The following is a 133512-nucleotide window of genomic DNA, read 5'->3' on the forward strand; positions in this document are numbered from 1 at the left end:
AAGGAGGCATCAGTGGTATCTTCATTAACCGTGTGAATCAATCGATGTTGTTACAAATGAATAATTATGGTGAAAAAAACTGTAACGGACTATTTCTGTGTACGATGAGATCTCCATTGCTTGCCTCATCCTTTGATTCACTAAGAAACCCCAAACAATGGGGCTTGACGTCAAGACTTTCCACACGCTCATAATGTTATCAAGGTGGAATGATCATCCCCACGACACTACCACACACGCACACACCTCAGCCTATGGAAGGTCTACAGTGTTTACACCAGAGATGAACACGACCGAGGTGATGTTGCTGCTGGCGTGTTGAGAGAACTATTGTTGATGTCCAACTGACAAGCAGCCAGTGATGGATGGTGTGTCGGTGTGGGAGTGTGGGCTGCCCTACACCCACACATTTCAGTACTAATCCCACAGGTATGGGCCGTCACCGATTAGGATCATGGGCCTTCACCTCTCCATCAATCATTCCTCTCAGATCCTCGACGCCGGCCCGAACCACGCTGTAGACGGGCACCAGGACAGGACCACACCACAGCTAGACAGAAAGAAGGGAAAAAATATACAGGAAGGAGGACAGAGAAGCTTGACAGACAGGACAAGGGATAAGAGGCACCTTAACAGAGGATGACAGGATAGAGCCACACCTCACACAGTTCAACACAACAAAGAAAGGGATAGACTGGGACTGAGGAGACACGGGACGAGGCGGCAGGAGTCACATTTTGGGTCAACAATTATCCTCTGAGTCATTACTTAGCCTATGGGTCAACAGGTTTTGCATGTAGTCTTGTGTCGTCAGCAGCTCACCTGGATCATCATACCTAGTAAGAAGTTAACATGATAGAAGTCGCCGCTAATTCGTGGGTTAGCAGTCAGCCTCGCGGTATATGAGAGTACACAAAACCCAAAGCTGACCTGCTACTGTACTCCACACCAAGGCCGAGTTTTTGTTCAGCTCCTCCAAACGCTAAAATAGTGTGTTTTAAACCACAATATTCTACTCTACGAGATAAAGATTTATATTCAGTAATGAAAGGTAATTACCGATATTGAGGTTCCTTGATAGAAATTTAGGAAGTATTATTGAAAAATGTAACTTGTGTAGCCTTTAATTTGAAACGTTGGCAGTATAGTGTATTATGCAGTTACAGCCAGACGAGATGTTTACTTTGGCGTCAATGCAGAGGATAAGATTTTACACTCCATTGTGGTTAGTTAATTGATGCTAAAATGGCAGTGTGGTGTGAAGTGTGAACAGTGATAGTGGGAAGATGATAGCACAAGGTTCCCGTTCACTGGCGTGGCTGGTGAGACCTCGCTTGTTGATGTGGTGGTGTTGGGTGAATATCAATAGTCGAAGTGCAGCTGCTTGTTGGTTGAAGTACGGGTGGTGAGTCACTGTGTTAATTAGAATTTGTTTGTGAAAAAAAAATAAAGTGTGTTAGCTAATGTTGGTCATTAATTCATAGCGCTTAAATAATCTATAGTTGAAGGCGATGTGTACTCTGCGATACTTCCTATTACCAGAGTACTTTACGAGACGATCACTGTGACTTATGACCAGTAAACGAAGTCTTGTCTTACCAGGAGACATAAAAAAGCCGGGAAAAAGGAGCAGGTATGAGCAGACAAGCTAGCAATCAGCCCGGCCGATAGAACAATATAGACTGCGTTAAACTCGTGGTGAAATGGACCCTTCTGTACTCCACCTTATCTCCCGCTCGTGTTGTGTATGTTAAGTGCAAGTAGGTCCCTCGAGATTAAACTTAACCTTGGGGAGCTTCATTATCATTGTTGTAAAGTATCTGCGTCACTTTTGTAGTGTGAATGAATATTTATACAATAATGAAGTAACAATGAGCACTTAAGACTAGAGCTGTGTCGGTAAAGAATGTTGGGACATCACAAATCCTTCAGTGGAGCACCTCTTAGGGAGGGACGGTGATGGGGGGCCATTGAGGAGGACCCCAGGTGCTCCTTCAGATCGTGTGCGGCTCCTTCTTGGGCCACAAAGACGCTGGGTGACGCCTCTAGTACCAGGAGAGAGAAGGGCTGCCCGCTGATGTCACCCTCAATGGCACGCAGAGGTGTTCCCCCGTCGAGACATTGCCCCGTGAGTCTTGGCTTCTCTATGGCTTTGTCCTTCACGTATAACAAGACTCGTGTTTTATGTCCTGACACCCGTGTTATCTAGTGTATGGAAGTTGAAATTAATGGGACAAAAGTAGTTGTTTGATGGTATCTATGTCACACTTCCAGTTTTGGCCAGGTCGGTCTAGGCTTCACACGCCCCGGCTCCTTCACTCCCATACCCCAAGATCACACGTAAACATCAACCAGTCTTGCTCCGGATTAACAGTTATACTGCATGCAGAAGTTATTGGTTCAACTGTGCAGCATGTTTCAGACCCTAAGTGCCGGGGCCAGAACTGTGCCTTTACAGTTATAAATGCTGCAGGTCGCCTTGTGGTGCCTAATATAGAGGGTTTTGACTACACATAATGTCGGATCTAATGAGAATTTGTAAGGGTAAACCAGACTATACTTAGCCTCGCCTTGTGAAGGTGACCCTTACCCCTCTGTACACAAGTTTGTTTTGTCCTTCTTTAATAGTTTGTGTTGTGATCTATATCGTCTTGTTGCATGTTGTTGTGAGTTGCTTTATTATTATTTTTACATCGGTCGTTTAAATTATGTCCGTCTCCTGACCCCTGGTAGGTGTTTGGTGAACGCAGGTCTGTTACAGCCTCGAGGTACAGCAAATAAGCATACAATGAGATGACTAAAAAAGTTTCGCACCAAATCGGATTTCACGCCGTATCGGTTTGTTTATTTTGAGATATGGTCGCCCGGGGTGGCTGTGTGTTTACCCTGGTCACGTTCACTTCCCTCGTAATTTACATCTCTGCGATAACCTCCAGAGAAAAGAAGTAGAAATTATCAGGTTCAGAGTGGCTCTCCCTGCTAGTATTGGAGCTGGGTGATACGCGGTCTCTGGAGTGGCGTGCCTAATACAGTACACGACCCTGATGATAAAAGATACGTGGTTCACTTTTTCTTACTGGAGATGAGAGAGTGTATCTAGTTACGACTGAGTGTGTGCAATTTCACCGCAAATTTGGTCACCATCAATGTATCGTGTAGTTTCAGGTGTCGGATGCGTTCTCACATCACAAACTCGTGGAGCAAAAAGTTACGTACAGATCTTTAAAGTGTTTTACCCGAGTGTAGAGTGCCATACCAAAGGCTGTCAATGGTGGAGCTTCGTTACATAATACACACTGTCACATAGGTAATAACTGATTGGTAGGCATACATCTCATTATACAGTATGTGTACATCAGAAATCATCTCACAGGTGTACATAAGCATGAGACTCCTGTAGGTGTAGAAGCTTAGGTGATACACACTCGGTAAACCCCAGCAACAGGTGTTAGGTGGAGGACAGACAGGCGGATACGACCTAGCTATGGCTGTCATGAGAGCCAGGTCATGTAGAGCTTTATCACCAGCACCGTAGGTAGTTCTGGTTACCGATCCCAGACGGACTCAACTGGTGCGGCTAAAGCAGGACACACACACATACACACACACACACACACACACACAGATACACACACACACACACACACTCAACACTGGTGCGGGTTATTGCGCACTGTGAGAGTTTTGTAAGTGGATTTTATAATGTTATGAAATAGTAAGGTGAATGTTGTGCAGTAGGTGAATTGCTTGTGAAAAATATACAGTTATATTATCATTATTATTATTATTAATATCATCATTATACAACAACTGTTTCTTTAAGTTGTTCGTTACTGTGGTTGTGAGTGCTGTCGAGTAGATCATAAGCTGTGTGGGTGCGGTGTTAAGCTGTCTGCGGGAAGGAGACTTACTAACCAGTCACTTGTCACAGCTGACGGGCACAGCACCTGGTTCACTCACCCGGCACGTGTCTCTTGTCACCACCACCTTGTATAAACAACATTATTGCTCCTGTGTGTGTGGATGTTGTCTTGATTGTGTGGATGTTGTCTTGGTTGTGTGGATGTTGTCTTGGTTGTGTGGATGTTGTCTTGATTGTGTGGATGTTGTCTTGGTTGTGTGGATGTTGTCTTGGTTGTGTGGATGTTGTCTTGATTGTGTGGATGTTGTCTTGGTTCTCAGTCCACGTAATGTTATTAAAATTGTAATCTGTTAGGGCGATAATTAAGCCCAAAAGAATTAATTACCTGTACTACCACACCTCAAAAAAAAAAAGACCCCTCACTTCCTAACACATCCATTAGTCAGGTCAGTAGATATATACATTGAGGTGTATTAACTTGTGGTATATGGTAAGCAGGGGGTCAGCTCTCAGCCCCCTGTGTGGTTGTGGGTCTCGGTGTAGCTAACCCAGACACACCACAATGATGGAAGATGAGGTTTTTTTTGTATGTGTGTGAGTGTGTTTTTTTTTTTCAGCCTCTGGAAAACTGATAAATCACGCGAGATAATGCTTGTGTGTTATGTTTGTTTATCTGTTGTGAGGAGACGGGAGAGGAATGTGTGTGTGTGTACTTAAAAGACAGTGAGGGTTATTAATGAGGTAATGTAATGGTGGTGAGGTAATGGGTTTGTGGTGTTTGTCTGTCATAAGGTAGTTGGTTCCTATGTTTACTTGGTAGGTGGTTAGACCTATGTGGGCCAGTGTTGCTGAGTCCTAACCCTTACCTTACCTTAATCTAACCCTTAGTCTGCTTCTTTCACCCTTAGTCTGCTTCTTTCACCCTTAGTCTGCTTCTTTCACCCTTAGTCTGCTTCTTTCACCCCTTTCTCCTTTATCATTTTCTTTTTCCTTGTGCGTCTGTGTGTGTTTGGTTGTGCTTGCCTTTGCTTGTGTAAATGTCTATGTGTACACGTATAGCTATGTAAGAACCTCATTTAATGCATGCGTGTTTGTGTCAATGACTGTGTACCTGTCATGTCACGTGTATGTCATGCCACGTGTACCTGTCATGTCACGTGTATGTCATACCACGTGTACCTGTCATGTCACTTGTATGTCATGCCACGTGTACCTGTCATGTCACTTGTATGTCATGCCACGTGTACCTGTCATGTCACTTGTATGTCATGCCACGTGTACCTGTCATGTCACTTGTATGTCATGCCACGTGTACCTGTCATGTCACGTGTATGTCATGCCACGTGTACCTGTCATGTCACGTGTATGTCATGCCACGTGTACCTGTCATTTCACGTGTTATTATTTTGATTCTGTTGTTTAATTATGTTTCTTTTTCTTTTTCCAGGTAAGTCTCCAGAGGGCCTTCACCCGGCACCAGTATGACCCGTGACCGGTGGTGAGTACATGCACGCGCGCACACACACGTCCACACAATACATTTACATACATACATACATACATACATACATACATACATACATACATACATGCATACACACATACATACACACATACATACATACATACATACATACATACATACATACATACATACATACATACATACGTTTGTAGTTAGGAAATGTATATGTATAATTTCTTTGGGTCTAAACCTTACAATTTTACTGTCACTTTAGGCGTGTGATTATTATTGGCTCACTGAGTATCAGATTATTAGCGTGCTGGTGTGCGGGTAATGTGGAGCACCGCCTTGTGTGGGGTACTAGCTGAGGTGAGAGGAGGTCATTAAGGTGTTCTACCCCCTGCGTCAGGTAAGAGCCCCCTTCCCCCCCCCCACCCCGCAGTAAAGATTATGGGGGTCACAAAAAACGTACCTCAGCCAGCCTGTCAGTGGAGACCTCTTGTGTTCGTCGTCATTCTTTTACGGCAGGAAGACAGACGAACGTTCTCCAGTCTGGCGTAGGGTCTCTTCCTCATTCCTATCGAGGGGATATTTTTTGTTTCGTTAACTGATCGGAATTTGGTTTTAAAGGGCAAGAATTCGTGTTTTTTTGCTTGTGTTGCTTTAAGACTAAAATGCCGGTATTTACTTAACTGTGCATCAAGAAAACTTTATGTCATCTGATGATTAGTCACCCTAAGGTTACCTGCACCCCCAGGTTAAGTTAGTGTTGGGGTGTCTAATCATCAGGTGAGGTTAGGCGAGTTTAAGAGTGTTTAATCACCAGGTAAAATAAACTAGAGTGTCTAAACTTCAGGTAATTCATTTTTTTTAGTTTGTTATTTTAATCTTCACTATTAATTCTCATCACTTGTTTCCTCTCTCCCCATTTGCTACCATTCATCCCCTATCATTGTTGTTTCCCTCCCATTACCATTTTCATTCGCCCAATTTCACCGCCATTCGTCTCTTATCTCGACCTGAATCACCCCATTACACTCACCCATTTGTCCCCATTACTTCTACCTTCTCTGTCTATTTATACCATTTCCTTCATGTCCTATTACTTCCTTTCCTCCTCCTTTCTCTTCCTTTCCCTCTCTCTCTCTCTCTCTCTCTCTCTCTCTCTCTCTCTCTCTCTCTCTCCTCATATCAAGGCAATAAGTTGGTTGAGTGGAGTCAGAAATGTGATTGTCTTTGGCCAAACCAACAAATGGAAGGCACTGGTTGGTCTGGGTATGTGGCTTCTTTCTTTCTTTCTTTCTTTCACTTCTTTCTATGATTTGTTCTATTTTTTCTTTTATTTCACCTTTCAGTACCTTTTTTTTTTCTTATTTCTGTTTTCACTTTTATTTTTCCTTCAGTTTTATTTTTTTATTAATGTTTTTATTTATTTCTTTTACTTCGTTCTTTTATTGCTTCTCTGTTCCCTTTTTTTATCAATTCCTTCATTTTATGTTATTTTTCCCTTCTTTCTTTTCCTTCAGTTTCTTCTTTCTTTTTTTTTCAATTTATTCTCATTCTTTCACTTTTGTCTTTTGTTCATTTTCGTATATATTTTTTTTTCATTTGTCTTTGGTGTTAATGTGGTGAAAGGGAGGAACGGGTGTGGGCGTAGGGCGGGGTAGTTGGTTGTCAGGGAGAGAGAGGAGAAAGGAGGAGAGAGAGAAGGAGAAATGGGATGGAAAGGAGAAGGACGCTGTTGGAGAGAGAGAGAGAGCGAGAAAGTCTTGGTGGCGTTAAAAGTGTGTTTTTACCTCCTCAATGTTTGTGTAGGACCAGACCTCCCTCCCTCCCTCTCTTCCTCCCTCCCTCCCTCCCTTCCTCCCTCTTTCCCTTCATTCCTCCTTCCCTCCTTCCCTCCCCCACACTCCTTCAACTGTTCCCATCACCCACACGTTCCCACCTCCTTTCCTGCCTGTTGTTCCTTCACCTTCCCTCATTACCGTTCACACACACACACACACACAAGGCTTAATCTCACTTGGTACATCTAATCCGTGGAATAAGAAGCATCAGTAATTAACTCTTCCCCTCCCTCCTTCCCCCCACTCTCTACCCCCCCTCACCCCCTCCTCCTCCCCCTCAGTGTTATTAAAAAAAATGACCTCACTTTCTAATTAGTGTCTCTAGTCGGGGCTCGTTAAGAAGGCCTTCTCGGAGCTTAAGTGATTGTCCCATAACTATTCTCTGTTTAGTAGCGCATAGGACAGTAGGAGGGTGTTAGTGTGAGGATACCGTAGCTGTTGTAGGTGGGAATCTCTTATGTTAGGGTAGGTTAGGTTAGGTTAGGTTAGGTTAGGGTAGGTTAGGCTGGGAGGCCGAGTTGACTGTTTCTCCTGTGTTAAGTATATTGACTCGCTCAGTTATACAGGAATCATAACAAGCTGTATGTTAGTTTGGATCAGACTCTACGGGGAAGTACACACACACATACACATACACACGTTTGGTTTACATGTACAGGTTCTTGATGGGGGTAGGGTCGAGGAGGAGGTGGACGAGGAGGAACTCTTATCACGTCTCCCATGACAAGTACGGACACCCCACTGTCACCCTCCCCCACATGTCGTATTGTCCCTCCTCCCCTACTAAACCACCCCTTCCCTTACCTACCATTTGTCACTCGGCTGGAACAAGATTCACTAAGATTCGTACGTGCTTGTATTTTTTTTCTTTAATTGGGAAGATAAGAGAATAATAATACATCAAACTAGTTCACTTAAGTTATGAAATAGACTTGGATTCTTGAAGGTTCGCATGACACAAAAAAACAAACTTCGAAATGGCACTGAGACCCAACCTTAAAATACACCAGATAGAACTGAAAGACATGTAAACTGACACAATTATATTACCATTTAAAAAAAAAACTAAACCACAATATAGAACTAAACCTTAAACCCTGAAAAAAAAACCCAGAGTATATTGTTTTATTGCCTTATCTCTGTGGGGGATTGAGGGATTCATATATTATTTTTTTTTTTGTATTTAAAGAGAAAGTAAAGAGGAAGCCGACCTGACGTAAGGTTTTGAGAGGATATTCATGTAAGGTTCACCTGAGCGAGAGACACGTGACCTGGAGTCCTAAGTGGAGGTAAAACAGGTGAGGATATTAATTAATTTGGGTGGTTCCTGAGGGGAGAGTTGTTGTTGTTTTGTTGTTTTTTCTCTTGTGAGATTCCTTTCTGTATCTGGCCAGTTTTAGTATCCGGTCGGTCTTGATATCCGGCTGCCGGTCTTGGTACCCGGCTGGTCTTGATATCCGGCTGCCGGTCTTGGTACCCGGCTGGTCTTGATATCCGGCTGCCGGTATTATTATCCTGCTTTGTGGGAATTCTTCTAGAAATGACTGCTTCGAATATAACATGCATACATACATACATACACACATACAAATACATAACATACACATACATATAATACATACATACATACATACATACATACATACATACGTACATACTAATACAAAACATACACACACATATACATACATACATACATACATAACATACACACATACATACATACATACATACATACATACATACATAACATACACACATACACACATACATACATACATACATACATACATACATATACATAACATACACACACACATAAACATACATATACACCTTTAAGATGTTTCAAAAGTATTTCCACAATACGTCTGAGGTTCTCGTGTCATTCCATCAGTTAGGTGAAGAGATGGTGGGATTATGAGTCAACGTCACACACGATGTAGAGGTCCTGCTGTGAGGTGTGGTGATCTGTTGTGAGGTGTGGTGATCTGTTGTGAGGTGTGGTGATCTGTTGTGAGGTGTGGTGATCTGTTGTGAGGTGTGGTGATCTGTTGTGAGGTGTGGTGATCTGTTGTGAGGGTGTGTGGTGATCTGTTGTGAGGTGTGGTGATGTTGGGTGATGTGGTTTAGAATGTGCTGTGCTGAGAGATAATTTTGGTATGTATAATTACACACACACACACACACACACACACACACCCACACACACACACACACACACACACACACACACACACACACACACACACACACACACCATTAAACAATTACTCTAACGAGGACACTTAACACCTCTTCTCTTCTCTTCTCTTCTCTTCTCTTCTCTTCTCTTCCTCCGTTGTGGTGGTTGACAGACAGCACATAGGCCACAGGGAGAGAGAATGAGAGGAGTGAGGGAGGGAGAAAGGGAGACAATGCGAGGGAACGAAGGAGGAAGAGATGGGAGGAGAGAGGAAGAAGAGAGGGAGAGATGGAAGGAGAGAGAGGGAGTTAGGCCTAGGTCGTATAGGCCAGGGATTCTACCATAGGCCTCTATTATCATGACAGTAAATTGTTATTGTTATAGAGGCGGCCAGCACACATCTGTCCACCCCGCTACCACCAGGAATGTGTCTAGTAATTGATGGTGGTAGTTGTGGTAGTAATGGATGGTGGTAGTTGTGGTAGTAATGGATGGTGGTAGTTTTGGTGAGGGTACTACCTGGTAATGGTGGTGGTAGTGGTTAGTTGGTTTATAAAGACACTCTCTCTCTCCACAACCTACTGAGGATGACCTGATCACACTACCACTATTTGTTCACTTACGCTGTTACTACTACAATATATTTCTGCTCAAGTTTTAGAGCTGTCGTCCTGAGTGTTTGAATGCTTGAAGGGCAAACACCTGAGTCACCCAAAGCGAATAAAACACCTCGAGGATTTTGTGTTTTGAGGAGCAGTGTGTTTTATTGTAGTGTGGGGTAGGGAGAGGGGGGGGGGTGAGTGATGGTGGTGGTGATTGATGGGGTTGTGTGTTTTGGTGATTTGGTTAGTGGTGGTTGTAATGTGTGTGGGGGTGATGGTGGTGGGTTGGACACAATGAACAAGAAGAGTTTGTGTTCTCGTGTTCCCGGATTAACACAGTTATTATTAGTATCTGTTCTGTTAGTTATTATTAGCGTCAGGTATTGGTGTCAGTGTGGCTAACTACACACTGGTCTGCCTTACGCTAAAGGTGTCCCCTGCAGCACCCGAGGAGTTGGTCTTCATCAGTTGTCTACTCACCATCTTCACGCTTCACCAGGTTCCTACAATAACAAGGGTCAGTCTGATCACCCTCTCCCTCTCACCGCCGCCCTCTTATCAGCTCGCCCAAGTCTTGACGGATCACCAGATGGATGCACATCTCTGTTGCAATGTTCTCCACCTCCACACATCTTACACCCACGACCAGATTTCTATCAGAGTTTTGTGCTTTTGTGTTTCCCTTTAACTGGTAAGGTGAGAACACGTGTATTTGGCTCATAGAGATAACCACCATCATCGAAATGACCCCTGATTGTCTCATAACAGTTAAGAGACAAAAGCCACGTACGAATCCTTGAAAACCCGGGCACCGGATTCTTGTATGTGCAATAATTCGTTGATTTTACTCGGCTTGTGTAAACCATAACCAATTTAGTTTTCACATGTAAAAGGTTTAGTCATCCTTGGTTGGTCGTAAATCTTCCCGCCTAGTTTTTTCCGCGATCTTTCCCTTCCCGCCATTCATGCTCAACTGGTAAATAAGTCCCGGGCAGACTCTTGGCCACACACGTACCCTGGAAAATCTGTACCGAGGTGGTTTTATCCCGACACGTTCTTGGGAAGGAAAAAAAAAAACACAAACAACTACGATGCATTTTTAGTTATCCAATGTCCGAGTGTTTGAATAGAAAATACGAATTGATGATTGATAATATGATGCACATATATAATTAGTAAGAAGGTATGTACAGTTTAAACTCATTAATGCCAAGTTGTTTACACGGACAATAAGTACTCGGGGTGGAGGAAAAGACTTAGTAATCACAAATATTGAAGTTTACTATCGAGAAATCATACCTTGGAGACTTAGACCACGCAAATATATTCTGGGAAAAAATAAAAATATTCCATATCCAAAAACTAGCGACAAGAATAGAGCTTATATAAACTTTTCAAACCAGTATTATATATTTCAGTGATGTGGGTGTGCCGTGAAATATATCGTCTCTTGTATATCTAATTCTTTTATATATTTTTTTTTAATATGATGACGAGGGTCTAAAATCACATTAAATGAAATACATAAAAGCTTTTAGGTTTGGTTTCAAAATTTTCATCCAAACGTTACTGTGACCTGACCCTTGTTTAGTGTGTTACAGGTTCCTAGTTACAGGGATTGGTGATTGCACGTGTCTAGTTACAGAGGGCTAGTGAGTTACAGAGGGCTAGTGAGTTACAGGAGGCTAGTGAGTTACAGGTAGCTAGTTACAGGGGGCTAGAGAGTTACAGGTGTCTAGTTACAGGGGGCTAGTGAGTTACAGGTAGTTAGTTACAGGTGTCGAGTTACAGAGGGCTAGTGAGTTACAAGTGTCGAGTTACAGGGGATTGGGGAGTTATAGCTCTCTCAGGTAATGGTGACAGATGAGTTACCAGTCACAAGTTACAAGTGACGGATGAGCTACTAGTCTCAAATTGCTAGTGATGGATGAGTGAGTAGTCTGAAATTACTAGTGATGGATGAGTTTCTAGTCTCAGGTTACTAGCTTGCTGATGAGTTACAGGCGAATAGCTACCGACCATTAGTTACCTGTGGCTGATGAATACTAATTACAGGTGGGTGAGGAGTTATACCTGATTGATCACAGGTTACCAGGTATAGCTTACTGATAAGCACTGGTCTAGCTAATTACAGGTTATTGAGGAGTTAGACAGGTGAATGATAATTGGCTCGTCTCTGATTACAGGTGATTGAGGTGTTGGACAGGTGAATGATAATTGGCTCATCTCTGATTGCAGGTGATTGAGGTGATAGACAGGTGAATGATAATTGGCTCGTCTCTGATTACAGGTGATTGGTGTGATAGACAGGTGAATGATAATTGGCTCATCTCTGATTGCAGGTGATTGAGGTGATAGACAGGTGAATGATAATTGGCTCGTCTCTGATTACAGGTGATTGAGGTGTTGGACAGATGGATGATGATTGGCACGTCTAATTAACGGATGAGTTACAGGTCTTTTAAGCTACAGGTTCAGTTGACAACAGGTTACCTTTCCTCATTAGTCTCAGTAAAGGAGCTGACGCCAATGGTTCCTGGCCTCTTGAATAATGAATACAGCGTAGAGTTTCAGCAGCTTGATTGAATACTGAACTTGTTGTGACTTAAGGACCATTTACACGCAGGGGAGGGGGCAACCGGAGACGTAATTATCGAATCTGAAGGCGTCATGCAATGCGACGTGGACTCTGGCCGCTGATTGGTCTGACTCCCAACTCCCATCGCTCTCTGTGATTGGTTGGTTGTTGAAATCGAGGTAGTATGTAGTAGATTAAATGGAAAATAAATATCGTTTTGTAGGAGGATTTTGTGTGGGTGTTTAGGAGTGGAAATACGTGATTGTGATTATCTATATATGGTGTGGAATAAAGGAATATATCTTATAAAAGAGAAGAGAGAATGAGAGAAGGGGGGAGGGAGAGAGGGGGAGGGAGGTTTAAAAAAAAAATTCACCTCCTCGGGCAGTACGTGGTGGTAGTGGCAGCAGGTATTATTGCCACATCTTGCAAGACAGGGGAGGAGTACCCAGGTCTCATTTAAGCTTACCTCAGTTATATAGGGTCATATTACATGCTATTCTGGTCACACCGACACTCCATCATGTCCAAACTGGTCTTTTGGTTAAGAGGGATTGGGAATTGGTTTGGCCGATGGATGTAAGGGATTTAATAGTATAAGGCGGAGGATCAGGTACGACAATATATAGGGTTTGGAACAGATACCTGACTCTACCGCCCACTGTACACCCTCGGCTGCCTCACACCCACACCCTCCACTATCCTCCAGAGCACCGATAAAAGCATTAATCTTCACTTTAAGAACTTAAGACTAAAATTTACAAGACATGAAAGGGATCCAAACCCAGATCAAGTCAAAACGCTGATTATTTTATTATCAAACCGTATCTAAAGTAACCTAAAACCCCATAAATAATCATATGCCTTATAAGACGTTGGATCCTAATCGTAAAACTCAAGTGAATCCTGATAGTTGAAGTTCTTACATTAAACAACCAGTGAGGAGGTATTTACACATGATGCTCATTTTATTACCAATCGTACTTGAAGTAAACCAACACCCTATAAAGTAAATCGAACACCCTATAAAGTAATCGAACACCCTATAAAGTAATCGAACACCCTATAAAGTAATCGAACACCCTATAAAGTAATCGAACACCTTATATGATAATTGAACACCCTATAAAGTAATCGAACACCCTATAAAGTAATCGAACACCCTATATATACGAGACAGGTTCTCATATCATAAAGTTAAAGTGAATCCTGATCCCAACACACACACACACACACACACACACACACACACACTCTCGTTGGCTGCTGGGCTGGGGTGTGGCGCCCATCTCGTGGCCAGTTTGTCTCGTCCACCACCACCACCACCACACCACCACCCCACCACACCACCACCACCACCACCACTACTCCCACCTCGAGGCGCCAGCAGGAAATCTTACCCATATCTTATGATAAGTTCGCAATTTTGACCGCGGGGTAAAGTCTACGTGGTTAAATATGGCAAGTGGTGAGGTCTAACTAAGGCAACCACCCAAGCGTATAAACACGACAGTATTCCCAGGACGACGTAGATGGGTACTAAACCACGCTAGTCACCCTTATAAGTGTGTTGGTGATATGATACTGAACCCACGCTTGGTGTCTGTGTGTGTGTGTGTGTGTGTGTGTGTGTGTGTGTGTGTGTGTGTGTGTGTGTGTGTGTGTGTAATGACTGCTTTATTACGGCTCTCTGAATGGTGGGGAGAGAGGACAGGTGTATAGAGGATAGTGAGGGATGGTGATAGTGACAGGGTTAGGTATTGGGGTTAGGTGATAGAGGTAAGGGGGAGGGGTTGAAATCGGCAGGATAAGGATAGGTGAAGAGTAAGCTTAGCAGGAGAGCTTGTTATGAATTGGTAATGTGGAGGATAGGAGTGAGTGTGGAGTGGGTATTTCTCTCTCTCTCTCTCTCTCTCTCTCTCTCTCTCTCTCTCTCTCTCTCTCTACCTCTCTCTCTGACCACCACACCTTAGGATAAAACAGGTTATCTTGGCCAGCGTGACCTGTATTGAACTCTAAGGTCACAGCTCGCCAGATTTCGTCACCAATCCCACACGTTCCTCCCAGAGCAGGTCAAATGGGGGTCCCACTCCAAATAAACCGTAACCTAACCGTAACCTAACCTAACCAGACCAGATTTAATGGGCCCCAGCTCTTATGGTCCTCCAAACTCAATGCACCAGAATTGTTATGGTTTGGTTCGAATAGGTTTAATTGGGGCTCGTTTAACATAGTAATGGGGCCCGTATGACGTATTTTTCCTCCAGTATGCTCACCCTTCTGAAAATCACGAAACAAACAAACACACACACACACACCCACCCACACACACACAAACAAACAAACAAACAAACATACACACACAAACAAACAAACAAACACACACACACACACACACACACACACACAAACAGAGACAAACACACACACACACACACACACAGGCAAGTAAGGCGAGGAACAACATTAATATAGCTTTAGTTAGAATAGACTTAAGTACTGTACATATATATTATTAGTCCCCTCCCCCTACCATTTTCATCAGAGGGTATTATAGGAGTAACTCTGTCTGTCTGTCTGTCTATTTTCTGGCGTGTCTATTTGTCTGCCTGTCTATGTCTTTGTGATTTTGTATATAGGTGTCTGTTCGTTTGTCTTTGTACATATGTCTGTTAATGTGTCTCGGTACTTGTCAGTCTATCCATGTGTGTCTGTTTATATGTCTGTCTGTTTGTGTATCTGTCGTGTCTGTCTGTTTGTGTATCTGTCGTGTCTGTTTGTGTATCTGTCGTGTCTGTCTGTTTGTGTATCTGTCGTGTCTGTCTGTTTGTGTATCTGTCGTGTCTGTCTGTTTGTGTATCTGTCGTGTCTGTCTGTTTGTGTATCTGTCGTGTCTGTCTGTGTATCTGTCGTGTCTGTCTGTTTTTCAAGTCTTACAAACCATAGAATATTTTATCACACCTTTCAAGTATAAATTTAAATGGCAATAAAACAACAATTGACAATAAAAGGTTTTCGCCTGCTTTTAGTTACCTCAGTACCCGCCTCCCCTGACCTGACTGATGGATGTTATAACAAGTAGTGGACTCTTACGGGAAAAAGATGAACTAAAAAACAAATAAACAATTCAACTATTGACAGATGAGATTTTTTTTTAATTATGAAAGGTTTGGTATGTGTGTTTATAATTAGATTGATTAAATTTAAGAAAAATTCAGAGTAAATTTAGATTATTGTATTTCAGCTATGAAAATAAATTAATCGATTAAATAGAATCGATAAAAATCAATCTAAGATTAATTTATTATAGCCTGGTAAAAAAAAATTAAATAGTCTGAATAAAATGAAAAATCAGACGAAAATGAATTTGATATAAGTAAAATGTTTTCCTTTTATTTTCTTCTATATTTTCCTACATGGTGGGCTGTTGGTGACGGTGTAGGAAGATAAGCACCTTGTACCTGTGTGTTCACATGTGTAGGTGTCTCGTGTGTCAGGGGGCGCCTCGTGTGTGTCAGGGGCCCCTCGTGTGTGTGTCAGGGGCCCCTCGTGTGTGTCAGGGGCCCCTCGTGTGTGTCAGGGGCCCCTCGTGTGTGTCAGGGGCCCCTCGTGTGTGTCAGGGGCCCCTCGTGTGTGTCAGGGGCCCCTCGTGTGTGTCAGGGGCCCCTCGTGTGTGTCAGGGGCCCCTCGTGTGTGTCAGGGGCGCCTCGTGTGTGTCAGGGGCCCCTCGTGTGACTTAACCCTTTGATGATGATGATTTGACCCTTCAGGACTCAAAGGTGTTAACTTGGTGTACTGTTGTGTAGTTGTAGACGAAATTAGTAATTTTGGTTTAACTGAATTTTGTATCCAGTACTTTGTTATTTTTAGTACAGATAATAAACTTAACAAGGTATATTGACGTGTTGTTGTTTTGGTTTGTTTGTTTGTTTACACTGAATGATGATGAACTTACTGTACAGTTTATATATTCACCACAAACACACACACACACACACACACACACACACACACTGGCACACACACACACACACACTGCAATTTACCACCCAAAGGTTCTCTGCACCACCACACACCACCACTAACAGCCACACCCACTACTCCCCACCACCACACCCCCACTACCACCACCACCCACCACACACCCACCACCACTACCACCACTCACACCACCTCACCACCACCACTACCACCACCACACCCACCACCACCACCACCACTACTACTACTACTGCCACACCACTACTCCTGCACCACCACCCCTACCACTACCACCACCACCACCACTACCACCACACCCACCACCACTCACCACTCCACCACTACCACCACGCCACCGCACCACCACCACCACCACCACTACTACTACTACTACCACCCCCCACCCCCCCTACCACCACCCCGACCAACACCACCAGCACCTTCATCAGTATGACTGCCAGTCCTCTCTTGTAATAACTTCGAGCTCAATTAAGTTTAAAGTGGGCGATAGAAGACTGAACTGTAGGCGAGAAAACTGGTAGCGTCAGTGTGGGGAATTAACCGTGGTGGTCCCTGAATCTTAAAGGCTCTTAGGTTAATTTTTTTTCCTTTAACTTAAGAAATAAAAACACTGGCTCCCTTAAACTACGACACAAAGGTGGATTCACATAGTTGGCTCGCTTAAACTACGACACTGAAGATTATTTCTCAGAAGGTTCTACGTTAATTTATCCTTTAATTGAAGCTGTAAGAATTCATTTAATTGGTTCACTTAAGCTACGACACAAAGATGGATTCGTAAAAGATAAGATAACGAATTGGCTTAGGAGAGTCTTACTAAAATGACAAAAGGCTTATTTACGTGTCTTGAGAATCTCAACTTCGTGTCGCAGCTCAAGTGGACCGGTTACACACGCTCTTACATCTTCATTTACCAGCAAAAAAAGTTAACCTACGTATCTTTGGGAATTGATCTTTGTGTCGCACCTCCAGAGCAGCCAATGAGATGTGTTCTTTTCTCCAGAGCAGCCAATGAGATGTGTTCTTTTCTCCAGGGTAGCCAATGAGATGTGTTCTTTTCTCCAGAGTAGCCAATGAGATGTGTTCTCTTATCTTCAGTTAAGAGAAAAGTAAATTAACTTAACATCGTTTGAGAATCCACCTCTTGAGTTTTAAGTGTACAGGTGACCCGCGTTCTTACATGTCCAGTTATGTGAGAAAAAGTGAACATAAGAACCTTGGTTACTTTCGGACCCAAGACACGTTAATCATTTTCTCTTAACCTTGATATATACACTAACATAACCTTCCTCTGACGTGTCCTGGCCTGGGCGTGGTCCTAAACACCAAACTATTATATATTATTATACCAAAATCGAAGTACGTATCATTATGGATAATTTTTTTCGACAGAGGTAATGATTTATGACCTTAAGGGCTTAGCGTTTACTGGCATTCTGATAATATTGCTCAGAGTCCCGTTTTCTGTGTTGACTTCTGGCGCTTTATAGCCAATTACTGGCGAGTTTTTGGCGCACTGAAGTCGCCCCGGATTTACTGGTATGGGGAGGGGAGGAGGGCTGATGGATGCTGGGGTGGTTGTGTAGCCGGGGGCAGGGCAGGGCAGGGAGCCTTGGTAGAGCTTTAGTGGGGTCTTAAATGCTTGGAGTCCTGTGTGCATCTTCTGTTTCTTTCTCGAGCTTCACTAAAGACTTGCTTGTTTGTGTATTTGTAGAATCACATTATTGGAACCCTAATTGATCCTTACCAAGAGCCCCTTGATGGAACCTGACTTTTATGTGAACTTGACTGGAACTTAACTGGAAACTGACTAGAACTTTACTGGAACCTTTTTGGAGCTATAATAGAACCTTCCCCGACACACTAGAACCTTCCTGAAACCTGAATAGAACCTTGCTGGACACATTAGAGTACTTACCAAAACGTAGAAATGTGTCATAATGCACAAGAGACAATTATGCACTTGACACTTGACCCAAAGAAAGAAAGATGGCTGAACAAGTGGCCAAAAACGATGTATTTAATTAAGAAGAAACCCTAAGCTCTTGTTGAGATGCTTTAATTAGGGAGAATGAGGCTTTTAGACAGTGGAGGAGGCTAGGTTTTCTCTCTCTCTCTCTCTCTCTCTCAACAACAATAATCATGGGCAATTCAACAAAATAAAAGCACCAGAGACCAGGAAAAATAATTGAAGAGTTGCAGGAAAACACACACACACACGCACACACCCACACACACATAAACACACACACACACACACACACACACACACACACACACACACACACACACACCCACCCACCCACCCCACCACTCTCACCCCCACACACTACCATAACACACCTACCCACACCACCTCAACACACCCACACACATTTTCACACTCACTCCGTCAGTTTGGCAACATAACCGTCCCCTTCCTGGTTGATACTACACTAAACTGTTAACGTCAGCATCTCCATAATAATAATAGCGAGTGAGTGAAGGCGCTAGAAAGAAAATAATGGATGGATGCTGCTCAGGGCGCTAGTTCTTATCACTGTGTATATACTTGCTAACCTGTTTTTGTTGACTTTTCGCAGTGTTTTTGTGTTTTCGTTGTTTTCATTACTTTTCGTGTTTTTGTGTTTTCGTTGTTTTTCATTACTTTTCGTGTTTTAATTTTTTGGGGCAAGTTTACGTGATGGCTCCTGGATTTTTTTCTAAGGGGAATTCATGTACTTTTTTTTCTTAATGTGTGTGTGTGTGTGTGTGTGTGTGTGTGTGTGTGTGTGTGTGTGTGTGTGTGTGTGTGTGTGTGTGTGTGTGTGATCCATCCTCTCTTCCTCCCCCTCTCCCTCTCCTCCTCCCCTTCCCCTCATCTCTCCCTCCCCTCTCATCCCTTACCCTCCTTATCTCCCAAGAATGAGCCACAGACAGACATAAATAAAGCGAACACAATATCCCCCTTCAACCTTCAGGCGGAGGTTAAAATTAACTTAACAATTATATGCGATTATTTATTTTTCTGAGAATTACGCTCATTGAGGGAGAAGAGGTGGCAGACCTTATGATAGTGAGGGAGAAGAGGTGGCAGACCTTATGATAGTGAGGGAGAAGAGGTGGCAGACCTTATGATAGTGAGGGAGAAGAGGTGGCAGATCTTATGATAGTGAGGGAGAAGAGGTGGCAGACCTTATGATAGTTGGCAGATGATAGTGAGGTGGGAGAAGGAGGTAGCTGATCTTATGATAGTGAGGGAGAAGAGGTGGCAGATCCTTATGATAGTGAGGGAGAAGAGGTGGCAGACCTTATGATAGTGAGGGAGAAGAGGTGGCAGATCTTATGATAGTGAGGGAGAAGAGGTGGCAGACCTTATGATAGTGAGGGAGAAGAGGTGGCAGACCTTATGATAGTGAGGGAGAAGAGGTGGCAGACCTTATGATAGTGAGGGAGAAGAGGTGGCAGACCTTATGATAGTGAGGGAGAAGAGGTGGCAGACCTTATGATAGTGAGGAGAAGAGGTGGCAGACCTATGATAGTGGCAGACCTGATAGTGAGGAGAAGAGGTGGCAGACCTTATGATAGTGAGGGAGAAGAGGTGGCAGACCTTATGATAGTGAGGGAGAAGAGGTGGCAGACCTTATGATAGTGAGGGAGAAGAGGTGGCAGATCTTATGATAGTGAGGGAGAAGAGGTGGCAGACCTTATGATAGTGAGGGAGAAGAGGTGGCAGACCTTCAGATAGTGAGGGAGGGGGGGGGGAGCTGGCAGTGTTCAAGTCAAAAGTTGAATTTATTTACTTGATTCTTAATTTGTAGATTCTAAATAATTAAATCTTACCTAATACCTTCAGCTGTAATCGATAATGTAATTGTAATCGTAATCAAGAAACATCACTGTAATCATAATTCAAAACATTGATACTTGGATTACGTTCGGTTACGTTACATGAGACGTTCTGTTACTTTATCTTAACTATATACGTTCACGTAGCACCTGTAACTAGATGGAGTTAGGAACGAATCTCTTGCTTTATGTCTTTGAACCTGAACCTCTCTGAACCTGAACCTCTGTAAACCTGAACCTCTCTGAACCTGAGCCTCTCTGAACCTGAGCCTCTCTGAACCTGAACCTAAACCTGTAAACCTGAACCTCTCTGAACCTGAAACTCTAAACCTGAACCTCTCTGAACCTGAACCACTCTGAACCTAAACCTTTCTAAACCTGAACCTCTAAACCTGAACCTCTAAACCTGAACCTCTCTGAACCTGAACCTCTAAACCTGAACCTCTAAACCTGAATCTCTAAACCTGAACCTCTCTGAACCTGAACCTCTAAACCTGAACCCGTGAACCTTTCTTACCTGAACCCTGATATTATTCCCTCTGTGTAAGTTCACCTCACTTAACCTATTAATCTTTATAGTACTTGATTATTAGTCTCTTGTGTAATAATTCCTGATCAAACCTTGAACATAATTTATTTCTCATCTTTTTTGTGGTTCATAATTATTATCATTCATTACTGTGTGTACTTATGAAACCTGTTCATTCTTTGTTTTTATATAACGCGACTGATACACGTCTTGTGAACTTGTACATTCAATTCTTATAGCACGAGAATGTTAGGTAATGATTGTAATTATGGTTTAGGTTTTTTTTGTGTTGTGTGGGTTTAGTTGGTATTTTGGTTATTAACAGGTGAGTAATGAAGGGGAGTAGGTGTGTGTGTGTGTGTGTGTGTCTGTCTGGTAGGTATGGATGATGTTCAGTCGTTCACTCACCACCATAACTATCATCACCATCACCACAACTACCACCATCATCATCACCACCACTACCACCATCATCATCACCACTACTAGTATCACCACCACACCACCACTGTCGGTTGATCTTTTCTGTGGGACGTTACATTATCACAAATTCCTACATTAAGTTTTTATTCTGTTTAGTTACTCCAAGATGTGGTTTTCATGACTTACCTGGTGGATGTTTTTAGGCGGTGATGGGTCTCTCTCTCTCTATCTCTCTCTCTCTCTCAGCGCCTTCGTCACTAGTAAGAGTAAATTAATATCTTCTTTCGTCACCTGGATACTACTACTACTACTACACACACACACACACACACCGCCTGGTACAAGCAACAGTGCGTGAGGTGTACGGTTTCCACCAGGTGTTGACTACTGGACAAATTAAGACAGGTTTAGAAGTGTCCCGGCGGGGGTCTTGTTGGGATGGCTGGACGTATTTCACCGTGACAAGAAGACGCGTCAATAAGCGATGATGGAGGGATACGACCTTTGTGTATCAGACAACAAACCTGAAGAGCAGCTGACCTATATTTACTTTTCTGAAGAGTGAGTCAATTTATTTATCCTGGGTGTGTGCGTAGGGTACTGGGGGCGGGGCGGTGTCGTGAGGGAGGCGGTGTTGGAGCAGGGGGCGGTGGTATGGGGGAGGCGGAGGTGTTGTGGGAGGGGGCGGTGGTTGTGTGGGAGGGAGCGGTGGTTGTGGGGGAGGCGGAGTTGTGGGAGGGGGCTGTGGTGTGGGGGAGGCGGAGATGGGGGGGGAGGGACGGCAAGGACCCACCCATTGAAATGAAAGGAATATTTTTAATTTACATAATCTGTTGCTGTGAGATGTTTACGCAGTAGCGGTGAAGGTCGAGCGAGAGTGTAAGACGAGAGAACTACTAGGGGTAATCAATGAAGGTCAAGTACTAACTTATACTTGAACGATATCTTCACTCACGCCCTTTGACTTGACTCAGTGACTACGTGAGCCTTGACCTGAGTAGACTTTTCGAGGCTTACAGGCAGGTGTGGCGTGACTAGGGCGTGGTGGCGTGATCGTAGACTTTACTAAGATTAAACTTGGTAACCTAACCCCAGTAGCTAATTGTGATGGTGATTGAAAGGCCCGTATGGCGACAGGCTGTTACAGGTGTGCTTACGTCGGTCCAGACACACGAGGAAACATAAACAGACAAAAACAGACCGATAAAGAAAGAAATATATACAAATAAAAACTAAAACACTATATAAATTAAAGATAATAACACCACAAAGAAAAAATAAAACGTTGGTATTATGAAGAAAAAAAAGACGGACAAACTGACATACGAGAATCGAACCCCCACACTGACAATCAGAAGGAGAGCTGGTAAACACAACTTGAACGACCCACAATTGATAGTATGTATGGTAATGTGTGTTTGACCCTTGCTATGCCTTTTTACACCCGGAGAACCCAAGTCAAACACTGGTGAAGGGGCCCACGTCACCGCCATCCAGGGGATGGGGGGGGGGTGACGTTTGGAAGAGGATGATCAAGGAGGAGGAAGGTAGGGTAGGGGGTAACGTCTGGAAGTGGTGGGGGGGAGGAGGGAGGGAAACGTTTAAGGGAGGGAGAGTTCTGGGAGGAAAAGGGGGGAGGGAGGGAAACGTTTGAGGAGGAATCAAGGTGGAGGAAGAGGAGGGAGAGAAACGTTTGAGGAATACGGAGCGAAACGTTGGGTGGGGGGGAGGTGGTGGAGAGGACGTGGGAGGAAGAATATCATGTAAGAGTAAACAGGGAAAATGACAAGGAATGAAGGAAATGGTTGAATTAAGGAAGAACCGAGGATGGATGGATGGATAAAGGGAGGAAGATGGCCGAGGGGAGAAGATGAAGGAGAGGTTGTAATATAATGAGGGGAGAGTGGGACGTCTGGTGTGAGGGGAAAAAAGAAGTAGGTAGAGCACGTGGGTTGAGGAGAGGGGGAGGGGAGGGGAGGAAAGGACAAATGGGGTGAGAGGAGAAAATAAGAGTAGGTAAGACAGGTGAGGTAAGGTGAGAAGAAAGGAGGGGAGGAGTGAATGGCAGATAACTGGGAGGACACGTTTATCTTGTTATCTTCTACGAGTTCGATCTTGACCCCTTCCTCCAAGTCACACCCTCAAGACGTCACCACGGGACAAGGTTCTAACACGGGCTGGTGTCCACTACGTATTTATAGTTGAACTGAAGTAGCCGCCATTTTGTGTATTTGTCTTTAATAATATTGAAGAATCTGTAATTGAATTTTATTTTGTATTTGTAGTTTTTCCTCAAATATATGTTAGTTATCGCCAGAGTGGTAAGTTGGGGTGAGTTTGACGTAACAACAGGAAGCATAGTTACTAATGGTCACCGTGACTCCCCAAGCGCTGGACAAGTTGATGTTTGTAAAGTCTAACCAGCAGTAATGAGTTGTTATGAATTATTAACGAAATAATTTTATTAACGGAATAAATAATTAATTGATAGAATACACATTGGCCAATTTAGGAACTCTGTTTTTATTTGTATTAAAGAGATTTCCATTTGTGTTTGCCCCCCCCCAAAAGTCCATGCAAGTGTCTGTTTGTTTGTTTGTATTTGACCATTCAAAAATTAGCTTATTTGTATCTGTAGTTAACAAAGTGTATTTGATCCCAGTCCTGATGTTAACATGGGGGGATCTTTGTTTTAACACAAACGGATGAAATTTTAACACTAACGGCTCTCATTTTAACACGAACGGCTCTCATTTTAACCCGAACAGCTTAAATTTTAACCCGAACTGCTCACATTTTAACACGAACGGCTCTCATTTTAACACGAACGGCTCTCATTTTAATACGAACGGCTCAAATTATAACACGAACAGCCCTCATTTTAACACGAACGGCTCAAATTTTAACACGAACGGCTCTCATTTTAACACGAACGGCTCAAATTTTAACACCAGAGCGCGGCGTGTTAACACTACCTGCGGCCGACCCGGGACCAACTCGGAGTAACAGTGTTTGGTGTAAATTTTGATTCAGGGAAGAGTCTCGCCTGTTTGTTCTGCCATAAAAGGGAGTGGAGGCCATAGCATTCCTCCGTCTCATCCCCCACCCCACCCCACCCCACCCCACCCCACCCCATCCCACCCCACCCCTCTCATTCCCCTTCCCCATCTTTTTATTTCTCTTCTCTTCTCTCATACCCAACCCTCCCTCCGATTACCCTCCTTTCTCTCGTTTTTCTTCCCTCCCTCTCATTCCCTCTCCCTTCATACCACCCCCACTCTCATTCCCTCACCCCATCCCTCTCATTCCACTCCTCCCTCATTCTCTCCTCATTCCTCTCCCTCATTCCCTCCCCTCATTCTCTCCTCCCCATCATTCCCTTCCCCAAGCTTACCAAACCTGATTTTTTTAGATAGGAAGATTAATCAAATCCTCTTTCCCCTCCCCCTACCCCTACCCCCTTCCCCCCCCTACCCCCCCCCTACCCTCTTCCCTTCCCCTACCCTCTTCCCTTCCCCTACCCTCTTCCCTTTCCCCTCCCATACCCCGCCTCCCCTTCCCTACTTCCTTCCCTTAACTGGTGATGAGAAAGCTTAACGCTCTCTTGAAATGTGTGAGAAGTTTTGCATTTAGGTTACGACAACACCGAGGCAGTAGCTGTAATGGCGCCGAAATTGCCGAGAGACTGTAGACTGACATACGGTATTACTGTACGACTCTTGAGGGGTCAGGACGTAAGCCAGTAATAATGTCCTTCCACGATTTACCTGAGAGTGGGCGTGGTTCTGAGGGCGTATTGGGAGGCGTAGGTGTGTAGGCCTAAATAAGGGGGGGAGGTGTGCTGGGAGGGGGCAGGTGGGGTGTGTGGAGACGAGGATGTGAGTGTGGGTGTGCCATGAGGAGGAGCTGAGGTGTTTGTGAAGGACGGGGCGTGGGTGAAGGTGTATGTGTGTGTGTGGGCGGGGTGGGGGAGGGGGTAGTGGGCGTGGGCTGGAGTGGGCGGCGGTTCCTGGTGTTTGCTGCCGGAGGAAACAGTAATTTAAACACATGAGGATTATGGCGCGTCACGGTGATTCTTCCAGAGCTGACCACACGCCCACACTGCCCACCCAACCCTACCACCCACTATTCCCGCCCTGCCTCCCTGCTGCCGCCCATCTCATAACCCATCATTCTTGCACTACCCTTCACCATAGCCTATCCTGCCGCCCACCGTTGCCTATCCTGCCGCCCACCGTTTCCTACCCGCCGCCCACTGCTCCACCCTGCCGCCCACCGTTTCCTACCCCTCCCGCCCACCGTTTCCTACCCTCCCGCCCACTGTTTCCCCCACCTGCCGCCCACTGCTTCCTACCCTGCCGCCCACCGTTTCCTCTCCCCTGCCGCCCACCGTTTCCTACCCTGCCGCCCACCGTTTCCTACCTACCTGCCCACACCTGCCCACACCTTCACGAGAAAGAAATAATAAACTGCAGGGAAGTGTTTGTTTGCTGTCCTCCTACACCTGTTCTGTTGCCTACCGCCTTATTACCTGTTCCACCTGCCCACCAGCACCTGACCCACCTAACCACCAGCACCTGACCCTAATCACTACCACCTGACCATAACAACCCACCAACCTAACCATAACCACCAGCATCTGACCACTACCCACCTGACTATAGCCTAACCACAATCACCTAACCACCACCATTCTTATTCTCAGCTGACCATTAGACCGTGTTCTCCTTTTTTGTTTAGTTTTATTCTTATCTTCCTCCTTCATTTACTCCTCTTCCTCTTTCATTTCTTTCTTCCTTCGCTTATTATTCTCTTTTATATTTTATTTTCCTCCTATTATCTTTCTTCATTCTCCTCCTTCTCCTTCCTCCATCTTCACTCTTTCCTCTTTCCCCCTATCTCCCTCCTCCTCCTCCACCCTTCAGCTTCCTCCCCCATCCCCCTCCTCCTTCCACCACCTCCTCTCTTTCCTCTTCCCCCATATCCCTCCTCCTCCTCCATCCACCTATCCTCCCACTTTCTCTATTTTTACCTGTCGTACACCTGGACCATATTTACAGGTGACACTTTACCACCTCATTATGATAATTGTTTTGGTGCAGGTAAGTAGTGGTTGTGTGGGCGGTGAGGGTCGTGTGGGCGGTGAGGTGGGCGGGTGAGGGGTAGGACGGGGTCGTGGGGTGGTGAGGGTCGTGGGCGGTGAGGGGTCGTGGGGTGGTGGTCGGTGAGGGTAGACGGGTCGTGGGTGGTGAGGGGTCGTGGGCGGTGAGGGGTCGTGGGGTGGTGAGGGGCGGGTCGTGGTGAGGGCGGTGAGGGGTCGTGTGGGTGGTGAGGGTCAAGGGCGGTGAGGGGTCGTGGGTAGTGACGGGTCGGGTGGTGAGGGGTCGTATGGGTGGTGAGGGGTCGTGGGTGGTGAAAAGTAGTGTGGGTGGAGAGTGAGAATTAAAATAGAAACAGTTTATTTAGCCTGAAAAATAACATATATAAAGTGAAATAAAAACACTAATATATACAAGGCTGAATCATGTGAGAGACGAGACATTCTTAGTGGTGCCTGATAAATACTGCAGCTACGGTACAGTTTCTCAAGGAACTTCATACATATTACTGTATTTGTCACTTTTTTCTTTAGTTCTGGTGGATGGATGAGAGACTGTAATGGGTGGCATAACGTAGGAGGAGAGGGGCGGTGGGTGGGTGGCAGTTTTGGGCATTAAACGAGGTTGTGGGTGGCGAAGAAGGTAGTGGGTAGAAGCGACTGAGGTGGCAGTGGTGGGTGGCGAAGGTAATTACGGGCGGCAGTGGGCAGCGAAGGTAATTACGGGCGGCAGTGGGCAGCGAAGGTAATTACGGGCGGCAGTGGGCAGCGAAGGTAATTACGGGCGGCAGTGGGTGGCACATGGGTGTGGTCGAGAGATGACAGGCTTGACTTTCTCGAAGGGTTTATTAGCAGGCGAAGTGTCGTCTCAAGGTTAGGTAGATCCAGGCGAGAACCTTCTAGCCACCCACCCACCCACCGACCCAGCCAGCCAGCCAGCCAGCCAGTCAGCCACTCAGCCAGCCAGTCGGCCAGTCAGCCAGTCAGCCACTCAGTCAGCCAGCCAGCCAGTCAGACAGCCATGCCCCTTGTCTGTTGATGTGCTCCAGGTCATGACTCATTGTTTACTTCCTCTGTTTTCTGTTGTGAGAAATTTATCACCTCACTTTTCTTTTCCTCATTCTCTTTTATCTGTCTTCTTTTCATATTCATTTTTTTCTCCTCCTCCTCGTCCTCCTCCTCCTCCTCCTCCTCCTCCTCCTCCTCCTCCTCCTCCTCCTCCCTCCTCCTTTGGTTCTCAGAAGTTTGAGTTGGTTGTTGATTCTTCAGCTGGGAGAAGATGACTATTGTGATTGTGCTCTCTAAGGCTCTCTCATTATCCTCCTAAGTCCTAATCCTTCCATCCATATTCACCTTATCGACGCCCCCCCCCACACGCCAGGTCACCCCAGCTGGTGTAATCTGTAGGTAACCCAGTGTGACGTCACCAACACGTCAGCCGTAAGTGTGATGGATCATTTATTTTCCGGGGATTTTTGTTGACTTGTGAACCTCCCTCCTCCCCCCTCCTGTCTCCCCCTCCCTCCCTCCCTCCTGTATGCCTCCCCCTCCATCCTGTGCCTTCCTCCCTTCCCCGTCACTCCTTCCCTCCTTCCCATACCTTCTTCCCTCCCTCCCCATGTCCCTCCTTCCCTCATTTTCCTCCTTCCCCCTCATTTTCTCCTCCCTCATTTTCCTCCTCCTCCTTTCCTCCCTTCTTCCCTGATCTTCTTCCTTCCTTCCTCCCTCGTGTCCCTTTCCCTCCCTTACCTATTAATTTGGTCCTCCTTCCTTTCCAATCTCCCCACCCCTGTCTCCTGTACTTCTCCCCCACCCTTCCTATTTCCTTCTTGATTTAACCTTAGGTTAAAGCTCCCTCCCCTCTCCTCCCCACCAACGCCCCCTCCTTTCCTCCCCCTCCCCAATCCCAGTCGCCCCCTCTCCCCCAGCTCACCCATCCCCCTCCTCATCAGACTCCCAACATCCCACAAATAGCGGGGCTTCACACACACACACACACACACACACTCTCTCTCTCTCTCGCCCGATAAAAACTATAAATAATTGTCACTCATGAAGATGGGGATTACCGAGACGACAACACGCACCTGGTGATGCTAATCCCGAGCTGGCGTCCAGGTGTGGTGCTCACTCACTCCAGTTGCAGGATCTCCTCAATAGATGTCGTTGACTGAGGGACAACATATGTGACCTGATCTAAGATTGGGGCAGACACACACACACACAGAAACACCTGGTGATTCTAATCCGTAGCTGGCATCTGCGGTGTTGTTAAATGTTGCGTGATAGTTCAGTTTGCGAATCTCGTCAATAGATGGAGCTGATTGAAGAGAAAGATACTGGAAAGTGTTCAGAAGTGGTGTGATGGTGTGCTCCGACTTTCATTGACTGGTATAATTTGCACGAAGGGCTCGTCAACACCCGGTAGACAGCGGCGGCCTGACGCAGTGTCGCCTTGTTGATGTCTCATTACTCAGCTGGACTTAACGTCGTGGTCACTTTGTTATGGTGAAATGGAACTGTGGCTCATGGTTACTGTTCCTCCTTCTTTATTACCACGTCTCTCTCTCTCTCTTCTACCCCGTCTCTCTCTCTCCTTCCCCCCTCTCTCTCCTACCCTATCCTCCCTCTCTCGCTCCCCTACCCTCCCCCTCTCTTCTCCACGCCCCCTAACACCCCCTCAACTCTCAGATGCACGATCAGCCCCGAGATGTACTGTACACGTCTCAGGAGTTCACCTCAGGCGCCAACAACAACACCACCACAACACCACAACAACACCACAACACCACAACAACACCACAACACCACAACAACACCAGCAGCAGCCTTCGTTCACACATCGTCAGCGTCCAACACGAATTTTACGTCTCTTATTAGAATTTCAAATATCCTTTTTATGCGTTTCTTCATATCCTGCGTAATTATCCAGGCAGTGTTTGTGTCTGCGCAAGTCAGAACACAAACACCTGAGTAATGACCTTGTTAGGGTAGGGGGGGGGAGGGTATTCACAGCCACGAAGCGAGTTATGGAAATTAGTGATTACAGAGTTGGGGGAAAAAAGCATGAGGGGGTTATACCTCTCCTCTGAAGCCTTGTATATACTTTTAAATAGGGGAGTATATCTGTTTTGAAGGTCTGAATATACCAGGAGAGAGACAGGCAGTAAAGGAGTGAATTGAGAGAGAGAGAGAGAGAGAGAGAGAGAGAGAGAGAGAGACCAGGTAATAAAGAATTAATGAATGCTGGTAAAGTGACGTGAATGACCCTCTGAGAAATGAATGATTGTATGCTTATAATCTTAAGACAAATCTCCTGTGTAAAAAAAAATAAGTGTTTATTAGGTTAGTTTAATGCTGATAAAATTAGATCAGTCTCTCGTTAAAAAGAAAATGTATTTAAGGGTAAACACTAGAAATATTAACTAAGTTTCCCGTTTAAAAGAGTAATAAATTTATATAGAAGACTGACTTTATACAGTACTAATAAATTTGAATAAATCTCTATATCTCCTGTTGGAATATATATATATATACAGTTTAAGCATCGTGTGACGTAAGGAGCACCCCCCCTCCCTCCCTTGAAAGCTGCTTGTAAATTTGTTATGGTAATCTAGTGTTGATGAGTCCCTACTTCTTCACCTGTGGGATGCTGACGTGCTGGCGGCCGACACAAGATGGTGATGGAGTTTTGGGTTAGTGAGACAACTTAAATACTGTTGTTTGTTGACGGGAGGAGAGAGGAGGATGAGGATGCTGTGTATCTTTATTTAGAGGAAATGGGAGATATTTACACTGTATGAGTTGAGAACATTACTACAGGTTATAGTTTAGATACAAGTAAGAGTACAGGCGTAGGTACTGACACGAGTTTAGATACAGAGGCAACAGGTACAAAGAAACTACAGAAAATTTAGACATACAAATACAGACATAATAGAACAGGTACAGAATTAAATGTTACAAATACATTAGGAACAATACTATTACAGACGCTAGTACAGTACAGGTACAGAATGATTAATAAGGCCAAGGAACAGGTAGAATATACAGGTACCAAGCACAGAGACATATATCGAAGTCAACACACACATTACATTATGTCACCTTGTAGACGTAGATCGTTGATATTGTTACTCTTATCTCCCACCCTGAACCGCTGTCAGTAAGTATGTTCCTTGTCGTCTTTGCTACTTGTTAATTTACGAGCCAGTCAGGCGGTCGGGTCAGTCAGTTCTCTGTTACGCACTGTTGGCAGGTACTAGGCTCTTGAATACACCTGAGTATGTTTTAGTGGGTGATAATTTAGCTGTGTGTTGTAGTGTGTAAGAGATGAGATTGAAGTTGGTTGAGCATATCGTGAAGTGCAGATAGGAGTAGGTTTTAGTTTATCGTATTGTAAGACATAACAGAATCACAGCTTATTGCATTGCATGTTGATATTGTTGCAGCTAAGGACGCAGTTTGAGGATCTTTTAGGGGAACTTAAGGGGGTAGTTAAGGGATTAAGGTAGTTAAGTTTTAAGGGACTAGAAGCTACAGTTTAATCCCTGTATTTTCGGATATTGATTAATATATTTACCTGTATATAGCTTTTCTCTATACAGGTATGGGGATCACTCTACCTGTACTAATGTTTATACAGGTACAAGAATCACTCTACCTGTACTATCTAATATATGTTCACAAAGGCATAACATCATCAACACAGTATAGAAGTCGAGTAACCATCGTACCATTGCCCTTCTGCGTTGTTAATGGTCGTTCTCTCTGCCACTTTAACAACCTTCCTTCCTCACACAAAGTCTCTTAAAGTTACAGTAAACGTGAAAAAAAAAAGATTCCCAGGTAGAAAAACGTGACTATTGTTCAGGTAATGCGTGGAGCTGAGATTAATTAATATGACCAAATTTAACGTAACCTCCCCCTAAAAAGAGTTGCGTTAATCATCAGGTGAAATAAACTATGGTGTATAATCATAACATCATTCCCATTTCTCATAATATATTTAAAGAAATATTATTCATACCTATAATTATTTCCCCCCATAAACAACGGCGACTGTACGAACATATATTTTTTTAATTCATTTCTATCGTCGTAAAAACATTTCAACTAATTCTTTAAATGATATAATCTTATTCTCTCCTTAAGTGGTGACAAATTATACCCCTGAATATATCCTACACAAATATAACCCTCAGGAAATAGATTGTTCTTTAAGGTATATCTTATTATAAACATATACGGTATGTCTTTTGTTTTGCTCTTGTTTTTCGTGTTTGTCATTGTTTTTATTTAGGTGTATTTGTTTTTGTTTTTTTGTTTTTGCCTCTTTAATGTTGTTCTATTATTATTATTATTATTATTATTATTATTATTATTGTTATTATTATTATTATTATTATTATTATTATTATTATTATTATCCCTGTTATTCCCATCTATATTCCTTTGTTATCGTCTATATCCTGTGTATAATTTGTAACGTTGTACCTGTACGTGTTTAAAATATTTCATAGCTTTTCTCTTTTTTTTTTTTTGGTACTGTATCCCCTACAATACCAAGTACCGGTATGCCTAAACACGTACTGGTATACCTAAACACGTACCGGTATGTCTAAACACGTACCGGTATACCTAAACACGGTCCCCTCCTAAACGTATATATATATTTTTGTAGTAGTGAACGACCGGCCAAGAGCTCCAGGCAGTGAGTAGAGAGCCAGTCGATTATGTATGAATGTTCTCTCTACAGCCAGCCAGCCACTATCTGGAGCGGGCCAGCGCTCGGAACGAATTGGTAATAATACGGGCGGTAAGTGTCCGTGTAAGCGGGCTGGAAAATGTCCGTAGTACAGGTTGGGAAATGTCCTTGAATGTTCGTGGAATAGTGCAACGAATGTTCTTGATAATTGTCCGTGGAATCGGGAGGTAAATGTTTCGTGGTGCGTGGAGGTGGAAGACACGGTACCTGGTGGTAAATGTCCATAGAACGTAGTGATAAATGTTCAGGGGATTCAGCTGTTTTTTGTGTCACTGTTTACAAGAAGACATGAACGAGGGGAGAGGAAAGGAGGCGAAGGAATGGAAAAAAGAAAGGGGGTATGTGGATAGAGAAGGGATGGAGGAGGAAGGGGAAAGAGTGAAAATGGAAAGGAGGAGGTAGAAGGACTCCAGGGTGTCAGGTGAGGCACTTGAGTCTCTCGCAGTACTGTGTTATTGTAATGAGGGAATAACATTCTCTTCACACTTTATAAACACGGTGGTGCAGCCAGAAGACCTCACTTAACGTGGTCGGGGTCACATTTTTCACGTGTTATCTGGAGGAGGATCTGGTCTGGTCTGGCACCGAGCTCATTTTAACCTCCCCCCCCCTCCTTCTCCTCCCAGAACTGACGACCATTGTGTACTCTATATACTGTGGGTTTCAGGACCGTGATAATACCCTAATGTGCGGATACAGTCTGACTCACACTCGATGATAACACTAATACAGCAGCGTAATGTTGTAATATGACGCTGTAACGCTGTAATATGTGGATAGAGCCAGGTCGGACGCTGTGTTTAGGGGTCGTAACGTTAGCGTTGAGCAAGATATCAACATGATACCACATGGTTGACCGCCCGTGATAACATCCTCAATGAAGGTGTGGATACACGCTTCGTCTTCTCACCCACACATCATGTTATTAGCTGCACCATAATAACTGTAGAGCCCCCCCCCCCTGCCCTCTAATATCAGCAGCTGCGTCCTCCTTCTTCACCCTTAACCTGCCTGGCCCCTCCCACCATCCTCATAGATGGCTCTCCTGTCCTTAGTGTACCGCAGGCGACCTACATGGGTTCTCTAGGCTGGTGACTACCGCAGGAGACGTCGCTGGGGGAGAGAGTCTACCTGCTGGGTCCTGGTGTACTCGCTGTGGAGAGAGATTAAAAAACTCACACCTCGGGGAATACCCAGATATACACGTGATAACCTAAGTCCTTGTGATGCGACCCGCCAGGTACATCGCAGGTACAGGTGTGTGTGGTGGTACAGTGCCTCCTGGTCATCCTGGCCAGGGAGGCGCTGCCGGGATGATCCAGTGGTGGTGACAGGCGAGGTTTATGGTAAGGTCTGCTGCAAAGCCATTCTTGGAGTGGCGGTGAGGTATGTGATTCTTAGAAGCTTGTGTGTGTGTGTATGTGTGTGCAGTACCTGGAACATCGTAGTGCTTCATTAGAGGGAGGGACACTTTACAAACGTTGATATAAGTAAACACAACATGAATCTACCGACGAATTAAAAAAAATGCGACGTTTATCAGGAAAAAAGCCAACGGCATATTATTTTATAAATACTCAGTTTGTGTTTCTGTAGTACATAGAGTAAATAAATCTCTCAAATGCGAAGGATACTTGCAGTCAGGTTAAGGAAGACGGACACTTCACTCAAGAAGCGCAGCCTAGAAGCTAGACTTGACTTTGATGGAATTCCCCGGTGCTTCAGTGAGCGGCCAGCGACACCACCACACGTTCTGCTTAGAGCGCTACAAAGATATCCGCATGGTGTTATGGACGTCAGCTGTGTTAGTATTCCGGGTCTTATTACCGTGACTGAGACACATTGAACGACTTTTATTTGCGTTATGTTGCCGGTACACTAGTTTGTTATTGTTGACTTATACAGAGACACACAGGAACCAGTCGCTGTTACATACACACCGCCAGGAGGACCTAGGAACTAGACGCCATGACAGCAGGACCCAGGAACTAGACGCCATGACCCACACATAGTCAGGAATGTCACCTTAAGCTGACTCAGGGATCTCCTCTCCTTCTCCTATTTGTATCCTTAATTACTAATCGCTGACTGGATTCCCTAATGGCATCGTTAGTCAGTGGGTGTGTTGGCTTGTTCGCTTCGCTATCTAATTATTCCTCTGTCGGCATCTCCTTATTGGTGGATTTTTTTTTTGGGGGGGGGCTGTTGCTTTTGTTCCTATGAAAGTGATTTTATCCTCAGTGTTCTAGGTGTTAATGTGATGATGTATCCAGATTTAAGATAGAACTTTAGAATTAATCTGAATTTTGAATGGTGGTTTTAGAGGGATTCCATATTTTTAGACAAAGAATTTAGAATTAATCGCCGTAGAGTCGAGTACTTTGAGGGGTGGTTACGGTGCCTCAGAGTCGGGGTAGGGTAGTGTATTTTGAAGGGTGGATTCACGTGGCCCGTATATCAGTCGTGTTGATTTACTCACCTGTGAAGGAAGGAGGAAGCAACAATTAAGGTGTGTGGCTCTCTGGGGTGTAATCTACATCAGGTAAATCAAGTGGATCGTTCTTTGTGTGGGGGCTCTAGAGATTCCTATATGTAGGTCCAAAAGGTTCTACGTTGGGTTTAAAGGCTATGTTGGGCCCCAGAGGTTCTATGTTGGATTTAAAGTCTATTTGGGGACCCTAGAGATTCCTATATATTGACCTCAGGGGCTGTATGTTGGGAGTCAGAGGCTATGTGGGGGCCCCAGAAATTCCTACACGTGTAGCCCATAGACTCTCCTAATCATGGGACCCAGAGACTCTTCCCTAAACGTGAGCCTCGGTGGTTCCTATAGTCATCGTGTGGGGCCCAGAGAGCAGCCATAGTGACGCGGGGTGCAGGGATCCCTCGTACCTTAATAATTGGCGGGTGTTTTTGTTACACCGAAAGCATTATAGAATCTGTTCCGAGAAGGTCAGCGGCATCATCAAATACTCACTGTTGGTTTAATCCTTTCATTATATTCGCTTATCATTAATTTAGGAGATAATGTGTGGTTAGGAAAGCTTTATATAAGAGGGAATGAATGTGCCTGTGGTGTTTAAGGTACGCGGGGTGTGTGAGGGTCAAGACGATAGAGTGTGACAGTGTAAACGAGCATCAAATAACGGGGTATTGGATTCCATGGAAGGTAAAACGATAGGATCCAAACACTTAAGGGTTTTAGTAAATAAGGAGCTTCGTCTAGATTACAGGTTTGAGCGGAAATTCATTTAGATCTTCATAAAGGTATTGGATGCCACGTGTAATAAGAGATGGGTTGTGATCTCTTGAGGATTTAATGAGAGAATTTATCTATATTACAGGTATCAGTCAGACAGATGATTGTAGGGCGGAAATTAGTGTTATAATTCCTTTAGTTTTGTCTTCTTTTCATTATTATTTCATTCTTAAGTTACAGTTTTATTATTGGATATATTACCTATATATTTTCTCACCTGTACTGCTTATTATGATTAGGTGTTAGATATTACTAATTAAATTAATGTTGTTGAGAAGTGTAAGGCGCTGTTATTATTATTATTATTATTATTATTATTATTATTATTATTATTATTATTATTACCTCGTTACTCTTGTTGTTGTTGTCGTACATTGAACAGTAAATCAATTATGGTACAACAATTTATGTTTTTACTGTAAAATTATTTCCTGATATAAGACATTTCAGTATTATCATCATGGAGGTCACTCAGGTTACAAGGTAATCCTGTATTAATACTGAAATCCTTGAATGATTAATATTTCAGAATTTAGAACATTTTTGGCCGTGTTCTGTCACCGTCCAGCGAGCACCTGACTGATGGATGTTGTTAGAGCGTGAGGGATCTTTTTATAAGTGCGGCTCAACACAAGCAGTGACTAATTTTTGATTACTCTCGTTCATTCACTAATATTCCTTTTCCAACTCAATAACCCCGATTGTTATGCTTGGTGGAGGAAATACTCGACCACACAATTGGGGTGTTCCTCCTTTACCCACCTTCCCCGCCCACCTTCCCCGCCCACCTTCCCCGCCCACAGACCTGCCCGCCCACCGCCCTCCCCGCCCCCTCTCACCTAGGTAGAGGCCACCATACCCATCAACTCATTAGTTTTGCCTCATCAATAACGTTTGCAGAATAATGCCATTTCTTTTCCCGGTACAAAAGGGTTCTACTGAGAACTGTGTATATAGGTGTGTCCATATTCCTCCATGATATATTTCTCTTTCTCTCTCTATTGGGTTTTGAAATATGTGACAGGTTTGAGTGAGTGGGTGTTGGGGATGGCCATTGTCGACTGTAACACGAGAGTCATCCATCTTCTGCGGTCTTCCATTTTACGCCTTGACACCCCGGCCAGTACAAGCACAAGCCTCCAGTGACCACAATGCTCGCCCTCTGTTGCTCCACCCACAAGCAGAGTTACTGCACCTCATAACACACATACACACACACAAACAATTAGCATCACTTAAATGCATCAGGGGTGTTTTTAGCCACGCCTCTGTAGCGTGTAAACGAAGCAGTAGGTGAGGTGGGTGGTGGTGGAGGACCAGTGTTGCTCAGCCACACACTTATTACCGGCCCTTCACCTTCAGCTCCAACATTAATAAACATTGTGTAAGTGTCCGTCCCGAGCGGCTGGCCGTCCGTGGACGTCAAGTTCGACCATGCGCAGGTAATCTACGCCTCGTGTGCCGTGTGCACGTAGTGGGTGACGCAGTAGACCTCTCACACCCCAGGGGCCGGACACTCCACATTTCTTGCATTTATCTTTTCCATTATTTAGAGGTAAGAGAATGTTGCAGTTCTAATTTGTACAATGTTTTGGTCACTTTGTGCCGCACCTTGAGTATCTCCCTAAGATTGGTGTTCATACCTTAAGATAGAGAGAAACTTTAATGTACAAACCTTTGATACGCTATCTCTGTGTCGACGTTTACCTGAACTATTTAGATATGCTGTCACTGTTTTTTAAGAGTCAAATTTAACGCAAGAACCTGTGGGAGTCTTGGCTGGGAGCTCAAGGCGGCATTAGTATCCTGGCGAGGATGTGGATGTTCCGCACGAGCAACCCGCCCTTGATAACATGCGTCTTCCTCGTTACCAAGGAATGCATGTGACTCCTGCATATGAATCCAGCATTTATTATCACGGCGCCGGATGGTCCAGACTCGAGACTTCCATTAGTCGGCAAAGGGAAAAAACGGAGACTTTGGCTGGTATAGGAGGGAGGACCCGGTGCCGAATGGTTGGCTCGTTTATATACTTTAGAAGTGGGCGGAGCCGTGGACAAAAGCATGGCGTAGGGCCGGGTATCTGGAGTGTCTCGGGGCGCCCGCCACCGATCACTATCCAATTAACAAAGTGGTAATGTCTGACTGACGCAGGTGAGTGGTAATTCCTGATGCCGCCTCACCTGCCCACTCGCCCTCGCTGGCGCCCACAACCTGATTGTGTCCAGCCAGCGCCACGCACTTATGACTTCGCTACTTAGGTACTGGAGTTTAAAACCACAAGATTAAGATGGCCGTCGTGTAACATCTTAATCGTAACACTGAGTGGCGACAGCTTTAATTGAGACATTTGAATATGTCTCATCTTGATCTGTGGCGACCGTGAAATCAGATATGTAGAGTTTGGACGTCTTAAACTGCAACATATTAGCATTGCACCGTCTACAGCTGCAACATGTAAGGTTTGCGACACGTCTAGAGGGGGCCGACTCCCGGAGGGGCCGTGGGAGAGACCCGATGAATAAGGTACCAATTTATGTCCATCTTCCACAATGTTAATCCCAGGATGGCGCCCCGCCCCGCCCCGCTATTATCTCCCGCTCGTAATTTCAGGCTGATCTTATTAGCGTCTTGTAATTTGTGAGGTGCATTTTGTGCCGGGTGTGTGGGGCTCCTCTGTCACATTCAAAGAGCACCACGGAACACCCAGGTCTCTAGGAGCACCACGGAACACTAGGGAACACCCAGTCTCCAAGAGCAGTAAGGAACACCAAGGGACCAGAAACACCACGAAATACAAAGGAATACCCAGGTTTTTTTATAGTGAGGTAACGTTTACCAGCTGAGAATTGATAATTAATCTGAATAATTTAGTAGGACTCAGTATGTGTGTCTCTGTCTGTATGTTTGTTTGTGTTAATGGGATGTTTTATCGTTTGTGTTTGAGGTGGAAAAAAAAATCAAATGTCACCCTAACAGAAAACCCCCGTGAACTAACTCCCTCAAGATGGATGGGAGGAGCCAGAGAAACTATTAAGGTATTCCTGAGACCGAGTCAAGGCCGCTATAGGACAGGTTAGCATGAAAAAAAAACGAGAGGTAATTGTAAAAGGTGTGTTAAGGCTGGGGGGGGGTTACTTGTGTGGAGGGGTCCGAGTCGTGGTGGGGGAAGCCTGAGAGGTCTACTCCGACTCTACTCTCCGTTCCTGACCTGCATGTTAAGTGAATGCTAATTACCATGTTAATAAACAGTGATAATAACTGTGGAAAGATTTGTATTCGCGACAAGTGTTCATTGTTTTTGGACATTAGTGTTTCGTACACGTAGTTTGCTTAGTGGCGGGTGACTTGAATGTTCTGTAGGTAGTGATCCTCCTCTGTTGCCAGCATTCCCCCCTACCGCCTCCACCACCGCCTCCTTCGTCTACGCCTCCGCCCACCATCGCCGCCATTACCACCACCGCCTACTACCATTATAATTTCTACTATTACAATCATCGTCAGTACTATTACTACTATTGTTTCTACTACTACTACTACTACTACTACAAACATCACGTCTATTGTTGCATTCTCTACCATCTTCACCACCACAACCTTCATCATCACTACCATGTACACTACTATCACCACCACCACCACACCGGACGTTCCCCAACATCAACACCAAAACGGAGGAGGAGGTTAATGTTGGGGGAGGTTGGCGAAGGAGGAGGAGGAACTTGACGAAGAAGGAGGAGGAAGTTGACGATGGAGGAGGGGAAGTTGGTGGAGAAGGAGGCTGGAGGAAAAGGAGGTTAGAGGAGAAGGAGGTTGGATGAGAAGGAAGAGGTTGGAGGGGAAGGAAGAGGTTGGTTCAGGAGGCGGCTCGTATGTCAGGGGCGGCAGAGGGTAAAGGAGGCGTCCAGCTGAGTTTATAGATGTTGGTGCGGCGGCAGTGAGGTTCACCCCGCCGGCACGCCCTTTGTCGCTCCCTACCCGCCGTACACCCCTACACTCGACGCCACGACCCCGTACACGACCCCCTGGGCACGTCCTTTGTCGCTCCTTACCCACAACATCCACTTCATATTACGCTACTACTCTTGCACGACCTCCAACACGACTCCCTACGACTCTGGAAATAGACTGTGAACTTCATGCCCCTTTACACAGCTACAGGCGATAGTACGACTCCTCCACGACTCCTACGACCCTTGTGAGAAAGACTGTGGTCCTCGTGCCTACTGTACAGCTACATGCCACGCTACGACCTTTACACGACTCCCCCGACGACCCAGGAACAAGTTTCAAGGGGACCTGGTGATCACACACCCCACCAGGCCTATAGAGGACCAGCAGCCGATCATGTTTGTAAACAATAGATGACGCGACGTGTTGTGTAGACTCGTTAGTGTCTGCGTAGGGACATAGCTCTCTCTCTCTCTCTCTCTCTCTCTCTCTCTCTCTCTCTCTCATGTTACCTTTTTATCCATATTCCTCCTGTTCCTTCTTCACCCCTCTCTCTATTCCTTCTACTGTACCCCCTCTCTTCTGTCTCCCTCCCTCCCTCCCTCCCTCCCTACTCCACACTGCAATCCTCGTCTTCATATTAATCTCGCTCCGCTTCCCTCCCTTCCCCCGTATTAGGTCAGCTCAGGTTGTTCGGGCAAACCTTCTCTAATTCCTTGGGCATTAATGAAACCCAAGACAGCGTCATTTAAAGCCCTCAATGGCCTTTACTGGTGCGAAAGTGGCGCTAGTGGTCTTTACAGTACCTTTCCGCAGCGTGGTGGAGGTGGGGGAGGCTCTAGGGGTGGTGGTGTTGGAGGGGGGGCGGGGAGGGTTAAGTGGGGAGGCTGCAGGTGTAGGGATATTTAGATGAGGTGTTTTGTAGTCGTGAGAGAATTGTAGATGAAGGGAGAGAAGAGGGGGGGGCGGGAGGGAAGGAAGGAGAGAGTGTGGGGGGTGGTAGTGAGAGGTTATGAGTGTAGGGAAGGTAGTGGTGGTGGTGGTGGTGGTGGTGGTGGTGGTGGTGGTGGGGACGAAGTATGTAAATGTATAATTATTATTTTTATTACTATTTATTACTATCATTATTGTGTAAGTGGCCCGTTTATAATTTTTTATTAATTTTTCTTGATAAACAACGTCAGGGTTGACGGACATAGAGCTGATGACACAGAACAGATCTTACTCTCGAGATTCTTTACATTATATTATTGTACCGCATTAGTGTAGCTAGAAGAGGTACGGCGGCCGTGTGGGTACAGAGTTCACGACCTGTCATGACGGTCACTTCACTATCTTTGAGAAGGTGAAGACGGTCGCGTGCAGTATTGGTCTCATTTCCTCCTTTTGTACCGAAAACATGGTGTGTCTGCACTGTGCCGTATACACACTGGTCTATGGGACACACTTTCACAGCACCCATTACTAACTGGACGGTACATCATATTTTACCCAACTCCACATTAAGACAGCGAGAAGCCTCCAGTAGTAAGCTCTCAAAGCGGTTGTCCTGCAGGCCTTCACACTCATCTTGGTCACTGGAACCCTCTTATAAACTCTCCCCACGCCCTCCTCCTCCTCCCAGCTGACCATCAAATAAAGTTCCCACCAAAAGATCCCCATGCGGGTCACAGCGGGGGCGGCAAAAGTGAATTTGGAAGTCAAATTGAAAACATCAAGTCAAATATCAGTTGATTCTCCCACGGTGGCGGACATGCAGGTGGCTGTCTTGATTTTTTGTTTACAAACACAGGAGGAGGAGGATGCACGTGGTGTGACTGCAGCACAAAATGGTGTAATATCCGCTCGTTTGGTGTTTATACGTGGATGTGAACGTAGAAGAAATACCCACGTAGTGTGAGAGGAGCCTTAGTCCCCGTGAGTCACCTTTAAACACAGTATCTTATTTACAAGTGTACGCCAACTCTTAAACCTTCCCAGCTACAGTCTTGTGTCCCGTGTGTGAGTATCCTCCTGTGTGTGTCTATTTATGTACATGACCACGTCCTAATCAAGGCTGTGTCCCCTTAACTTCTCCTGCAGCACCTAAGAACAATGAAGACCTGCAGGGGTGAGTGACACCTGGGCGTGGCGCCACAGTACAGGAAGTGGACCTCCAACTCTCACCGGGATTAATATTCTGTGTTGCTCCTCGAGGCAGTTTATTGTCATAGAAATTATACAGTTATCTGCATATCTCGGTCACTGTTCTGGTAGTCTGTTTGACCACAACCTGCGGAGGTTCATCCAGGTGTAGACAAATGGCGTAATCTTCGATGCTTCGTAAATTTCTCACGAAAGTGGACCTCGTTAAGTGATTGGTAGAGCGACATTACCTGCCATTAAAATGAAGAGTACGGCCAGACAGGTCGACCATCACAACCCGTCAGCTTAACCACTACAACCAGGAAGATCACCCACTAAACTCAACCACATTACTGCCGGACAAGTGAGTGGTGGAAGGTGTAGATTCTCTTGAAATTCCGACGAGGGAGACGATAAATACGGGTGGCCTCCGGGATGACATAACACATCCTCACTGTCCTCGTAATCCTTTAATTGTTCCGCTAAACCGTAAACATCTCGAGGTGACGTTAATGTTGTGTCTGCACCAGATGACAGACAGACAGACACGCCGAATTGAACCATGTCCCTCTCAATAATTAACCAGAGAGCCAACGAACATTATCACCTCCCACAGCATCGGTCACAATACAGTCAGAAGACAAATTTACGCACGGGTTTGTAAGATAGATAGTCATATGGGCCCAAGTCCTACTAGACCCCAATTTAATCATCAGAATGGGGTCTATTCGGACTAAGTTGGGGCCCAGTAACCAACTAATTATCGTGGAAGGGAGGCTGTAGAAGGAACAGGTGGCAGTCCTCGGGTTTGCTATTTCCGAGCTGTGAGGAGACTTACTGGCCAACTGGTGGTGGACAGGGAAAGCTCCGGCAGGGACAGAGGAACCTGACAGCCGCTGATGGTGAGATAAGGTCCATGAGGAACCCCTTACTTGTGCCGCCATTCACCATCACCCCTACGTCTTCTGGGTTTACTGATTGTGGTGGTGTGTGGGTCTGTTGCTGGTGTGTCTGTCTGCCTCAAATTGTTGATATATCTGCTTGTCGGTCTTTCCGTTCTCTTTATGGTGTGTGTGTGTGTGTGTGTGTGTGTGTGTGTGTGTGTGTGTGTGTGTCCCCACACTCCTCCGTGACCCTCAGCCTCTCCCCACCCAGTGCGTTATTACCTTCATGAGATAAGGTAAAGCCACCAGCTGACGACCAGGAAAGACGCTTCCTCTCTCACGTCTTTGCTTCGCCCCCACTGTCTCTCGTTTCTATTCTTCTCCTCCTCTCCCTCTTTTCATATCATTTTACTCTTCTCTCCTGCCTTCCCACTCGCCCACCTCTCTCTTCTTCTCCCTGCCTCCTCTCCATTCCTCCTACTCTCCACCCACCTACCTCTACCTACCTCTCCACCCACCTACCTCTCCACCCACCTACCTCTCCACCCACCTACCTCTCTACCTCTCCACCCACCTACCTCTCCACCTACCTCTCCACCTACTCTCCACCCACCTACCTCTCCACCCACCTACCTCTCCACCCACCTACCTCTCCACCCACCTACCTCTCCACCCACCTACCTCTCCACCCACCTACCTCTCCACCCACCTACCTCTCCACCCACCTACTTCTCCTTTATGACATGTCGTTTGATGTTTTTTGGGGGGGGCGAATAATAAGTACGACGGAGTCAACAGCGGCTCTAGTTGCCATGTGGTGTTGCCGCGTCTACCAGGTATTACACTAATTAAAAGGTAAAAACTCATTTGGGAATCTAATTTGACCCAGACAGGTGAAAGGGGAGGGGGAGGGGCGAGAATTGGATTTTGGACGTCGCTGTAAGGGAGGTAATGTGTCGTGTAATGCATGTGTCTTCGTAATTTGTCGTATGTGAGGGAAGGGTCTGTCGCACCTGCCTGACGTAAGGGTGAGTTGGAACGTGAGGTCGTACTCGTGTATGGCTTTAAGTCAAATGGGCCCCAGTTCTTGTACACCCCAACTTAACCTAATCCTAACCTAATCCTAACCTAACCTAACCTAATCCTAACCTATATAATCGGGGCCGTGTGTACTCTGGTCAGCTGAGTGAGACAGGGACGATTCACACCTGTAGAAGATGTTAATGAGGTGTGTTGGTCCGTCAGTACCTGCCTGCTGGTGGATGATTGTGATCTAGGTAGTGCCCAGTCTATGTCCGTTGGCCCCTTGCACGCCCACGGTAACCTGCTTGACCGCCCACGCCCGCCCCTCTAGCTCTCTTAGGCCCCCATCCTCCTCGTTCTTCCTCTCCTATTTCTGTAACTTGCTTCCCTGGCCACCCACGCCAACCTCCTACCCCTAACTGTTGTCTACACACACACACACACACACGCACACACACACACACACACACACACACACACACACACACACACACACACACACACACACACACACACACACACACACACACACACACACACACACACACACGCACACCTATCAATTTACCTACTTTGACTAGCCGTAATAGAGTTGTTTCGATATCAATTGGGCCCCGAGTCCTAATGGGCCCCAGACATTAGGATGGAAGATAGTGAATAAGATGATAGAAGGTGATAACGAGAAAGGGAGGGAGAGATTAGGATGATGGAAGTGGATAAGAAATATAGAAGATTAAGACGACATAGAAGAGAATAAAACAGAAGAGTGAATGAAAATTGACAGCATTTACGATAATTTTAAATATGAAAAAATAAAATAAATATAATTATTGAAATATATTATCACATATGTCTTATTGGTCGATTTATTGTTATTATTACTATTTCATTTTGATTTGTGTACAGTATTTACTTAATTACTATTTTTCTTCTGTTGATTTCAGTTTATTCTTATTTATTTCATTGTAATGGATTTCTTTTACTAAGAATATTTTCTATCCACATCATTATTAATTTACAACCTAATTAGACTTATTACCTGTACCTATATTAATTATCTATGCATATTACAGGTGTACAAATAATACGTAAAGAAATACAACATTATTAAAAAAAAAAAACCTAAAAGCCTTTCCAGACGATTAGATGCACCAAGATCAAAGTACCATATGTTAGGCCACAAGACGTTGAGGTAAAGGTGTGTCAGGTATAATATGATAGAGCCAGGTATCAACGCCCCACACCACCGTAATTACACAGGTGATTTGGCCCGCCCTCTTTTAAGATAAGATTTCTCTAATGTGCGGCTTTTGAGTTCTTTATCAGGGTAATAAAAGGTTTTAATTCTTCAAGAGGGGGATGGAGAAACGGTGTGGGGAGGGGAGAGAGTGGGGGTGGGGAGAGGTGTGTGGGGAATAGAGGAAGGGAAAGGTTAGGGAGGGGAAGAGTGTGTCGGGTAAGGGTGGAGAGTGTGGGTATGGTAAGTGAGAGTATGAAAGATTGAAGAAGGTAGGGAAGAGAATGTGAGATGGGGAGGAAGGAGGGTAGGGAGAAGGTATGAAGGGGGATGAGGAGGGAGGGTGAGGGAGGAAAGTGAGTGTAGAGAAAGTAATCTGGATATCAAGGCTATTAGTATCGTGGTGTGTTATTAATAGTAGGTGTGGAGTAGAGCGCTTGGGCACGTTACCTTCACCATATGGGCACGATCGATAACTTCACCACATAGGCACGATACCCGACCAGCTTCTAACCCTCCCCAGATTCGAACCTTACCCCAGATTCGAACCTTACCCCAGATTCAAACCCCCTCAGATTCGATCCCCCAGAATCGACCCCCTCTCCCAGATTCTCACCGTCCCCGGATTCGAACCCCCTACCCTCCCAGCTACCTTGAGGCTTGGACCCAGACGCTGCCGTGGTTATTAGGGCAACATTATGAAAATATAGTGAGGGGAAGTAGGTAAGGTTAGGAGGGAGAGAAAGTGAAAGAAAGTATTTCAAGTGAAAAATAGAAAGGAAGGAAGGGAGGGAGGGAGGAGACAGCAACAGGGTGAAAGGAGAGGAGGGAAGAGAAGGTGCATGGAAGAGGAAGAAGGTAAAAGGAAGAAAAGAAAGAAAATTGATGAAAGTGTAGAGAAAGGAAAGTAAAAGCAGAGTACCAAGGAAAGGGAGGAAGAAAATGAAAGTTGGAGGAAGGGGAGGAGGGAGAATGAAGGAAGTAGATTTGAGGTGAAGTAAGGGGAAGGGAGAAAGTTAAATAAATTTGATGTAAGAAAGGAAGAACGGAAGGAAGGAGGTGGAAAGAAAGAGGAAGGAAAAGAGAGAGAGAGAGAGAGAGAGAGAGAGAGAGAGAGAGAGAGAGAAGTGAGGAGAGATAAGCGCCAGACATCATTAAATATTCACCAGGACACTCCCTCGTGTTGTGGTTCCTGGCTGGTGGAGCATCTTGCTTGTGGATTCAACGGGTGAAGATTGGTGACGTCATGTCCTGATGGCGATGTTGGAGGGGTGGTGGTGTTGGTAGTGGTAGGGGACATGGTAGGGCTCTGGTGGTGGGGGATAGTGGGGCTGTGGTGGTGGGGACAGGGTTGTGGTGGAGGAGGGGAGAACAGAGCGTTAGGACTATGATAGTGTTGGTGCATCATCAGACACACCCAATATCCCTGAACCTACTTGACCCTCAGGTATATGACGCCCAAACACTGGTTAAAAATATCCATGGAATTATTGTCCCTCGTCTGTACATCAGCTTAAGAGTTGGTCACGTGATATGTAGGTCACGACCCCAGCCATCAGAAGACAACGCGAAAATTGCACCGTGAAATTGGAACAAGCAAAGGACACAAATGGAAATAATAAAATAAATTAGTTTGCAGTGTCGGACCTCAGGAGAATTAAGCCCAGACGGTGTTTACTGTCACATATCTCTAAGATAACAATGCCACTTTACATGAAGCTTCTCTCCTCACCATCTCTGACGACATATGCGACAAATAAACTAGGGTGTTTTTTTTTTATTTACTAGATAGCAACATGTAAGAGTTGGTAAGTAAAACGACTTTGTGTGTGTGTGTGTGTGTTTGTGTTTTAACCCGGAGCTGACGTGGCTGTTATATTGTGAGGACATTGTTTTTTCTGCTCTACACAGATGGTCTGGCCGTGTGGAGTACGTGTGTGGTCTGACAGTGTGGAGTAGGTGTGTGGTCTGACAATGTGGAGTAGGTATGTGGTCTGGCCGTATGGAGTAGGTGTACGAGTGTGGTGTGGGCGTGTAGTGTGGGGCGTGTAGTGTGGGCGTGTGTTGTGGGCGTGACAGCGTATCCTGGAGGTGGTGGACGAGGGGGCGGTAAATCACACAACGTTCCACCTTTACGAGCGGCGTAAACGGCTTGTGGGGTGCCCGCTCCTGTACTTTTGATTACCCGATACATCATTAAACGTCTACCCTCGTTTCCCTTCGTCTTATCTTCCCCTCCATTATCCATTCCTTCCCTCCCTTTCCACATACCTACCACCATCTACCACCACCCTACTACCACCCATCACTCCCACCATTCACCATCCACCATCATCCTTCACTTACCACCATCCACCAACTACCATTACCCACCACCTACCACCATCCACCACCTACTACCATTACCCACCACACACTACACTACCCACCACCTACCACCATTACCCCACCAACCACCAACCACCATCCACCACCAACACCATCCACCACCTACTACCTACCCACCACCATCCCACCACTACCCACCACCATCACCACTACCCCACCATCCACCACCACCCATTTAAAATCAGGGCCATGCACTCCAACTCCGCATTGAAACACACACACACACACACACACACACACACACACACACACACACACACACATACACACTAAAAAACACTTCTTACTAATTTTCTTCTCATAATATTGGAAGCCTTGTGAACGATGGTCGAGGTGTAGTGTCAGATAGAGTCCTCACATCAACTGCAACGAAAAAGAAAAGAGAATCCAGGACCCCTAATCATATTTACCTTGCGTGCTGCTTCGAGTCCGCCAGCAACGACTTCGGCGGATAATGAAGATGTGAGCTGTGACGTACATGGAAACCTGTCTTGGAGTATTAGTAATTAACCTCCTGAGCAAGTTTGTGTGTGTGTGTGTGTGTGTGTGTGTGTGCGTGGGGCCAATAGAAAATGGATCGTGGTGTAAATCCCTCTTCATCTTCTCTCACTTCCATCTTTTTTCTTCTTTTTTTTTTTTTTTTGGGGGGGGGGGTTAGGGTGATCGATGGATGTACCTCTGTTATGGTCGTGATTGGTGTCTATGAAATTAGAAGATGTTGTTACATAAAGGATCACCTGAAAGATTAGACACCTTGCCTTATTCTACTGATAATTAACTACCTTTACGTTACTTGGTGGATTATGTTGGGTTTCAGTTCGGAGTGAGGTAGGTTTGACCTTAAGTGTCAATCTTCAGGTAAAATAAGTTGGGGTGTCTAATCTTCAGGTAAAATAAGTTGGGGTGTCTAATCTTCAGGTAAAATAAGTTGGGGCGTCTAATCTTCAGGTAATCCCACTCAAGAGCTCCTCACCCAACAGCGGCAGGTCACTAAATGAACGGGTTCAAGGCAACATTTTTACGCCAGCTTATGCACGATTATATCAGCCGAGGAAATTAGTTAGAGCGACTACATCATCACCAATCACCGTAGACGTGGCCACCTCCAGCACGCACACGTCACTCATCTCCGGAGGCCCACGACTCACCACCGTCACCACCATCAACAGCAACACCATCATCGACCCCACCATTATCAACGCCACCACTACTACCACCACCACTACCACCACCACCACCACCACCACCATCATCAACAACACTCCCACCAACAACAATAACACCACTACCACCAACACCATCAACACCACTAACACTACACCACCATCACCTCCACGTAGAGGTGGTGGTGGTGAGTCCTGCCGTGGAGTCCTTTTTATCCTGAAGGAGTATCTGGTTACTGGCTGAAGGAGTACTCTTTATAACTCCGGGAGGCTCGACGTCTTTCTAAAATATGCTCGACCTCTCAACGCCTTGCAAAGACCACTTAAAGCCTTGCAAGACTCCCCCCCCCCCTCCCCCCGCCCCTTCAACGCCTCGGTACTTTGCAACACATTCCGCATCAACTGGGTGAGATAATCGTACTAATATCTCCCTTAATTGTGTGGAATTCAGAAGCGTCAGACTTGAGCGTTTGTGAGAGGTGTTTTACTGAGCAGGGTGAAGGGGAAGTGGGGAGAGAGAAGGAGGGGGAAGGAGAGAAGGGGAAGAAGGGAAAGGTGAAAGGACAGAAGAGAGAGGAGGGAGATCAAGGGAAGTGAGGGGGAGGAGGAGTGGAAGAACAGGAAGAGGGGGAAGATGATAGGAAATGAAGGGAGGACAAGAGGTGTGAAGGTGGTAGGATGTGAGGGGAGAAGGAAGGGTACGGGAAAAGGGAGGGAGGGAGAGGTAACGGTCGCGTCAACTCCCTTAAGTGAAAACGTCAACACAATTTGCGGCACTTGCAAGTAGTCACCTCTTGATCTACTGCGGCGCCAACACCTTTTGTTGTGAGAACTTGGCTGCGGCGTCCTTATGGAAACGTCTTGGAAAATGGAAGAGGAGGAGAAGATGTAGGAAGAGACGGCGGTGTTGTTTGTGTCATCATCATTGAAGGTTCACGTCCCGGATTCTCAGGATTTGATACGTCTCTCTTCGTCTCTCCGGGAGGATGAGGGTACGTGTCTGTTTATGTCTATATATGGTAGAGTTTCAGCATAGTTTCGTCGCCATTTTTCAACCTCAATTTCAATAAGTTATTTGAATGCTTTTTTCTAGTCACATGTAAACGATTTTATAAATAATATATGATTTTTTAGCTGTGTTCAGTCAGTATAAGATCTACCTCTCCTGACTTGTCTGATGTTGTGTTTTTCTCGTATTTGAGGGATATATAGTTTTGTCAAGTGGGTCTTAATGTAGTCAGTTCTGTATGATAACCTGAAGAATAAGCACCTCACATTATTTCGCCTGACGATTAAACACCCTAACGCTAACCTAACCTAACCTAACCTAACGCTAACGCTAACCTAACCTAATCCCCACTAGGTAACGTTAGGATATTTAATCATAAGGTAAAATAAGCTGGGGTGTCAGATTCTCGTTAACAGGTAAAACATTACCACAGTAGAGCGAGGACAGTAGGTCATACAGCATCATCTATGGCACAGCGTCACACCCACACCCACACCCACCACACCCACACCCACACCCCCACACCCACACACACCCCCCACACCCACACCCGGACACTGAACTTGCCAGACCCACATGGCTTGAACTTCTCAGAATTTTTAGAAGCGGAGTAAGAGTCGTAATAGGATAGTTTCACGCATAATCAAGAGAGATGGTGATGTGGAGAAGGGCGGAGGAGAATAAATTAGGCGGAATAAAGTAAAGGAGAACACGGGAGGGTGAGTTAAATGGGGGAGGAGGAGGGAGACAGGAGGGACAGGAGGAGGAAGAGGAGAGGAGAAAGAACAGGGGAGGAGGATGAAGAACAGGAGGAAGAGAAAGAACAGAGAGAGAGAACCAGAGGAGGAGAAGGAAGAGCAAGAGGAGGAGGAGAAAGCACAGGGGGAGAAGGAAGAGTAAGAGGAGGAAGAAGATGAAAACGAAGAGAAGGAGGAAGATGATGGATACGAAGAGGGGGAACAAGAGGAGTAATGAATGATGATGATGATGGACAGGAAGACAGCTGCATAAGACAGACAGACAGACAGACAGATAGACAGACAGACAGACAGACAGACAGATAGACAGACAGATAGACAGACAGACAGACATCACCCCATCGCGTGTTGAAGAGAACGAGGAATATTAATTAATTTTTGTTTATTATGGTTAATGGGTCAATTATTTTTTTAAAACGAAAGAGGAGGAGAGGAAAATGGATTAAATAATATCAAAAGAAAATGTGAAATAACAAAGAGAATGGGTTAAGTAAATGAAACGAAGGAGGAGGGAAATAAGAGGATAAATTGAGAGAAAAAAATGTGGAGAGTAAAGCAAAATAAGGCGAAGGAACGTGGATAAAACAGGTATAGGAGAGAGAGAGGAAGATAGGTTGTGTACAGGACGGATAGGACATAGATGACAGGACTACAGGATGGGTAGGACAGGGAGAGAAGAGGTGGTGTGTGTGTGTGTGTGTGTGTGTGTGTGTGTGTGTGTGCGTGCAGGATGTTGACGTCACGACCCCTGGATCACAACAGACATGATATATTACGTCCATCGTTTAGTATAATGAGCACCCTCCTCCCTTCCTCTTCCACCCACACACACAGAAATTGAGAGGAGGAGAAAGATAAGGTAGGGAGGAGAAAAGAGAGGAGGACAGACAGATGGGGAGGTAGAGGGAAGGGGGGGGGGAGAAAAAAGAAGAAGAGGAGGGAGAAGAGAGGGAACGTAGGAGAGAGAAAGAAAGAGGAAGGAGAAAGGAAGGAGAGTGATAGAGAATCTAATGTTAACACCGAAAAACAAAAAAAATAGATAACATCCATCGTCTTGTTTCCTTATAAAAAAAAATTCTTTCTAACTAACTAACAGACTGAGAGACTTTTTCTGTCAGAGTTCAGTAGAAGTATTTATATTGAGTTACCAAATAATTTTATAGATGGTTCATGTGAGGAATATGTCACTGAGTAACTAATTCTTATTCTTTACACTTCAACTTTTGTATCACCTGAATATTAGGAATCCCAACATATTTCACTTGAAGATTAACCACCCTAATGTTACCTAGGTTAGATTAGGTTAGGTTAATTTAGATAGGTTAATTTAGGTTAGATTAATTTAGGTTTGGTTAGGTTAGGTTAGGTTAGGTTAGGTTAGTAGGTTAGGTTAGGTTAGCGTAAAAAGGATTAATCAACAGCTAAAATACGCTGGGGTGTCTAATCTTCAGGTGGTCTCAGTGTTTTACCTTTTTTCTCCCCACAAACGGGTAGTTCTTGAGGCGAGACACTGATGCCCCTCGCGTTTGTAGACATGACTGTGGAGGAGCTATAGCCAGCCCCTCTTACCTGTGTTTCTCATTACCGCCCTTCCTCGCCCTCCTTAACGCCCTCCGCTCCCTGTGATTTATATTGCGATAAAAGTGCTCATATTTGTTATGGGGGCGAGGGCGAGCGCTGTAGTGTCTTGTAGTGTCTTGTAGCGGTAATGAATTGGCGGTGTTGGGTAGGTCCTCAGCTGTGGTAGGGGTAGGAGGGGGAAGAGGAAGACGTGGTAGGAGGAGGAGGGGGAAGGGATGGTGGCTGTAGATGTAAGTTTTTCCCTCTCCCCTCCCCTACTCCTCTCCATCCTCAACTCCTACAACTATCAACATTCATCATCTACTACAACTATCATTTCTAGGTAACCACAATCTCGACAAAGAATTAACCTCCATCTTCCAACGTAAACAATTATCGTAACCCCAGCTACCACTATCAACCACCATCGTGGTCTGAAAAATACTATTACACACACACACACACACACACACACACAAGGAACAACTACAAGAGATAACAAGAGTCACTTTATGCTAAGAAGGATTAAGTTAGGTTCTGCAGGTACTGGTGGAAAGGCGTCTCTCTCTCTCTCTCTCTCTCTCTCTCTCTCTCTCTCTCCTTTATGTCCTTTGTTATGAGATTTTACCTGTCATTAAGAGAGAGGTACACGTGTGACTGAGAGGAGAGATGATGGATACATAATGATGGTAAAATGTGAGTAATGTTGGTATGGGTGATGATAAACAGGTTGGGAGAGGCGATTTTCAACTCTGATAGAATCTTTGTGGCCAGCCAAGGGGAAAACGACCCGATACCAACAACTTTTAGTGTAGTGGATGTAACAGCTGTCGTTGATAAGATCTAGTTTGTTAACGTTTAATAGTTATGGAAATGAGCTTTTATCATTCTCGTGGCATAGCTCTGTCTTCTGGTGTTAAGGTGTACTGGACGGGTGGGCGGGCGTCGATGGTGGTAGTAATGATGTATACTAACGTCACCTCCTACCACCGGAAAATTAAACTTGTATTTGCTGAAGATTCTGATAATAGTCACACAGTTAGTCACATCTTGCGTCCACCCTAAATAATCCATCGTTCTCCCTCTCACGTATCAGTCACCACTACCCAGACGCGTCCCGTACCACGCTCTTCCTCCCACTACATTACCTAAATCCTAAATCAGTTTATCTTGGGGGGCGAGTCTTCCATAAAAGAGAATTAATCCCAACATCCTGGAAGAGCCACTTGAAAACAGCCGTGACCTGTGTCCATCTCGGTACTCTGGTGGTCTCGAGGGGCTTCAAGGACTTAGTCTGTGAGGTCTTTGTGTCTGCAGGAGGCTAAGACCTTCCTGGGGTCTTGAAAGAGTCTACAGAGGGCGAAAGGATATACAGAGCACCTCTCTCTCTCTCTTTTTTTTTTTTTTTCTCTCTCTCTCAGAACTATGTAAAACACAAACACACATTTTAGCAAGTTGATGTCAAAGTACACTGGGAAGCGTGTTGACTGCGGGGCATAATAATGTGTGAGTTCATGATAATCTCTATTGTACCAGTCGGTCAAATTCCTTCTTTGTTTGTCTGTCTGTCTGTCTGTCTGTCTGTCTGTCTTCTTAATTTACTGCCAGTCTATATAACTTCCGTATGCTCACCCACCTCCTCCTCCTCTTTCACTCATTCTCCCCCTCCTTTTCTTCCCTCCTTTTTTCTCCTCACTTCTAACCCCTTTTCCTGCTGTTGCTCCTCCTCTTTCTCCTCCTTCCCCGTCACCTTCTCTTGCTTCTCCTCCTCTTCCCCTCCCCTCCATCCCTCCCCTCCTCATCTCCCACCCCTCACCCTCCTCATCTCCCACCCCTCACCCCTCCTCATCTCCCACTCCTCACCCTCCTCATCTCCCACCCCTCACACCTCCTCATCTCCCACCCCTCACCCCTCCTCATCTCCCACCCCTCACCCCTTCTACCACCCCTCCCCCTCCTCCTCCAGGGGACACCACCCCTATTTGTCACGGCCGCGATAAGATGTTGTGTAAATTTTGTAAGATTTTCTGTGAATGAATTAGTGTTTGTATTCGTCTGTGAATGAGGCATAAAATAACACGAAGGAGGCGCTGAAGGGGTCGTTGGGCCTTGTGATGACGGGAGGGTGTGAGGGAGGTGTGGGGGTGTCAGGGAGAGGTGGAGGGTGGGCCGGTGAGGGAGGTGATGGGCAGCATGGGGTGTTGTGAGATGAGGGGGGTAGGTGAAGGAGGGTTTGAGGAAGTAGGGGAATGAGGAAGAGGTCGAGGGAGGGGTCATTGGAGGGGTGCAGAAGAGGGAGGGAGGGAGGGATTATTGGAGGGGTGCAGGTTAGGAAGGAGGAGATAGGTGGAGTGACTAGAGAAGAAACATGAACACCAATAGATTATACTCCAACCTTGTCCATCAAATTGTTAAAAGTATAAGTAATTTTAGCGTACTGGAGGGAGGCTGTGAGGCTGTGTAGTAGACGACCTAGACCTCCAGCATCAGTAACCAGCAGCAAGGAACAACAACAACCACAACACCACCTACACTAATGACAGTAACACTCCTGACAATAATAAACATCACCACCATCAACACTACCACCACCATCAACACTACCACCACCATCAACACTACCACCACTAGCACCACCACCATCAACACTACCACCACTAGCACCACCACCACCAACACCATCATCATCACCACCACCAACACCACCATCGTCATCACCACCATCATCATCACCACCACCAAACAGTCACAACAGAGGGCCCGGGATGAGGATGCGAGCCACGTGCCGCATAACACTTTAGCAACAAAGGTGCCGCCTTGGCATGAACCACGACCTGTCTCCCGCCCGCCGTCACAACGTCCTGCCCCTCCCTCCCTCCTTCATCCTGGCTTATCTTCGTTCATCTTCCTTCATTCTGGATTATTTTCTCATTTTCCTCCATTCTGGATATCCCTCCCTTACCTTCCTCTGCTCTCCCTCACCCTCCTCTGCCTTCCCTCACCCTTCTCTGCCCTCCCTCACCCTCCTCTGCTCTCCCTCACCCTCCTCTGCCCTCCCTCACCTTCCTCTGCCTTCCCTCACCATAGTTCCCTCTTTTTCAGTCTGAATCATCCGGCTCTCCTCCTTTTTAGCCGGATTCTGTAGCATCCGGCAGTCTTTCTCTTGCACGCTATCCACTCATCTGGCCTCTCCAGGTACACATCAGCGCCGGTCCTTCACTTACACCGCTTAAAACGAACATAATCATTATTCGTTGTCAGGTTATCCGTCATACTCAGTACCTCTTCATTATCCGGTATCTGGTTATCCGGCATAGTTCGTAATTCTGACAAGAAGGAAAGGACATGCATCTGTACACAATTGTCGTACAGCAGTGCATGTTAGCCAAGGTCCACGTGAGCTGCTTCGCCGCCACCATCTGCATACACTGCCTCGCCTTCCCCTGGTATTATCAGTAGAAGCACATCTCTGGCTACTATGAGTCCTCCTTAAATAATAATGTGAGGGAGCTGAGCTTATTAGTCCTGATGGATTGCTTAGCATTTTTAAGACGATGACTAAACTAACCGACGGATCCTCTCTTGGTAAATATATTCCAGTTGACATGCTTGGTAATAGTGTGGACGGGACGCTGCCGGCCTATATAATGTGCTGTTTCCACGGTGCTGCCCCTCAAGGTTGTTGCGTCTTGTATCCGTCATCATTTCTGAGATATTTTGTCATGTTTTATGGCTAAATTTATTGATAAACTATTTATATAAAACTTGTTTTGTATTCGTGGTGGTGTTAGGCAGTAAAATTGGTTTAGTATTCAGCGGATTCTTAGTTTTCTAGGGCAAGAGACACACTTGTAATTAGCAAGTAAGCGATACACCTGAGTGCTATGACGTCACAGTAGGCGTGGCTCAGTGCCAGTACTGACATCAACAACTATGACACATTAATCTTTATGAGTGTTTGTTTAAGATAATGTACTGATTGATGTATCTGAAAATGATTGTAATTAATTGAGAAAAAAAAATATAGATAAGAAATTCAGCTTTATATCATGAAAGTCGTGCAGGTGAGTCAGTCGCTGTGGAGCCCCGAAGGTGATCAGTGAGTGTGACAACTACAACCATTATGGTGCCACATGTTGACGGAGGGTCAGGGGTCACGCCCGGGCCTACACGGGGATAATGGCCGCTCACCTGATTAACAAAACTATGCTCAAACCAAACAACTTTGAAATGATGTTTACCGCGGCCTGCCTGCCTCCAGGGACGGCTCTCGCCTAGTGCTGCCTCGTTCGCTCTCCTGCAGGGTCGCGGCCTCACTTCTTGACCCGGAGTGTTCAAATTTCGTAATTTTTTTTTCCTTGAGCTGGTGAAGAGTGAAAGCTTCCAGTTACAACAGTGTTGGTGTAATTTCGGAATCATATAAGGTGCAGCTTACGTGTTGTTAGATACTTTCTCACACCCCAGTCTGAGGGAAGGTTTGGCTAATGGATCTCTGGAAATCCTGCTGTGTGTTTATGTTTGTGTTGAAAAAGAAAAGTTAGCGACGAACGGTGTTATATTCCGTGACGAAGAAAGATTTTGAGAATAGGTCTTACTTTTCTTTAAGTGACACCGTTATGAATAGTTTGTGAGGGTGTGGCTGTGTGGGTGTTGGTGAGCGGTGGGCCGGGTGCTGTCCGCCTCACAAACACTGGACACATTAGGCCGGTCATTAATGGTCTTTTTTGGGCCTCTGATGGACTCGAATCCCCTGAACACCCACCGCTTCGCCACCACTAACGCCACCGCCTCCACTACCAACGCCACCGCCGTCATTACCAACACCACCGCCGCCACTACCAACGCCTCTGCTGCCGCTACCAACATCGATACTGCCACTAACGCTATTGCCACCGTCTCTGCCACCACTACTATCACCGACTCTGCTACTGCCAACGACAGGTAATTTTGTAGTGTTTCATATCTCGCCTTAAGTTGTGGTCAGCTCAAGGGTTTAGGTGATGGGAGATGGAAGAGTGGGTCGCGATGGGACGATTTTTGGGGGGAGATGATGGGACGGATGACGAATGCTGATGTTGGTGGTGATGGGACGGGTGACGAAGGGGTGATGGGATGGATGACGAAAACTGGGCGTGCTGGTGATGGGACGGGTGACGAAGGGGTGAAGTTAGTGATGGGGGACGGGTGACGGAGGATGAGAAGGGTGGTAAGGGGAGAGGTGAGATACATAACAAACACACACACACACACACACACAACACACACACACACACACACACACACACACACACACACACACACACACACACACACACACACACACACACACACACAAAACACACACACACACACACTATACCTGATGTAAATGATCATAAAGGGTGACCAGAGTGTGACGGCTCGCCCACCTAAAAGAGTGTAAGTTTATGGACACACACCGGCACCTTCCTAACACACCTCACTCTACCTATAAGCATCACACACTTCTCTCTCTCAACTTCTTCTTACACCTCCTCCTCCTCCTCCATATATCTGCCTCCTTTTTCCATTCCCTTCTCCTCTCTTCCTACCCCTCCCGTCCCTTCTTTACCCCTCCCTCTCCTCCCATCTCACCTTCCTTCTACCTCACCCTCCTTCCCACCCCATCCTCCCATTTCTTTCTTCCACCTCCTCATCTTCCTCCACTTCTTTCTCCACCTTCTGTTTCACCTCCTCCTCCACCTCCTTCCACCACCTCGTCCACCTTCCCTACCTCCTCCTCACCTCTTCCACCTCCTCCCTCTTCCTCCACCTCTTCCTCCTCCTCCTCTTCCCAGTTACAATACCCTCGTGACTGACACTTCATGAGGGTGTTCATTTATATTGTTAACTATGAGGAGGTTCATCAAGCCACAGAATAATCAACACTCGGGAACCACAACAAAGACTTATTAGAGAGAGAGAGAGAGAGAGAGAGAGAGAGAGAGAGAGAGAGAGTCGGAGGTGAGCCCCAGTGACGTCAGCAGCACCCCTGCCCCGCACTTATTGTTTGTTCACTAATAATCCAGATAATAAAGAAGGAAGGTGCTCTCCTCCCTCCTCTCCCTCCCTCCTCTCCCTCTCCCTCCCACCCTCTCTCTCTCCCTCTCTCCCTCCCTCACTATGTCAACAACTGGTGGTCGCTTCATCACGTCCGCAACACGTCAAGGGTCAACCCACAGAAGACTTTTATCCCCCCTATCAGTTTCGTTTGGTAGAGGGCTATAGATTCATCTCTGTCTGTCTGTCTGTCTGTAATAGTATCCCTTCGGTGTCTATTATGCAATATTCACTTCCGAAATTGTTGTTTGTATTTAATTAAAGTTCTGTCTTTGGTGACCTAACTGATGGATGATCTTCATACTAGAGGGAATTTTCTCTTTAAATGTGACTTAACGCAACCAATATATATCAACTATTTTTTATCATTAGAATCGGCGTAGACTTTAAAGATAAAAATGTTATGTATATGATGATTTTATTTTTTTTTATTTTTTTTTTTAATTAGATTGAAAGAAATGGCTGACTGGGAGACCATTATAGTTCATTCTCTCTATAGAAACAGGTAAATAGAGCCTTTTAATTCGAGTCTCTATGTGGTCTGCTTATATCTATGTGTATATGGGCAGTTTTTTATGGATCACATGAAGATTAATCACCCAAGTATATTAGGTTAGGTTTGGTTTGGTTAGGTAAAGATTGGTTAGGTTAGGTCTGACCAAATTAGGTTAGGTTAGGTCTGGTCAAGTTAGGTTAGGTTAGGTTAAGGTGTTTAACCATCAGGTATAATAAGCTAGGGTGCCTAATCTTCATGTGACCCTTGTTTTGTTTTTTCCACGGGTGAACTCTAGCTCAGACTAACTCGCCTCGCCCAGCGTCAACTTGGCCGGGTACAGGAGTGGTAACTTGACTCTGATACACAAGCAAAACGTCACGTTCCCGCACAGAAGCGTTGATTAGGTCCCACCCTTACACCCAACACCCATACTACACCCTCAAACACGACACACCCACTGAGCACACAAACGCACCCGCACACAAGCACGCACTGACCTCCTGCCGTCCATAGATTTACATAATGAAGGAGTTAAACCAACACCTGAGAGCGACAGGTGAATGGTGAGACGGAAAGAATGATAATTATACCATACGAAATGCACACACACCTATGGAACACACACACACACACACACACACACACACACACACACAGGCTAATAAATTGCTTTTGTTTATATTTTGGTTCTTCCATCTAAAAAAATAAATAAAATTAAGGATGTCGTTAACGGTGTCCTAATTTACCTACTTTAAGCAAGAGATCAAAGATATTATTGTTGTTTTAATATCCAGGTGATTCATGTGATAGGGTCAGAAAGTACCAGTCCCAACTCTGTAATATTTACCAAAGACAAGTTGGTAGAATTTGGCAACCTGACCAGCTAGGGACTTAACACCAGTGAGGTAAAGAAAAGCCATGATGTTATTGATTGTTTTATTTAACATACACCGTCTGAATAAGAACTGTGGGTTTTCGTCAACATTCTTCCTTGGTGAGAGACACAAAACACGGTGACGAAGAGAATGTGAAGAGATGTGAAATGCTAATGGAATGTGATAATGTCTTTGAGCGAGGAGGGTTCTGGATCACACTCAAATCCTCTATGGCATATTATCGGTAGTTTTGTGTAACCATGGAGCGAAATAAACATCATTTGTGGGGATTTAATCACTGGTGTCTGGCTGTGTGTTTGACTTGCTAACCAGATAACGAAACTGATTCAAACTTTTATTTAGAGCTCACATATTCCCGGCGCCACTGTGAGAAGGTGAAGGTACAAGTTGACTCATTCTTGCTTACAAAAGTAGTGTTAGGTGTCTATGAAAAAGAGAAGGTTAGGAGAGGCTAAGGGCTATGAAGAAATCGTAATGGGTTGCTAGGAGGCGCGGCTAGGGGGTGTGGGGTTATACCACACATACAACAGGAAAGTTAACGTGTCGAGGATCCCAATTCTGATAGGTCCTTTACCTGGGCCGCTGTTATTGGAGGACCTCTCGTAGTACAAGTTCTTTTTCCCAGTGTGCCATATACAGGAGGTGGAGAGCCTGGGTGTCGAGGTCCTGGTGGTGGCCAAGGGCCCCCCGTCAGGAAGGGAGGTGCCCTCACCAGACGTCTTCACTCCTCGTCTGGCCCCGGACACACCTCCTGCCGTAGTCGCCAGGTGAGCAGTGGCACCTAGACTACTCCGTGACCGTCTTAGGTGTTGTGGAGGGGAACAGTCCCGCGTCTTCTTCATCATTGAAACTCCTCCCACGTGAACTGTCTCGCCAGGGAAGTGATCTCGTCCCACTGAAAAGTTAAATAATCCGATCAAGTGTGATGTGATGGCGGTGATTGAAACTTTGAGAAAAAAATCTGCAGCAACTCTTACCAGGTCTTGAGTCTCGGAGGACGACCTGAGAAAGGAAAATATGCGACGAGTTGTTTATTCAGGAGGTACTCGACGGTGCTGAAGGGGGCGCCGGTGGGGTAGGTTGCGGGAAGTGGTGTAGGGGGAGGAGGCAGCAACATAAGAGGTAGAAGATCATAGGCGGAAGAAGCGATGGTAAAGATGGAGAAGAGGAGGAATATATAGTGTAGAGTGGACTGAAGTTGGAGGGAAGAGAAGGTCTAGAATCAATGTAAGGTAGAGATTAATGATGGAGAAAAAAAGAAAAGAAAGGCTACTGGTGTTATTACTTTGGTTGATATTAAAGCTTACTTGAGGTTTATGAGTAATTAAGATGTTAAGTGGAGGGTCAGGTTGTGGTGCTCTGTCCAGGATGAGATTGATATTGAGGCTGTCTGACCTTGTAGTTAATTGTCATGGGTGCAATCATGTGTGTCTAGGGTCGTGAAGGAGGGTTCTCGAAAACCTCTGACGAGCCACCAACACCAACATTCCAACTCGTCCCTCAGTGGCGTCGTGTCTGGGAGGCAACACCTGGCTGACCAACACCTGGTCTGCTTGTGACGTGGTTGTGTAATGGCGTAGTTTGGCCGCGTCGCCGTCACATAGGTTACTGGCTCGTTCCTGACAGCAAGCAGATGAGCGGCGGACTGCGAATACCAAGAGGACGCGATGGCTGAACCTTTCTCTGAATTTCAAGGTGTTTTTGGCAACTTGTCTCTTGTCTTCTGGCCACCGTGAAGCTGACGACACAGTGTTGGTATACGAGGAGGGAAACTTTACCCTAAATCTTTGAAGGACGAAGATTGACGAAGGGGATGAACTTAGTGGTTAATAGTGGTGGATCGTGAATCATTAGGGTGTTTTACCAATGTCCTTCCGTGTCTCCAGGTCACCCTAAAGCTGATAATGTGAATGCAGTTTGTAGATGGCGTGAGAATTGGCCTTAGATCTGTGAGAGACGAGGTGAGAAGGTTGTGAACTGAGGAAGATAAAGGTGTGAGGAAAGAGATTGTCGGAGGTGCGGGTGAGTATATAAATAACAGATTATTTTTTTTTACGCTAGAGGCTGTTATCACCCTCCCTATCCTTCCTCACCTAACCCACCCCTCCTCACCTTATCCCTCCGTACCTAACCCCACCCAACTCCACCTTACCCATCGCTTACCCCACCCCACCTATCCAACTTCACCCCTCCCTATCCAACCCAACCCCATCCCACCACACCCCACCCAACACATTCTTCATCCTGTGTGCTGCGATTCCATAATTTCTTGGCATGGTGTTCTCAGACGCGCCTGTGTTCTATAATTATCATGTAGCTCAACAACAGCCTATAATTACTGAGCAAGATTTATATCAGACATATTGGCCGTATTCTGAATTCTAAACATCTGGGATTTATACATGCAGGTTCCCTCTATACACGTTCCAGGATCTACGAATCTCAATTACCTGTGTCTTCGTTATGGTGAGAGTCGTGTGCTGTTTTGCTATTGTGACGTTTCTTCCGCGTTGGTTTAATTGGTTTAGGTTAGCTTAGGTTAGGTTAGATTTAATTGGTTTAAAGGCTGGGTGAGTGGGTGGGAAGAGGGCTAGGGAATGGAGGGGTGTGAGAGAGGAACGGAACAAGGTTTGGTGGTCCATTGTTGGGGGAGAGGAGTTTGGTGATCCATTGTAAAGGAATAGCGCCTCCCTCTCCTCCTCCCCTCCCTTCCCTTCCCCTTTCTCACTCATCCTTCCTTCCTTACCCCCCTCCTCTCTCCTACTCCCTGCCCCTACTCCCCCCCCCCCTCCAACCCATCCAGCTAAAAGTAAACAAACACAAATCCCGAGTTGGCCGGCAGATGGCGTGACTTTCCTCATCTTAGCAGCAATTTACGATGGTGCGATTGAGGACTTAAATACTATCAGAATAACCTCCCGGGGGTTTCGTGGGTCTAATCGCGAGGAAGCTGCCTGTCTGTCTGGTTGATATCTTACCCATTTTTATGTTTGTTTTACCAGGGAGTATTTTACACCGGGGTTTTCTCCTCTCTCTTGAAGGCTTGAGTAGCTGTGTTGACAAGGAGTCGAAGTTGGTGGACTGGTAGATGAGCTGTGAAGGGGGAGGGGGGAGGTGAGTATAGGGGTATCTACGTCACCGGAGGGTAAGTTGCAGCGAGACTTGAGAAGAGAGAGAGAGAGAGAGAGAGAGAGAGAGAGAGAGAGGAGCGTGTGGCTGATGCTGAGGGAGTTAGTGGGTAAATCCCTCGCTTCTATCTCGTGTCCATTAAAGAATAATAATAACAGAGGCACAGTTGTTGATGTGTCGTCATGGGGAGCAAATGTCATGTGTTATTATTTGGATCTTTAAATATGTATGACAGTGACCCATGTCAAGAACAATGGCATGTCACTGTCTTATTTCAGTGTCAAGTTTTGGAGAGTGAGGCGGCCGTTGCATCATGTTTCTTCCATGCAGCTTGTTACTGCTGCTGAGTGAAGGACGGCTGAAGTGAGGGTCTTAAGGTGGTGTTGTATTAATGTTTGTGAAGCTGTCATGACTCTACAACTGCACTCACGGCGATTTGTGCTGGAACAACTCGCGAACGTGACTCAAGATGTGAATTAGTGGAAGTGTGAGGGAGTGAATCAGTATGATTCACTGGGAGTTGATAATGGTAATGAGTCAGAGGGAAGGATGATAGTCGGAGTGAGTCAGTGCGGGGTCGTTATGTTATGCAGGTGGGTGCTCGGTGTGTGCGCGGGAGGCGTCGTAGTGGCGCCGTGCAGGCAGGTGTTGGGGGAGGGGGGCGCTGCTGAGGTGTTCACTTTGCTCTGTAGTGAACAACTTCAGCCCTGGCCACCCTGGCGCCGCACGCACACATTCTTCCTGTAATGGAAAACCTGCTTTGTAGTACAGCACGCGAGGCCCGAGTCCGCCAGCCGAAGGCCAAAGCCGCCCTACTAAGCCAGCCCTATATAGTCCATCCTTAGTCAGCCCAGTCCCTGCTTAGCCCGACCAAACCCAGTCCTGTCCAGCCCAACGTAGCCCAGCCCCGCCTAGCCTAGCTCAACTCTGCCCTCCTCACCAAAAACATCGACTCGGTCGTGTATATCTCAATTTGACCAGATTATATCATATCGGAGATGATGGCTGATAGTGTCTGAGGTACAACAAAAACTTGGACGTGTGTGATGGTGTAGCGCCTTAGTGTGCCGCCAGGGGCCCCGCCACGCCAGTATCGCATCGCGGCAGAATTAATTGACTTATAATTGATTGTGGTACAGCGCTGCACACTGGCGGCGGCTTAGTCTTTCTCCGCAGGAGGCCGTTAGGGGCCATGGCCTTTATGTTGGCCGTCGAGCTGGCACCACCCTTCTTTGGCCGCGAGCCGCCGCCGTTGCTGCACCCATGGGACTGTCCGTCAGGGGAGGCGCCTCCCTGGCTCAGCACCCAGACATTGTCCCTCGACACGCATCCAAGTCTGCACCCAAGGTGTCTCCTCACGCCAAGACTGGCAGTAATACCCATCTGTGTCGCTCAGTGTCACCCGTTCGTCCTCTCTTCGTTCCCGACGTCCCCATGACCAGTCCCTCCCAGCTTGCCGCCACCAACAACGCGGAATAAGTCCCAGACTCGTGGAAGTTTTCACAGTTTCATAATTGCAAACAGACGCCTCGGAAGGTAATTGTTGTAAAGACGTGGAGAGAAGAGTGATGTGTTAACAGTAATGACAGGAGCTGCACACTACCTCAGTAAACCAAAACAACTGTTGACATTTCTTACAATGTTCCCTGCAGCAGATCCTCTACATGTGTGTTTTTATAATGACTTAATGCTTACGTATGAATCCCAATTAGACCTTGTACTGTACGTGGTGTGTGTGTGTGTAGAAGGTGTGGTTGACGTCACACTGGCTCTCAGAACTGTGCCTCCAGGCCAAGCAGGTCATTAAAACGGGTTCTTTATTAATGTTACTCTAAACTACCTATTTATATTAACACTTTTAAGTACGATGACAATACCCAGAGCACAAGAAATTATCTGAGTTAGTAAAGCATCTTAACCCCTTGAGTATAATGAATTAATCCCTTGAGTATAATGACTAAATCCCTTAAGTATAATGACTAGATCCCTTGAGTATGATGAATTATTCCCTTGAGTATAATGACTAAATCCGTTGAGCATAATGACTAAATCCCTGGAGTATGATGAATTATTCCCTTGAGTATAATGACTAATTCCTTTAAGTATAATGACTAAATCCCTTGAGTATAATGACTAAATCCCTTGAGTATAATGACTAAATCCCTTGAGTATAATGACTAAATCCCTTGAGTATAATGACTAAATCCCTTGAGTATAATGACTAAATCCCTTGAGTACAATGACTAAATCCCTTGAGTACGATGTTTTAATCCATAATGACTAAATGATAAATGACTAATCCCTTGAGTATAATGACTAAATCCCTTGAGTATAATGACTAAATCCCTTGAGTATAATGACTAAATCCCTTGAGTACAATGACTAAATCCCTTGAGTACGATGTTTTAATCCTTGGAATACAATAACCAATTCCTTTGAGTACGAATAATACTGTGCCCTAAGGGTTAAATAATCGTACACAAGTAGTTCAGGAGAAAAAAAAGTAAATAAATACTGAAGGAGGAGAATTGCTTAGGTCTGTGTTGTCTTACTACGAGGTGATGAGGCGGTCCAGGTGATCCCGTTAAGTAATTAAGAAGAGTATCCCAAGATCGTATCGTATTAACACCTTTAATGTTACTGTGTGTTGTGGTAATACTGTTTATTATCTACGCCGTATTGACACCAAGGAAAATTATCTTAATATCTTACTCATTAAAATAACCTTAGTGTTTTTTTTTTTATCTTTGTCCTCTCTCTCTCTCTCTCTCTCTCTCTCTCTCTCTCTCTCTCTCTCTCTTCATAAAAATATACACTTGATGATGTTAAACAAATGAAAGATCTCAGTACCCCAGAAGGTGTAATTAGGTGAAGTTATATATGGACTAACTAGGTGCCGCTCTGAATACTACACGCCTTAATAAACTACTAATTACCAACAGTTGTATTAGATGATGTACTAATACTAAGTTTATTTATAAGGAATAGAATAAAAATATCAATAAAAAAAATTTAAACAATTAAGGGTTTTTTTCCATACAGGGTGTCTCAGAAAAATGTAATAGGATTTTGAGATGTTCTTGGAGATACCGTGAATGTTTTTATTGCAGGAGTAACAGTGTGCTCAGTTGTTGATGTGTAAGGCCCCTATAAGTGAGAACAAAATATGATAGGGTATGTATATATTTTTTTGAGACACCCTGCATGCAAGAAAGACTAAACAATGAATAGGGTGTGTAGGGTGTGTGTGGGGGAGAGAGGGTGTGTAGAGGGTGTGGGGAGTAGAGGTGGGGGGGGAGGGGTGGTGTGTGGAGGGGGTAGAGGGTGTGGGTGTGTGTGGGGGGTAGGGGGGTGTGGGGTGTGGGGGTGGGGAGGTAGGGGTGTGTGGAGGGGGTAGAGGGTGTGTAGGGGTGTGGGGGGCAGAGGGTGTAGGTGTGTGGGGTGGTGAGGGTGTGTAGGGTGTGTGGAGGGTGTGTAGGGTGTGTGGTAGAGGGTGTGTAGGGTGTGTGTGGGGGGTAGAGGGTGTGTCAGGTGTAGTGGTGAGAGTAGAAAGGAAGGTATAGTGTAGACTCACCAGACGGAAGAACCACTTGGGAGGAGGCACCGACGGGGGCCACTGTGGAGCTGAATGCCGCTGGGTAGGCAGGTTCCGGTGGCACTCTTTAACCACTAAGGTCTCCTAGATCCTTGTGGCACTTCACCATTGTGCCTCCCCTTACCTCTGCTTTAATGACATCGATCACCTGTATACCTGGAGGGCAGTGCCGGCCACGGTGTTCCGGGAGTCTCACAAGTTCCTTAGTTAAATTCTCTTAATTGAAAAGTTGAGAAAGCGTTTAATGGGATAAACTGACTACGCCACAGTTATAGACGAATCTGTGTCATAATTACAATATAACTTCCATGACAATATACGCTCTCTTTTATCCCGTTACGCCGGGGTCAGAGGTAATGTACGAAGCTTTGAGAGTCCAGGACCGGGTCGTTATTTTTGGAGGCGGCGGTATTGTCCCCCTGACCTCACCTTCCTGGGTGTTCTTTCTTTAACTTATCAAAGGTTTATTTTTAACCGACGTTCAAGTGATGACCCTAATACTGTAGTTGCTTCTTGTTATTCTGTGATGTTTGTTACGGTTATGGAATTCGAGATATTGTGTGAAATTCGAAACGAAAGTTGAGGAATTTGGTTGATCTTAATCGAGAAATGACGTCTTTTTCCCCGCGATCCCGGCGCCGGCCAATGCTGCCGTCTGGCGGTCTCTCACCCAAATTACCTTCCTGCGGAGTTCTCTGATGACTGCCTTGTAGGACTCTTTAATCTTCAAGATCTCCCAGTCATCTCATGGCGCCACAGTTTATCTTGTAGCAGCATCAGTGTCTGCTGCTCGCGTGACTTCCCGTGATTACCGTAGCAGACAATAACAATTAAGTGACCACCATAATGGCAACAGTGACCGAACACCAGGGAATCCGTCCTTGTTGTCTTGAGTGGAAGAATGACACAACTGCGTTCGTGTAACACATTTTGCATATCGATGCCTCCAGGTTGAGTTTTCAATTTATATCTTGGCAAGGCTTGTTTTATCAGCAGGCAAATCGACGATCAATAAATGGGCACAGTAAGATAATGAAGGAGCGCTGCCATGTGAAGTAGTAGGCATTCCATTCATTCGCGGCCTCCTCTAAGACGTCTTCCCGCGCCAAATTCTTAATCGTCGCGTGGGAGATGATAACAACCTGTGGCGCTCGGATCTGTCTTCTGATTGGCTGATGTGACTGCCTCAAATTCAGTAAGACTGACCACTGTTTTACGCCTTTTATATTACAAACGATGTTTCGACATTGGGTAACACCTCTCTCTCTCTCTCTCACTTGTACAAGTTATTTTTTTTATACTCTGGACGGCATTGACTGACGGCGAGATGGCGAGGGATTTGGCGCCTCGTTCACATCTTCCGTGCTGCTTTGGCCTCGTGCCTCAAGTTTTTTTTTGGCCATTTTACACGGGCAATCGACACGCGCGGGTCTTCGTGACGCGGGGAGGCATGAAATCTTTTGCTACGGCAATTGACGGAGGTTGTGGTGCTTTCCCCGACGTACTCCTAACAGCGTTCAGAGAACCCTCTATGTCTGGGCTTTAGGGGCATCCTGGGTTGAGTTCCAGTGCTCTGGCTTCGCTGATGTTGCATAATAATGTGACTAATATCGGTAACCTCGGTGGTCTTACTAGTGTCGTTTCAGTTAATTTTACTGTTGTTGGTTTAAGAGCTGTGTTGATGGTGAGGCGCAGGATGGTCAGAGCGCCTCTGTCGCTCCTACAAGGTATGGGTTGTCAGCCGTTTTGCTGCCGTCATGCTCGTGATTGATGGTGGGCAAGGGGGCACTTCCAGGATGCCTCTACCCCCATCCTCCCGCCCAGCATGCGCCCCTTCATCCACATACCAACCTGCTCTGTCTGTTGACCTGGGGTCAGTAAGACTATTTGACTCCCCTACACTTTATCTTAACCGTCTTGTCGTCGTATCATCTAAGGTCAAGATGAACATCATAGGTCATCTTAGCGAGGTCTGGCCCGTGTACCTCTCACTCCCCTGACCGGTCCTGGCGGAAGCAGTAACCTAACCGCAATAAAGACCAAGTATGGTGGTTGTCAAAGTTTGGAATAGACTAAAAAAAAATTTCACTTTAATGTCCACCGGGAGTTTTGAACATGGCAGAATCTTCTCGTCCAAACTCCTCAATTGGTATGTCTTATTTTAACCTGGAAGGTGTATAAACCCACATCACCAGGTGGTTCTCCGCTACGGGGCGACGGTCTAGTTTTTATATTGACCGACGAGCCTAGAAATATGCAGAGGTGTTTCACTGATGGCCATCATGTTTTATGGAATTGTGTTTTTCACTGCTACGGGAGGAAGATTGATCATGGAGGAGCTGTGAGTGGTAGGCGGCCATACAGTTACCGCCTGAGTATAGATTCTCACACGTTAAATTCTTCTCATAGCTAGGGAGATTCTACCACCCATCTGAGCCACGACACAGATTTCGCTGCTTTGATGTCTAATCTAAACCTGGACTTTGTTATACCTCAATGCCTACGTTACATATGTCTCTTTACTGAGAAAACGTCAAACTAGTTTATTTGAGCACAACACACAAAGATGGCGGCCTAAGCTACACTATGACTTTACAACAACTAGATAATCTCTCGCTATAGTTATGAGGAAAATTAATTAGTCTTCAGTAATCTTTAAGGATCAGAGCCCAGGCGAGCCAGTCGGACGTTGTTATTACTATATAATAGGTGGAACTCAGTATTGTGTAGCCTCACGCCGTGGCCTACAACGAGGACTCAATCTACCAACTTCAGACTCGGATGTTAGCATGTTATCGGCGGCGTAGATGAAGGCGCCTCGTCATCTAGCTCGGGATGGAAGCTGTCGGTGTTCATCTGTGAGTCCAATGGTTCGTTTAGTTTAATAGTTCATCCTCTGGCTGCACGCAACCCACCCAAGCCCTCACCCTGACTCTTCTCTCGCCTGTAATAATCTGGTGCTTTAAAACTTTGAGTTAGTTTAATCCTTTTAGTCATATCTCAGGTGATGTCAATAGGTAGACCTTAACTACAGACGTATAATAAGGGGTAATATGCCAACGCTATATTCATTAGTAGCTCCCTGGTGTGGGTCCCCGCTGCTCACAGGATAATTGTACCTCACTTATACGGACGACTGTGGTGACCATCGTTGCGTGTGGCACCAGGAGGAGGAGGAGACTGTGGTGACGGCCAGCCAGGGATGGTAATGGTGATTGATGATGTGTGAGAGGGTCTTACGGCGGTGATTTGTAATGGTACTTTATATGGTGTCTGCTGGTGACGGATTACGATACCTAAATAGTTTGATTCAAAAATGTAACTGATAAATTTAATATCGTCTCGTCTCTTACAATAAGATGCGGTTACCATTGTGTGACTGGTAATTACAAAGTCCATCTCTAACACCGACTATTCACTTCACATTAAACAAGAATTGGTTAAATTATCTGCTGCTTTTAAACTACTCTTGAAAAGGCTCCTTCGTGTGTGAAGAGCGTCCATCAGTTAGGTCAGGAAAAGCTGGTTTGGACGAAACAATAAGAGGTTGTAGCCTGCCACTGCGAAACTGCCATAAGGTTGTCTCCTGGCAAGGTGTTTGACAGGTGACTCACTGTGCATTCTCTTTACTCATCACCAGCTGACACCTTTTGCCTTGGACCACCACCAAAACACACACACACACACACACACACACACACACACACACGTACGTGCCAGAACAGTCAGCCAGGGCCTCAAAATATGCACAAATTTACCAGAACATCTGATTTAGGTATACCTGTCATTGTGATCGTACCTGCAGTAACACCTGAGTCAGCAACTTCTTAGTATACACCTGCCAAAGACAACAGATCTCTATTATATCATACACCTGATCTTTCTCCCTGTGTCCTCTTTCTCTCCCTCTGTCCTCTTTCCTCTATCTCTGAGACAGACACACACACACACACACACACACACACACACACACACACACACACACACACACACGTACGTGCCAGAACAGTCAGCCAGGGCCTCAAAATATGCACATATTTACCAGAACATCTGATTTAGGTATACCTGTCATTGTGATCGTACCTGCAGTAACACCTGAGTCAGCAACTTCTTAGCATACACCTGCCAAAGACAACAGATCTCTATTATATCATACACCTGATCTTTCTCCCTGTGTCCTCTTTCTCTCCCTCTGTCCTCTTTCCTCTATCTCTGAGACGGTCGGGTGTCACTCTGTCTCTCAATGAAGGCTGTAGTTCTCTCCCGGGAGATTGACAGCACAACACAGGCGCCAGGAGGATTATATACACGACCCAAACAAGACGTCACGAGTTGTTGTGGAAGAGGGTACAGTAAGTCGACCTGCCCGTCTTAACACTGTACTTAGTGTACTACGACGTGTGAACCTGACCTAATGTGACCTGGCTTATCTGACCTAACGTGACCTGGCTTACCTACCTAACGTGACATGGCTTACCTACCTAACGTGACATTGCTTAACTTAACCTAATCTAACCTATTTTAAAAACCTATCCAAATCTAACACGTCCTAACGTAACTTAATATCTGATCCTATTCTAACACTTTCTAACCTGACTCGTCTGTAAGAGGAATGTTATTTTAGGATTTAAGGGAACCATTTGTTATTTTAGGAGGGATAGGAAGTCCATTGGCTCCCTTAAATATTACATATGTTCTCTGGCAAAATTCATACCATAGAGGTGGGAAACGCCAGGCAATGTTGATCGCCAGTGTTAATGTCGTCTCTCAATCTCAACGGCATGTTAATTATTTTATGTTCGTCTCTCTTCCCTTCGTTGTGTATAATGTGTTAAGCTGTTGGTGGTGTGGCGACGATAATCCTGGAGTACTCATAAACCCTCACACCTGCACCTTACCTGTAACTCACCTGCACCTCACCTACACCTCACCCGGACCCAGTCGTGGTATATCTCACCTCTGGGAATAAAATGGCACCTCTGGATATGGTAAAAGTTGTTTGATATTTTATTGCTTTTTATTGAAGTTCCTCATTGTACTTTATTAATGATTTATTATGTTCTCTCACAACCACCAGTTAGGATGTTTGGGTTCGATCTTTGACTGTATGGGTCGTCTCTCTCTTGATATATGAACCAGTGAGAGAGGAAACTTGGCTTATATTGAGTAAGCCAATCGATGTGTTTCCTCTTGTTGATACTTATTACCTTCTCCGTTTATAGACGATCCCCCCCTCACACCCCCCCCCCTTCACGTCCTGCAGCTTAATGGAGACATAAACAAGAACTTGTCACTCGGAATGTCGTGTTTGTACATCTCTGAAGATAGTGTGACCTCTATCACCTCTCCTAGTTGACAAAGACATAAACACAGAATTTATTGCTGGAGACGTTGAACATTCATGTCTCTTCCTCTAACACTATTGCCCCAGCTGACGACCACATACACACAGGAGCCAGTAACTAGAAGCGTTGTGTCTGCTTGTCTCCTGCGTCGTCCCTTGGGTCACTTGCCCCACCTGCGTCACCTGCCCCAGCTAACGAGACATAAAAACAGGCTTGTGTGGTTTGAAGACGTCGTGCCGACGTGCCTACATGTCTCTGAAGACATTGACGAGGAAGCTTAAACAAATCCTATGTTATCTATGTGTGGGAGCTGTATTAATGTGTGGCTCAGGTGATGGAGGACGGGAAGGTCTTCAACAACCCCCCCCCCATTGGAAGAGGTTCAACCCTGATTATAGAGGCTGAGAGATATAAGATATACGGTATTATACCCACACGGGCCCCAGCGCGCCACTGGGCATCCCTCCTCCTCAAGTAGACTACAAATTACCCATAATAGGGGGAGTGACGGCCATGACGGGGGCTGGGAGGCCCATGGAAGTATCGTCGTGTTGATATGAAGGTAAGCATGATGGACCCCTTGTTTATGTTGGAGTTGCCACATGGGTATGGAGAGAGTCTTCGTGCTCCCAGACGTGCTATGGTGGTCCCCTCTGGCGCTGGCAAATAGGTTACGGCGAGGAACTTGATACCTCGTGTAGGGCTACTGTGCCTGGATGAGATATTGACGTTACAACACTTGATATGATCAAAGGATTGTTTTATATAATAGCTTCCAGACATGTGATGGAGAGGTCATTACCACGTTACGGGGTCCAGATACTCCAGTGGCTTCACCTGCTACAGTAAACTACTACTTTTTTTTTTAATCGTGTGTTGGATTAGTTTGTTTTGGTTACATCGAGGAAATGTTTATGCTGAAGGTGTCACATCGAGGTAAGAGTCGCACCGTAACCTGACGGTACTGCTTAGTGTTCCTGTAGAAGACTTGTGACGGCAGTGCTCCTCCAGGAGGTTACTCGGGACCCTCTACTACATCCTACAGGAGACTACTGAGGGTGGAACTCCTTCAGGGTGTTCTTTAAGACTCCTACCACACCTTACAGGGGACTACTGAGGGTGGAACTCCTCCAGGGTGTTCCTTAAGACTCTTACCACACCCTACAGGGGACTACTGAGGGTAGTACTCCTTCAGGGTGTTCCTCCTCAGAGTTAACGTCTATGGAAAGCCATTTACCCCCTTTTACGGTTCTTATAACATCTTTACGCGTGTTAAGATAGACGCCGGAAGTGACGGTGATGAAGTGATAGGATCTGTCTTTGTAGAAACCGCCTCTAGTTGAAACAGCAGAAACCGCCTGCAGTAGAAACGGCACTTTACTGGAATTTTGATCCAGTAAGAAAACCTTAGCGAGAAAAAACCATAGCTATTATAAACACTCGCTTTAGGATTCATCTTTAGAAACCATGCTCAAGAGATTCCTTAGTACTTAAAACTTGTGGGTAAAAGAAACCATACCTTCCAAAAGCCATAATCTATGTAAACCTTCACCACGAGAAACCAACGCCATAGAAACCATTTGGGCCAACAGAAACCATAGGTGGGAGAGACCGCCAATCTAAGTACCTGGAGAGAACGCTGCCTGTGGTCGCCTCTGTACACACTATCACTCGCCATCTTAATAACCAGATATTTTTCAACGGCTTTTTTTTTCCATTGTAAATAATTCCAGCGCCCGACCCTGTCCCATTAGTGTGAGCGTCTAGCCAGGGAGGAGAGAGCTACAGTCGCCAACTAGACAGACACCGGACTAGACAGACGCTTCATTAGACAGACGCTGGATTAGACAGACGCCGAGCTAGACAGACACCGGACTAGAGAATACGCCGGACCAGAGAATACGCCAGACTAGACGGACGCTGGAATAACAAGATGCCACACTATTTCAATCGTATATATGTATCCATCTATCTATTTGTCCACCCATCATTCTCTATCTATCTATCTATACATTTATCTTTAGCTATATCTCTCTCTTTCTCTCCTCTCTCTCCAACATCTCCCTCTCTCTCTCTCTCTCTCTTTCTCTCTCTCTCTCTCCAACATCTCCCTCTCTCTCTATTTATATATATCAAGATATATTCATCTATATATCTCTTCGTGTGTGTATGTGTGTGTGTGTGTGTGTGTGTGTGTGTATGTGTGTGTGTGTGTGTGTGTGTCATATAGCACAGTGGGCCAATTCAGCGTGGGGTCAGACAAGCAAAGGTGTCCCAAGGCCACGTTTAGGTCTAGGCGTCTGTCTCCTAATTGAATCTTAATCCACGAAGGCAATTTACAAGTGCTTTGATGAGCGGGTGTGAGCCGCCTGGTAAGTCTTGGTGAGCCTCTTGGGGAACGTCTTGGTGAACGTCTTGGGGAGCGTCTTAGTGAACGTCTTGGGGAGCGTCTTGGGGAGCGTCTTGGGGAACGTCTTGGTGAGCCTCTTGGTGAGCGTCTTGGTGAACGTCTTGGGGAACGTCTTGGTGACCCTCTTGGTGAGCGTCTTGGTGAACGTCTTGATGAGCCTCTTGGTGAACGTCTTGAGTGAGCGTCTTGGTGACGTCTTGGTGAGCCTCTTGGTGAACGTCTTGATGAACGTCGGTGAGCGGTCTTTGGTGAACGTCTTGGTGAGCCTCTTGGTGAACGTCTTGGTGAACGGGTGAGCGTCTTGGTGAACGTCTTGAGAGCCTCTTGGTGAACGTCTTGGTGAAGCGTCTTGATGAACGTCTTGGTGAGCGTCTTGGTGAATGTCTTGGTAGGCGTCTTGGTGAACGTCTTGGTGAGCCTCTTGGTGAACGTCTTGGTGAACGTCTTGGTGAACGTCTTGGTGAGCGTCTTGATGAACGTCTTGGTGAGCGTCTTGGTGAACGTCTTGGTGAGCGTCTTGGTGAGCGCCTTGGTGAACGTCTTAGTGAACGTCTTGGTGAGCCTCTTGGTGAACGTCTTAGTGAGCCTCTTGGTGAACGTCTTGGTGAACGTCTTGGTGAGCCTCTTGGTGAACGTCTTGGTGAGCGTGTGACCTTGTTGTGGTAATTGTCCCAGGTGAGGCTCCTCCTTTTATGTGACTCTCGTACGTCTTGTAATTATCTACTCTTCTTCCCTTCCTTCTCTTTCCTTTCGTCTTCCTCTTCTCCTTTATCCTCCTACTCCCTGATCATCATCATCCTCTCCTCCTCCTCCCCTCCTCTCTCCTTTTCTTCCTCCTCCTACTTCCCTTTCCCTCTCCTCCTCCTGCTCCCTCTTTCTCCTCCTCCTGCTCCTCCCCCTGACCCTCTCCCCCTGACACCCTCTACCCCTCAGCCACCAACGCCTCCACATTCTATATGAGATTGTCAGCCAAATATAGTCACCTCTTATGACTGTCCATTTCCAGGCTGCGGGAACGACCGTCTTAAACCCCCCCCCCCTCCCTAAATCATTTATCAATTAGGACTCAAATGGTGCCATCGTGTTCAATCTCAGGAACCATATTTGTCACCTACGACCCGCCCCGCCACCACCCTACCTTACCCTGCCCTACCCTACCCTACCCTGTCGCCGCCTCTGATGGATGTCCTCCGTCAGGCTGTAACTCATTGTGGGTTGGCTTTGAGTGAACAAATTGTCGATGGTGTTGTTTTTTTTGGGGTGATGTTTTGGTTGATTTGAGAGGATAGCTGTTTGGTTGTTTATTTTAGGTTGACTTTAAGGAACAGTTGTGATTGCTGTTTATTTTGGGTTGACTTGAGGTGACAACTATTCAAGATGTTTTATTGATTGTCATGGTCGTTGTTGTCTTGCCAATTATACATAATTAATGCTCCCCTGTCTCTCTCCTCCTGCATAGCGAGACAGTGATTGAGAGATACTGCTGCTGCTACTCCATAGTCGAAGAGATCGATTATCTCTTCGACTATGAATACATTTAGAGATACAAATAGAAAGGTAAATATTTAAGGTCACCAGAACCACTTCACTTTCACCTTTTAAATACACCTTCCTTGTCACCTGAGAAATGACCCAGTGTATCATCTCTACTCCTATAGAGACACCGAGAGACATTGAGAGATGCCACTCCTTAAAGAGATCAGATATCTACCCCCGAAAAGTTGAATACTATAGATGGGGGGAAGTGGAAAAAAGGAAGATGGGAGGGGGGTTGTACAAGGGACATTAGGTACTGTTAACTTGTGGTCCTACCTGTTCGCTGTATTACCTGAAGAATGAATGATCAAGGTACCTACAGTGAATGGAGGTGGCCTTGTCGTCAGCAGCGGCGCCCACACCCAGCAGGAGGAGGTACTACACACAGTCATACCTCCTTACCCCCTCATTCACCCCACCTTCCCACCCCCACACCCCTCCACCCCCCTCACCCTTCTCACCACCACCCCCTCCATCACACCACCACCCCCTCATCCACCTCCCCCTCACCCTCTCACCAGTTTGTTACCTTCGTGTTAACAATATACTCAACACCTGTAATTCGTATGATGTTTTAAGACTATGCTCGTACAAATGTTCTAACCTAATGTGGGTGGTTTTGGAGGAAGGGGTTATACGGGACATATAAATACGGGTTACAAGGAGATGAATACGGGTTATGGAGTAGATGCAGGGCTAGATGGTGTTATCTGTACACTGGTGGAAGAAGTAGGTGGACACACACACACACACACACACACACACACACAATGATACGGTACATCAATAATGGTAATATTTTCTTCATTAACCACTTGTTGCATAGTCATTTATACAACAGGTAAACTTTAATTAGCATACATATACATACGTGCATAAATACATCCATCCATTCATACATATATACATACACTTTGGTCTTGTCATAGTATAACGAAGAAGTGGATGGATACCTGTGTTGTTTTAGTAAATGCAATAGTATAGAAGTAGTAATAGTAGTAGTAGTAGTAGTAGTAACATGTAGCCCCCCACCTTCAGGAGCTGCCAGCACTGAGGTATAGTTATAGCCGTGTGACGTAAGCCATATTATCCCACCAAAGAAGAAGACTTGGGTAATAATCCTCTTGGGTGGAATCGTCATTAAAAAATATACGAGTCTCCTGCATCTCTAGAGGTTTGTCGAGAGTTCCAAGATGGCGGCGACGGTGTGTGATTATATGAGAGGGTAAATAAAGAGTTCCAAGATGGCGGCGCCCGAGGTATTAATGAAGCAGTAGCAACGTGAGTAAGATGCATACTAATGGCTCCCTGTACTGTTGAAAGCTACCGTCATGCACCCCTACCCTACCACCCTCTATGATAACCATATTTAGCCCTCTATGCTGACAGCTGATTCTCGATCTTAATTGACCTCATCTTAAGGTACATTGTCCCTGGCGCTAAGACGTTTCGCTAATTCCTCCAGGTTTTCGATGATAAAAAAGGTGGAGCTCCGACGTCTCTTGGGGGGAACATGGACATCTGATCGCGCTGTCATGTTGTCTACGATTTCTTTTAAGTGAACGTGTATTGTGAGGTCAGTCACTCTATTACCCTGGCCAGTGAGAGGTGGGGTGGGAGGGAGAGGTGGTATGTGAGAGGTAAAGGTGGGAGAGGTGGAATGGTGTGAGAGGGAGAGAGGTAGGGTGAGAGGGATGATGATTGATCAACAAGGGTGAGAGTGGAGTGGAGTGGAGTGGAGTGAAAGTGACGAGAGAGAGAGAGAGAGAGGACGAGACAACAAAATAAAGAGAGGTATGGATTGAGAGAGATAGAGAGAAAGGGGGATGAAAGAAACAAAGAGAGAGAGAGCCAGAGATAGAGAGATAATTGAAGAGGAAGAAGTGTGGTAAGGTCAAACAACTCCATATATACAAATTTTCAATGCCATTCATCAGCTCATTAAGGTGTATTGTTGACCATTAACGGCTGATCTCCCCTACAATGCCCCTCCCACAATGCCCCTCTCACAATGCCTCTCCCACAATGCCCCCATAATGCCCCTCCCACAATGCCCCTCCCACAATGCCCTTCATAATGTCCCTCCCACAATGCCCCTCTCACAATACCCCTCCCACAATGCCCCCATTGTGCCCTTCCCACAATGCCCCCACAATATCCCTCCGACAATGCCCCCATAATGCCCCTCCCACTTCGTCCCCCAACAATGCCCCCCACAATGATCCCCACAATTCCCCCTACAATGCCTCCCCAACAATGCTTCCCCCAATAATGCCTGCCTCCAACAATGCTCACCCCCAATCCCCCACCCTACACTGCTCCCCACCCTACAACGCCCCACCCCACAACGCCACAACGCCCCCCCACTCACAACGCCCCCTACCACCCCCCCTATGCCACAACACCCCCACTCCCCCCACCTCACAACGCCCCCCCACCCTCACACAACCCCCCACCCAACGCCCCCACCACACACCACCTCACCCCCCCAACACCCCCAACGCCCCCACCCCCACAAGGCCCCCAACACCCCTCACTCCGCCCCCACCCCCCACAACGCCCCCCACTCACGGTGCTTCCCCCTCCCCCACACACACCTAAGAGACCCCAGATTGAAATAGAAATAGAGTCAGGTTATGAGGCCACAATAATACACAATGAACAATACCATTACTCTAAGGGTCCAGTCATAAGTAGCTGAGCTTCAGGTACGTTGGGGCCCATTAGGACTAGGGGCCCATTTAACCAACAACCGATTTAACTCTCCAGAATATTACCCAACTCTCGGCAACTCCTATTATGTCTGTCTGTCTGTCTGTCCGTCTGTCTGTGTCTGTCTGTCTGTCTGTCTGTCCCCATCACCACGACGAATTCTACGGGTAGGTGGTTCCTTAATCTAGCAATAACAGGTAACGAGTGCTGGTATCCCTTCTGGCGTGTTGTGGTGGGCGTGTGGGCGTGTTGTGGTGGTGTGGGTGTAAGTAGTATGATGATTTGGCCGGTGTAACGTTATGATTGGTGTGACGTCATGGCTGGTGTAACGTCATGGCTGGTGTGACGTCAGGGGTACTGTGACGTCATGACTCACTAGTACAGGTAAAACATCCGAGAACTTAAAACACGTACAGGACTATATTATGTGACTATATATAAATTGATGTATATATAAACATATTATATTCTCACTTAAAAATGTTTGTGTGTATGTATGTGTTTTGTTTGTATGTGTCTCTGTTTGTTTGCTTGTGTGTGTTTGTGTATATTGTGTGTGGGGTGGGAGGGGGGGGGGCCTTCGTTCGAATGCATCTAACTCGTATTTTTTTGTATAAACTGTAATGAAACTCCAGAGCCAGACGAATTTTTACTCAAGAATTAGTGAATTTATTGTTGGATGCAGGTGACAGGTGTGTGAAGCAGGTGACAGGTGTGTGATGGAGGTGACAGGTGTGTGATGCAGGTGACAGGTGTGTGAAGCAGGTGACAGGTGTGTGATGGAGGTGACAGGTGTGTGATGGAGGTGACAGGTGTGTGATGAAGGTGACAGGTGTGTGAAGCAGGTAACAGGTGTTGAAGCAGGTGAAATGTATGTGATGCAGGTAACAGGTGTTGAAGCAGGTGAAATGTATGTGATGCAGGTGACGGGTGTGTGTGAGCTTGTGACAGTGTGTGAAGCAGGTGACAGGTGTGTGTGTGTGTGTGTGTGTGTGTGTGTGTGTGTGTGTGTGTGTGTGTGAAGCAGGTGACAGGTGTGTGTGAAACAGGTGACAGGTGTGTGTGTGAAGCAGGTGACAGGTGTGTGTGATGCAGGTGACAGGTGTGTTGAAGCATGTGACTCGATGATAGTGGTATATATCTGCAAATACGACCAGAAGAAAAAAATTGACATCACATTCATAATAACAATATTATCCATACAGGTAATTAATACTTGAGTAAAGAAAACTCTAAGTTCTTATTTTAAAACGAGAGAAGTTTCCCTATGAAGCTAAAATGAAAATCAGAATTCTAAAGATATTTTCACCTCTCTATATCGAAGCCAAAATGAACCAATTAGATCGACTCGAATATCTGCTTCGATAAACCTTTAGGAACAAGAACCAATGAACGAGCTCTTGTGATTCTGGGGAACTCAGGTTTAATGGTGGTGTTCTTGTGGACTTTGATGGATGTTACTGTTGTTGACTCAGACTCCACCTTAACCCCTTGAGTGTGATGACATAACCCTGTGTGTGTGTGTGTGTGTGTGTACAATGTTGATATAACTCAAAGGTTTTGTTCCGTGTATGTAAAGGGTTAAGATGTTATACTCAAGAGGTCAAATTATCTTACGTAGTGGAATACCTCAGTTAGATAGTGAGGTAACATGACACATTCCACGTAGATGTAGAGACGTACTGTGACATATTCCACGTAGAGATTGGAGTAGTATGACACACTATTGATAGAAGTGAGGGAGAAAGGGGGGGGGGGGCACTGGTAGACGGGATCAATGTGAGGAGCAGAGTAGTGGTGATGGGAAGAGAGAGAGAGAGAGAGAGAGAGACTTCAAGGGAAGAAGGGAGGTAAAAGAAGGGAGGGTTAGAGGGTGGAGAGAGAGGAGGGGGTTTGGAGGGAGGGGGATTTGAAGGTGGAGGTGTTCTGGTGGAGGGAAGGGAGGCGAGAGAGGATTTTCTGGTGGAGGGGGAAAGAAGAAAGGGAGGAAGAGAGTGTGTTTGGGTGGAAGGGGAGAGAAGGAAAGAGGGTGGAGAGGATAGTGTTGGTGTCCCCCCAGGCAGTGTTGTGTTGACGTGCCCCAGGACCCTGTGATGACGCAACCTTTACTACAGCCTGGTGGGGGCGGCTTGCTGGAGGCACAGAGAAGGAGTTGCTAGGAGGAGGGAGTGTTGCTGTGGGCTGGACGAGTTGCTAGGAGGAGGAGGAGGAGGAGGACGACGAGTTGCTAGTAGTAGGAGGACGACGATGAGTTGCTTGCAGTGGGAGGACGACGAATTGCTAGAAGTAGGAGGAGGACGACGAGTTGCTAGTAGTGGGAGGATGACGAATTGCTAGTAGTAGGATTAGGACGAGTTGCTAAAAGGAGGAAGAATTGCTAGGAAGACGAGGGATTGTCACAGAGAGGGACTAGTTGTTAGGAATGAACCTCAATCCCAAGAGTCTCAAACCTAATGAATCCCTATGCTGACGGTCAAGATATATCAGGTCGGAACCCAATAGGAACGAGATCCACTAATTTACCAAACATACTAATTACCTCGTTCACTCGTAGGTCCCGTTCATGTATATTTTGTTACCTGTCAAGAAACTACAATTCTTCTTCATTTGTTAGTTATCGTTGCTATAACATAACATAACATAACATGAACTACAGTAACTTAACATAAACTAACCTAGTCTAAGCTATTTTAACTTAACCTAATCTAACTTTGGTCTAACCTATCGTATTCTATCCTATCCTAACTTAACCTAACCCATCCATTTTTTTTTAATTTCCTTCCTCTCTGATCGTTACTGTAACCTTGATTTAATACCATAACACCACAGTCAGCTATAGGTTGTGTCAGGAAGTATAGGCTTAATAAATCCGGTTTAGGCAGCGAGTCATTTTAGTTCTAGGCATATTGAATGGCACTAATAAGAAACATAGGCCTATATAATCCGGTTTAGACGTCGCTTAACCTCAGTGATAGGCCTATTAAGAGACATTAAATATGTATAGGCCTGGTAAGAAAAAAAATAGAGGCCTGTGAATATCCAGTTTAGGCATCGTTTGGCATCTTGTTTAGGTCACAAAGACAGGTGAATGGCTTGACTGTGGTGGGTCACGTTTCATTACTTGTAAATAAGGTTAGGTTAGGTTAGGTTAGGTTAGGTGGGCGGTGACTATAAGATAGTAAGCATAATACAATGAAGACTTCCTCCCTCCCACGTCCTTTCCCCTCTCCCCTCTCACTCTCCCTTCCCTCCTTCCTTTCCTCCATCCATCCATTTCTCTTTTCTCCTTTTCTCTCCCCTCCCTTCTTCCCCCCTTCCTCTTTCCTCCTGTCTCTCCTTCCCTCTTTCCCCTCCCTCCCTCTATCTTCCCTCCTTCCCCCCCTCCTCTCCCTCTTCCTCCCTTCCCCCTCCCTATTTCCCCCTCTCCCTCCTCCCTTCTCCCTAGCTTCGGTTAGGTTAGGTTAGCGTTAGGGTGTTTAATCATCAGGTGAAATAAGCTCAGGTAACCTTATTTTCACATGACCAAAAAATCTATTACGTCGTTAAGCTCTTTAGTGTAACATGATGTGTTGTGCTAGAAACGATCAGTTCAATATATTAGATAACACTTCAGGCGTATAACACAATCTTTGGCACCTACGAGTGACTTAGACACTTGTTGAACGTGCTACACTGACCTCCATCTAAACCTTACCTTACCTTACCTTACCTTACCTTACCTTACCTTACCTTACCTTACCTAACTTAACCTCCATCTAAATCTATATCGTGTTCCTCTGAGTTCTTGCCAACAATTTCTGTATTTATTTGTTTATTTATCTTGACTATGTTTTTGTCATACACTAAATCCTCAAGAAACTCGGTTGAGATCATTCTAGGCAACCTGACCTTTCCTTCCCCTGACCTTGGTGGCTCCAGGACCCCTTCAGGGAGGTTCTATGTCAACAAGTTATATGACGCGCGGAAAACCTATAGCGAGAGAATGTAAAGGTTTGGTCACAAGAAGGAGAATATAATGACTCCAGGGACATGACGGGAGGATTACAGAGTCTGAGGGATCGATCACCTATACACGAAGACTTTTATCTGCGTCAGGAAACAAAACGATAAAAAGTTGATGTGGAAGTTTACAGGTTATGGTGTTCAAGATAGAGGTGATCACTATGAGTCTTTTAGTTTTTACAGTGTGAGGGATATGATGATGATGGTGAAGGTGGTGATGGTGTTGGTGGTGCTAATGGTGATGTTGGTGGTGTTGATGGTGATGGTGTTTGTAGTGATGTTGGTAAACATGTTTCTTGGTAGTTTCTGATCACAGGGAGTTTGAGGCTATATTGTGTACAGGTCCCTGGCGTCCACAGTACCCTACAACACCCTGGAGATGACAGCACTGATGACCACAACACCCCAGAAGTTATGTGAGCCATGTTGTGGGCTTCACATCGATCAACGCCTGACGTTCACTCACCTTCATGTATTCTGACGTCCTGAGCAGCCCTGAGCAGACACCCCGACGTTCTCAGGCGCCCTCGTCCTTTTTCCCTTCCTGCCGGGTTATGACTGAGGCCCAACAGCAGTTACATGGTAACTTGGGTCATCCCCCATGTAAACCAAGCAATTACACCTCTGACAGAAACTTTGACGGGCGGCCAACTACTTGTTCAACAATTACAACTAGCAATTAAGGGGAATATTCCTGCGGCCTACAAAACCAAACTCCCACCAGAGGCGCCGATCAGCTGAGGCTTAATATAGTAACTCGAGCTCCATTCATTAACACGTCGCGGCGGTTGAGTTGAGGTAATGACCGGAAGAGGCATTGAAATGGTCAGCGATTATTACGCAATGGAGAAAATAACAAAGAATAGGAAGAGTCTGGTGAATGTTTGTATGGGCGTGTGAGTAAGAATAAACAAAACAAAGTAGAGCTCGTAACTCTGGCAATTGCGGCGATCTCTCATTCATTCACCAGGAAAGAGAGGTGAAAATTGTTCCTCTTCTGGCACCCGTGGTCGAGTCCATTCACAAATGTGGTGTGGTGGTGAGGGAGACTGCGCAGGGAGGCGTGGGTGGCAGGCGCGTATAAGACCGTGGCGGCAGGTCAGACTCACATGGTGTTGACTCCGCGGCCCTCTGTGGTTACTCCTCCTCAAAGCCACCACTACCACTACCACCACCACCACTACCACCACCACCACTATCTCCTCAACCTCAACCTCCTGTGCCGTGTTGTACCACCACCTGTTGTACCCCACTGCACCATCACCAACCATCTTCAACTCAATCTTACTGCTCCGGTCTCTGCAACAAGTTATATTAACATCGGCACCACTTACCATCATCTGAACCATACTGTAACAGTTACTCAGTCTACTACCATCATTTAACACTTCCAGTACCGTTACTCTACTGCTAGAAACATTACACCAATAGTACTACATTTACTGGTTACTGATACTGTCATTACTGTCACTGGGGTGAGTTTAGTTACATCTCACCTACACTACTGTTACGCCTGTCACCACCTAGACAGATATGCCGCCGTGACGTCACCAGTACAAGAAGCAACAGCAACAGGTAATGCCCGACTCCTACAGTAGAGGCCACAACCTCTCCTATACATAATCTCCCAAAAGTCTGTCTCATCCTCGACCACCTTCCCTCGTCCACTGAAACCTACCTGTTGCTCCCCCCCCTCCCAAACGGACATGTCTTTCCCCTTCTCATAGTGAAGTCTCTCCTTCTCCTACTAGTGGCACCCCAGGCCCTTCATCCTCCCCCCTCACCCCTGGCACTTACATCTGATCCTCCTCGGCGCCCTCGTACTTGCCAGTGCCTCGAGAGCTCACGACGCCCGCAGCAGCTCACAAAGAAAGATCTTCGTCTGCACCCCCCTGGATTATACATCGACGAAGGCTTACCACCAACTGAAGGTTAAATTTCATTCAGGATATTTATTTTGTGAAAGGCGATGGCTTCCTTAGGTTGTATGTTGTTGTTAGTGTAGCTGGTGCACGTTTTGTTCTGTCCTCACGCAAATTATCGGTATACAGGGGTGTGTTGCCTTAGGTTTATTGGATTTTGTTGTAGTTGTGACAAGAGAATTTGGGGGGGGGGGGGTCATTTACTTAATAATATTACAAAATGCTAAAGAACTGTTCCCTTCATTAAGCCGTTTTCTCTTATTTTCACCCCGGCATGATACACAGAAAACGACCTATGTGTTGAGAATTACCCCCTGTTAGATGTATTTAATTCCTTCACATGACTCTCCAAGATTCATCCGTTGATCTTCTATTTACGTTAGAGTCTCTCGGTAATGTTGATGCGATTTTGAACTTCCTTTTGTAAGGTTTAAATGTACCAGTTACAGTAGATACCTTCTTACATATCTTAGTCCAGCGTTATGATTGGTGAAATGACGTAGACACAAGTATACAGTATACATCGTTGTCTACTCTCTCTCTCTCTCTCTCTCTCTCTCTCTCTCTCTCTCTCTCTCTCTCTCATGATCTCTATATTTAGCGTGATTTTTCGTTGTTGTTTTTTTCCATTGACTTTGTGATTTCAGCAAGTGGTTGTGAAACACTTTTCTGTTAATGTATTTCTTCACAGTGTTATTTACGCTACATCACATCTTATACTACAGGGCGTCTTGGAGATGACGTGAAAACTTGTAATACTGAACATTGTCTTGACTTGTGGAAAACTTGGCATATCAACAAGTTAGGGCAGCTTTGTTGTTGTATTATAAGCATTCACGCGATCTCAAGCAAAATATGTAAGGGAGTGTATTTACATTTTTCTTAGTGTGTTTAATCATCAGATGAAATGAGCTGGAGTGTTTACTCTTCAGGTGGTCTTGTTTATGTATATTTGTCAGGTGTGGGGTGTAATTATGAGGCAGCCATGACCAGCTCCCCAACATGTGTGTATAATGGACAGTTTCACGTAACGGAAGGTATAAAATAACATAGAAATTACGCCTAGAGATTACCTTAACGAGGCTCTATTCACTCAAAGCTAAAAATCTTCCCTAGGCCTAGTTACAAAGCTCGTGTGAGTTGGAGTTTAGACACGTTCACTTGGCATTATATAGGAGAAAAAAATTACACTTAACACTTTCCTTTACCCTAGATACGTTCACTCAGCACTAATTAGGAGATCAAATTAACAGACAGGAATTCTGCAAAATATTCTGTGTGTTCAGTTTGTCAGGTGTTAAGTTACTGTTGAGTTGTAGTGTAAAATCTGTAATTGTTTTTGAAGTTATTTTTGTGTTTTGTTTTAAATGAATCAGTCGGATACATCTCTACGTCGTCAGTTAAAAAACAATGTTGACCCTGGTTGTTGGATGATTGGGGAGGATGGTAGGGTGTGGGGAGGATGATGGGGGTGAGGAGGATGATGAGGGTAGGAGGATGATGGAAGTTGGGAGGATGGTGAGAGGGTGGGAGGATGGTGGAAGGTGGGAGGATGGTGGAGGGTGGGAGGATGGTGGAGGGTGGGAGGATGGTGGAGGGTGGGAGGATGGTGAAGGGGTGGGAGGATGGTGGAGGGTGGGAGGATGGTGGAGGGTGGGAGGATGGTGGAGGGTGGGAGGATGGTGGGGTGGGAGGATGGTGGAGGGTGGGAGGATGGTGGAGGTGGGATGGTGGAGGGTGGGAGGATGGTGGAGGGTGGGAGGGTGGTGGAGGGTGGGATGGTGGAGGGTGGGAGGATGGTGGAGGTGGGAGGATGGTGGAGGGTGGGAGGATGGTGGAAGGTGGGAGGATGGTGGAGGTGGGAGGATGGTGGAGGTGGGAGGATGATGGAGTTGGGAGGATGGTAGGAAGGATGGTGGAGGTGGGAGGATGGTGGGGGTAGGAGGATGGTAGGGGTAGGAGGATGGTAGGGCGGAGAGGGGTATAGCGAAGAGAGGAAATATGGCGGGGTGGAGGATGAGGGGGCGGGGCGGGGCGGGGCGATCAACAGGCCTCTCTAACAGGTAATAAAACAACAGTCATCAAGGTTTCTAACAAAACAAGACTACTAAACTAACAGGTAGACGACCCTCGCTCTATGAACCCCAGTCAGCGGGTGCCACTTCAACAGGTACATTAAATAAGTGGCACTAAGTGAACACCCCTTAAATGGATCAGGGGGAGTGAGTGCCGTTTAGGGAGTGCTACCAACACTCACCTAACCTGTGGCACTATTTTATATTCTCACAGTTAATTTTGTTGTTGTTGGTGTGTGTGTGTGTGTGTGCGCGCGCGCTTTTGGGCTGTAATTAGTCAGTTTAATGTGCGTCTTATCTAACTGATGGATGTTTTTCAAGTGTGATTTATGGATGTTGATGATTTATTCGTGGTCATCCTCGTTCTGTTGTGACGTATTAATGATACTTTCTCCTATACTTTCATTTAATTTACAAAAACTCTAATTCCACAGATCACTTGAAGATTAGGCTCCCAGCTTATTTCAAATTAAGATTAACCCTCCACCCCCCCCCTCCTAGTACTAACCTAATCTAACTTAATCTAACTTCACTGTCCCAGGTAGCGTTGGGGTGTTTAGTCTTCAGGTGAACACACACACATGAGATCACTGGAGTGCATGGCGGAGGTTCCTGGAAATCATCGGGTTTCCGTGTGTATATTTAGCACCGGGTATTGTATCATTGCTGAATTTGTTAAGGGGGACAGGGGGTTCTTGGGGCGGGTACGGAGGGAGGGAGGGGGGGATTCACGCCTCGTTACACATGTTGTTTGGGTCCGTCTGTGTTTTTGAGTGTCCCCCCCCGCCTCTCCCCTCCTCCTCAGGTTTTTTTGTTATCGTCTCAAGAATTTTTAACCTGGGAGTTATTTTGGGCTGAGTTAACATTAGAGTCTTGGTACTGTTGATTAAGTTGTCCTCACCATGAGTTATTGGGGATGTTATGTCCCTCTCTCCCTCACCTCCCTCACCTCCCTCACCTACCTCCCTCTCTCCCTCATCTCCCTCACCTACCTCCCACCCTTCTCAGTGCGTATGAGAGGACACATCATAACTCTCGTTCGTCTCCGTACAATTTCAACCATTTTTATTATTATTATTTTTTTTACACCAACTTTTCATCTTTTTTTTATATTTAGCTCAGGAGTATTGTGCCCTTGTTGGCTGTGTTGGTGGGGAGAGATGGTTGGGGGAGAGAGGGGGGTTGAGGGGTAGAGAGGTGGGGGAGGAGGTAAAATTCTCATCTAAAACAGGTAAAAAAAAATGACGACACTGTACCCATCATAGATATTAAAGAGTCTGTCAGGTTGTATTTTTGTCTACAGTTCTGTCAACGTCAAGATTTACGACTAAAATTAATAGTTACGATTGTATCATTAATAAAGTAGTCTTCACCTGTAATCCATGTTTATTGATGTCTACACTTCCTTCGTCAACCAATAGGAAGCCATTAACTCCTACTCCCGAACAGCCTAAAGTTAAAGACATTATCAACAGGTAAATCAGGTTATTGTTTATCTAAGAATGTCTGAGGATAAAACAAAATATGAGCTTATAAGTAAGACAAACCCTCTCCTGTACCTTCCCTACTAACGCCTGTGTTTCCTCCCCCGACCACCAGGGTACCCCACGAAGCTGCTGTGACCTGGAGGCAGAGACGAGAGGGCGGCGCCGTGACCTTAGCCTCACACGACCTCCCTCACCATTATCACCACCACCACTACTACAACCATCACCACTATCACCACCACCACCACCACCTGTGTCGCCGTCATCTCCACCACCGGAGCCAACACCATGGCGCAGTAGAGATCGGTCTCCAACATGCAACTTAGGAACACCATGATTCTAGTGTTGGTGAGTATTGCTACTAACTCACAGCTCTTCCATGTGCTCTTTATTGATACTATTTAAGGGATAATTATCAGGGGGTTCAAATTTGACACGAGATTATTTTTTTTTTGTAACAGAGAGAGAGAGAGAGAGAGAGAGAGAGAGAGAGAGAGAGAGAGAGAGAGAGAGAGAGAGAACACACGTATCTCAGTGGACCTAAAAATAAATGTTACGCTAACTTAAATCACACACACATACATACACACACACACACACACACACACACACACACACACACACACACACACACACACACACACACACACACACACACACACACACATCTAAAATAGCATCGTACCATATATTTGAACCCCTCATATGACCCCGTAGTTGGATAATTTTACTGAAAACTATACGAGTTGGTGCCGGAACTGTCAACAAGTACACTTTAAGTTCTGTTTTCTCACTGTTGTTTAGTTTGACCAGTGTTGCCAGTAGCTATTCAACCAAACTCTTTATTCTATCAGTGTTGCCAGTAGCTATTAAACCAAACTCTTTATTCTATCAGTGTTGCCAGTAGCTATTAAACCGAACTCTTTATTCTAAGAGCAAACCTGCATGAAATTTGCGCGCTGAGAAAAAAACACCTATAGACAGACAGACAGATAGACAGACAGATAGATAGATAGATAGACAGACGGACAGAAGGACGGACGAACGAATACCAATGTGTAGCACAGGTGGGGGGCGCAGGTGTGTGTCCACCAAACAGGGTGAGGGACAGGTGGTTAATTAACGTACCTGTTGTTTGCTTCACTAAACACCACCGACGTTTTTCATTGGTTGGTCACTGTCTCCTCTAAGATGTTACTTTCATTAATGACTCGTTCGCTCTTCCTCTTCCTCGTCATCCTCGTCCTCCTCCTCCTCCTCGTCCTCCTCCTGTTCGTCCTCCTCCTCCCCCGCTTTCTCTTCCCCTTCCCTCCTCTTCTCCCCCTCCTCTTCCCTCCTCCCTCCCACTCGCTCACACGCACACACACCGTCCCGTTTCGTGGAATACATGCAGTGATATATAGGATGACTCAGTAGTGCTACTAGTAAACACACACACACACACACACATACTCACTCACTCACTCAATCCTCTGTACTATTGCATCAGCTTTCCCTCCCGCTCCCCTCCCTCAATCTGTCTACAGTACACCACGCTATCCAACCATCACCCTCTCTGTACGTTCATTTCTACCAGTTTTATCTTTTTTCTGTTTCATTCTCTCTCTATCTCTTTTTTTCTTCCCTATCCATCAAACTGGACCATTTTAACTATCTATCAATCTACCTTATCTATTTTATCTATCTATCTATTCGCTAGTAATAATGTATAGGGACAAATACTAACCATTTACCTACCTGAGTCTTCCCACCTGTCTCTTAATTAGCCCACATTGTTCCCCTCATTAACCCTCGTCGGCTCTGCTTCTGGTCAACGGCGTCGTGATTTTACAGCTGAACCGTGGCCTTTATTTCCGACCGACTGTGTGTGTGTGTTCTTGTGGTTTAATTGACTACCTGTTCATTAGCTTCCCTGGGAGGTATTTCACCTTGATGTTAATTATTCGTCACGTTAACCTGTCATCCTAACCTAATCTCATCTAACCTAACCTAATCTAACCTAATCTAATCTAAGGACACCAGGTAACGTCAGGGTATTTAATTATCAGGTGACATAACCTTAGGGTGGCTAATCTTCACGTGACTCGTCTATAGATTGGTGTATATTACTTGTTTTATTATCACTCAGAATCTTTTCAGTATTAGTTGAAAGTGTCCACCCCCTCCCCGCCTTTGCCTCCCTGCCTCAATAATTTTCCCTCCCATCTCCTCTTCCTTCTTCCAACCTCCTCTCCCTTACCCTCTCTTGCCTCCCTTCACCCTCTTCTTCCCTCCCTTTACTTCTCCTCCTTCCAATCTCCTCTTCCCTACCCCGCAGCCTCCTTCCACCTCCTCCTTCCACCTCCTCTCCCTTACCCCCCTTGCCTCCCTTCACCCTCTTCTTCCCTCCTCTACTTCTCCTCCTTCCAACCTCATCTCCCCCGATAAAATCTGCGTTATAACTTAAAATTTGAGCAAAAGGTTCTCTCATAAATAAAGGACAGATACTTTTAGTGAGGCGGACACCATTAATGTTAGCAGTGGGTGTTGGGTGTGCGGTGAGTTATTACACTATGGGTATTTATGATGAGGAGGGGGTATGGGGCAGGCAGGCAGGACAAGACACGCCCGCCCGCCCGCCCATCCGCCAACCACCACCATCACCACCACACACCAACACACCACCAATACTAGTACTATCACCACAACCATCACCACCACCACTACTACAACTACCTCAGTAATGTACGGAGGAGTGGGTGTTGATAGTAATGGTAGTGATGTTGTTGTCTCGTTATGTAACTTTTGATTTTATTGAAAGCCATTTTGAAGTACAGTATTCAGAATCACCTGAAGATAAAACACCCCACCTTATTTCAGCTGAATATTAACCGCTGTATCTGAACCTAACCTAACCTGGCAGCGTTAAGTTTGGTTAATCTTCGGATGAAATAAACTGAGTGTCTAATCTTCAGGTGATCTCAGTGTTTAAGTGTCCTCTACTCTTCAGTGCAGCTAAGTGTTGGTCATTAGCCGAAACTTCCCTCAACCGCGTAAAGTATCCATCAGGCAAGTCGGGAAGTTCTCTATGTTCATTATAGTGACGAAACCCAACAAGACTATACTGTACGCCACTAATATGAAGTATAAGAACATAAGGGAAACTGCAGCGTATATTAGGCAACCTCGTTTACACCTAACCCCTATTTCTAGCTACGTTATACAGCTCTACTCCTGTGCCTTTGGCCCTCTCTCTACACCCACAACTCCGGCCAGCTAAATACTTTACCGGTTACTAACTTACCCGACACCAGTGTTCTGTGACTCAAGGGCAGGCGGGAAGAATCCAGGAAAAAAAAAAGTCAGAACCTAACCTAACCTATTGTATTACTTTAATTGTTAATGGTATTTAAATAAAATTACTTTTTTTCCGAGCCAAATTGTTACTTTTTTCTGTGACCTTTTTTTTTTTCCTGTGACTTTATTTCCGTCCACCGGCGGGAGTTGGGCTGGTCAGTAGTTCGAGGGGCGCCTTTGTATGTGCCGCTGCCACCACCCACTTTGTCAGGCAGCCATCATCCAGGAATTCTTGGTGTTCAGAGCGGCGTGAGTCAGCGGTAACGTAGCGTGTAGCGGCCCTCAAGTGGTGTCCTATTTTGGTGTCTGTCACTGTCAAGGACGAAGCGCTAAAATAGGTGATAAATGTCGCATCCGGAGCGCCGAGAGTTCCTTTGTCTTCCCCCGCTGATGCTAGACGGCCCCTTGATAGTAATGACAAGGGGCAGTATGTCTTGCAATTACCCTTATTAACACGAAGATAATAATCAAGGGTAAGAGTAGATAATTAGTGTAAGTTAAGCTTTATCGTCGTCGCCCTCACACCAAGTGGCGTCTGTTACTCGCGTGTTGTCTGCCACACTCACTGAGGCGTGACACCACCACCACCACCTCCCGCATCCCCTGTCTCACCCCTCACTTGTTAGCACCACCCTCACAACACCAACCTTGTACCATCCCCACACCTCACAGTACCCTTCACACCTCACCCCTCACAGCACCCTCCACCTCACTCCTCACAGCCTTACCTGCCACACACCACCCCTTCCTTTGAGCTGGTTCTGTCTGTTTCAGTACATCATGTTACACGCGCTAAACCAAAATTTACGGTTAACAATATTCCTGAAGCTAATACCGTCGTCGCAAGATGACTCTCCCCAGATTTCACAATCTTCCGGCAGGGGACCAGAATCTATTGGGTCCTCGACTTGGATTACGCTCTTATCCGAGCGGGATTTTTCCTAGGGATTTTTTTTCTAGGGGGATTTTGTTCCAATATTCTGGTCTTATTAATCAGTATCTCCCCGTCAGTGCCAGCGTGAGTGTGTCGACCTTCTCTAGTAACCAGTTTACTTTTTTAAGATTTGTTTTAGTCTCGAGTAAAAATGTTCCATAAGGACATCAAACCTCATCACTCGGGCACTAGGCTTTATAATACGATGGCTTCCCTTACTACAAGAGTAACAATTATTTGCAAGATTATTAAACCCGGTGATGATCCCTCGCCTTGTTGGTTAGGTTAGGTTAGGTATAATCGTCTAAATGACATACGTCTCTTAGAGTTCCTCTCTTCCTTCACCTCATCTTCATCACAGAAAGTTCTCTCTCTCTCTCTCTCTCTCTCTTTCCATGCACCAAGCAGCAGCATCGTGGAGGAGGGAGGGAGGGAGGGGGGGAGGCAGTATTGTTTGTGGTGGCCATTAGCAGACAGCGGCACGGCGTCCTCCCCACACTGTTGTCTGTGATCGTTCCCTCAGCTACTGCTTCCTCTCCTTCCCCTTACTTTACCTCTTCTTCTACATGCCTCCTCTTCCTCCTCGTGGTGTGTATAGTGTCTTGGTGAATACAAAGGGAGACAGGAGTTTGTTGGACCAGAATAACATCTTTCGGTTTAGACTAACATTAGTCAAGACTCTCGTGTTACAAGTTGGTGGTGTGGAGTCTAGGGCATCCACGACCCGTGTTTCCCATGGTGGAGTTGCGGCGACTAGCTGGCTCACTGCACGGGGCTGGGAGGCGGTACACGTCGTGGTCTGCTGGTGTTAGTGAGAGGACACAACCATGTACACCACTACATAACGAACATTTGGCACATACAGACATGTATGTGTATATCACCTGTCTTCTTAACAAGACACGTGTATATAGTAGACAGACATGTGCGATGTGTTGCGTGTGTAGTCACCTGTACCCTACAAAAACCAATAAAACTTCCAAACACTGGCATTTTTGTAATATATTTGGTTGGGAGAGTCACCAAACATACTTAGGTGAACAAGATCCTGAATATACGAGCCTTGTAGCCATCAGCATCAGTGGCACTAATTGATAACAGACGGGGCACCGCGTCCTTTGTGTGGGAGCCGCCGCTCACTAACCAGATCTGAACGAACGACGCGGTAAACATAGCTAATGGAGGGAACACGGACCGCGAGGCTGCTGAAAAAAAAAACTTCCTGTTGTATTTCTACTTCTCTAGACCAGTAATCGCCTAATAAATGTCCTCATCTGTTTTTGTGGCGTAAAAACCCAAGTTGACAGTGTCGCGCATAAATAAGGTACTGTATATGATATCACGGTCGGAAGTCGCCAGACGGACAATAATAAAGTGAAATCTGACGGCGCGAACCTCACTCGAAAACGTTACACAGAGACCATGTTTAAACTCTTTCCAGGCCTCTTCTTAAATTCAAAATAATCATTTAATTTTCAAAGAAACAGATAATCAATGGACAGATCATTTACAAATCCAGTAATTAGCACGAAAATTAAAAAAATATATAATGACAGCTTTATCCTCAATAAAGTGCATTTTTCGTGACTCAATCAAGTAATGCTCGCTGCCTGTTATCAGTGATAAGCCGCTTCACATAACATTTAACAAACTCTTATAAATCGTAATATAATAAATTTTATATAGCGAGCCTTGCAGGGTAGTCACTGTAACTTCAATTTAACCAGGAACAAGTTGTCTACCGCTCAATTTATTTCACCGAGTGGTAAGACGCAGCATACCTCTCCTGATGAACTATATCCCCTCGCGTTTCTTATACATGTATATCCCATTTGGCCGGAATATGAGGTTAGGCGTCATTTGGACCTGTTAGTCTGTCATACCGCGACGACCATATAAATTCAGTATTCCCTTGATATTTTTAGATCATCATTACCACCTCCATCAGCGCGAGGAGAGACGACAGTAATGGCTTCCCCGCGCTGTCATGTCTCGCGGTGGTCCTGCCAGGTAGTGTACGCGGGCTCTTACCTCCCCTCCCGCGTCAGTACTGGGGAACCTCTACATTCTCGCTGGGCTCCTCGTGACGCCTCTGTCCCGACTCTCTAAATACACAAGAGAGTCCAGAGAAGTGAGAGCCATCAATGACCAGCATCGGACGCAAACTAATGGATGATTCCTTGTATAATATTTCTCAGTCCTTCGAAAATATCATCTCACCAGTACCTCTGACTCGTATTGAGGCGTCCGGATGACTTACTAACTATTGAGTCCACATATCTTGTCATCAGCGAGGTTAGTCATACGTGGGGAGGTTTATTACACACGGGGCCCTGTAAGAAGCTTGTTTTTGTATATTAGTCTTGTGAGAACCGAACTTAAAACGTCAATAGGTGGAGGCAATTAAGAGGCAGCCTGATTTAAATTGACTACGAGTACTGGAGCAACGAGGCAAATGATATTTATACCAACAACTATTATAGAAATGCAATAAGTTTTAGGTCACATGTGTGTAATTGTCTCACTTTTTAGAGTATTTGTGAATAGTTATCAATCTGGAAAAGTTTGGTGATATTTTCGAGGCCTGATACGGGGACGTATTTGTTTTGGACGTGAAGTCTTTCTCATGTGCGCTTTCCAACGTTATTTGTTCTTGTAGGATCACCTGACGGCTAATATATATTATTTAAGGTGTTTATCTCAGGTGGAGGAAGGTTTGTGACACGAATATAACGTTTTAAGAAGTAGGGCTTTAGATCCACCCGGAATATTATTAAGAAACTTTACTGTCGGATGAAAGGAAATAAAAATTGACCCAAATTGTGTGATGGTGAGGGAATCTCTCATTAGGTCCACTCGCCGCTCTACCAACAATTTTCTCGCCCAACACAATCACTGACAGACCAGCCCGCCTGGTGACCACACCACCCAGCTCGCCTGGTGACCACACCACAGCACCTCCCTCCTCAACTACCCCTCACATCTATTTTCCCTTATAAAGTGAGGAAACTTGCCTATTAATGTCAGCACCACCGGACATGGTGTACTTCTGGTGCCCCAACACACATAAAGTTCGATTATTTTTACAATAAAGAAACTGAGGTGACAGGTGAGCGTGGTGTGTCGCTTGACAGTGGTACAGCGGCCGTACCTATTTCCTCCAGGGTTTAAATGTAACTCTTTTCTCCCTGTCTACAGTGACCACCTTGATGCTATATGTACCACACATACACACACAGCCCTGTAAATGTATTCAACGCATATCATTATGTCTAATTCAAATGTAAGTGTGTATATTTTCAGCCACCGGCTGCAACTCGATTAATAAACCGTTTATTATTATTATTATTATTATTATTATTATTATTATTATTATTATTATTATTATATACTGACCAGTTGGCCAGTTTGAATTTTTTGAAAAAAAATACATAGAAAGTATCTTCATATTACAATCATCCTTATGCTGTCTGTGTGAAATATGTGTACAGTATATAGAACAGCATTCGGGAACTAACCAGTGAACACCATAGACACAAGACTGTTCGATCGTAACTATACAGTACATACAGCTGACCCCTGGGAAGCTCTGGTTAATTTACAGGGCACTGACCACCCCCACATATACAGCCCACACTATTCATCATAATATTTACAGTTTTCTTTCATTTGGAAATATAGTAGCACACGATAACGAATTACCACTTACATATCTGAGGGTGACGGAGGAGAGACCACACGAAAAATCAGTGAGTCAAGAACGTGACCAAACAAGCAGATGCTCGCCACACAGCTACCAGTAACCTGAGTGACACCTCCACTTCGTCCACCAAGGTTGTTTCGCTCAGGACTAGACCAGCTGTCCTGGGGAACCCTATTGGTCGTACACAACAACTACGGTAGTTACGTGTGGGTACGCAGCTCCCTCTCCCCCCACAGTCTTGGCATCTCCCTCAATAACAACACCGCTGGTTGAAGGGGTGACCACAGGGGTAACTTCACCACCTTACACCTTGAAGTAGATGGCGTATAATGTCCCTCAGAACTACTCCAAGAAAAGGGAGATTCCCAGCATGCACCTGTGAACATGTTAGCGTTGGCATGTGACCCTCACGTCCCAACATATATGGAATGTGTTACACAAATACACAGGCCCTGTATCACTCTGACTTAACACCCATCTGCTGTGTTTTGCTTCTTCACCATAATGTCAGTTTTACATTTCCAAAGCATTTTAGTGCGTACATTCTACCACGTTTTCCCCCCAATTTATTATGATTTTTTTTTTCAGTTTGTAACGCACACTGGGCTGACTATATGCACGTGACACATTATGACGACTTAAACTTTTTTTTTCAAGCTTACGTTTGGATACTTTAAACATCTCTTATCATTACAAATATATTAACACACCTCACCGTCTCTTCGTGTTGATGGTGGCTACAAGTGTATATGTAAATAGTTATTAAAGGTTATATATCACGAGTAGTTAAAGTTGACTCCTGTTGCAGGTGGTTTGGCCGCTGGTTATAGGCTGGGCGCGCTCTCAACACGACGCTGACGCCATCCACGAGCGAGCACGCCGAGCTCACCTCAAGAGAAGGTAAGAGGTCACAGGGAGAGGTAGGGAGAAAGGGAGAGGTTAGGAGAAAAGGAGAGGTAAGGAGAAAGGGAGGTAAAGGTAGGGAGAAAAGAAGGGAGAGGTAGGGAGAAACGAAGGAAGAAGTAGGGAGAAAAGGACGGTGAGGTAGAGAGAGAGAGGGGGGACGGGAGGGGGGAAGAGAGAGAGGGATAGAAAGTAAGTGATCGATTTTGGAGAAGGAATAAAGGGATGAAAGCAAGATACGAGACTGGTTGACAAGGGAGATGTAGTGGCGCTTCAGAGTAAGAAATAATTGCAAATTATGTCAACCTTCATTCACAAACACCAATAACCACCCCCCCCACCCTCCTCAAAATTAAGTCAAATATCACAGCATTACGAATAACAAATAGCCACCAGTCGCGTAGGTTTACACTCTGGGGAAAAAGAATGAGAGAGAAAATGTTGATAACTTATGAAAATGGAAAGGAGAGATGGTGGCAGATAAAGGAATATTATTTAGTTTTACGGACACTGCAAAGGTCAGAGGACAACTCACCTCTTCGGCTAAAAACTGATAACCATTAGTTAATTGTCATGACTCACAGAGGTGTTTTTTTTTTTTACTATAATGAAGGTATTTTTTCAGAGATTTTTAATGAATCATTTTCCAGTAAAAGTTTTTCTTAAGATTAGATTATATGTTAGATGCAGTAATGGTTGTTTATAGAAATTCCAAACAAGATTGATATTTTTTAAGAAGGCGTCGTGTTCCATATATCTCAGTTATGCTTCTTTTTTTTTCAGAATGCTTGAGCGACTGGCTGAACGAGGGATCAAGTTGGCGGAGCGTGAGAGTATGGCCGAAGAGCTATTGTCTCGGCTAGAGCACCACCACTTGGCCAGCACCACCACCGAGCCTCCTCAGTTCCGCCACAAGCGCGACCACCTCGGCAGCTTCCTCAGGGACTCCCACTCGTCCCACCACCAACAGCGCACTCCCTCACATCTCTTGCAGGAACAGCCAGTTTATCCTGAAATGCTGCCATATTCTGAAGCGTATTCTGAATTGGAGGAACTGGTAGATGACACCCGTCAAGATGTCGCGCGAATCGAGGAAGTCATAGCTGAAGTAGAGGAGGAAGAAGTATCACGAGCCGTACAACATCAGTTCCTCGTCGCTGGACTGCTAGATCAGATGAGGGACAAACGGCAAACTTCTCGCCCATCCAGGGAAGAGCGAAGACAGGCGCGTCAAAGAAGAAGAGAGGAGCGTCAAAGAAGAAGGGAGGAAAAGAAAGGGAAGAGAAACGAAAAGAAAAGGAAAAAAAGACTGAAACTTCCACCAGGAGTGGAAAGCCTGATAAGAGATTCTACCATTGAACTTCATGATGAAGATGGTGAGAAGTTTATTGACTGTTGTCCTACAAAGCGAATCTTTGTAAAGAAAATGGTAGGAAAAGCCCGCGATAACCGCGCCATGGATATAGAGGAAAATCACCAGCAATTTGAAGAGCATGTGTGTTTAGAGGAGTATGAGGGCAAGGAGTGCATCTTCCCGGTCAAGGCACTGAAGCGGGGCACTGTGACCCGCTGTGTCCAACAGTACTCATACTCCCAGGCTCTTACTCGTCCCTACCAGTCGAATAAGGACTGGAAGTATGGCTATGTGCAGACGAGGTCTGGATGCTCGTGTCAAGTCAGTGTCAAACGCAAAAATAAAAAGAAAAAGAGGAAGAGATGAGGCCAAGAGAACCTGGGTCAGAGCAAGTGCTTGGCCCCGCGGGATATTCTCATGAGAATCTCAGCACTGTCTCGGTCCCTCCAGTGTCCCTTGTTCTCACTCTGGTCTTAAAACTTGTGGTTTCTGCACCAATACCTCGAGTATTGGGAAATGAGACATTAGTAGAAAATATATTACTTAAAACAAAGGTAGTGATGGAAATCCAACGAGACCTGCATTTAAGTGTTTCAATTTGCATTAAAAGTATTGACTTAGCTGCAGCTACAGTGTTGGCAGCGACTGGAGCTGCATGAGTGCATAACCTGGCAGAGCTTGTATTAAGGGCAGCGTACTTGACGTCTACCCTACAGCAGAGGCTCAGGAGCAGTAGGGGACGGGGTGGCGGCCGCATGGAGGCTGAGTGGCCGCGCCCCGCTTCATCATTACCTCAGTGCTCACGTCTTGACGTGATGTACCAAAACCCGACGAACCGGGTCCGCCCGGCGAAACCGCTAACACTCACTTTCTCACCTTCACCTCTACTTCAGTAAATCTTCTTGAATCTCACAATTATCAGATCTTGTATTTATTTAGTGTTTCTTCATGTTTTCATATCTATTAACTAATACATGTACATACTAGAATTACTTTGTATATTTTGAGTTTGACATGACAATAAGCATTTCTTGTCTATTGTATCATATAAGATAAAAGTATATTTTTCTTTACTTTTATTAAGAGTTGTCATAAAGGTATTAACCCCTGGCGTGGAGAACCTGTATCTACTCCACAACCCCTTTACCCAGGGCCCTTACACCCACAACCATACCCTCATCCACAGCCATGTCCACATTCACCACCATATCACTACCCATATCCACCATAATATCCACCACCCACAACAAACCTTAGTACCCTCACATCGAAAAGGCGTTCCATCACACTGGTCAACTAGGGATCTTGTTAATCTGTCCCAACCATCTTTTTCATTGTCAAGAGACCCTGTGACCCCTGAACCCAAGGATGACACTTGCCCTTTACCACAACATCCATAAACCATGATTTGTTTATACATTAGTGCACACAACTATAGGACACCTTTACACACACATCCCTTTCCGAGACTTCTTATCACCTAGGAATTGTGATGCCAAAGGTCCCTATCATCTACAAGTCTCCATTGCCAAGGGTCCTTATGTCATCTATAACCCATTGCCATATTACTTATTTTTATGATTAACCAACTCTGCTACACCTGCAGACAAAGATATTCCAACGTGATTATTAAGGATAGTAATTAAAGCTTGTGGGTTTTCGTTGATCAAATACTGTGGCCAAAGGTCTATCGTTTTCTTCACCCCCATATTCTTTTATGAAATTTGTTGTCAATTGTGGCCACTTACAAATTGTAACAATGTTGCCACGGACCTGTGTTGTACTGCAAGCCATTGTTAAAACAATGGCTTATTTCCCATGTTCCATGTGGCCACTAGTCCATGTCACTTTTTGTCATCATGTAGATAGTTTCAGAACATTTTCCTATCTAAAGCATTAGTATGTATGGAATATTCATTATTTAAATGGCCAAATTATAATGAGTTACTATTGAGCACCCGTTTTCTCCTGGCAAGAAACCTGTGTACCATTATCACTCCCAGCTCAAGACTCCCGCGTTGTATCCATCTTGCCAGTAGATGTCCCTAAAGCCCTAATAAATCACCCTTTTGTCACTCTGTGATGCTTTATTATTCTATTTCTTTATATCATTGTTTCTTGATGTATCATGGAGTCTTTTTCTTCCCGAAAATGAAACGTCCACTTCACTTGTTTTCAAAAATTAGCTGTAATTCTTCTGTCTCAGCAATTTTGGAACTTTCACATCTACAGCTGTATCTACTAGACCCAGCCTCTACATCATTCATTCTTAAAGCAACATCCTGTAGAGTCTCACTCATTGCACTCTTTATACTTTTATTCAAGGTTTGCCACACTTTAGTTTGTGCTCTCCCACCAGCCCATAACTGTTGATACCACTCTAAACTTCCACCTTTACTTCCATTACTTACTAACGCGTTAGTTAATCTAGCTTTATTTCTACAAGGAACTTTAAATGTATTTGACATCGAAACTGAACCAGAATATGTCACAAATATTTAATTCTCCTACAAGCTACAGTATTGCATTTTCCCTAGACATTAGCCTTTTCCAGAGTAAGCATTTCAAAATTGTTGAGACTAGAGATGTTATTCAGTTACATTTTCAGGGCTCCCTCGTTGATGTTTATAAACAAGTAAATATGTAATACTTCAGGGAATAATATTGTGTAATCACCTGTAAGACCCGAGTGACACCAAAGGAATACACGTACAGTACATCCCATACAGCGTAGAAAAGACTTATGGTTCATCGAATACAAAATTATATCGATCATTAATGATTCATTACATTTCATTAAGAATAAGAATCAATCATATCGTCCAACGAGTCACGTCACACTATACTGGACATTAACCTTCAAGAAATTTTGTTCCTTTGTCTTGATGTCCTCATGGCTTTGTTCAGTACTTGTCTTGTATGAAAACAGGTACAGTCTATAAATTTCATTTCCCTCACTAAAATATCTTCAGCAATTCTGAATTTTCCTTATAAGTCCACATGTATCTGCTTTGTTTGAAATTCAGTGTCCTTGTTTTGTAAAATTTATTGATGTTATCTGTTTGCTTGGCTCTACAACATAGTAACTAACTAGGCAGTTTCTCCTCCTAAGAATTATGTCCCAGAAATAAATGTGCATGTCTTTCCATTAATATCCTCAAACCTCTATGTTTTGTCCTTAGTAATATGAATGTCACGTGGCATGGTCATTTTGTGTGCAATAGCAAATGTAACTAAAATTTTATGTGCCATATTTGTCTCTTTGTTTCAATCCAAGACTTGGCGCAATGTTAAGTCTTATGAACTTTTTGCCTTCTGTCTTCTTTCCCACTCTCTAGCATGCTTTATATTTTCAGTGTGAATCTGTGTCTGCACATCAATGTAACTTTTATTCCTAAGCATGTAATGTGTCTGTCTTCTAGTGTCGGTCTGTGATCCATTTTTTTTTCAATCACAGACTTGAGATATAACTCTAACATCCAAGTTGCAATTTAGTGTGTCAAGGAAAGTACTTATCATTTTAATACTCATGATAAAAGTCTAACATTTGCTGTTGAGTCTGTAAAGTAGAAGATCAACATTAGAAAAAAAAATTCTGTTTATGGGTCCTTGCATCCTAGCAAACATTCATCCATCTTGTTAAAAATTTAATGTTTTCGATCAAGTTTGTTTTAAGTCATAATTTTAATTGGTACAAATAATCCATGAGCTATTAAACAATTATAGTTGAGTTGCCTGGAGCGGATACTGTTGTCACCTCCTATGACGTGTGCAGAATTTGTCATCTTCATAAGATCCAAATCACAAGAATTTTTATTGGCCGGAACTATGCCATTACACTTTGCTGTGGGAACCACATATAAAGTAAATTAAAATTTAGTGCATATTGGATGTTGGTGTGTAAACCATTAATAAACGTACCCTCCCCCGCAGCCCTTCACCAGAATATCCTTCCTCACACTCTCAAGACCCAGGGTGCGTCACCTCTCCTAAGGGAAGGTGTGTGCTGGAGTTGTGGGGCAGATTATAGTTTCCAGTGATATTATATAACTTCTAAAACTTTATTTGAGTTATTTTTTTATCAGTGTTTATCCATCAATAATTTGTCTTGGCTTAGTACAATTACCTGGTCCCCCTTAACTTCAACAAATTTCAGGATAACTGAAAGTAGCCATGGCTTTATTTAGAGATACATAAAGAACACTAAATGATTGATTTTTCCAGACGGAATTCATAGATAAACTTATTTTGGGTTCAGTAGCAAACATTTTGATGGAGACTCAAGTTTAGTTTTAGATTTTTGGTTACAAACAAATGTCCCAAGAAAATGAAACATCCCAGAACCCATTCTACAGGTGTCTGCCATAGAATTAGGTTATTTTCATGTGACAAGATGTTGAGTCAGCTGGCTAAGTTATTTCAGAGATGCAGTTGTTTTATTGTTCTCTCGGGCTCAGAATCTATAAAAAGAAAATTATTATTTTTTATTTATTGTTTATTTGTGTCTTGTGTGCACGTTAAATTCCTTGCACACTTCAGTTCAGTAGTTTGATTGGTGAAATTGATCCAACATTTACCAATTACATATAATGTTTCTTAGAAATACAAGACCATCTTACACGTTTAGTCATAAAGAAAAAAATATTTACGTACTCATTCCAGTTTGAGTATGAGAAGATTCCATCAATTCCTTTGCGTTTAACAGAAGAGAAAAAAATAGGTGATGAATAATACTGCCAGTTATATAACATTCTTCCACTGTAGTAATTAGAAATGTGAGTTAATATAAAGTATTAACTTGAAGAACATGCTTTTAAAATGTACTTATAACAAAAATTTATGGTAATTTAGGTTCTTTAGTGAACTTTTGTGATTAGTAATGAAACTGACGCCTATAACTTACAAGCCAGACTCACGAACCCTCAGCTGAGCACACCTGCTGGTCTTGTCCACATACTCTCTAGGCCTGAAGTGCCAGGGGCGGATTCAGGGGGGTCCGGACCCCCCCTTTTCAGAAAATTCCAATAATTTTTCTTTAATACAGTATTGTACTCAGGCGTTTTTATATAGTAAAGGGTAGTTACTATTGACCTCAGAATATCTTCCAATATCAAGTGCACGTGGTTTCAAAATGGCCTTAAAATGCCCATGGTATTGGTCAGATTTAAAAAATAATAAGCCCCCCCCCCCCTAGCTGGGTGGGTTCGTTGTGCTCGCCATGTTTCCCCTACCCTACAATATTTTGGACCCCCCACTTTTGAGATTCCTGGATCCGCCCCTGAGTGCTGTTCTGCCAGACTTAAAAATCATTCCGTATTTACTCAAACATATTGTGTGAAATTTTTTTGATTTTAGAGTAAATCATATTTGTGAAAGAATTTTATGTAATGAGTATATTACTGCCAGATCAGACGTCAGTAAAATAAACAATAAATTTGCACTTACATTTCATTCCTTTATTTTCATCCTTCAGCTTTCATCATTTATTGTGTATATTATTCCATGCCTTGTAAAATTCATCAAAAATTAAATAGGATAACTATTCAATCCTTTGTAAAATTAGTAAAATAGTTTGTGAGGAACCTGCGTTAAGAAGTAAGCAGGGTCTGTGACACATAAGTTTGCATGATGGTTTATACATTGTCAAAATCTATAATTATTCTATGTTGGTTGGCATTTTACTGCCCATGATGTATACAACAAGTTACAGCTTTCTCATATACCAGACTAACTGATGACTCGTCTGTGAGGATCAGTATTAGTCAGTATAATCTAGATTCTACAAAATACAAGATTATGAATTACAGTATTTTAAAAGTAGTCTTGTCATTGACTGAATTTTCTGCATTTTCATTACTAAACTTTCAGCTATTTCTTATACATTACTGTGAGCAAGTAGTGGGTGAAGGCTTTAACTGCGGAGGACCTATATGAAGATCTGTTGGTAAGGTGAACAACACTTAGTGATACATACAACACGACAACATTAATAGCACTTGGAATAAAAGACATTACTGCCCAGACACTTCAAGAGGCCAGATGTGATGAAATACTTCAAGTACCTGGAAAATGTAGTCAAAGAGCATCAAGCTGTTTACGCAGGCCAGAAACAGTGCATGGATGATCTAGCATTGTATATAATAAAACTATTAGTCCGATATTTATGGTTTCATTGGCACTCACTTGTGATAACATGACCCACGGTTCTTGGGACAGACTTTGTGGAATATTGGGGCCTGGACACATTTGTAATCACACTGGTTAATTATATGAAGGAAATACAGATTGTCAGTCACCAATTATTTGTAAGTAAAAAATCGTATAGTTAAACAAGTTTCCCTATCCACTGGCATCTACTTCAGGTCTTAAGTATTGTACAACTGTAAGGTTACAATAAACACACACCTACAGATACTGTATAGGGACAATTGTGTTAATCTAAAGGCGAGAACTACAGAAATGTGACTAAATTTCTTACTCAGGGAGTGACCGAAGAAGCACCTCACTGAACGTGACATCTGCAGTAGTTATTATGTTCTGTTCCTTCACTCGGGTTGAAATTTCTGTAGTTTTGAATGACTGTAGGTGATATAATTCCTTCTGTGCTTCTTAGAATTATCTCATCTCTACAAAATTTCTTCTTTTTAATCAACTGTCATTTTTATGCTGAAACTGATATAAAAAAATTATATTATATATTGATGACTCAGCACCTCAGTTTAATCATTAAACAAACAAAAATATTCTACCAGAGTTCAATGTTGCTGTCAATATTTCAAGAGAGTTATCCGCTGATTCCAAGATTGACAATAGATTGCAACACTAAATTTTTTTTTTTTTACGGGGATTAGCCCACCCGGGCACAGGTCACTGACCCACATCAGGGCCCGGGGGCCAAAAATTTAATAATAATAATAATTCATAGTAAATAAAATATATAATAAAAAGTAAAATATAATATTGATGGTAATAATAATAATAACAACACTGTGATAATAATAAATACAAAGAAATACAAGAATGAAAAAAAATCAACAGTGAGAAACGCTATATGTATGTTGTTTGTCATGTAAGAGAAACAATTGAGACCCTACAATTGTGTGTAAATGAGGCAGAAAGTCAGATCAGCAACCAGGGACTTGGTCACAATTTTCGTGATGCGATATGGCAGCAGGGTCCACCATTAGACAACACATTAAAAATTAACTTTAAATTTTAGAAAAAAGTTAAGATCAGAACCTGCATATAGTGGAGGTTTGAGAAATTTACACCATCATAAAAGTACTGCACTGTCAGTGTTAATTGCAATCCTTGATAAACATCACTAAAACACAAACAAGGATTAGATGGAAGCTGTGTCGTAGTGAAGAGGATAAATTAAGTAGTATTAATCACACCTGAATTTAAACCAATTAGTCAGGGAGCAAGAAAGAATTAAGAAGTTAAAGAGAAGCTTGGAATAACTACATAGTTTTGAAGAATTAAAAAAATTAAACTAAGGTTAAATTCTCTGTCCTGCTCTTCAAAAGTGTAATTCTCCCCGTGAGAATACCAATTGATTGAGAGATTAGACCATCTTAAATTACGTAAATTATACTAAATACAAGCAAACAGGTGATTTAAGAAAATTGTATGAACACCTCAAAAGACATTACTCAGTCAAAATTCAAATTCAAATTCAAAATATTTATTGACAAATACATCAAAAGGAGCTGGTTAGCATGCTAACTAGCCCGCCCAAAACTACTCTTAACAAGAGCTCTTTAATATTGTACATAATCATAAATCAGATATGTATACAACAAATAGATATGCATAAAATGTCCAATCTTATGTTAAACTTACAGAATTTTTTCATAATATTCTTGACCATATTTTTGTTTATTAAATAACAAACCATCTCTGTAATATCAGTAACACCATCACCCCTAAATTCTGATAAACAGTTACATTCCATAATGTAATGATATAATGTATGGTACATAGCCACACAGTTTACAGGGAATGCCATCACTTCCTTCAATATTTTGCCAATAATATCTGTATCCAAAACGTATTCTCATCACAAATGTATCATACTTAACCGAAGCCTTACCATAAGTAGAACTTGTAGAACTCAAAACTCGAACATAATGTTTCAAACTACTACTGCCGTTATTCAAAATGAATGAAAAGATGCTGGAATATCATCTTTGATATAAGTCGTCAAACCTCTACAATTTCCAGTCACATCAGCTGGCAATTCAAAACTTTGATAACCTCTTAGTTGCAAAGATATTCCGTTTGTCCCAACCTCTTGCAAGGCTATAACATCAATACTACTAGAATGACATATGCATGAAGATCCATTAACCTTTTTTTTTTTTCAAACTATTAACATTCCAGGAAATTAACCTGACATTATGATCCATTAGATAAATTTTCTCCCTCATATTCTTCACCGAAATAAGAACATTTTTTTTTACTTCGTCCCTTGGATTTTCCATTTATTCCAAAACAGAGTCAAGAAGCTCGTCAGATCACCAAGCATTTCCTTGTTTACTACATTCTCTTTAGAAACCGAACCAACTTTATTTCCTAACAGACAATGATTACCATTTTGCTCTAGATTGCTATCCACAATAACATTATTTGATTCCATTTTCCTTTAAACTATCTTCATTAACAACAGCAACATCACTATATGGCACAAGATTCACCAAGCATTTCTTGATATCTAATACTGCTTGTTTGAGTTCATCAATCTCCTTACGCAGTTCTACTAGAATGTTAGGGCTATAAGGTTATTGCCCCCATTACCTATGTCCTTCTGTGCTGCTGCATTAAGTATTTCCATACGCTTTTCCCACACATTTACAGCACTTGATGTCCCTGCAACATCGCTCCTTACAGCATTTCCTTTATCCTCTTGTTTAGTGGACTGAGCTCGTGATTGCAATTGATGAACTTTCGGTTTTTTAGGACACACCCACGAGCTGGCATTGAGTCCCCCCCACAATTACAGCATTTTCGTGTAATTTTCTCCTTCGCCTTAATTTTATCTCCACATACCTTAGATTCATGCATTTTTCCACAGAATCTACATCGAAAATCATTTTGGCATTTCCACGCCATGTGCCCCCACTTGTAACACTTATAACATATTACTGGAGATTCGTTGTAGACAGCAACCTCCTTATATACCAAACATCTCACAAAGACCTTCTCTGGCGCTGAACCTTTGATTGGCGTAATTAGCTGCGGCTTAGGTACTAGTTCTCCATCAAATCTAATTACACGTCTTTTGGCCCAAATAAATCTATCGTCAACCAACAGATCCTCGGGGTCAAGGTAAACAGGATAATCAAAAAGAATGATCTTAGTACGCTTCCCAATGGATTCCACAGGCTTTTCCATCACTACATTCTCAAAACCTTCTGTAGTTAAATATCTAACTGCTTCCTCATCCTTCACAGTAATATAAGGAATGTGTTGACCTTCTTTAAAGAGCACTTGATACCCTTGATGGCGCTTAGTGAGTCTAACTGACCACTTTACCTTATCATGAAAATCCACGCCATTATTCTTGGGGAAGTAAAGACGTGGCCTCCTTGATGAGTTGCTGCCATCTACGCCATCAGTGGGGTTTACACTCGTTGTACTGATCATGGTTGAAGAATGACTCACACCATCAATTTTCTTTCGCTTATCCACCAAGTGGGAAATGTTATCTTCTCTGCTTGTACCATCTCTATTCCTTCTTTTATTCTTGTTTTTACTATTAACAACTTTAAATGGCTCTTGTTCTTCACATTCACTGCTACTAGACTGCTCCAAATCCGTCAACAGTCCCCCAACAGTACCCTGGGCTACATTGCTGTGACTGCTATATCCACCATCCAATTCCGTCAATGTATTAAACGACCTGCTCCTTGAAGCTCTTCCGCCAGCCATGACCGTGCGTGTCCAGCCAGGAAGGTGTAGGAGAGCGACCTGCACGTCCGACCAGTACAGCCAACGTTCCAGAAGTGTGCTCCTCGTGTAACGAGGATGGCTGGCCCAAGGGCCAACACAACAACCACACCCTAAATTAAGGAGTCGCATGACCCAGTATCTAGGAATAGTCCGAGAAAACCGGACAACTCCGCTGGCTAACCATTACCCCGGAACACGATCTGCAAATCGATTAACATTCAGGTCCCCAATTACTGCTGGGTAGACAGAGGCAAATGGCGTAAAGAAACTTGCCTATAGTTCACCTTGCCCGTGGATCGAACCCAGGTCCACACTGACCATGCTGACCATTACACCATAGGTGTATATAAATGATATGGCAGAGGGCAGACAGATAGACAAAATGACAGAGTATTTTATATATAACTGATATACATGCCGACAGAGGCTATTACAGTATACAGACAGACAGACAGACCTCCTGTCCCTTATCCACTAGTTCATTGCCATACCTAAATACACTTTTGAATCCTTCTATTCACCCAACTCAAGAATTTCCAAAAGGTTGATACTTAATTATTGAAGAACGTCATGAAGACATGTGAACGATCTTTGTATTTAAATCCTAATATTTTATTCTCACAATGGTCTTACTAGTTCGTTGTCAATATACAGACTTAAATCCTTTTCACATTTGACCTAAGTTAATGTTGTTTCGTGGTCAGGTTGGGTCATGTGATACTTCTCCTTACTGCTGGTCTTCTATGAGCTTAACCGTACAATATACATACTCTAATATTTAAGTCTTATTCAATTTGTAAGTCTATCTCTTAAAGTATTATATTATTCCATCTACTTTTATCATTTTAGGTCGTTTTATTTATGCATTAAAGTTAGTTATTTGACATTTCATCTTTATCTCAGTTTTTATTTATATTTACTTTGATACAGTATATACTTTATTATTAAAGCTGATTTTTTACATACGTCATCTAAGCATAAAATATGTTATCATAAAATATAGCTTCTGAACATTTCCCTCTGTTTAAACTCTTTAAATTTTGCTTCATTATACAAGCACTCACGAGCTTTCAGAGGCGACCCTATGGAAAAGAATTTTATCGAGTTATCCCCTAACAGTGAACTATTTACGTTTTCTGTAATGTTCAAATATTTCCGTTTTCTGTCAGAATTGATTTCTGAGACGCTAGAAATAGTCTTGTAAATTGTAGATTATAATACATATCTGTCACCTGACATATGTATAGAATGTAACAAGTGTAATGCTATTTAATAAAAAAAATACATATTTCATATCAGTTAGATATTGTTGTGTATTAGATGTTTGTATTTTTTTTAATGTGCTCCCCCCTGACCCTTCCTGTAACGTGTGATCAACCACAAAACACCGTAATAAATCTTAATGTTCCCTCAGTCAACTTTTAGTACTGTACCCCTCACCTTAAATTGTCTCTTGACAATATAATCTGTTGAGATGAACCTTAAAACCTCCTGCAGCTCTTAGTGTAAGGTACCACTCTAAAAAAAACGGGCCTCAGACTATTAGTACTTTACACACTATGCTCTTCAAGCTCACCGGTGTATAATTATTTGTGGAGTGGCGATCTCTCTGTTTGAATATAGAACTCACATATTTATTTATTCTAATAACAATTTCTCAGGACAACCAGCACTCTTCTTACATCAGACCCAAGCGGGAATCGAACCCTTATAGTAGGCTAGTATTGTGAGGTAAGAAGTTAACAATTATTTGGACGATTCAGTAATTTTTACCGTCAACCTTGAAGTAATTCCAGTATACCAAGGACTGTTATAGTTCTTAGTTTAATAAATACATTATACATTCATTTTATGTAACTACGTTTTGTAAGGTTATAACGGGGGAGAGTCTTGGCTGGTCTCCCTCTGACGTCACTCAGAACCGAATCTTGATTTTTGTTATTTTTCAGGCTTCTAATTCTGAAAATCGCATAGTAAACATACTCTTTGGCACAGACGTTACATTCAACTATTAGTAAAGCATAGATTATATATTTAATATTTCAAATGCTAGAAAATACACAAGTGAGAAAGTTATTTAACGCACATATGTCGTTTTGGTTCTAGAATGAATCTGATATAAACACTTTTGAAACAGTAAATGTTTATATTATTATTAAGTTTAGTTATTTATCTGTTTTAATCATAATTTTTTTTCATATTTTATTATGATATATTATTTATCTGCCATAGATAGATACATGACAAAAAAGGATATAAATACAAAAAAATATATACTTAAAATAGTAAATTTATTATGTGAAAATCTTTTAACATCAAGTTTCAAGGAAAGCAATGAAAGTAAAGTAATATATCCATAGGTTGAAGTGTAGAATTGTAGAGGTTTGTTGTGTAAGGGCTCAATTGAAGGCCAGCCAGACGTACTTGTTGCCAACTACGTCTTGCACTGCAGGTACGGGTGTTAGTTGTACCAGTCTATACGAGGAACCTAGCGAATCAAAATGGCCCTGTCTAGCTCCCTCCTCCGTTCCCTGTGTTTAAGAACAGTTCCTCAGCTGGTGACAAGAAGCCAGAGTTCTGTAGCAGCGCCACAGCCAACCCAACAGAGTACAAGTATCCTTTTTTGACGGTGTTGATGATGCACTGAGCTTACATATTGCAACATTACGTAAGGCTAACTATCACACTGTTGAACCTGCAATTCAGTCATTAAGTTTGGTTTAGAATTGCCAGTCAATTGATATTATGAAGACGTGATTTGTGTGACATTTTCTTATCATTAAGGTTGGGGTTAAAGGTACAGTGCACTTTGTTACTCATTATGATGTGCTCGTTTCTGTTATGTATTTTAGTTCAGTGGAGCAATTAATTGGTGTTACTGTAGTAAATGGTGTAGCGGAATGTTTACAGTGTGCTGTCTACCAGTATATTTACACTATAGCTTGTGATCTGGTATTATCTTTTTGGTCATCCAGCAAATTTATGGATTTTATGTTTTGGAATCCGTAGTTCAGACAATTCCAAGACTCATTTCTTCTGTAGCATTTCTTTCGCAAATTTGTGACCAATTTTTACCGGTTAGGTTGAAATTATGTTTTGCCAATGTTTTTTTTTTTATGTTTTGAATGATTCTGACCTTCATTTCTATTGCAAATTACTACTTTTTGTAATTTTTCCTCACCCGAAACCCATGGTTCCCACTGGGAGTCCCTCATTATCGTTGGATAAGAGGGGTAGCTCAAAAAGTAGATTGTGGTTGAAAACTATTTATGTACGTACTGTATACTGCACTCTATAATTGTATTTGTTAGGTTAGGTATTACTGACCTCATTACCTGTGGCCATGGTAGGTAGGATTATCCCTAAGCTTACCAGGTTAATGAATGCTAGGTAGACCGCATTATACGGTGTAAATGCCCTGGTAGACCGGTCCGACTAATTACCCAAATGTACCCAAATATAGCCGCAATGAAGTCAAATAATGGTCCTACATGAATAAATCGGACTGCTAATCACTTCTTGACTAGTATTTGGTGTCAGAAAGTCACAAAAAATTTGAAAACTTACTTTAATCTGAGTTAATAGATCGCGTGCGTGTACCGACGGAGCGAGGAATTACCCAAATGTACCCAAATGTAGCCGCAATGAAGTCAAATGTTGGTCGTACAAGCGTAATTCAGGCTGTGAATCACTTCTCGATTATTATTTGGTGTCATAAAGTAAAAATAAATTGGTAAACTTAATTTAATCTGAGTTGTTGTGTTAGGTTAGGTTGGATTAGATTAGGTTAGGTTAGGTACATGCACTTGAACTATTAACTCAGAATAAATTAAGTTTACCAATTTTTTGTGACCGTCACACCAAATACTAGTCGAGGTTAGGTTAGGTTAGGTACAAGTACTCGATCTATTAACTCAGATGTAATTAAGTTTACTAATTTTTTGTGACTTTGTGACACCAAATACTAGTCGAGAAGTGATTGGCAGTCCGATTTATTCATCTAGGACCATTATTTGACTTCATTGCGACTACATTTGGGTAATTCCTCGCTCCGTTGGTACATGCACGCGATCTATTAACTCAGATTAAAGTAAGTTTTCCAATTTTTTGTGACTTTCTGACACCAAATACTAGTCGAGAAGTGATTGGCAGTCCGATTTATTCATCTAGGACCATTATTTGACTTCATTCCGGCTATGTTTGGGTACATTTGGGTACATTTGGGTAATTAGTCGGACCCCTGGTAGACTGCTCTATAGACTACATACTACAGGTATAGTAGTACCAATTAATTTTTCCTATTTTCAGATTTAATTAGGTTTGGTGGCTCCTGAGTAAAATAGCTTCAGATGGCCATTTTGATTTTTTCTAGCAAAAACTTAGTTTTGTAAATTTGGGGTAATACCTGTACTTTGAGACTTGTGCACCAAACATCCCATTTTCAACCAGTATTTTGTTGACAACTTTATTACCTTGAATACATTACATAACTGGAGTTTTTCTCGTTATAAAAAGATGGATTTACCTCGGCCATTTCTAGTTGACACAATCTGTGGCGCTTGATCTATTGTTTCCAAACAAATGCTTCCAGTGACAGTGTCTTACACGTGTTTAAAACCACAACATTATTTGATAAACTATAGGAGATTAAACAAACCTACCTAACCTTACTTAATGGTTATGTAAGAGATTGTATATAGGGTAAGATTGGTCAGAAATTATGGTAGTTTAGAATCCTTGATTTTTCAAAGGAAGTTTGTTTTATGAATTGTATACAAATCTGGATCCTTGTGATGTTTAAATTCTTTTTTTTTTCCACATCTGTCCTTTCTACACTAAAATATTTTGGCAATGTAAAATCATAGCTCTGAATTTTGTCTGATTTTGCAGGAATGAACCACTGACTGACCTTGTTTGTGTCTTCGACACTCAGCTGTTTTTTTAAGTTGCTGAAATGTAAATGTGTAGGTGATGGTGTAGGGAAAATAAAATATGTATGCCTGAGAAGGTTACAGATTTTTAAGTTACAAAAAAAAGCCTACAGTGAATAAATTGTGGTTCTTATCCAATTATTGAGACAGCAACCCTTGTCAAAAATAAAACTTCTTATTTTTGCATCATAACCACAAATAGAGGTGAAATGGCACAACGACACACTTGTTTGTGGCTAAGAATTTAGATTTATTCAATGATATTGCCAATCATACATAGTACTGTATTTGTTTAAAAGTAATTAAGTAGGTTACCGTGATAATACATAGCTCTATAAGCAGTGTACAACCATACTACGCACTGGCACAGTCTTATTGGCTCATTTATTCTTATTTAGATCTATGACATTAGTGAAGCAAGGCTTTTTGAAATGGCCACACATGTTATTATTTGGATCCAAACAGTTTCTCGCCATTGTTTTGATGTGTAGAAGCGTTGAAAAGCCTGCTTCACTCAATTAGGTGATTGCATATGGTACAAGGTCCTCCAGAGTTCTCTTTGTCAACTGTGGAAATGTTTTGAACTGAGCAAACCAGAATTTGCCAGCTGCCTTGATTCAAACTACATAGAGTATACAGTACTGTATTTGGATTTTATCATTGGCCTTCAGTTCAACAGGATCATTTTTAATTATATAACTGTCATCCATGGAATCCAGGTTGAAAAGAAATGGATCCCATATCCACATGTACCAAAGACACCTCTCCATGGTAAAAGTATCCTTTGGGAAGACTGAATCGTGAAAAATATATAATTTGAGTAACTTCATAATTACTGAACTGTGAATCGGCCAGCATGTTTCACGCCCCCAACTTCGATTATCTCACACGTGCACCCTAGGTTAAGAACTACTGCTCTAATGAAAGACTTTACATTACTGTACTCTCAGGTACATTGACCCCCTAGCTAGACAAGGGTTTGTTCATAACCCATTCACTCGAACATGGTGACATTGTACAGCATCACTAGGCAGGCGAGGGAAAGTGCTATTCAGAGCAAAGTAGTATCGTCTGACTGACAATGTAATAACGATTTTGCAGTGTTGTGTGGAGCCTCGATATAGCAATAGTATCGCTGTAATAACGAAACATTAGTCGAGGACTTTCTGTACAAATTTAGTTATGAATTCTGTGGCAATTATTGCAAATTCTCCATTAACTGATTCTTACATCCTGTTCATTGCATGAGTGTAGTATTGTAGTATGAGAATTGCCCCCTTTTTCATGCAAATTTCCTTGACTGAACCATCAGATGTGGAGAAAGCAAAGACTACAAAGGGTAAGTAATCAAATCATATGTTTAAGTTTCTTTATTACCAACACCTGCCAAAATACATTATTACATATGATACTTGATCTGATAAAAGTTTAGTCTTGTGAATTATTTTTGTTTAAACTTTTGGACTGTATTAGAAAATTATTTAGTTGATATTTTCCATTTTTCAGCTAAATTTGACTGGCGTGATGCGCTTAATCTTGAAAGCCAGTTGACAGAGGATGAGATTATGATTAGAGATGCCTTCCGTGACTACTGCCAAGAGAAGCTAATGCCACGTATTAGGGATGCAAACAGACATGAAAGTAAGACCATAAGAAAGCTTAAAGCATGAGAAAAATTTGGAGTACAGTATAGTAATCCTATCATTTACAGTGCTCAGTGAACTGATTTCAGCTTTGGTGTGAGTGTAAGTACGTAATTTGGTTTGTCAAAGTAATTGTATTTGTAATAATTTTAAGTCGGGTAAGTACTCATTAATTGACATTCCTACTTCAAGATGCAGTATAATGTAGTTTACAATTCTGTTACAGTTTGTCATTCATAGCATTGATTCTTGTGAATTGTAAATGGTGACTGAAAGGGGTCAAGGTTGGGTCCCCTTTCTCAAGATTTGTATTTCTATAGTAAAGAGTTGAAGTTGTTGATACAAATGTCAATACATATAGGCCTTATGTCTTCATCCTCTCCCCTTTTTGTCCTTACGCGACCCACACACATTATATGCCACACTTGTCATACTACTGTACACAACTGCTATGCATTCTATAAGTTCTGACATACAGTATCTACACTCCACACAAAATGTTGTTATAAAGTTTAGTGATATGAATGATCTCTTTCAGAGTTTGACCCAGAGATTATGTCAGAGATGGGTGATATGGGTGTGCTGGGCCCAACAATTCATGGATATGGATGTGCTGGTGTCTCCTCTGTTGCATATGGCCTTATTGCTCGAGAAGTTGAAAGAGTAGATTCTGCTTACAGGTAAGCTAAACTGACAACTACCTGGGAGTGTAATTTCTAACCCTTAGTTTTTCATCAGAAATCATAAACCTTCCTTCCTGATCTCATTATTTTTATTTATTAACATATTTTTCACATTTTTTCCTTCAAAAAATTACTACTGGTACCATCAAATATAATATTTTCAATTTGTACTACTGCTGTCACATTCCATGTGCTTTTTTGAATCCTTAGGAATACAGGGTAATTGTGGAGCTTTTTAGGAATGTATCATTTACTGTACTGTATTGGAAATAAAATTTACCTTAACTGGAGATTACAGGCTAATGCAGACCAGATGTGACACACTTCAGTATTGTAACCATTGTTGTCATTATCGGCTGTGTGTGCCTGAACTTGTATTTACAGTGTGTTCATATGCAACTCTTTGCAGATCTGCAATGTCTGTCCAGTCATCACTTGTCATGTACCCCATCTGGGACTTTGGTACAGAAGAGCAGAGAACAAAATATCTTCCCAAACTTGGTAAGAGAAATTTAAGACTTGCCACCTTGATATTGCCATGATTTGTGAAGCACATTGGTCCATATGTGGAACAGTCTGGAACAAATGGCAACAATGTAGGCTGTTCATGGTCATCAAAAAAGGACTGTCCATATTTTAAGTGGTTATACTCCATATTAACCACTTTCATATGGGATCCCGTGTGTTGAATAAAATCGTATGGTGTTACTCGAGTAAAACATTAAAAGTGGTGTCTCAATAGTGAAGGGGTTAGGTTATGGGCATTTTTTTTTATAACCTTGATTATCATGTAGAAAGATTTCAGCATATAGAGGAAGGGAATAAAGATGTATGGATAAAGTTTAGAGTTTGAAGAGTAATATACTGTATCTATTTATTGTGAAAATGTCTTGCCAGACTGTGGCCATTATTTTGGTATATTGTTGCTGAAATTTCCATTTTTTTTTTTTTTTTTTTTTTTTTAAGTTCGTCACAACCCTGGCATTTGCATTGTACTATAAAGGTTTTTGTATTCATCTTAGTAACCTTAAACAGGTGAGGTTTGCAAAGGCTATCATTTGCTTTATTGTACAGGTAGTTTGTTTTGATTGTTGTGTTTGTTTGCCTTAACAGCGAAAGGAGAATTAATTGGATGCTTCGGGTTGACTGAGCCTAACCATGGGAGTGATCCAGCTGGTATGGAGACTCGTGCAAAATACGTCCCATCTGATAAAGTTTATCTTCTTAGTGGTTCCAAGACATGGTGAGTACTTGCTTCTAAAGTAAAACCTTTTGGTAGACTTAAAATTTCTGGTGATTCTTAGGTGCTAAGGCAATATCTAAAAACTGTAAATAGAGGTTTCCACTTTCTTGGTGGCTTACCTAAGTGTGGTTTGCATATAGCCTTATTAGGAAAGATATGACTCGGAATGGGTGCTAATTGTTTGCTTCATATGTAAGTTGTGGATATGAGCAGGCATGTGTGGGTACAGTACTTCTGTTTAATTTCTTTGTCTTCTCCAGATACTTTAAAAAAAAAATTGCACCTCTTTTACCTACCATATTGATTTATCCCCATATCATAGGTTTCTGTACCCATTAATCTACTTGGCACAAATCTAATAGATTTAATTCCTTTAAACTTGTTACTTAAGCCAACACCACTTGCTTGCTCTGAGAAACAAGTGTCAAAATATTGTGATGGAGAGAGCGAGTCTACAGGTTGTGTGTTTCTATGGCTATACTGTACTCGCCTATAATATAACGTATCATTTCAGGATCACAAACTCGCCCATCGCAGATGTTGTTGTGGTGTGGGCCAAGTGTGAGGATGGTCACATACGTGGGTTCATCATGGAGAAGGGTATGCCAGGTCTTGATTGCCCCAAGATTGAGGGAAAATTCTCCCTTCGTGCATCAACAACTGGTATGATCCTTATGGATGATGTAGTTGTGCCTGAAGAAAATATGCTACCAGGAGTTAAGGGGCTAAAGGTGAAGTATGGTTTTAATAGTTTCCTGTAGTATTTAAAAAAAAAAAACCTGCAACACATACCTATCTTGGCATCTGTGAGTGCTTTGGTTATGAATCTGGCTACTTAGTACTATAGCAGGAAAGGCCTAATAAGAGTGATATAATATTACTAATTTTAATACTTTACTGTAATTAAATAATGAGGCTTAGAGGATAACTGGACATAACTTGGCCTTTCATTTAAGTTGTATCTCTTGAACATATTTTATGGCTTCCTTTAATTAATGTCTGAGCGCTCATTAAAAGTAGATTATCAGATGTGTTGTGATGTATACATACATGGGTAAGCTGAAACTATATACCTGTACTGTACAAGTAATACTGGTACATTTATGAACTATTGTTGATCAAAGACATCTGAATGTTTTTTAAATCCAGGTTTCAGTCAGTATGAAATTAAAATACTGTATCTATAAAGTAATTTGAATACAGTATTTATATTTTTATTTTTATTTTGTACAGTAAGTGGTAATAATAGTCGTACATCATCAACAGATAAATATGTAAAAAAAAATATGAACAGCTAATAAATCATCCTGTTTATTGAATTAAATTTATGATATTGGTATTGATAAATGAAGCAAAGAACTCCTGTATTTGAAGCTCCTCAAACAGCTGAAGACAATAATACATCAAAGAGATCTGTCATATATGGTTACACTTTTTCAGGGGCCTTTCAGCTGCTTGAACAATGCACGATTCGGTATTGCCTGGGGTGCTCTTGGAGCAGCAGAATTTTGCTTGGATGCTGCACGTAGTTACACATTAGACAGGCAGCAATTTGGTCGTCCTCTGGCAAACAACCAACTCATTCAAAAGAAGATGGCTGATGCTTTGACTGAAATTGCTCTGGGTCTTCAAGGTTGTCTTCAAGTTGGTCGTCTCAAAGAAGAGGGAAAGTAAGCAAATTTGGTACTGTACAGGTTTTTGCTAGTGTCCGACTTTGACTAATGGACAATATAGAAATTTTTCTAATGCTGGACCTGTGACTATTTTTATCTCGGAGGAAAGGAGACTGCAAAGAAAATGCAGTCATAATAATTTAGATTTTTTGGGTCTGTAGGTATACAGTATTAGGTCATATGCTGTAGATTCAATTGTAAGAAAACTTGATAGGAGTCGGTTTCATGCAGTGTTCATTTTCAAATGTAGTTAGAGGGGATAAAGAAGCTAGTGGGGTTGAGGGCCTGAAGGTTTAGGGGTATTAATTTTTTAATAAATTTGTCATGATTCTGGTTGCTTAAATCAGTAAATTACATAAAGTACTAAATCATTGAAGATCAGCTAAAAGGATGTTGAGAAGTTTGGTGAAATGTTCCTGGTAATGGTGTGACCGGAACTCGACACATTATAACAAAGATTTTGGATAAAATTATATTGTTTATTGTTACCTTTAGAACCTTTCTTAAGTGACCAGATTATTGAAAATATCAGTCGAGGGGATACATAGGTCATCTTTTGTATGCTGAAAGACTTTAAACATTTATTTTTTGGAAGTGATTTTAAGCATTGGTGTCACCAGGTCAACACAGTTGTTTAATGGAGCAATGGTCTAAATAATGCTTGTTACCCTATGGAAATGTACTTTTGAGATTTGGTGATGAAAATTTGGTAACTTACTCCATTAAAAAAGATCCTGAATCTAAGAACACGTAAAAAATTATGTGGGTGAAAACTGTGACAATAAATTTTAAAAATAATTTTAATTAGCCTGCTTCTCTATACAATCAGAAAACAAACTTGATAAGTTTTGGCAATATTGTCATAGTTATGTTTTCCCTCTGTGAAAGAAATATTTTGAACATAAATACCATACTAATTCAGTAGCTTGCTGTGGAAGTCAGTGGTCATTGGTCATATTTTCAACTGGAATTGAGGATTGGTTATGCTCTGTCCACCAACCCTCTTGAGCACTACAGTATAGAAGTACACCTCTGGTAGACTAACATCCTACCAAGTGATTGGGTAACCCTTCAGAAGCTAAATGCAAAGAATCTGGATCATACCCTGTAGCTACACCTGTCTGGCCACCTATATAGACATTGGAAAATGCTTGACTATGTACAAATTAAACACTTGGTCTTTTTGTATGAGTGTTATTTTTGTGTGATGTCTTCTCTCATTCTAGGGCCACACCTGAAATGATCAGTCTATTAAAGCGGAACTCTTGTGGGAAGGCACTTGATATTGCCCGTCATGCACGGGATATGCTTGGTGGCAATGGAATTTGTGATGAATACCACGTCATCCGACATGTAATGAATCTGGAAGCAGTGAACACCTATGAAGGTAAGGGAGGCAGACAGGTGTACAATTGGACTGTACTATTATAAGGTGTAATATTTATTCCAATTCATCTTTAATATTGTGTTTTAGTTCAATACTGTACAGTATGTATGTGTACATTTTTATCTTTTTCCGAAATCATGATGAAGAATTTATCCTTTGTTATTCTGATTTATTGTCAGTGACATTATAATTTCAGTGTTCTGGTCATCTATTCCAGGTACACATGATATCCATGCACTCATCTTAGGCCGTGCCATTACTGGACTTCAAGCGTTCAGTGGTAAGTAAGAGTTGGGCTTCCCTGGAGACACTAGTCAGTCTATAGCATTATTGTACATTTTATTAGACCTTTTGTATGGTGGTATTGTGTGACATAGTTCTTCTGTCAGTGTTGAAACAAAATACAGTAGACAATTAGACTCGCTCAGTGCAGCTCTGCGTCAGTTATGTGGCTGATCATTAACTAAAGGTAAGAGGTAGTGTTTGACTCATTATTACATTAGTAGTAGTTTCTCAGGAGAAGTAAAATGTACCAGGTTTCATGTGCGGTATGTTACAGTGGTGAAGGGTACTGAGTATTGTTCATCAAATTATAAATTCTATATTTTATACAGAGAATATATTTGTAAATATAGATAATGAAAGTTTCACACTATTTTATTAAATTTGTGGATAGACATACTTTCCTGGCAGAATTGTGCCATTTGTTAGCAAGACTATATTAAGTATACTGTATCAATCTAGTTCAACAATGAGGATACTATACAGTATGTATCATCATCCTGCCTAGTTGGGCTAAACCCTTTCTTGCTACATGGCCAAGCTAGCATATGTATGAAATTTGTCAGAAGTACATTATTGAATGGAGTACTACTCTAATGAGCATATGTAGTAAGGAAGGAATTAAATCATGTGTTGGAACTATACATATGATCTGTTTAAGGTCTTCAACTTGTTCCAAGAAATAGTACAGTGGGGTATCATTTTAAGCGGATCTCGCCTGAGCAGTTACCGCTTACGTGATTGGTAATATGAGATCACTGATCCCTTCACTGCCAATTTATATGCAATAGGTGACTTAAGAATTATTATGCAAGAGAATGGAGAGAAATTTACTTTTTTCCTCACGGACACAATATTTCTATCTTCTCTCTATTTTCTATTTATTCTTTAATTATGCTTTCTTTCTTTCTCTTTATTTTTCTTTTTACAGTACAGTATTTCTTTACATGATTTCTCATACTTTATCTCTTATTCTTGTTCTTATTTACTTCAACAATTATGGAGGGTATAGATAGGAGGTGGAAGGTGGAGGAGAGAGTGGTAGAGGCAGGGTGTGGTGGGGGAAGGGAGGGTTGATAGTCCCCCCCCACTCACACACACACACACACAAGGGTCACTTGTCCATAACCCCCCTTGCAACTAAGTGTATGTAGCGGGCTGTTGCCTCATTCCCCAGTTTTTTATTTATTCTCGTATTATCATATGATCAGCCTATATAGTGCATGTTTCATTATAAGTAATATAACTTACAGTATTAAATAGAACAAAATATGATATACGAGTATAATTGGACTTTAAAATTAAACGACAAGCTAAATCATTGTTTGTTGATGGTGTGGCGGTACGGAGGGAAGTAAGACTCGGCAGCGGGTGACACAAGTTCTCAGCAATGTTCAACTTAAGGATGGTTTAATGAGTGCTGAGCTCAGCCTGCAACACACTGAACAAACTCAGTGCACACTTAGACAGTTAGGTGGTACCCTACAGGCAGTGTTACCAAGAGTTTAAACTTTGACACCAAGCTCTCATTCCTGTCTATTTTGCTCCTCAACAATTCAAGGAGAATCCAGTGATGATGACCCCACTGCTCTGGGGAGTGATGAAGGTGAAGTTGCTTTACACTTGTCGGTAGAGACAGTAGAGTATCGCATTGTTAACTTCCTGGGCCTTCTTAAAATATATATTTAATAATGTAGATGCAGTTTGTGACGTATCATTTTTGGATGGTTTAGTTGGTTACGCAGTCGTTCTAGAGTAAAGCTCTTGCGAGTCCAGTATAATATTGCGATTTTAACGTGTGTTGAAGGGCATCGCTTGCGTGAATTTCCGATGCACGGAAGTGTACCAGTGCAAAATGAGACCCCCACTGTACTTGATATGTTTTTCTCAAATTTTTGAATATTTTGTTCATATAGCTATTTGGTATCATTCTACTACAGTATATGCATTCTGTATAGCCTGAAGAACAGTGAAAGTATAATATTTCAGGTCTACAAAAGCTTTTATTGACAGTATTCAGAATTTACTGTAAGCAGTTGGGTTTACTATATTTTATAAGTGTTGTGAAGTGAGACTGAAACTCCTCATAGATGATCAACTCCTGACATTCTATTATTGAAGAGCTTCCTCTTAATAACTACTAGGAAATATGCATTGTATGTAACTATATTTACTTATAAATTTGTTGGATATTGTACTGGTTAGTTTCTTATAGACAGTTGACTTTTATTACATACTTCTCATGAATGCCATAATCACTTGTTAGTCATTTTATTATATTGATAGTTGTTGTTTATTTAAGTTTAAAAATCGGTCTCACATGAGATTCTTACTTAACTTATCTGAGCATCAATAAAACTTATTGTATATAATGCCCTTTTTTACTTTCCTTTTATGAGGTGCTAAAACTCCTTTTATGTACAAACAGGTGTAAGGGTTAGCATAGAATATTTTTTTAATAGAGTACATTAATTAGTTTGATTGGTGTTAGTCTACCTTGATTATTATTAGCTCAATTGTGGTTTCATATATCTTCAGGCCTCGTCTCATATAGGTAGTGCATCCGTTATGTCTCCAGACTTTGGCAACATCCATACTTGGCCATTTTAAATCTTCACAAAAAATATTTTAAATTTGGTGCCAATTATGCTGTTTAAACCAGTTTGGTGTTAGTGATTTGTTCCATTACTCCATTTTGCTAATGGTCAAGAAAGTAGAAATATTGCAGTGACTGAATGTTGGTGAGAATGCAAACAAACCTGTGGCTGAACAGAGATTTGGAACAACCTCTTTCTATGGTTTGAAGGCCATTAAGCAGCTGATACTGTAGTTTTATTATGAAACTGTTTCAAACACTGGAATTAAAAAGCTGAAGTATGTAAAAAAAATAGATTTAGTTGCTGGTAAAGTCAATTGTCAGTTTCATACATATGAATGCATGTTGGTGGTGGCCACCACTACCATTACATATACATGTAGCAGGCCAATGTATCCAGACTTTCAAATGTTGTGTAACATATCATTAGTGCTAAAGTGAGCGGGCTAGTGGTGCTGTTATCACTTTACCGTCTTATTTCCTTAGTTTTCTGTTTTGATTGAAACTTTTGTATACATACAGTACAGCATTTATCTTTAGCCAGGGATTAAGATCTCAGGGTCAAAGGTTATTTTGCCTTGTGAAATAAAGCATATATTTAGACTATTCTGACCTACAAGGAAAGGTTTCTGCAAGATGATTGTGTTTTTGCCAAGGACCATCTGTTGTCTGGTTATGTAATGATGTTGCCATTAAACTCCCAAATACCTTACTGAGGATCAGATATGAATTTTTTGAGAACTACAGTAAATGCCACAGGCTTGTGGGTTTGTATAAAAGTATTTCATAGCTATTTTCTCATTACCAAAGACCCATAGCCTTTGAGATCATTCTGGGGCAAAGTCTTGACCAGAAAGATAAATTTATTATTGTACTGGATATAGTTGGTACAGTACTTAGTTCATTAACCTTTTATGTATTGCCTATAACATTTAATGTGTTATTACCAACTTTTTGTTTTTGGTTGATTTGGTTCAGCTAAGATGATTTGCTGAATTATTCATGATTTACAAGGCACTTTACCATTATTCTAAATGAAGAAATTAAGTTAAAATGTGTTTAACATTTAAGCTGGAAGAACATTAAATGTTCTTCTAGTTAGTTAAGGACCATGAAAATTTTTGCTTGTGATTTACAGTTGACACTTTATTGTGCAGGCGATCAGGGACAAACCTTCTGTAGATAATTGATTGTACAGTATATACGTAGTCAGTACAGTACTGTACTGACTACATATTTATTAAAGAATTTCGTTTCTAAAAAAAACTTCATAAATTGAAAGTTGATAAATCGAAGCACATTTTCCCATAAACTCCCATTATAAAAGTAAAGATATTTAGCTATTAAAGAAAAAAACCCTCTAAAAGGCTGTAAAATGCAACAATCTGGTACAAGACCTGTTTTTAACAAAAATTATTAGTGTACACTTAGTATAAGGCAATTTTAAGCATACTGTACTAAGTGAAACACATGCAGTACAATACAGTTATGTTATTGTACTTTTGAGAAACTAGTGCTTGGTTAACTGTTCTGAATCTTGCATTAGTATAATTGTCTTTATAATTTTATAGTTGTGCTTCGTGAAATATTGGAGATTGTCCCCAAAATACAAATGTTTTCTCTAAGCTATGTGGCAGAAGTGACCTATCAAATGAGTGGCACTGCCATCAAAACAAAACCTAGTATCCTGTTTTATATATACAAGGTCCACTGCATGCATTTCAGGCTTAAGCAAAATTCTTGTGCCTAGATTTATCCTTACATAATATGAGTTGCTCGAAGCTTATATAAAGCTGTTGCAGGTACAGTACCCTGTATTGCCTTCTCTTGTTACACTTCTAATACTGGGCTTGTGGGATTATGGGAATGTAATCCGTTTTGCTTATGGTATAAATTAACAATGATTAAGAAGTACTGTGCTGTTAACTGACCAGGTCTGGTACAGGAAGCCCTGAGATGCCTGTAGCAGCACCTCAATGTCTTTTGATGCTGAAAAAATAACCGATTTTTGTTAGTAAACTGAAGTGGGACAAAAGTCTTTTTTCTAACTTTAAAAATACAAAGTATTTACTGTACTGTATTAAACTTTTTACAGTACCCTAAAATATTTCTTTACCTCTATAATAATTATCAAACAGCTCAGGATTCTCCCCCCAATTATTTTGCGGTATTTTTCTTGGTTTTATTTGGGGAACATATCTGTGATTTGGTGTATAGGCTTTGGTATCGAGGCCAGTAATGAAAATTTGAAGCTAGTACAATACAGTATATTCCTACAACAGTCACAATTTAATAGTGATTACTTTTTTTTTCTGTTTAGGACCTATTGGCGGAGTCTGCTCTGTGTTGACAAGCATTATGCACTAGTCCACAAGAGAAGTAAATGGTGGTTTATCACCGCCTAAGGATTGGTACAATGTAAGCATCACGCTCCCACATCTGAGGTTTTACTCCCAAAAATGCAAGTTTGCATGTGCTCTTGTAATGCTCAAGTTATGTGAACAAACTGATGAAAACTCAGAAGCCAAGGCTCTGGTTTATGAAATTGTCCCATATTGATATCATTGGAGCCTTCACAACAGCACAATGCAGGTATGTTTCATCTACTGTACTTGTATTTGCACATGGAGGCATGATAGTCCAATCAATTTGTGGTTTGACGTGGAAAAAAATTGCAGCTATTTTGTTTTCTCACTGAATCCAGCTATTATTGTAGAACACATCAAATATGTATGAAGGTTAATGTAGGGGGGGTGGCATTTTTTTTATTTACTTTATTTGGCATATTAAAAAAAAAATTGTGGCGGCCACGATTCAATTTTACTCTAGTAGACGACACATTTGCACATTCATTAGCAAGTCTAATTCACAAAACTATATTACCAAACATGTACTTCAACTGCAATGTATGAAAAATGGTTATTGGATACATGCCTACAATATTGATCAAAATATGTAATCAAATTTCAAGTTGGCAGTTCGGTAACTATTCAGGCAACCCCGAGTAACATTTCTACAGCATATTTTGAATGTCCAGATGGGACTGAATACTTTGTATTGGATATTTGTTTAATTGGCAACTCAACTCGTGCGTTATCTTTGTCACAAGATTTGTGCCTCATGGTCAGTTACCCGCCAACTACTATAATGGATGCATTTTTTACCTCCATTCAGTACAGTATTTTATAGTTCTTTTGATGATAAGAGATATTTTATGTAGTAGCTATCAGATAGAAATATGATATAAAAGTGCCTTCAAGTAAGAATTGCATGTTGCAAGTGCATGTCATCATCACTTTCTGCTCTTTGTGGGCTGTGCGCAGCAGCTTCGAACAAAACATCATTCATTACTCCGCACTGCTCTTCAACACTTCAGACAACTCTCCAACCATGTCGGCACACTTGTTTCCACCACCCTCTCCCTGAATATAACCCATGTACACCTGTCCCCGTTCCTCCTTGACTCCTCCCTCTTCTGCTTCAAGTCCTGCATTACCGTGCAATCTGGGTGAATGAATACACCCCGAGATACCTCGCTCCTTGCTAAGTTTTTTGCCTGCCGAATAACCCCCCATTTCTCCTCCTTGCTCACTAGTGTGGTCGTGAGGGGGCGAGGCTTATCCCCCTGCTTTTGTCCCAGCCTCCTCACATCCTGTGGGGTTGATGGCATCTTCAGAACCTCTGTACAAACTTTCTGAAACTGCATCTTATCGTGTGTTACACTCTCAGTTCCCTCCGCCTGGCTCTCGGGGACTCCCAAAAACTATTACATTGTTCCTGCGCTGGAAACGTTCCCGTTGTTCCTCCTCTCCCCTGACAGTAGGTCCGTTAATTTTCATTTCTTCGACACACTTCTTCAGAGTCCCTAGCTGCTGTAGAACCTGTTCTGATCCTGCATTACTCTCCACCACCCCCTGTGGCCTTGCCTCTTAGCAACCACCTCCATTCTAATGGCTACTTCCTCAGTCTTAGCAAGGATCTCTTTCCCAACTTGCTCTAGTTTGGCAACCAGCAGGGCTTCAGCTTCATCTAGTTTCGTCCCGAGGGAACTTGTTCCCATATGGCTTGCAATCGCCTCTTTCGCCTTGACTATGCAGTCAGGGCAATACCTGTACCAGCAACAGCCTTTATGCTTTGCGGCAGTTAGCATCTTCCTAAACGTTGCATTAGTCAGGCCTGTATCCTCCATATCCGACGTCCCCCTGCAGTAATCTCATATACTCATGGTTGCTGTTGTTGTGGGGTGGGGGGCAGACTGTGTATAGATCTACACCTATTTAGAAATAAAGAGAGAAAAAAATGAACAGTACTTAGTTGCTCCCCTGTTGCCTATAGAGTTGTCTTCTGCTATCACTGTGTACACTGTATCTCCCTGTGAATGGTGTATTGTAGGCACAGTTTCAGTCCATGAGAAAGCACACAAACAAAATAAAATTTAAAGTCTCTGTGGCACCTATGACATGACTTGGTCTCTGCTGGCAGTGGTGCCTTACCAGCTTGCTTGCCAGTTTGCATTCACTTTTAAGTTATTTACAACCTCTTCCCTGGTCACTGATGACACTATGAACTGATTTACCTAAAACCACAGTACTACACTCCCTGGTTGGCCTTCATCACAACCGTGACCACAACTCCGTAAAAAAAAAATAAAAGCTTTGTCATATGGCAGTTTGTAGGCCTCCTGACCTGGGTTGTACCTCCAACTCGGTGGAAATTGAGTTTTCAAAAATACAATCGTGTCTAACATTTAAAATCCTACATCAATTTACACTTGTTTATCACTAAGACGATCTTGATGTTCTTATGTAATCACTGTCCAATTCCTGCTACTCAACATCGCAGGCCAGAGTGCCGAACACGCTTTGTTACAGAGACGCAACACTACCCGACCCGCTCGCATATTTCACATCCTAATGCTACCCTGGGGGGATTAGGTTATCATTTATGTTAATCTTATGATGAAATATGGTGGGGGCTAATCTTCAGGTCATCTATTATTATTATTATTGTTATACTGTATAGGCTTAAATCACGACAGGTAGGCAAAATTGGGTGTTTTTTGTGTACTGTACATCCGTGGATCACCTGAAGATTAGACCCCCCCCCTGTTTATATCACCCTACCCTAATGGCTAACCTAATGTAACTTAACCTAGCCTCCCCTACCTTACCTTAATCTAACCTAACCCAACCCATACCCTAAGGCAGCATTAGGGTTGTGGGGTTCAGGATATTTGGTTCACACTCAGGATGGATTGGAGAAAGGAAACTCACAATGTGCTCTCTATATACATGTTATATTGGATGTATAATGCAGCTTGGTGCTGGGAAGGCAGCATGGTTACAAGCGTGATGTAGAGAGAACTGGTTGGTGAGGACGCTCAGAGAAGGACAGCTTGTGGGTCGCCATGCTCGCCAGCGGGAGAGAGGACCGCCAGGCAGGCGGAGGAGCGAAGGAAGGCCGCCAGGCAGCGGCGGAGGAGGAGGTGTTGCTGGCTGCGGCTGTAGGTAGAGAGAGAGATCACCACGAGGTGAGGTCTTAAATAGCGGGGGTAGGCGTGGCTTAGCAGTTGACCCCTGCTCCGTGATGTATGGCGGCGCTGGTTGACCTAGACCACGAGGCATACACTGGGGAATTGGTGGGGTCGGCTAGGCAGCGACAAACAGCGTTTGTAGGGGAGGATTCCACTACAATACTCCCCCTTCCCTCCAGGCGGTGGAGGAGACTTGTTGTCTGCAGAGTTGCTTAACACATGTGAGGCAGAACGGGCGGTGCATGCCTCATGTGAGACAACGGCGATGGCGTGGATGAGCCGGTCGCTGGATACAACTGTCTATATACACACAATCTGTGGGAGAAGAGAGGGAGAAAAAGGGTGTGTGGAGGTGATGAATGTTGTGCTTCCCTCACGGCAGGTACAGAGTCGCCAGATGCGCCTGCTGGGGTGCGTGGGCCTGGGTCAGGAGCAGGGGCTGCGTCAGCAGAAGCGGATGAGGGCTCGTGACAGCAGCTGGGTCCACAACAGCAGCAGGGTGCAGGACATTAGCAGGGAGTACCTGAGGGAGAAAAGAGGGGTGTGTGGGTCCGCACTCAGGAACAGAGGCCGCATCAGGGGCGGCAGGGGTTACTGCTGGGCCGGGGTCGGCGTCTGAGGCAGGACGGGTGTGCTGGGGTCGGTAGGACGTGGTGCTTGGGGCAGGAAGAGGAGCTGGTGTCTGCTTAGAGTAGCAGAGCTGCTCTAGGGTGTCTAACCTGCGGTGTAGAGACAGTAGCTGTAGAGCCGATGAGAGCTGCTTCTGGGTGGATAAGCCAGTCTTCCATGTTGCTTGAAGACTGGGAGCGTGATCAGTTTCTCCTCCATCCTGTGTGAGTGCTAATCTCCGGGGGTCACCATTTGTGGGGTTCAGGATATTTGGTTCACACTCAGGATGGGTTGGAGAAAGGAAACTCACAATGTGCTCTCTATATACATGTTATATTGGATGTATAATGCAGCTTGGTGCTGGGAAGGCAGCATGGTTACAAGCGTGATGTAGAGAGAGCTGGTTGGTGAGGACACTCAGAGAAGGACAGCTTGTGGGTCGCCATGCTCGCCAGCGGGAGAGAGGACCGCCAGGCAGGCGGAGGAGCGACGGAAGGCCGCCAGGCAGCGGCGGAGGAGGTGGTGTTGCTGGCTGCGGCTGTAGGTAGAGAGAGAGATCACCACGAGGTGAGGTCTTAAATAGCGGGGGTAGGCGTGGCTTAGCAGTTGACCCCCACTCCGTGATGTATGGCGGCGCTGGTTGACCTAGACCACGAGGCATACACTGGGGAATTGGTGGGGTCGGCTAGGCAGCGACAAACAGCGTTTGTAGGGGAGGATTCCACTACAGGGTATTTAATCATCAGGTGAAATAAGATGGGGGGGGGAGCCTAATCTTCAGGAGATACCCATTTTTATGTGTGGGCTGCCATTCATTTGTCCAACCTTAGGACGGAAATTGTCGTTCTGGGTAACATAAAAGTTTCAACTGAATTACTTCTTTCTTGTTTTGCAATTCAGAGCATTTGTTTTATGGGCAGAGGAGGCAAGAGAGTTGTCGCTATTCTTGACATTGTACTTGATGGAATTTGTCATCGTGTTCAAATGGTTTTTATTGTACTCATGGGAATCCTCATACGCCTGGGGTTGAGATATCTTACTTACCACATGAGTCTCTTATTAGACTCAGGGGATTGGTTTTGTGCTCTCCGGCATATTATATAGCACAGTATCTCGCTTCTAGGTCGTTTGCGAGGGAAACGTCACAGAATAAAAATGTCTTAGATTTGTATAACCATTGTATGGAAAGAAAAAAAATCACGGTATATGGTTGGTGGCAAAAAATATACGATAGCTTAGATTTTTTCTAGTTTTCTGATTTTCAACTCACCATATCTCGGTTATGGATAAAATGCGAGAAAAGTGTCAGAAAAAAATCGTCTTGTTTTTTGTCTGAACTTATTAATAAACAAAACCCCGCCATTTCTCGCCACCCCTTAGTATTTATATACGAGTTTTCTGATTTTCAGCTCCCTTTATTTCGGTTATGGATATAATGCGCCAAAAGTGTAATAGATGAAAATGGTCTTGATTTTATCAGAACTTATCATGAGTAACAAAATAAAAAATCCCCAAATCGAATTATGTCTTGTATACCGTAAATTTATGTGTGACTGTGTGCGTGTGTCCCTTCATGTGGGGATGTACGTGTGGGTATGAGTGAGTGTGCGTGCTATTGGAAACGGTGTTCGTGCTTGTGACGAATTGTCGTAAAATGCTGCCTCATCAGCTGACCTGTCATAAACAGTGTTTGTGATAGGACTCAATAGACTGTCATGTTGTTAGTTCATAGCTGATTTACAATATACTGTGCGTGATATTCGACTTGTATTTCTTCTATGTAAGATTATGATATGTGACGTCATTTTCGATTATAGTTTTACAATTACAGGGAGTAATAATTTATTAATACAGTATACAGTATATTTATTTATTTTTCAGTACTAGTAGAAAAGGGTACGGAATAATATATATATATATATATATATATATATATATATATATATATATATATATATATATATATATATATATATATATATATATATATATATATATATATATATATATATATTTTTTTTTTTTTTTTTTTTTTTTTTTTTTGTCCTAGAATCATATTGGTTCAAAATTTACTCATATATATATTCATATGACAAATGGGTTAGAATTGTTGTTCTTTTAATTTAAGTGTTACAATAAAATTTATTGATTTTTTTTATATTTTCAGTTTTAAGTCACCAGTGAAGTAGGGGTAAAATTTATCAGTGCATTTTTTTCCTTTTATATAGTGATATAAATCAGCCCAAAAGGTTTGGAATATGTATTCAGAAGTATTTGGCTTACATTCTTACTTTAAATAGGGTTCCTAATATTAAAGAAACACGACTTATTTATTGGTAAACCGAAGGCTTCATTTACACCAAACGAGTCGAGTCGAGTCGAGTCGATTCATTTCATTAGAGTCATTTGACTCAGTGAAATTGACTCATTCCCGTTCACACCGAAAAAGTGAAAACGAGTCAGGTTTGTCACGAAATTGTCTTGTCAGTACCCAGTCTGATTTCGAGCAGTAAGGACACATTCTCTCGCTGAACTATATGCTCTATTATGGGTTCGGCGCCGTAGGAGGAGGAGGATACATGAAAATCAACACCCAAAGACCAGATTTTGGTGTTTTTAGTCATTTATTCCCAGACTTGGTGAACCATCCAGACAAATTCTATAATTTCTTTAGGATGCTAACTGAAAACTTCAAGAAGTTGGTGGACATGACAGGACCATCTGTCAAGAAATGGACACAAACTACCGGCGTGCAGTTTAGGTGACGCGCGGTGACTGACGAAAGAAATGGGTCCAGCCGTATACATGACTCGACTCGACTCGTTTGGTATAAATGCCGCCTAAGTGTGGATCGATTAGGACGGAGGCTGTTTCCAATACCTACTGTATGAACCTGAGAAAGTCACTTCACTCTTCCCTTGTAATATTCACACTACCAGACATCCTGTAACTGGAAGGGTGATTTATGTACGATCGTAATTGTTTTGGATTTACTGGTAAAAATAAACACCAGTATTAATATCGGGTTTTAGTGTGCAGTATCGCCTTAGTTTCTGAAGCCCCTTACAAAATCCAATAACAATAACAATTGTATCGGCTTTTGTCAACACATACCCTCTCAGCTGTTGTATATTGTACGTTGAACATATACACATGGGTGTTCTGTATACCGATGTCACAACGCTATAATGCATAAACGTGTTGCATCAGGAGAAATGTGTATAACTACATTATGTTGTATAGGTCAGTTTCACAACAGCCAGAAATATACAGCTGTCCCTTAGAATACAGTATGTTGTTCAATCGGGTCTATAAGTCAGTTTTAGAGCAGCCAGAAATACATTGGAAGAGAGAATGTTGTTTTGGTTGACTGGTGCCGTGTGTTGTATTGCAAGTTTCCGTGCACCATAAGCTGGGTGATCTCTTGCCTTGGCTTTCTTGCATGCTGGTGTGTGTCTTGCCCAAGCTTTGTGTGAGATAACTTATTGTTTTTTCTACTCTCGTGTAAGATGGCTTTATTTTATCTTCTCACTAAGACAGGTATTCTCTCTCTCTCTCTCTCTCTCTCTCTCCTTGTGTAAGATATGCTTCATTGTGCATCATCTTTTTACCAAAACACCCTTCCCGTCCCCCGCCAAAAAATGGTTGTGAAGCATGAGAGTGCGTGGGCCGGAATATTGTAATGGGAAAATACTGGAAAATTATCATCACTATTAATTCACGATCTGCCTCGTTCGTTGCATGGACGCCAAACACCCGCAGGTCAGGGCTAGTGTGTTTGTTTACGGTTTAACAGCTGTGTGTTTTAGATTTGATGGTCGTGTCTGTGTGTGGGGTGAGGAAAATGTGTGTGTAAGAGGTTGGGGTTGGGTCTACGTGTATGTCTTATGTGTATGACTCGGGATGTGTGTGTAGATGGGTGAGGTGAAATACGTGAATGCGTGTGTTTGCGTATTTGTACATGTGCATTCGTGTATGATGGTTTGCAGGGTGAACGAATACAGATAAGGAAATATCAAGTGTAGGCAGAAAAAAATACCTACACAGCATAAACCTTCATGCAAAATTGTAATAACCCTGAGACGGATAAAAATTGTGTCAAGTCAGTGAGTCATGTACTCACTCCTACTCCCCAGCCAGTAGTAACTCTGAATTTCCCTCATGAACAAAATGACTCTTCAAACAAACTCTCAATACTGTCCTGCCTTGCGTTTACCTCCACTCCGTAGTGACACGCCAGTTAAAAAAAAAACTTCGCCAGACTAACTTTTACTCCCCTGTAACTTGCTGCAGTGTAGCTCTTTTATTGTGTTAAGATATGTGAATGTGTCTCGTGGCCTCCTCTTGTACTTGGTAGCATTGACGTCAGCAGAGACCAAATTACGTGTGTGGTTTTCTATTTTGTGTGTGAATTTTTCAAGATCGTCCCGTGTCCTCGAAACCTTTAAAAGACGATACGTGTTTTGCGAGTTGATATTGACTGCCAGCTTGTCTAGTACACGGACGTCAGCTGTAATCCTCCAGATGAGACTTATAATATATTAATATCAGTGTATGTAATTTTATCTGTAGTTTCATATTTCATCAGTTTTTTCATTGAACTCTTTTTTTAATGGATACGACGTCACATAACTTTTACGGTGGCAGATGAACTGTATTGAAGATATCTGTTTGCTTAGCCGTTGTGGTTCATCCTTTGTTACACCACAAGAGTGTCAAATAGTGAAATATTAATCATCAGAAAATATAGTGTGTGTGTGTTGGCATGTAGACAGTTTGTAAGTTATATTATTGTCATTACTATTTTTATTGCTGTAGTTATTATTATTATTATTATTATTATTATTGAGTTTCTGTTGCTACTTATTAATGTTATTACCAATCGTATTATTTGCAGTAGCATCTTTTTTTTATATATTTAATATTTCTACACATTGTGACTCTAAGCATAAGCTCCACATGTGTTAAAACTTGAATATTTTATTTACTACGATTTATTAGATATAAGTCGTGTAATAATTGGGCGGGAAATTTCTCTGGGCTACACTTCTTTTGTTTTACAAGCCAAAAAGGCGCGGGTTAGCGTGATATGACGTCGATTATATCATGACTTGGTACACCTAAGACATACCAAAGCTGCTAATTTTAGATATCATACAGTCTGGGTCTTGCGTGGAGATTAAAAAATAAAATCTGGTTTGTGATGTTTATTTTCGTTGTTAATTCTGGGTCGCGATGTGTGTACTTTTTTATTATTTTTTATTTCGAGGTTGTGATTTTTGTATTTTGTTTTTATGTCCGGGTTACTGGGGTTTAATTTGTTGTTTTTCCGGGTTACAATGTCTGTATAGTACTTGGTTGTCGGTGGTCATCGTTTTCTATACCGGCTGTTCATTCGGGGTTACGTCTATGCTGGTTGTTAATTCCAGGTTATGATTTCTTTCTACTGGTGGTTAATGCAAGGTTATGATGTCTTACCACTGGTCTCGTTAATGCCGGGTTAGTTTATGGAGGAGATGATTT

General features: G+C 43.4%; 3 protein-coding genes across 3 annotated transcripts in view; all 3 read left to right on the plus strand.

Moving 5' to 3' along the window:
• The first annotated feature begins 55633 nt into the window (after window positions 1-55633).
• LOC121876708 (trichohyalin-like) lies at window positions 55634-103615 on the plus strand. Its single transcript, XM_042382060.1, has 4 exons — window positions 55634-56483; window positions 87338-87573; window positions 96007-96098; window positions 96885-103615. Exons 2-4 carry the CDS (start codon window positions 87541-87543, stop codon window positions 97819-97821), a joined length of 1062 nt encoding a protein of 353 aa, XP_042237994.1. The 5' UTR covers window positions 55634-56483; window positions 87338-87540; the 3' UTR covers window positions 97822-103615.
• A 6178-nt stretch (window positions 103616-109793) lies between these two features.
• Window positions 109794-121623, plus strand: LOC121876719 (glutaryl-CoA dehydrogenase, mitochondrial-like). The gene is made up of 10 exons (XM_042382075.1): window positions 109794-110022; window positions 113653-113679; window positions 113847-113981; window positions 114522-114663; window positions 115076-115167; window positions 115780-115909; window positions 116424-116640; window positions 117350-117579; window positions 118809-118969; window positions 119187-121623. Exons 1-10 carry the CDS (start codon window positions 109911-109913, stop codon window positions 119255-119257), a joined length of 1317 nt encoding a protein of 438 aa, XP_042238009.1. The 5' UTR covers window positions 109794-109910; the 3' UTR covers window positions 119258-121623.
• Window positions 121624-124173: 2550 nt separating this feature from the next.
• LOC121876720 overlaps window positions 124174-133512 on the plus strand; it is a 241408-nt gene continuing 232069 nt past the window's right edge. Inside the window, exon 1 of the mRNA XM_042382078.1 lies at window positions 124174-124439. The gene's annotated coding sequence lies outside the window, so the exon portion shown is untranslated. The remainder of the gene's footprint in view (window positions 124440-133512) is intronic.

The sequence above is a fragment of the Homarus americanus genome, unplaced genomic scaffold (genome assembly GCF_018991925.1).
Source record: "Homarus americanus isolate GMGI-L3 unplaced genomic scaffold, GMGI_Hamer_2.0 scaffold53604, whole genome shotgun sequence".
Lineage (NCBI taxonomy): Eukaryota > Metazoa > Arthropoda > Malacostraca > Decapoda > Nephropidae > Homarus > Homarus americanus.

Bases quoted from the DNA above. Each gene is read 5' to 3' on its own strand.
- LOC121876719 (XM_042382075.1), top strand. From the start codon at position 109,911: ATGGCCCTGTCTAGCTCCCTCCTCCGTTCCCTGTGTTTAAGAACAGTT. The intron at 110,023-113,652 runs GTATCCTTTTTT...CTGAACCATCAG, and splicing joins GCCAACCCAACAGAGTACAA to ATGTGGAGAAAGCAAAGACT. The intron at 113,680-113,846 runs GTAAGTAATCAA...TCCATTTTTCAG, and splicing joins GAAAGCAAAGACTACAAAGG to CTAAATTTGACTGGCGTGAT.
- LOC121876708 (XM_042382060.1), top strand. From the start codon at position 87,541: ATGCAACTTAGGAACACCATGATTCTAGTGTTG. The intron at 87,574-96,006 runs GTGAGTATTGCT...CTCCTGTTGCAG, and splicing joins ACACCATGATTCTAGTGTTG to GTGGTTTGGCCGCTGGTTAT. The intron at 96,099-96,884 runs GTAAGAGGTCAC...TTTTTTTTTCAG, and splicing joins CGAGCTCACCTCAAGAGAAG to AATGCTTGAGCGACTGGCTG.